At 45.7% G+C, this 144,179-nt stretch overlaps 1 long non-coding RNA gene across 1 annotated transcript; it reads right to left on the reverse strand.

The window, feature by feature from the left end:
• Positions 1-2,684: 2,684 nt before the first annotated feature.
• LOC138567416 (uncharacterized) lies at positions 2,685-117,622 on the reverse strand. The gene is made up of 2 exons (XR_011302202.1): positions 117,421-117,622; positions 2,685-5,067 (listed from the first exon to the last, which is right to left on the reverse strand). It is a non-coding gene; the product is annotated as an uncharacterized lncRNA (long non-coding RNA).
• Between the last annotated feature and the right edge of the window lie 26,557 nt (positions 117,623-144,179).

The following is a 144,179-nucleotide window of genomic DNA, read 5'->3' on the forward strand; positions in this document are numbered from 1 at the left end:
TGGGGCTTATCACCTTCATCACACAGCACAACATCTGTGGACTCATGCTACGGCACAGAACCACATCAATCTGATGGAACTGCTGGCAGTGTTCAAGGCCCTTGAGGCATTCGAGTAGTCAGTGCAAGTTCTCACTGACAGCACTACAGCGATGTTTTACATCATCAAACGGGGGGCACACATTCTCCAAATCTGTCCAAGCTAGCACAACAAATTTGGAAATGGGCACTCAAATGGAAAATATTCCTATCATCACAGCACGTTCCAGGGGAACTCAACTCTCTAGCAGACTCATTGAACACAATTCCCCTACCAGAGGAACACGAGTGGCAACTAGACATAAAGGTCGTAGACCACCTCTTCTCTCAATGGGGTTTCCCCCACAAAAGACTTGTTCGCTACAAGCGAAAACAGACAATGCCCAGACTTTGCCTCCAGAATCCCCCAGCCAGGCTCCAAGGGGAACACCCTATGAATTAACTGGTCAGGGAAATGTGCTTACGCTTTTCCCCCCAACTCCTCTTGTGAACAAAGTGGTGAACAAGATCCACAAGGAACAAATGATGCTCATCCTAGTTGCTCCTAAGTGGGCAAGACAACCATGGTATCCACATCTGTGCAAACTGGCGATGTGCAATCCCATCAAACTCGCATGCCAGACCAACTTACTCACTCAACACGGGGGATTAACAGTGCACCCGCAACCTTACTCGATGAACTTGGCAGCGTGGCTCTTGAAGTCATAGAGTACGGACATCTTAACCTACCACAGAGGTGCATGGATATCCTCAAGGAGGCACGAAAACCAAACACTAGACACTGTTATTTCGACAAGTGGAGGAGATTTGTAATTTGGTGCCAGTCTAAACAAATAAACCCCATAGAATGTACCCCATCCCACATTCTAAACTATATGCTCCACATGCTAGACGCGGGGTTAGTATTCAACTCCTTAAAGGTCCACCTGGCGGCTTTGTCGGCTTACACTACCTCCCAAAATAAAGTCTCATGGTGGAAGGTGCCAATCATTAAGGCATTCATGGAGGGAGTAAAGAGAATCCACCCTCATATCTCAAATCCGCCGCCAGGATGGGATCTCAATTCAGTACTCGCTAAGCTCATGGGACCCCATTTCAAGCCAATGCACAAGTCAAGTCTTAAACACCTGACTTACAAGACTGCCTTCTTAGTGACTACTACTTCCATAAGAAGAGTTAGTGAATTGCAAGCATTGTCAGTGCAGGAGCCTTTCTTTGTCATACACAAAGACAAACTGGTTTTTACGTACTCGTCCTATGTTCTCTCCTAAGTTCATCTCTAAATTTCATGTGAACCAGTCCATTGAGCTTCCGGCTTTCTTCCAGAACCGTAAAAGCTCAGCTGAGGTAAAACTCCACACACTAGATGTAAGGAGGGCGGTCCTTTACTATGTAAACAAGACTTGACTGCTAAAGAAAACAGACCAACTGTTTGTCTCTGTAGCTCCAGGAAGAGAAGGAGACCGCATTTCCAAGAATGCCATCTCCAGATGGATAGTCAGATGCACACAACTGTGCTATTCTCTGTCAGACAAAACACTGCCTTTGATGCCAAGAGCTCACTCCACAAAGAGCACAGGAGCTACTCTGGCATTTATTGCAAATGTCCCCTTAGACAGCATTTGCAAAGCAGCTACATGGAGCTCAGAACACACTATCTCTCAGCACTACTGCATTGATACACATTCCAAGACAGATACACAGGTGGAACAAGCGGTTCTAAGACAACTGTTCGCCCATGAACCTTCTCACAACCCACCACATTCTCCTAACACTGCACGCTAATCTATGCACAGTATGTGATCTAAGCAGATTCCACAAGCATCAGAAGGGATACATTACTCACTGTAATCATATTTCTGATGCTTGTATCTGCTTAGATTCACATGTGCCCACCCTTCATCCCCATGGAGAGAAAGCGCATGGATGCTTATGAGCTTGTCTGATACATATCTGCTTGGATACACCTGCACTCATGCTACACCTCATGCTGCCTCCTGTCAGAAAAATAACAATCTGAGGGACTTCGACGTATGAAGGACCATGGGTACAGTGGACGTCAAACCAGGGATAGTATTACTGGCACGCCCTGTCGACGTCCCTTTTCGAATTTCGAAAACAACTGTAATACTCTGCAGGTCCCACTAGATGTCAGCCTATGCACAGCATGTGAATCTAAGCAGATAAAAGCATCAGAAATACGATTATGTGACTAATGTATCCCATATATATATATGTACTTTGATAGCAAGGAGTAGAAAGTGGGTCTGAGAAGATGTGTGTGAGGCTGGCATCAATGCCCCTAGCAATATGGCATGGAAAGAGGAGCTGGAGAGACATGGGCATACATTGTAGAAGACCAGCCAGTTTACTTTGCAGAAAAACATCTTCAGAACGAAAAGTGTGCCATTAGCAGTGACCAGAATCTAGAGTGCACCGGGGAGCAGATAATACTCAAGTCCCTGGCCCTCTCCTACAATTCTCAGAGCCAGGGCAGGAGTTTCAACAGTATTGAAACGGTGCATTCCTTCCTTGAATGCACTGCAAATGTAACACACCACCTTAGTGTAACTGTCCCCACATTTGTTTATTCCAAAAGAAAAGACTCTGCATAGTCCCAAATACAAAAACAAATATATCCACAGCTTTATAAAATGTCAGATTTATTTTGCAGGATTCTTTTTACTCTTCCTGCTGCTACAGAACATCCAAGCCTCACACGATCCCCACTAGCGTTGACACTGCGATCAGGACTGGTATCAGTCGTCTATCATGGGCAGCACCGTGGCATACTTCCTCTCGGCTGCTCCTTCCGAGACATGTGGCATCTTCTCCCACGGCTAGTGTGATTCCAAGGTGCTTTACGTTCTTCTGTGCATATCATGAAGGGGATTATCATGCATAAGGACAGTCTAATCAGCAAGCACAGAGGTTTCCTGAAAATGCAGATTTCTTAATGTGTGCACATGATGTACATTGTTCACTCAGGGTGCACAACGTGCACTCGCCACTACCTATTGGCCAGTGATAATGGACTCTTGGCGAGTTAGAAATGATGTGCTGTGTGTATGTATAATTGAGGTGGCAAGTGAGATTTTAGGCTGGCTAGTAGCTTGCAACCTGAGATGTTTACCACTGGTTCACTGGTTTTAGAAATGACCTGCAGATTTTGGAAATCACCTGCAAGTGCTTTCTTCACCTGTGGATGCTCTTTCTCTAGCTGCCTTCAAAGCAGAGAGAAGCTACGCAGAAGTGCTACAATGGGAAGAGTAATGACCGGAGCCAAAGATTCGCGGCAGCAGTGGAAGCTGTCACCATTGCTTAAGAACATGGCTGCCTCTAGCTGAGGTGCCATTTCAATAGGATGGCAGCTGAGCTGAGCAGTGAGGACTCGGGCTGCCGTGGTGCCGTGGGCCGTGTTTCCTTCTTTTAAGTTTCCTTAGTGTGGCAGGTTTGCGCTAAGCGAGAGGTGTGTGGGGGATGCATCCCGTGAGAGCAGGGGGGCACATAGTGGGGCTGAGAAGATGTGCGTGTGAGGGTGGCAACATTGTCTCTGACACTAGGACACGCAAAGAGGGGCTGAGGAGACGTGAGCAAGACAGGAAACAAAACAGTTTGAAAGGTTGAAAATAAACACAGGAAGTGCAGTTGCATTGCATTGCTAGACATATTAGTGCAATGCTCACCTTTGTTTCTGTAAATAACGTTCATGATGTCTCCTGCAGATTAGACCTTGTGGCACCTCCGGAAATTGGAAAAACATCACTGCAGATGTACAGAGGCCATGCTGTGTAAAATGCTGACGTGGGACACTTTTTGGCTAATACTTTTGACTAGTGTTGCTGAATAAATATTCTTTAAAATGCTCCATATTTGCATCACATTTTATCAAAAAACTCCCCCTTGTGTGCTATTCAAGCAGTGTTACAAAAGGAATGAATGGCCATTTACAACTGTGGGCCACTTTTTCCTTGGTGCCCGAGACAATTTTATGGCCAAGTCCGACCCTGGATGTACAGATATTTTTTTCAGAGGTTTAGACTTGTATCAGGGTATGTTTATATAATGTCCCGCATTGTAAGAGACATAGCATAATTTCCTTTAATTCGCCACACATCTAGCCGGTAGTTTGTGACTGTAAAACGTAGACCTTCCCACGAAAGTGCCAATTTGAGATGTACTCTTAGGCACAGCAAATGAGCAATGCACTTTCCTTACAGCCAATGCCACCCTGCGCCATGAAGTCGGAACCCTACAGGGGATAGCTTCTCTGTCCTAAACGTCTGAGCCCTGCACTGCAGTGTGAGTATGGGCCTGCCACTGAACATTCAGTTCAAATCAAATTTGGCAAGGCTGTGGTTTTGGGCAATCCTGGCTGCATTGCAAGAGGTTACACATGGAACACTAATCTCCCTTTCACTCTGTCTCTTACACCACCTAAAGAACACACCAAAGTCAATTATATTAGAAAATGTATCTATCGCACGTGGCAAATATTCCATATCCTTACTGTGTAATCACAGAGCATTGAAAAACAAGCCCATCATTTCAATTAAATGGTAAAGCAGCAGAGGACCAGAGTCAGTATGTGGTCAAGGCCTTTCTGCGGGAAGACACGCCACAGTTTGTACCAAACCTTCATGTTGTTGCAATGATTCTTTTGGCATAAATGTCCCTCAGAATGCCTTTATGCCTGACTGTCTCTTTAACGATGGGTAACCACACTAATCCGGTGACAAGAAACATCAGCCCAACTGAAAGAAACACTGGGCCGAGGACGTAGGGCACTTCGGCATATTTTGTGAAGTACAACACAGTGTAAATGATGCCACAGAGGAAGACTGTGCCTCCGATGATGATAAGGGTGATAGGCTTGTGGTAGTAGGAGCATTTACTTCTTTCCCTCAGGAAGACCTCCGGCCCACCTCGAATGGCACTTCTCAAAGCCAAGGTTTCTTCATCTATGGCAGGCGCATCTTCCTGGGTTGGGCTGGCCTTCACGCGGGACATCATTCCACAGGATGAGAACCTGCCAAAAGAGGGTAAGCAGAGGTAGCAGGAGCATTGAACCCAATTGATCAAATCAATGGAATATAACATCATAGATGTTGAGACACATACATGCAATAATGGATTTAGGTGTACTGTGTCAAGCCTATCTTCACTGATGTTCTTTCAGTCAAATGCTCAATATGAAAATAATAAAACGCTAAAATCCAAAACCATTTCCTCAAAGTGTATCCCACTGTCCCCCTGCTGATGGCACCTTTCTAAAAATGCAGATGGTTTGGAGCTAATGGCATCTATACTATCATTGATAAATGGCACGAAAGACGCCATGATGGCCTCTTCCTGTTGTGGGCAAAGGTGGAGAAAACATAAATGTCCACTGACAAGCAGAAAGCCAAAGCTACTGCTGGGCTGCTCACGGCCGGCCTCACAACACCAAATCCACTGCAGACGTTTCCGACACAATCAACAGGTTTGGAAAAGCTTCTGACATTTTTTCACAATGTCTGACGAAGAGCATGACAAAGACTAGAGCCATTAGCCTATTTACAAATATGCCTGTATTTATCTCAGAACCCCTGGAGGTTTAGCAAGGACACAGAAGGACCTTGTATCCCTCACGTTCCTGGGTTCCAATGCGAAGTGTTGTGTCAAAGACTGTTTGTGTTCATTTAAAGCGATTGCAAATATCACAATCAATGAGGAGCCGATTTGTCTATGCCCACTGTGCGTGTCACCAATGAATGGGCGCTGATGTTCGGTCAATAGTTTCATACTTCACAAACTGAGTGCTACAAATATGGATAATTATTAACAACTCCTATCAAGCTATCTAAAGCTGGAATTTCTGGTATTCTGTGCTAAACAAAAGCTCAAATTTTATTAATAAAACTATGGCTATTTGACTTTCCTGTATCACTTAATGAAAAGGGTGGCATTTGATAATTTATTTTTTCTCACCTATTACTTCCTATTCTCTTCTTTCTGGTTAAGCTTGGTTTTGAATTGTATGCAATACTTTGCAACAATTTCTTTTGAATATTTAGTTTGGATTTCATTTAAGTTTTCACCTTTCTGTTCCCTCATTAAGTATATTTTATATATTTCAAGGTTTGTATTTAAAATAACACTGACATATACGAGATCAAGGAGATAACAGAAGGGAAATTATTCCAGACAAAATCAATGCATCGCAAAGGAAGCTTTGATAATTTTAAATAAGCAAATCAGCTCGCCCCCCTGCTTCCCTTTTCAGAGCCGCCAGAGCGCCAGGGGACCACTCCGGTGGTGATAGTGCGTGGTGCAAATATCCTTTAACATTAACATTAACATAATAATTTAACAATTTCATCTACCAAGTACATCCATATTGTTCATTCATACAAAGTCAAAATACCTTTGTCATGAAAACCATTGGTGGACCCTGCCATTCGTACATCTTTTTGTCATGGTTTTCAGCCTCTTAGTGTATCTACTTGGTATATCAAAATAATTTATAAGCTCATAATAGTTGCCCATTAGAAAGAAGAGAATCAATTTATCTCTGGACAACAGCAAGCCTAGCAAAAATAACTGCTTTAAACAATAATGGCAAGTTACCAGACAATTTGCTGTTCTACATACTCGCAGAGGGTCTGTCACTTACTTCAGCAAAAGAAAACCTGCAATTAGTCTGTCCATGAGGAAGACATTTGACATATGCATTTCTAATTTTGGAATCGTATACACCCAGACGTAATAATAGAAGAAAGCTTGTGATTCTGTAGCATATGCCGAGTAGGCACAGACACCTTCACACTGGCGAGAAAACATTAATATTGTACTCGTAGTAATCCGCCCTCCAGCACCCGCAGCCATATTATATAAATGAGGCGTAGTCTGGAAAACATTTATATATTGTGCTAATTGTCTTTGGATTTGTTCCCAAAACACGGGTCCCATTCCAAGTATGTCGTGTGAGAAAGAATTGCCAGTAATGAAATTACTGCACTTTTCCCGTACCACCATACTACGAGTATGGCACTGGAGTGGGGGATTTACCTCCAGCATCATGCTCGAGGCAAATCCTCCCACTTTCTGCTGAAAATTGGCAAAAATTGGCAGACTTACTGTGGCGGTAATTCTTCCACAAATGCCTGTTAGAGTCCAATGGACCCTCGGAAAATTCAGAGTAACTCCGCCATCGCCACTTGTAAGACCAAGTGGCAGTAACAGATTTACAGTTTGGTGTTATCTGGGCGGATTTGCCACCCAGATACCACCAAAGTCGTAATTAGACCCATACATGTGTTTGCTCACTATTGATGTGGGTTGCTCAATTGGAAAACTAGGTCAATAGAAAAAGCAGTAGTCCAAGCCATCTCCAGCTTTTTAAGACTATTGTGTCTTGATACTAGTTTGGTGGTAAATCCACTGATTTAATGCCAGACTTGTTTACTATTATCATCACTCGGTTCCATGGACTTAAAACAGGGTAAGGACTGGCAGCACAGTAGGGTTAGTCCCCCATTTCTGACACCCATTGGACTCTACAGGGATTTTTGGTGTATTTACTACAAGTGGTCATTTTGTGCTGTAAATCAGCTGGAGGTAAATCTCCCACTTTACAGCCACAATTTGTAGTGCTGTGTTGCAGTAATGCAATGGTAAAGTGGCGGTATTTACAGCCACCTTACTACTTCCATTTTCCTCTGCACCACCATACTCGTAATGAGGTCTAATGTCCCTGCACCTTTGTGTTGACAATTAAATACGGTTCTTGCTCAACGCATTTGCCTCGAGAATGGGTCGATTTAGTGTGACACCGAGTTTAAGCCCTGGACAGGGTGACACTTCATCCTACCTAGTTCAATAAGTTTAGTATCACAAGTGAGTAACAATAACACTAACACTTTGAAGCGGACCCTTCGGCAAGAAAAGCTATTACATAAATCACCAAATTACTGTAGTGGGAATGCTTGTAAATCACCAAATTGCCCGTTGAAGTAAAGAGCTGTTTTGGGTCTTTTTTCCAAGCGGCAAATATTTGTTCCTGTCTAATAATAATAATTTTGCATTTATATAGCGCTATGAACCCTCAGGTATATGAGCGCTGCTTATTATTACCCACTGGTGTGTGGTGCTCATTTATCGACCTCGGAAGGATGAGTTTGGCCCTGCCTGGATTCGAACCTGCAATAGCAGGCTCTGCATAGATGTCAAAGCAAGCGCTCTACTTGCTGTGCTATCAGACCGGCTAGATATACTTTTAGATAGCACACTCCACTCTTAAGACCAATGTAAGAGATCAGAATCCTGCCATAATGGAATCTCTTGTGTTTCAAGTTCTAGGGAAGTCTACTTGCTGAATGCTCTGGTGTTCCTGGTAAGGGTACAGCATTGGGCAAAATGTGTGATGTATTTGGGATATTTTCTCCAAGAGGTCCAGTGCATGGAGCAGATTAGCTTTAAGACCACCCAGGTTTACTGGTAGCCATATGAGGGATTTTAAGGCTGTTGAACTCTGGCCATACTTTGTTACAACTTTAATCATATAGGCTGCCTTCCTATGGAAAAGCTATAGTTAGTGTTAGGAAGCAGGGATGGAGGAGAAAAGGCATTAGGAGACAGTGTCTCTGTGCATGAACTACATTACCCAGCAACCTTTGAGGCCTTTTGTAGTTTGTGCCGTGCGCGCGTGGGCCAGCTGATACTCATTAGTTCAGTTTATCAAGGGCCAACGGCGTACGCCAGGTGTGGCTTATTCTGTTTGTGGGGGTGAAGCCATGCCGGTGGACTAGGAGAACGCTGACATGCGGGCCGCATCCTGAGGCGTTGGAGGTTTGAAGCTGGAAATGTGCACGCCGGGTGCTCGGTCTCCGTGAAGGACTGCAATCCGTTCCTTTGGAGCAGGGACAGGCGAACTTGCGCTGCTTTTACAGGCTACGAAAGATCACGTCCGGGAAGGCTTACAAGCTTCCCGGACGACAGATAAGTGCTACATTTACTATTTCTGTTCTGTCCACTGTATTGGGTTGATATGAACATATACATATATATATATATCTATCAGAACTTTGACTGGTATATTTGGACAATCTGTGGTTTAGAGGTCATGTGCCAGGACAGCAACACAGGACAAGTACTCCTGGCAATTAGGGTTTCAGTAATACAAGTAATAAGAGTATTGAAGTATTGAAGCGCCGCTTCCCAGTGCATGAGACCCACGGGGGGGGAGACAGAATATAACAGTCTCAGGGCTGTGTTGTACTACGTGTCTACCACTGTGTTGTTTATATGTTTTGTAACTGCGCAAAAGCTTGCCCTATGGGCCATGTGTGATGGTTTATTCATGATGGGAGTCATTCCCAGTTATATGTTCATCCAGCTTGCTTTCATGTAGTCCATGCCATGTATGTGCTTGTATCAAGGAGTACTATGTAAGGGGGGGGCATAAATCCCAACATTGAGACCTGTATTAAGAGGTTAAGGTGGTTACGGAATTAGGTTGTCAAGTTATTAGAGAGAGTAGGGCTTTTTCCTGTTGCTTCCCCGGTCCTATCCACTCTAGGTGTTTCCTTACCCTCTTTCCGGTGATCCTATACCCCCTCCCTGTCCACAACCTCTTCCTAACCCTCTTCCCCCCACTGGCTGCCACGTGGTACTCTGTGATTATAATCAGGTACCTGTGCCAACCACGGGTGGAGGGTCGACTTCATTCGGCTTCTGTGGTTCGGGGGAGAGTGTCGACATCACTCACCTCCCCTTAGTTTGCGACATAATAAGCCACCCCCATATTGGGATACTTACAACCACCCAAGCCAAATGGAAGCGACTACTCCCGCATTGGCAGATGTGCTAAAGGCACTTCAAGATATTTAAGTAGAATTGGTTCAAGCCAGACAGGAATCTGACAATTTGAAAACGCAAGTACAGAGTTTGGTAGCTCAGAGGACCCCGTTGGAGGGAACTAGTACAGGAACCACGGGTCGAAATCCTACAGTGGTTGTTCAAGCACCTAGTAGTGTTCCGTTGGCGGCTCCAGAACGATTTTCGGGGATCCCAGAAAATACATGACCTTCCTTACCCAGTGTAGGCTTCATTTTTTGTGCAAACCTTCGGCCTTTGAAACCCTTCAGGCCAGAACCGCTTTTGTGATTTCATATTTAACAGGGGATTTCGCGGCATGGGCGTTGCCGTTAGTACAAAAATTCGACCCTTTGTTATATAATTGGGATGATTTCTTAGGCGAGTTTGGCAGATTATTCGATCGCAGAGAAGTATTATTAGCTCAAGACAAGGAGTTATTGGGTTTAAGACAAGGAGGTCGGGATCTGGTAACATATGTCACTCAGTTCAACAGATTGGTAATTGAAACGGAGTGGCCAGAGGCCAAACAAACAGTGTTGTTCTATCAGGGCTTACGGGAGGAACTGAAGGATGCCATTGCTCAAGTAGAGCCGCAACCAGAAACGTGTACGGCCATGATTGACTTAGCATTACGGTTAGATCATCGTAAGAATGAGAGGAAACGAGATAAGAAAAGACCAGAAGCAGGGCCGTTTGTGCGTCTAGACAGGAGTAGAGGAGGAAGAGCAAGTGAAGGCGAACCAATGCAAATTGGTAGTGTCCGAGGACCTTTGTCCGCCGCAGAAAAGGAGATAAGAAGGGCAAATAAGTTGTGTCTTTATTGTGGACAGTCAGGACATTTTATACAAACATGCCCTAATACACCTCAGAAAAGTGGGGGAGGGGAAAAGAGTACGAAGGAGGTGGGAAAAGAGCTGGGCCGGCCGTAAGGGGAACACAGGCGCCTGGCTCAATAACTATAGGGTTCCCCAAATGGGCTGTAAATACAGTGGGAAGTAAAACGTCTCACTTATACATACTGGTGACGTTATGTTTTGCATTCACGAAACAGGAGGTCTTGGCCATGGTAGATTCAGGGGCTACTGGTAATTTTGTGGACATTACGTTGGCACAACAGCTAGGATAACCTTTGTTGGACAATGTCAAAATGGAAGGAGTTCAATAAGTAGATGGTTCTCCATTGGTGTCAGGGCCCATTCGAAAGCAGACAGAAAAATTAGACATGATTTGTGGAAACGGTCATAAAGAAGAAATAGCATTTGATTTAATAGCGGCACCTCAATTTGGCTTGATTTTAGGCATGCCCTGGCTAATTATGCACAATCCTAGCATTGACTGGGAAAGACAGACAGTGTGGTTTGATAAAGAGCAGTGTCAGGCACATATTTTTCTGGACAGAGGACCCACAGAATTGCTAATTGAAAGAAGCTCGGAAGAGCATTTGGTAGGAGCAGTAACAGAATCCATCCCCTCCCAGTACGTGGAGTTTAGTGGAGTGTTTGATAAGAGGGTTGCAGAGCAACTACCTCCACATAGACCATTTGATTGTGTAATTGAACTGGAGAAAGGAGAAAAACTGCCGTGTAGTAGAATCTATGCGCTTACAGAAAAGGAAAATCAGCATTTTAGAGAATATCTAGATGAGATGTTGGCAAAGGGCTTTATTAGACATTCCACATCACTCGTATCATCCCCTCTATTTTTTGTTCCCAAGAAAAAAGGCACTTTACGCACTTGCATTGATTATAAGGCATTAAACAAAGTGACCATAAAAAATCGTTTTCCATTGCCCTTAATTTCAGTACTGTTAGACCAAGTGCGGGCGGCCAAAATGTATACCAAGTTGGATTTAGGAGGGGCGTACCATTTGATACAGGTTAAGGAGGGGGATGAGGGGAAAACCGCTTTTAGAACTAAGTTTGGTTTGTTTGAAAACCTGGTGATACCTTTTGGTTTATGTAATGCACCAGCGGCCTTTCCGTTTTTTATGCAAGAAGTATTGCATGACTTTATTGATACTTTTGTTATTGTGTACATCAATGATATTTTGATTTATTCTGAGTCTCCTGAGCAGCATGTAAAATATGTAAAAATGGTGTTTAAAAGATTACAGGATTGTCAAGTGTGTGTAAAATTGGAGAAATGTGCCTTTCATGTAACCCGGGTGGAGTTCTTGGGATTTATATTGACAGATACAGGAATTGTGATGGACCCTAAAAAAGTGCAAGCTGTCAGAGATTGGTCTTCCCCCAATGTGTAAAGGATGTTCAATCCTTCCTAGGGTTTGCCAATTTCTATAGGCGATTTATTGGTAATTTCTCTAAGATTTTTACTCCAATTACACATTTATTAAAGAAAGCAGTGAAGTTTATTTGGAATGAGGAAGCAGAAAAAGCCTTCCAAGAATTGAAGTTACCCTTCACTACTGCGCCTGTGTTACAACATCCCAACACAGAGAGAGCTTTTCAAGTGGAGACTGACGCCAGCAATGTGGCGATAGGGGCAATTCTGTCTCAGAAAGATGAGCAGGGAGTATGGCATCCTGTGGCATTTTATTCCAGAAAGTTGTCAGGTTGTGAGCAAAATGACTCCATAACTGATAAGGAGTTGCTGGCAATAAGATCTGCATTATTGGAGTGGCGACATTACTTATTGGGAGCCAGGCATCAGGTGGTAGTTGTAACAGATCACAAGAACTTGCAATATTTTAAGACAGCCCACACTCTAAGTCCTAGACAATTAAGATGGTCACAATACTTCAACGAATTTGACATTGTGGTAACTTTCAGGCCGGGCAGTAAAAACGGGAAGGCAGATGCTCTCTCCAGACAACAGAATATGGATAACATAACAGGTGAGGTAAAGACAATTATCTCGGCTGATAAAATTGTAGGGGCCATTACTACCTAGTTCATTGAATTAGTCAAGAAAGCATTGACATCACAGCAATTGTCAGAGTGGCGGAGTAGTCATCCGGCCAGATCAATAAGAGATGGGTTGCCTTATCATCAAAGACAGTTATACCTCCAAACTAAAGAGTTACAAGATAAGGCCTTGCTTTGGTGCCAGAAATCTCCTTTAGCAGGACATGCAAGTAGGAGGAAAATGCATGTTATGTTGAAGAAATATTTCTGGTGGCCTACTTTAAGACAGGACATGGAGACATATATAGAATCATGTGAGAATTGTGCATGCAACAAGGCAGAGCATGTTCGGAAGAGAGGGTTATTACAACCATTACCAACCCCTGAAAGAGTATGGACAAATATGTCTATGGACTTAATTACGGATCTGCCGCCAGACCGGCAATGTGATACCATTCTGGTCGTGGTTGATTTTCTGTCTAAGCAAGCACATTTTATTCCCTGTGAGGGGATACCTGGGGCAGGAAAATTGGCTGAATTATTCTTACAACATTGGGTAAGGTTACATGGGTTGCCAAACAGCATTGTTTTGGATAGGGGTTCACAATTTACCTCCAGATTTTGGCGTGCCTTTTGTCAAATGCTAGGAATGAATTGTGCTCTGTCCACTAGTTACCATCCCCAGACGGACGGACAAACTGAAAGAGTGAACCATACACTTGAGCAATATTTAAGAGGTTACTTAGGTGATGGCAGGGAGTCCTGGGTGCAAGCTTTATGGTTGGACGATTTTACCTATAACAATACTTATCATACGTCCTTAGCGATGGCCCCTAATGAATGTTTGTACGGCCAGGAACAGAATATGATACCAGAGCACCTACCAGAGATGGAAAGTATGCCTGTGTTGCAGGAGCGCAAACAATTGCTTCTTGGATTAGGCAGAAGGCACAAGAAAATCTGGAGAGAGCCAAGAGACAGTACAAGAATCAAGTTGATAAACATCGACAGGAAGGTCCTAAATATCAAGTGGGGGACAGAGTTTTGTTATCTATGCAGAATTTGTCTTTGATTGGGGCACGAAAATGTACACCTCGATTTATTGGGCTCTATGAGATAAAGAAATGTATATCTAAAACTGCCATGAAATTGCATTTGCCTAAATCTTTACCGATACATCCGGTGTTCAATGTGTCTTTACTTAAACCCGCAGCTCCAGGAACAATTACCAGGCGGCCTCCAGCGATCATGAAGGAAGGTCAAGAAGAATATGAAGTGCAACGTATTCTGGATGTGAAAAAGAGGAGAAATACTTTGTGGTATTTGATTCAATGGAAGGGTTTTGGACCGGAGGACTGTTCTTGGGAGTCGGCAGAGGGAGTGCATGCTCCTAGGTTGGTCAAACTGTTTCATCGGCAACATCCTGGTAAACCTGGTCTTGGGAAGGGCCATGAGAGAGGAGGTAATGTTAGGAAGCAGGGATGGAGGAGAAAAGGCATCAGGAGACGGTGTCTCTGTGCATGAACTACATTACCCAGCAACCTTTGAGGCCTTTTGTAGTTTGTGCCGTGCGTGCGTGGGCCAGCTGATACTCATTAGTTCAGCTTATCAAGGGCCAATGGCGCACGGCAGGTGTGACTTATTCTGTTCATGGGGGTGAAGCCATGCCGAAGGACTAGGAGAACGCTGACACGCGGGGCCGCATCCTGAGGCGTTGGAGGTTTGAAGCTGGAAATGTGCACGCCGGGTGCTCGGTCTCTTTTCAGCGGGGACAGGCGGACTTGCGCTGCTTTTACAGGCTACGAAAGATCACGTCCGGGAAGGCTTGCGAGCTTCCCGGACGACAGATAAGTGCTACATTTACTATTGTTGGCACAACGCTGCCGTTGCTGTTTCTGTTCTGTCCACTGTATTGGGTTGATATGAACATATACATATATATATATCTAGCAGAACTTTGACTGGTATATTTAGACAATCTGTGGCTTAGAGGTCATGTGCCAGGACAGCAACACAGGACAAGTACTCCTGGCATATTAGGGTTTCAGTAATACAAGTAATACAAGTATTGAAGTATTGAAGCACCGCTTCCCAGTGCATGAGACCCACAGGGGGGGAGACAGAATATAACAGTCTCAGGGCTGTGTTGTACTACGTGTCTACCACTGTGTTGTTTATATGTTTTGTAACTGTGCAAAAGCTTGCCCTATGGGCCATGTGTGATGGTTTATTCATGATGGGAGTCATTCCCAGTTATATGTTCATCCAGCTTGCTTTCAAGTAGTCCATGCCATGTGTGTGCTTGTATCAAGGAGTACTATGTAAGGTGAGGGCATAAATCCCGACATTGAGACCTGTATTAAGAGGTTAAGGTGGTTACGGAATTAGGTTGTCAAGTTATTAGAGAGAGTAGGACTTTTTCCTGTTTCTTCCCCGGTCCTATCCACTTTAGGTGTTTCCTTACCCTCTTTCCGGTGATCCTATACCTCCTCCCTGTCCACAACCTCTTCCTAACCCTCTTCCCCCCACTGGCTGCCAAGTGGTACTCTGTGATTATAATCAGGTACCTGTGCCAACCACGGGTGGAGGGTCGACTTCATTCGGCTTCTGTGATTCGGGGGAGAGTGTCGACATCACTCACCTCCCTTTAGTTTGCGACAGTTAGTTCATGGATTCCATTGGTATACTTGCATGTTGGCTGTTGCAGTAACACGGTTGAGAAGCAATCAATACTCCAATTACCTATACCTATACTTTGGGTGTTGGTCAAGGACTGGTAGTATCTTCCCACAGATCTGGAGCCGGACGTGGAATGATTTGCTGACTGAATCAACTCAGGGGCTAAAAGCAAGATTTTTGTCAAAAATGACACATAGGCGTCTCATTTAAAATGTAGGTGCTGGTGAGCGGCCCAAAGAGGTTGGCTGCAAAATGTGAATAGTCCGTGGACTAGATGACCCATAGAGTAATATTTAAATGTTACCCCTATTGATGTAGAGATTTATGATTAGGCATGTTAACCGAGAGAAAATCGAGCTTCAATAACAGGTTGTATTCATGACCAGGCTGTTGTCACGACCCTCGCCCAAAACCCCCTCTGGCAAACCCATTGGCCAGGTGGAGTCAGGACTCTGGCCTCTAGAGCCTGGCATCCTCTTCAAAAGCCCTCATGGGGCCAGTCCTGGCGCCTATAGCGCCAGGCTCATACACCATGAAAAACAATGTGCTAGGGAACTACTTTATTGTATTGTCAGCCAACATGGAGGCATCCACATAGCTCGGTTCCTTAGAACCAAGCTATGCGGTCTAGTGTTTTGGGTGTGGCAGCCTAGGGACTACTTTACCTGGACTATTTTGTTGGGGCTATTTAAACCACACCCGAGCAAGACAACGCGCTTCGCGTTACTTTGCAGCTTGCAACGTGAGCTCACCGTGTCCAGCTATTCCCTCGAACCTCGGAGAAGCAGAACCTGCAAGGAGACAAAAGGAACATCATTAGCAGCAGCATCTTACCTGCAGTCTTCATCTTTAAACACTCGCAGCTACTGAGAACAGCTTCCTCGAATCTGCACGCCTCCCGAACAGAACGACCTGAAAGAGGAAGATAGAGGCAACATTAAAGAAAGCAGTAGAGACATTTACAAATTACGAACTGCTCAAAAGGCTTACCTGGCTGGTCGCCTCTCGGCTGGCACCACTCCAGACATTCCACTCGCGCTGAAGAACACTGCGACCTACAAGGGAGAAAAACACAGGTTAGCAAAGGCAAGACTTTGCAGCGCTGAATATAGCACTTACTTACCGCATCATAGCGCTCTTATTGCGCCATCATTTGCCAGCGGGGCTCAACCAAGCCAGTTTGCCGCGCTGAAGCACTGCATACCTAAGGGAGAAAAAAGAGACATTTTAAACAAAGAAAGGCATGCAGGATAGCAACAAAACTAACGAACAGAAATAAGACCTACCTGAACAATATCAAACGGGCCGGCGTCAGTGAAGTAACTGGACCGCACTCGCCCATAAAAGACAGCGCGCCCCTGCAAAGAAGGCAGGACGGAGAGCACGCCTAATTCTACCACAAGGCAGAATCTTCCCCGCAGACCACATCAGGGCAAAGCTGAGAAGCATACCAGCGAGTAACCTGGCTGGGTGGCGTCCCTGTAGATACCAGGTGAGCGTAACAGCTGTGTCTTCTGTGACAAACTCCCATGGTGGCACGAGGGGACTTCAGACTTTATTGAAAGGGCGGAATGTGACTCGGAGAGGGAAGGGGTAATATGGGGAGCAGGATAGGCTCTTTTTTCCAAAGCCCTTACAGGACAGCAATTAAGCTCTGCCCTAGGCCCCTTACTTCCCCATTAATACAAATGTCCATTCCAATGACTTAATTTCGCTCTGGTCTTGGAATGTAAGTGGGGCGAGGGAGGGGGGACAAGACAGCAGTGCGGCACTGTACCCACTTGCTTCTCTCCATCACATATGTATGTGTTTTGGAGAGGTTCTGTGCTGGTGGGAGCAATGATAGAAAAGACAGTTGCTGGAGGCAGGAATATGTGGCTGATTCAGGCATATGTCAGGATGCAGCAGCCTGACTTCAAGATGGTGACCCGCGTCTTTGTACACTGCATACAACGCTGTACACATGGAGGAAGGATGGACAGAGCAGGGAGCAACCTATTCAGTTACTCATTTGGAGGTCTCCACATATGAGATTATCTCAGGGCCTCTAAATCAGTGTGAATCCATTAAGGTGAGCTGTATAAGGAGTGGGACCAAAATGAGACATGGAGAGCAATGCCTTCTTGGTATCCATAAATTACACATGCTATAGGAGAGATGGGCAAGTAAGCAATGTCCATAGCAGAAGGGGGGCAGATTGGTGTGTTCTGTCATTGAACAGCCCTTGTTACACTACGGCAGCAAAGGGCTTTCTCACGAAGAACTTCCCGACCATGGAATCCGTTTTGGCATCATTACAAGTTGCCTTGGAAACTGTTCAGATCACGTGAACGTGCTAGTCAGCTGACCGGACGTGCTTCGCTTACACGGAAACTTGAACTAACCACGGTAAAAGAAAAAACATTTCAAAACCTCAATCGTGAAGAAACAGCCACGCTCAAGTCATTGCTTTTTAATGAATCAATTATAATTCGAAAAGCGGACAAGGGTGGCGCCACAGTATTCCTAAATAGGATAGACTATGTGGAAGAATGTATGAGACAATTTACAGATACCACCAATTATGAACAGCTGGATGAAAACCCAACTGCCAAATTGGAAAGGATAATCCACCAAAAAGTGGCAAAAGCAGAGGAAAGACGGTGGATAACGAAAAAAGAGGCTGATTTCCTAGTGGAAGAGAAACCTAGGATCCCACAATTCTATACTCTCCCTAGACCACCAGGGAGACCGATTGTGTCTGGGTATGACTCTATCTTAGAGCCACTATCGAAATTTGCAGACCATTTCATGCAGCCCTTGGTCAAAGAGATGGCTTTGTTTGTAAAAGATACTACCCAAATAATCAAGGAAGTAGAAGGCAGACCCTTTAACACCAGCGAGGAGATATTGATCTGCTTGGATGTGGTGGCTTTGTATACTAATATTCCCCAGAGGGCCTCGTTGGAGGTTTTGGAAGAAAGATTACTCTCTGAGAACATAAACACAAACAAACCAATCTCCTTTATCATGTGGTGTGCCGAGATGGCTCTAACGGAGAGCTATTTCCATTTTAATGGCCACTATTACAAACAAGTTCAGGGTACGGCTATGGGGGCCACACTGGCCCCCAGTATTGCAAATTTATATATGGAAGCATTCTAGAAAAGTTGTATCTATTCAGAGACCAATCCATTTAAAAAGAATATTCTTCTGTGGAGAAGGTACATAGATGATGTGCTCGTGGTTTGGAGAGGTGATGAAAATACAGCCACTATTTTTTTTCGAGTGGATCAATATACAAAACCCACATCTAAAATTCACAGAAAATGTGAGCAGAGACGAAGTTAATTATCTTGACGTCACAATCAAGGTTGACAAAAATAAAGGGGAATTATATGTGAAACAATATAAAAAGCCAACAGACCGTAATGCATTATTACATTACAGTAGTTTTCACCCAACTCATATTCGTGATAATCTACCGTTTGGGCAGTTTTTACGATTGAAGAAGAACAGTACGAACAGGATAGATTACAAAGTGGGGGCCGAAAAATTGAGAATCAGCCTGCATGAAAGAGGATACCCAAAATATCTGACGAAAAAAACCATGAAAAGAGCTGATAATAATCACAGAGAAGCGATTCTTGAACAGACACCAAAAGCTAAAGGCAAAGATAATTTGGTCTTTGTTAATACATATAGTAACCTTTCAAATCGGGTTCGGAAAATCATCCACCGAAACTGGCCAATACTTGAGAAAGGGAAAGTTCCACTTTAAAGACCACTTATTGCCTTTCAGAGGAGTAGATCTATTAAAGACCAGATCATGCGCAATGATATTACGAAACAAAAGCGAGCGCGACCCACCCTTACAGAAACATGGGGATTAAGAAGACCAGAGGGACATTTCCCATGTGGGTCCTGCAGCTGTTGTGAACAGACAAAGAAGACAAGGGAAATAGATCTGGGTCTTGACACGCAGTGGAAACAAAAAGCTTTGACAAACTGCAACTCCAAATTTGTGGTATATGTGATCTGGTGCCCGTGTAAGAAAATATACATAGGCAAAACGGAAAGGAAGATCAAAACTCAGATAACGGAACATAAAAGCTGCATTAAGAATAGAGTCCACTCAGCTCCACTGGTAGGACACTTCATAGAGAATATGCATAGAATGGAAGATCTGATGTGGTCTGTGGTCTACCAGGTGAAAAATAGCAATGATATCAATCTAGATCATAGAAAGCTAATTCTGAAAGAAAAGGAACTTATTTTCCTAACCAACAGCGCTGAGGTGGGATTGAATGAAGGAGCAGAATAAATAAACCACAATTAGATTGGAGCAACTAACCGAAGAAACTATATAGTGAGATGCCTAATTTATGAATATACTCAGGGCCTCCCAGAAACACAGTATGCAGGTGACGACGCCTAAAAATCTGGACACATGAAGTATATGTTGGAAGTTTGCAAACTGATAGACTTGAACCTATCGCTCTTGCAGTATAAATGTAAGAACTATGGAACTTCACTATGCAGGGGTACCCAAGATATAGACATATACAAGTTCTGCCGATAGGACCCTCAAGTGATTGGTGGGTACTCAATCATCGCAGCCTTGTAGATATGGCAGATGATACAAAGTAAAAAGTGGTTTGATCACAAATAAGAACAAATAGGAGTAGTACGATAGTATTGTTATAGCACGATCACTATTTCAACATAGTGAGAAGATAGTTTTACCAAACGAAATTGTAGATTTAAGTATAACAACCAGCCAAACTTTCGCTATACTCCCACCTGTATTAACCGTGAGACCAGACTGAAGGGGCCATAGTGGCGTGCATTCTGAGCGGGTCGCATCGCGTAGCGTGTGAAGGTGCGAGGCGAAGAGGTGGCATGCTGCATCCGCGGTGAAGGGGATAAAAACATAGGGGGGCGGAAGGCAATATTCTGGCATAGGTACCCAATATAGAAAAAGGCACCCATACGTTACACCGAAAATCACGTGATAGTTTAGTCACGTGACACATAAAACGAGTATATAATGAACAAGTTAGGGCTGAACACAAGATAAGTGAATGGCGGAGACACATTAAGCGAGAAGGAAGACTGGAGATCGTAGGTAAGGTACTTTAGGTACAAGTAGACAAGATAGTCAATAATGGATTTTGACATACAAGACTTGTAAGGGGGAAGAGTTCTTGAGAAGTAGATACAAGCTGTCCTTACTCTCTTTGTGGATTGTTTGCCAACTGTTTTGCATTTAAAGTGCATCTGGTGGATAGGGTACCAGTAGATGTTAAACACGCTGTTGCCAGGATATTCCGGGAACCGCCCATCTGAGTACTGCAGATCGATTTCATAAGCAGAAACAGGAAACCGTCTCATAGGGTAAGCCCCTCCCCTCTAAACTTGAGTTTTTAATCTATTCAGAGTAGTATCAATAAACAATAAAAGTAGTAGCAACAACTATATACATATATGAAAATAAGGAAAGATATATTTAACCTTTTGGCCTACTCACTTGATTTTCGTAGATCAAGGAAGCAGGGCCATTGGAAATAAACAGACGAAGGAGTGCTAATTCTGCAGTAGTCGGTAGAACCTAAATTTACAATATAGGTAAGATTAGTTAGATGCAGACTCTAGGATGATAATAGGATCACTAAATCCTAGGTAAAACACTGTTTCTCTATCCTTAAATGATATATGTGTACTTTTACTACTCTCTATAGATTTATGCGGTATTGATGCATATGAATGGCTAGAACCATAGAGCAACTGCCTGGGGCAATAGAAGCAGATGTCTAAAAAGCCTGTGTACAAAAGAAAAATAGTACTCGTCACAGAGCCAAAGTGGGAAATTAAGGTAAAAAGAGACATGGCCAGAATAAGGGTGGTTGTGACAATGACAACATTAAGAACAGATAAAAAATAGGAGATTGGGGGAAGGACTGATCCCAGAAGGAAGCATGGTACTTAAAATGGCATGTAAAATTAGACATAGAGACAAGAGTGTGTCATGTGAATAGTCGATGTGAAACCTGATAATGCTACCAAGTGGGATGGCGTCACGAGATGACGATAAGGAGGAGGTACTAATTAAATGGTCCCCTCCTGCTATGATGTTATGCAAAGCGAGTTGTATCTAATAATAAGTACAACTAGGATAGGTCGATTACTAAAAGTCGATTATCCTTTACTTGTTTTCCCACAGATTTCCACTCGGTGTCTGAGCTGGAAGAAAGGAACGAAGGGAGGGATAAGAAGTGGATCCCCTAATGATTCTGAGAAGATATCATTGTATTGTACATTGCAATTGAATGTGGCTCTACCGCTGATGAATTTCCTAATAATAGTGACAATAGTTGAAGGAAAGAAACATGTTGGGAGTGTATGTGGATGTAGCATGAACGTGTTTGAATGGGTGAGCAAAAACTGATGGGTGTGAGTTAAAAAGGACTTGGGTGGACCAACTCAATTTGAGAAGGTTCTGACCATAGATCCAAACTGAAAATTCATTTAAGGATACAATGAAAAAAACATTGATGAACTAATAGACCACAATATATTGCTGGAGTACAGTACTAATTGGTAGAAATTAGTTGAAATTTGTTTTATACTGAGGTATACATGTATGAGATATAACTGTATGCTTTGTTTTATATGAGGTTTGTTACATGATGTTTTATACAAAAAAAGAATAATAAATCGATATTTTTTGATACTATAAATGAGTATGTGGAAATTTAATGGTGTGTAACACATACAGGAGACAGACACGTTGCTGCTAATTGTACGTAACTACGTGCCTTTTCGTAGCCCGCCTACGGCAGTGTTTGCCTTCCTCAGATTACCCTCCGTGAACCTTATTGACTTTGAACTCTTGTTACCAGACCTTGGCTTTGTGCTCTGTTTCTGCTTATCTGGATTACCCTACGGACTTGTTGCCACGGCCTTTTCTATTCGTGCAGTTTTCCTTTACTGCCGTAAAACAGCAGGAGCCTCCCCGCTCAACCTTCCATTCTGCTGGCTCTGCGGCGCTTCATTTCCGCTCAAAACTGGACTCCAGCTCTCATACAACTTAGACTTACACGAGCGCCTCTGCTTTCCATCTGAGTTCCAGCTCTACGATTAAGACCTGCTGAGATCTGCTTCAGCGCGACGCTTGAGAATTTCATTAATAGCGTAAGTGGTATCCTGGTTGGTCCTTTTCTTCCTGTTCTATCTGAATCATCTATTTGGACGTATAAGTCCCATCCTACCAGTTCTGCATATCAAGAATTGCCTTTGCTCCAACTACCTGATTAACTGTGTTCGCATCCTGGGAGACTGTTTGTTCTTTTCTAATGAAGTGCATTTACGAACGCTTTCCAGGACATGCACCAACCCGGCCCTAGTGCGTCCCTCGTGCCGAACGGGTTGTTCTCTCTATACTAACCTTCCCACTTTATTATTTTATCCTGTCGTTGTCATCCACCATTTGGATTTTGTGTTCCTTATTGAAACTGGTACAGGATTCCCTCTTAGATCTACTCACATACACTACCTCAGGTACCGGTTGTTCTATTGTGTTAAATAGAAATAATTTAAAACACAAGTTAGGCATAATACTCAAACCTTTCTGTATCTCTTGCAGCATTGATCTGGCAGTGCGCTCAATCCCGCTCTTTTACATTATAGACTGCCCTGTCTGTTCTTACATAAATAGCAGAGTGGTACATCGTGAAAAAGAGCCACTCTCTAAGGGGAAGCCTGATTCTTTGAAATCAGGGGACCTGGGTTTCTGGAGATGTCTACGGCACATCCTACATCTCGATCCAGGCTGGGGTCATGCACACCTTCCGGCTCGGTGAGTAACAGAATTAGCAGCCTTGAAAGATGTCGACTGAGACTACCGATGCTTTAAACCAAATTGTGCAGATGGTTACGGATCTCCGGACTGACCTGACAAATGCACAAGAAGCATTGCGCCAACGCATGGATGCAATTCCGTCTCTCGTCACTACTCCAGCAGCACAGGCAGGTGCTGGTGCTATGGCTTCTGGGTCTGGTTTTCCAGCACCCGTCCAAGAAAGCGCTCCTGTGTTGCTTACAACCCAGTTCCCATTGGCTCCTCCGGAAAGGTTTTGGGAGATCCCAAACAATACAGGACGTTCATTAGTCAGTGCAAATTGCATTTCCTATACCGTCCTACCTCCTTTCCCACTTCCACCACCAAAGTGGCTTTTGTTCTTTCTCATTTAGGTGGTACTGCCGCAGCCTGGGCCAATTCCCTGCTTGAGTCCAATAGTCATGTACTGTACAATTGCGATGCTCTTCTTTCCATGATGAGCAAGGTGTTTGATACCAGATACACTACCCAAGCCACGGATTTAGAGCTACTCAAACATCGACAAGGCAATTCTTCCTTGTTGGTTTATCTCGCCGGGTTTAACCAGCTGGTGGCGGAAACCGACTGGCCTGAGGAGAAAAAAGTGGCGGTGCTCTATCAAGGACTTTCGGCGGAACTTAAGGATATTTTGACCACGGGTTCCATGGTGCCTACAGCTTTCGGGGAGTTGCTCGACTTGGTGCTACAAATCGACGCCCAAAATGCAGAAAGACGCAGAGAAAAGAAGGCCACACTCGTACTACCGGCCTCAGAAACCCTCTCGGCACCTCTGCCTTTCCCTGAATCCATGCAAATCGGTGCTGTTAGAAGTCCTTTAACACCAGCTCAACGGGAGTATCGCAGGTCCCACAATCTGTGTATGTACTGTGGTGCCTCTGACCATCTATTACCAGAGTGCCCAAAGAAGCCCAAAAGAAAGGCGGGAAACGCCAAATCCCGACAGTAGACAGAGTCCCTATGTCGGGAGGTCCAAATCAGGGCTCACCTTGTCTTGGATCGTCTCAACTCATCCATCTTCCTGTCACATTTTCTTTAACTCCTGGACCATCCATTGAGGCCCAGGCCGTTATTGATTCAGGAGCCACGGGCAACTACATTGACCATGGTTTCGTCTCAGTAGCAGGGATCCCTTTGATTCTCAAGAAACAACCTGAGACAGTCAATTCAGTAGATGGTTCTACCCTCGTTTCTGGAATGGTCATTCATCAGACGGTGCCCATGGTCATGTGCACCAAGGATGGACATACCGAGACCATTACATTTGAATTTATTAAGGCTCCAGCTTATACAGTCTTTCTAGGTATTCCATGGCTTTGTTTCCACAACTCTGTTATCGACTGGGTCACACACCAGATACAGTTCCCTTCTGCTGTATGTAACCTCCAATGCATGCCCTTACATGGTATTATTCAGAATACGCCTATTAATGCTCTTGCATCTACTTCCCTGCACATCGGAGCTATTTCTACTGTCGCCTCAACATCTGTTCCTACAGACTACGCCGACTTCCTAGATGTGTTCGACAAGGGCATGGCTGAAACCCTACCACCCCATAGGATCTACGACTGCCCCATAGACTTAATGCCCAGGGCAAAGATTCCTGTGGGAAGGGTGTATTCGCTTACCCTGAAGGAGGACGCTGTGCTAAAGGAATACCTCGATAAAGCACTTGCTATGGGGTTTATTAGACCGTCCAAATCACCGGCGGCGTCCCCTCTCTTTTTTGTGCCAAAAAAAGAAGGCAATCTTCGTCCCTGCATTGACTACAGAGCCCTGAATGCAGTTACCATAAAGAATCAATATCCGCTTCCACTGATTTCTGTTCTTCTCGATCAATTGGGGTCTTTACAGATTTTCACTAAGTTGGACCTCAGAGGGGCATACAATCTAGTGCGCATGAGAGAGGGGGACAAGTGGAAGACTGCATTCAAGACACGATATGGGTTGTACGAATACTTGGTGATGCCCTTTGGGCTTTGTAATGCCCCGGCCACTTTTCAGGCTTTCATGAATGACTTGTTTCATGACATCTCAGACCAGTATGTCGTCATATACTTAGACGACATATTGATTTATTCACACACCCTTACTGAACACATTCAACACGTAAAAACTGTACTCCAACGTCTAAGGGAGAATCACCTATTTGTGAAAGCTGAAAAATGCATATTCCACGCTCTGAGGTGGAATTCCTGGGTTACGATCTCACCAACCAAGGGGTGCGTATGCGCAAATCCAAAGTGAAGGCCATACTTGAATGGCAAGCACCCAAGACAGTTAAATCCCTCCAATCTTTCTTGGGTTTCACCAAGTTTTATAGACGGTTTATTCATTGATTCTCTGCTCTTTCAGCGCCTCTTACTTCACTAACCAATCTTAAAGTGCCCTACGATTGGTCACCTGCGGCACAACAGGCTTTCGACCAATTAAAATCAGCCTTCGTCTCTGCACCTGTCCTTAAACACCATGATCCTGATCTTCCTTTCTATGTGGAAGCTGACGCCTCAGGGGACCGCTATAGGAGCAGTCTTGTCCCAAGAATGTCCACATACTGGGGAAATGTACCCCGTAGCCTTCTTTTCTGGCAAATTAACAGCATACGAAAAGAACTACTTCATCACGGAACGGGAAGTGCTGGCGATCAGGGATGCCTTCGCTGAGTGGCGACATCATTTGCTTGGAGCACGTCATCCTGTCACTGTGTATTCTGATCACAGAAGTCTCTTGGCTTTCAAATCCATGAAGTGTCTCACGGCTAGACAGGCAAGATGGCATTTGTTCTTTTCGCAATACCAATTCCATATAACCTATCGCCTTGCCAGGGCTCAGATATCAGCTGATGCGCTTTCACGTCTTCATTCGGAGGGCGACCCGTCCAAGACGGAGCCTCCTATGCTTCTCCCAAACAAGGTTGTTTGTGGATGCATGGTACAGCCCTCCTTGCGTACTACCATTGAGCAATGGGCATTTGAACATCCAAAAGAGGTCCAGGAACTCAATATGGACCTGTCTCAAGGTCTACCCATCATTCAAGGGCGTATTTTCATACCTCCCGTTTGGGCTAGTTTTTTGGCGCTCCAATGGGCACATGATTCTGTGGTTGCCGCACATCCAGGTCAAAAGAAAACACTGGAATCTCTACGGCGATGGTCTTGGTGGTCTAACATGTCTCGTGATGTGCAAAATTACATCGCTACCTGTGCTATATGTGCCCAGTGTAAATCCGCCAGGTCCAGACCAGTCGGCTTATTGCGGCCTTTACTGGTTCCTCATAAACCCTGGCATATGGTATCGATGGACTTTATTGTGGAATTGCCAGAAGTACAGGGACATGATACCATATTGGTAGTCATGGATTACTTCACAAAATACGCTATTTTTGTACCTTGTTCAGGGTTGCCATCCACTTCTCGTTTGGCCAGACTGTTTATGGCTAATGTCTTCAGATATTCTGGTCTCCCTTCCATCATTGTGTCTGATCGGGTACACAATTCACGTCAAGATTCTGGAGGGCGCTTACTACCTCTTTGGGAATCGATGACAGGTATTCTTCATCCTATCATCCTCAAACAGACGGCCAAACTGAACCACTTAACTCCACTACTGAACAGTATTTGCGCTGCCTTTGTCTCCAGTTCCAACAGACCTGGTACACAGCTCTGCCTCAAGCGGAATTCACATATAACAATTCCTTGCATACTTCCACGGGGGTATCCCCCTTTTCTGCACTATACGGTTTCCACCCAAGGTCATTACCATTGACTTTTACCTTACCTGAGGCCTCTCCTGCTGCCTTAGCATGTGTAAGAGACCTAGACCAAGTACATCGGGATGTACGGTGCCATCTACTCCGGGCTCAGGAGCATGCTAAAAGGGCAGCGGACGCTCGCCGGCTGCCGGCACCGGACTATCGGACTGGTATGAAGGTTTAGTTGTCCTCCTGCAACCTGTGTATTGCGGGTAAGCGTTCCTTGCTGCCACGCTTTGTTGGTCCTTTCCGCGTTTCCTCTGTGATCAATCCTGTCGCGGTTAAATTGGATCTCCCAAGGAACTGGCGTATTCACCCCGTGTTTCGTGTCTCGCTACTAAAGCCATTTGTTCCGTCCACTCGGATGCCTGCACGCCCTGCGCCCATCCTGGCGGATGGGGAGGAGGAGTATGAGGTCTCCCGCATCCTTGACTGTACGATCTCTATGGGTTCTGCTCTTTATTTAGTGGACTGGTAGGGGTTTGGACCTGAGGATCGTACTTGGGAACCTTTATCCAATCTGCATTGCCCCGATCTCCTGCGGGAATTCCATGCCGCCCGGGGGTTGCTGGCGTTTTTGGAGGCGGATGCTGTTGTTAAGGCACTACCTAAGCGGAGTGTTCATACACAGCCAGTAGCACCCCAGTGTTCCTGGACATCCAAAGGAGTTGAAAAAGCCTTCTTCAAGTCTGTAATTCAGCTACCAGAAATAAGCAATACAGTAGCAATGTAGTAGAAACGTTTTGGGAGGAGCAGTGTCAGGGGGTATCAGTGGTCAAAGAATACGAATCAATTAAGGAAGAAACTAAGGTACATTGCTCTACCACATTTACTAGACAAGAACAACCCTCCTCTAGTAGAAAAGGTGATGCCACTGGTACAGTTTTGAATAATGAAAGGCCACTTAAGTAAAGTGGTAAAGGAAGGGAGCATTTCCACTGGGAACTTGCGCAACCTCAAAAGAGAATATAAAGACATCTGAGCGCTAAAAAGGGCCCTCATTATGACCCTGGCGGAAAGTAACTGACCTGACCGCCATAGCGTAAATAGCGTTTCCGCCATTGCACGACGGAGCAAAGTGCGGCTAATTCCGACCCATCGGGCACGAGCACTACGCCATGGCGGAAGTGCAAAGTCCGCGATGGCGGAAATGTCCCCAAAACGCCCCTCACCGCCGTCGTACGGCGCCCTAGGTGCAATTCCGCCACCCATCATAGCGGTCACCGTAATGAGCAGCAATCGGAAAATACGGTGACCGTAAATATACGGAAACGGAAGTAAAAACATGGTCCCGGAACGGGAAACAGCACGCCGTACACCTATAAAATCAGAATTCCCACACAACCATTAAAAATACTACCCTGAGACACATCCCAACCCGTCATCCACCCTAGCGAAAACAATAAAAATGGGAAAAGTAGCGAAAAAAGCGTGCGACCGCAAGCGGCAGGTCCACTTCTCCCGTGAGGAACTCACCGTGCTCACAGAGACCCTCCAGGAGAATGCTGCCGTCGTCTTCTCGACGCAAATGACCAGGACGGCACTTGCGAACAAGAAGGCCATATGGGCCCTGGTGGCACAGCGGGTAAGTGCGGTGGGGACCGAACCCCGCAACCCACAGCAATGCAGAAAGCGAAGGGACGACTTGCGGATACGCGTACGGAGCATACTATCCGCCAACCGTAACATTGCCACAGCTACCGGGGGAGGATCGGAATCACCCATCAAGTTGACCCCCTGGGAAGAAATCTGTGCCTCCACCATTGGAATGGAGAGTATAGAGGGAGTCGGAGGGATGGAGAAAGGAGTGCAGACATCCGAAGAATCAGGTAGGTGGCCCAAATAAAACAATGCTAAATCCACAATGTCCAATCATGTGAAGTACCATGTGTCCACATAGTGCAACAGAAACACATGTCCAGGAGAACGTCCACATACATTGGCCTGATAGCGCACTTTAAAAGTCACATTAAATACATAAATAATTAAAAATCCTAAAAACACCCTCTACACGTGCAGCAGGCACACCCTAACTGCAGGCTGCAAAACAACTGCATCCTCATTCCACACAAAAATGAAACCACCTCCAAGGCCCTGACCCAAATCACCCTCAGGTACCACCCCAATGCATGTGATACATTGCCATTCCAATTTCCACAGACCCATTAATAACGCTCGCCCTCCTTTACTCCACCACAGGGTCCGATTCAAACGACGAGCTCCAGGACACCCCTACCAACACACCTGCAAAGAGGGCCAAGACCAACGGCCAAAGACCCTCCACCTCAGCTGCACGGATCAAGACACGGCAGCAGCACAAATCAAGTGGCAGCACACAGGAGGGGACTTCAACAGGCACCCCAGCAGCCAGCATGCCCACAACAGCACCACCACAGGTCCCCCCAATGGATGCCACAGAAGGCACTGCTTCTGGTGGCAGCAGCACCATAGGTGACACTGCATTAATGGCAGCATGCTCCGACACAGAAAACGGGGATGTCGATGTAGGATCCATCCATGACCTGTCTCAATCCCCCTGTTTGTTTCATCCCGTACACCATGAGGATACCACGCAGGGGCACCCACAAGACGACGACTGGCCATCCCCCACAAGCCCTGTGGCAAGGCAACATGAGGTGATCAGCCCCTCTGTGACACCACCGCAAATGGCCATGGCACAGCAGAGGCAACAGTCCCTCGACCAGGTGATCGTGCAACAGCAGCAACTGGCCACGCTCCTCAAGGACCATGCTGATGAATGTGGGGGTACTAAGGCAGCCATAGAAACATCAACTGAGACACTTAGGGCAGAAATGGAGAGAAGTACAGAGACACTAAGGGCACAAATGGAGAGAAGCACCGAGAGCCTGAGAGTACAAATGGAGAGAAGCACCGAGAGCCTGAGGGGGGAACTGCATGCGACGTCCAAAGACGTATGTGCTGAACTTGCCGCTGTGCGCCGTGTGCTCACTGAGCTCTCACAAACCCTTAGGGACATGCATGGACGTGAGCAGGCAGAGACATCATCCGTTGCAAGTTCCGCCCAGGGCAGCCCCCAACGTAGATCTGGGAGGAACCTGCGCTCCACAGGCAGGGGTGCCCCTGATACCCGGAGAGGGGGCTTGCAATAGCTTCTGCCCACTGACAATGAGCATCTTTGGACACTGGTGTTCGGGGGGGAGGTAGGAGGGTGGAGGGGGTGTGTTGGGCTCACTTGGGTGGCGGGTCGATGGGGTGTGTAACATAATTTCACATATGCTATAAACATTGCACAATCATCCAATGAGATGTGTGGACATTGATCTTTGTGTACGAGGCCTTTATAGGCGTACAGTCCATATTGTGCATGTTCCAGACACACACAGTGCCACAAGTCCCGTGTCCATGTATCAGCCACCAGGCTTGAGTGCTAGAAGCATGAATCTATGAGAATCTGACGAATTTCACGGCCCTCCTGTGCCTCGCAGACTCCTTGAAGTGCTGCCACATCCCCACCCTCATCATGACCATCTTCAGGTGCTTGCAGTTCTGCGTCAGGGGGCATGGGCACATTTCTACGTACGCACATGTTGTGTAGCATGACACATGCCATGACCATCTTTGCAACCTTCTCATGGCGGTACAGGAGTGCCCCGCCAGACCTGCTGAGGCAGCGGAAACGAGTCTTCAGTAGGCCGAATGCCTGTTCTATGACTACACGGGTACGTGAGTGGGCATGGTTGTAGTCCTCCTCATGCTGGTTCTGTGGGTTCCGGAGTGGTGTAAGGAGCCATCTCTTCAGTGGATACCCGGCATCACCTGTATGTGGACAATAAAGGATGTTTGTGGAATGACATTGCTACGTACGCACCCCCCCCCTTCCTGCCAGGTCATTGCCGCATCACATACCCCACATCATCATGCATGAAATGAGACTCACCGAGTAGCCAGGATCTGTTCCCTGCGTGTCGCTCCATGTAGCGTGGTATTGTAGAGTTCCTCAAGACCATAGAATCATGGGTTGATCCAGGAAATCGGGCACAACAATGTGTAATGATCCTGTTGGAGTCACACACCATTTGTACATTAAGAGAATGAAATTGTTTTCGGTTGCGGTACTGGGCCTCCATGGCATGTGGGACGACCAATTCCACATGGGTGCAGTCGATGGCACCAATGCAACCCGGTATGCCGCCAAGTGCATGGAATCCCACTTTTGTGTTCGTAATTTCCTGCACCGAGCGTGGTAGAGAGATGTATTTGTCTGCGTGCTTCAGGAGGGCATCGAGCACTTGCAATAGTGTCCGTGAGAACAGTGGCTGTGAAATGCCATGCAACTGTCCGACTGTGTGCTGGTAGGTGCCTGTGGCCAGGAAGTGTAGTACAGAAACCACCTTCAGTAGGGGTGGGATGGCGGTTGGGCTATCTATCATGCTGACAAGGTCAGCGTGTGTCATGTCCACAATGGCGGTTATGGTGTCCCGGTCCAAACGGTAGAGGGTGTGGATCTGCTCATCAGTGAGGTTGAACGGATGTGCTCGGAGGCGTGGGATTGCGGGCTGCCTGCGTGGTGGTAGTGGCTGTGCTGGTGGGCCTTGCTGGCCCTGCCTTGCCCTCCTCCTCCTCCTGCGTCTCCTCTGTGCGGCCGGTTGTTGTAGTAGTTGGTGTTCGTCTTCTTCTTGAAGTTGGAGTACTTGCAGTGCCATCAGGTCCCCCAGGGCCAACATCGCTAGTCCTGCCAGTAGCATTTTGGAGTGGGTGTGGTTGTGGGAGGGGGTTGGGTGTGCAATTTATGTGTTTTTAGGCTGTATAGCCTCCACCTGTGGTGATTCATTCCACCTGTGCAAGCTGCAATCCCCTTTGGGCGAGCACGTCCCGCACACAACGCTGCAATTCGACGCATGGCATCTTGCTATTACAATCATGTATTTAATCCCGATGGCAGTGAAATATTGGTTCATATGTTCATTCTGCTATGGTCCCATTGTTTCACATACTATCTTTGCAGTCGCGAACAAACTTGTGAAGGGTCAGTGGAATGTAGTACTCGATTGACGGTGGACCCTCATGCAGCACTGTACCGAGGTTCACCGACGGGCGGGGCGTCCCATTTGTGAGTGAAGCCAGTTGCCATTTTCACACACTGCCGCACTACATGGATGAATTTGTGATTTCAAGCGGTCACAGATGCCTTTTCGACGTGATGTTGCAAATGAGGAATTCGAAGGACAGCGCTTTCGGTTTTCAGCTAGCGGCGAGGAGACGCCCACAGGTCTGACTGCAGATATGAAGTTCTATTGTTTAATGTCCTTCGGACAGGGGCCATGGCGAGAATGCAATGATTGATATGAATAGTATGGGATGCGCAATAGCGTAGTGGACGATAAGGCAGGACGTTCCCAAATACATGTTACTTCACAACACTGGAATTCCGGGCTGGAGCACAGTGGATTTTGCAGACTGCATTACGCACAGACTCAATGGAAATTTCACATGTTATGTGAGTAAATAATCAGGCGTTTTCATACCGGGATGAGGGAATGATGTATGGATGCATTGACAGATGATTTAATTGAGAGTTTGCCATGTACATGGCTTTTTGGAATCTATCCACTTCCCCTGCGCTATGTGATGCAGGGCTGCCATAGTGGGACCATCGTCTATCTGCCCTTGTTGAACCCTCCCTGTCTCGACGCGCCTTCCAACACTTGTGTCTATGCACGTTACTAATCCCATCTAATGGATTCTGTTTTAACAGACGCATGCACACAAACACTCATTTGTAATAGTGTTTTCACCTCGATTTGTATAGTTATGATTCGCAAGTGAATTTTGGGTGGGAATAATCCTTTTGAGTGGGCTAGCATGCATATGGCTGTGGATTTAGTGTGATCATTGAAGTGAGTAATTCAAATGAAGTTCTGATGCCCATACTATTCTTTTTCATTTCATTTGGGTGACAGGTATCTCCTCCCCTTTTGCCGCTGCCATCTGTATGCCACTCCTGCAGATGGCTTTTACTCCCGACACCTGCTGCTTCGTGTTAATCAGTGGAGCACCATTACGATCTTATGGGACGATCGCCAATGGGCCACATGCCCTTACGCAGTACTAGTGGCTAGGAGCAACATATCGACCTTTCAGCTGGACTAGTGCCTACCTAATGGGACGGCCCTGCGGTTCTAGGCGCTTCCATGTTTCCTTTTTGAACGTGAATGTAGCCCCTGTGTACCATGAAGGAACAGGGCGTCACACAAGAAGAAGCTGGTCATTTATTGCGGATGCAGCCCACAATAATGAAATATATTTTGGAGTTCATGACCTAATAGCTGTATGGGCTTGGTGATTTTGTTGTGCATTAAATTTTGATTATGATATTGACCGTGTAGCGTTATTCTTTGCAAGTAATGTAGCATATTCCTATTTGTGGAGCGATGTATTGTGAGAAGATCTGCATTGGGTTCCGGCTTCTGAGTATAGTTGCGTGGTACTGTACTGGGCGCGTTTGCCTACGAAGCCCAGTGAGGTCAGGGATAGGGGCTGCCATTATGACTGTTTTAATGATGTCATGCTCAGGGGCGGGGGATTAGCTTTTGTGTAACAGATGCCGGTCAGCCAGGTGGATTGGTGGAATGATGTGATTATCAGAATATGGCTGGTCACAGGTGCCTGTGTTTGCGTGCGTTTCTTGGAGGGAGACTGAGGTCATGTCCATTGGAATAGCTTCTGTATTCGTGCCATCTGTGCCCTGCAGCTCCCATTGGCCCCTCTTGAGATGAGCCTGGCTGCTCAGTCACTCTGACAACTTGTGTGGTACATGCTTATGCTGATGGTTGGTTTGTTTACTGGCAGGAGTACAGGGCTGGTGCAGTCTCACTCAGGATACTGCTTTGAATGTTGCCTTACACTGGTGTCAAGCGATGGGGGGCCTGTTTTTGTTTGTCTCCTATTTCAGTTCATGTTGCTGGACTTGAACCTTCACATGCCTGTGCTGCATCAGTACGGCAATGGTGCCATGGCAAATATGGATGGCCACTCACAAGGCACTTGGAGCCCCTAGATTCATTTGTTCGTTGGCATGCATGGGTGACTTGTACATTTCACTGGTTGAATTGTGACTTCATTGCACCTACGAGGAGTTGTGCAATGTGGCCAGGGAGTGGTGTACAGGCACTCAGTAGGGCCTTTTACGGTTGGTTCGCGATGCCGTACTTCTCACCATGGCGGAATTGTACTTTCCGCCATGCTTGATGGCGTTAGGTATATGTCCGCTAGGGTCAGAATTCGCGTACCGTTGCGCCATGGTGGTAATTACGGTTTGGCATGGCGCGCGTGCGCGTACTTGGTGCAGTTAGCGTTGGCGTTCATTACGGTGTCGCTAATGGCATCGTACTTTACGGTGACGGGTCATAATCGCACCGAGCGCTATTCGATGGCGGTATTGCATTTCCGCCATCGTTTTTCGATTTCCGCCAGGGTCGTAATGAGGGCTCAATCAGTTTGAGTGACCTATTGGAAAAGGTTGTCCTAAAGAAAGATGATAAAACATTCTTGAAATTAGTGGCTAAACCCATGGGGGGTCCAAAGAAGGGACTATTATGCCTTTTTACCTCCGGTGTGGTCAATTTAGACCTGGAGAACCATCTTCACAAAAGCAATATTGTTTTTCCTGAGGAGGAAATTCTATTAGGTATCAGGTCTATGGCCTGTGGAACACGGCAGGTCCTGATGGATTTCGTTCTGATGTTTTTAGATGGTTTCCCAAGTGGTGGGCCCCTCTTTTCACTTCCCTTTATAATGCCATTTGTTTGGTGGGGATTATACCAAAGACCTGGCGGGAGAGCCTTATTATTCCAATTTAAAAAAAAGACTACAATGGGTAACCCAATTGTTATTGTCCGATTTCTTTATTAGATTCGACGAATATGCTTTTTAGTAAATGCATTATGCATAGACTCAACCATTGGGCTACTGCCAATAATATTCTTAATGCATCCCAAGCAGGGGTTAGAAAGGGATTTTCCACTATGGCCCACTGCTTTGAATTGAATGCTATGGTTGAAAAATATTATAGGAAAATAGGGGGGATATTATATGTTGCCTTTCTAGATTTGGAAAAGACGTTTCACTCTATAGAGATACGCTATGGAGGAAACTGGAAGCCTTGAAGATCCCCCAAGTTATTTTAAATCTAATCCAAGCATGGTCGGTGGATATGGGGGGGGGGGGTTTCGGCTATTTTTATTCTACTTACCCGGTTCAGCACTTCCCCCTCTCCCCTTGCACTTTTTCCCTTCCCCCTACCCCTGCACTTGCGCGATCTGAATGACACCTGGCCTAGTAGGATCGTTGTCTGTCTTTCCCCCCTGTTCCGCCCTCCCTGCCTTGTCGCGCCTTGAAACACTTGTGTATAGGCGTGTTACAAATGCCATATCATATCATATCATATCATATTCATTACATTTTGAAACAGATCAAGGCGTAAAACAAGATTGTTCATTTGCCTCATTGTATTTATCTTACTTTTGTTGGATTTTAATCCAGTAGCTAGTAGTCATAAAATGTATTCCCCCCGCCCTTACAAAATGTCTCCAATGGTGCTCTTCTATTTGTGGATGACACAGCCCTGCTGGACCTGACGGGATCTGACTACTGGAGGTCTTCAAAAAAATTCTTCTTTATGCAGAGTGTTACGCCCAAATCAATTGGTTAAAATTAAATATGAAGAAAACTAAAATGATGTCTTTGGGGAGGGAAATTACTTTGGGCCTCATTCCAACCTTGCTGGTATCCTCGCGGTAAACCCGCCAGGGTACTGGCAAAGGCTGTTACCGTTTTCAGCACGCGGTCCAGCAGCATTGCAGCTGGATTACGAGTGCCGGAGGGACAGAGTTAATCCTCATTCATGGAGTCGCATAGGACTCCATGAGGGGATATGCCGTATTGCTGGTGCCGGTAATGAGGGCTTTTTTTTTGCTGGTAGGGCACCTGCCTTATCTCCAGCTTTTAGCTGGAGGTAACCAAGGTGCCCCACCAGCAAACCCGTAATTGGGCGGTCCGGTAAAGTGCCAGTATCCATGAATACCTGCACTTTTTTACCAGACCACCTGACTTGGAATGAGGACCTATGATTGGTATTTGAATGGGGAAGAATTAGAGTTGGTGTCCTTATATTACTATTTCGGGCTTACATTCAATAAGAATGAAAAATGGGGAACCCATGTTAAAACCGCCATCGAGAAAGCCACAACTTAGATGGGAGGGTTAACAAGGTTTTATTTCAAATTTGGAGGCAGCATGGTTAAGAAACGCCTTCAGGTCTATAGGGCCGCGGTAGCTTCATTGTTATTTTATGGGAAATCAAAACTTCCAGAATGCCCTTGCTGAAATAGCAAATGTCAGAAACTAATTGGAAATATACATGGTATGATGAAGGATGCAAACTTTTAACCCATGGATTTTAAAAAGGGAAAAATGAGCTAAGGCAAAGAACTCTCAGGTGGGCAGCTTAACATTGCTGGAGTTGTATAATATAGTGCGGCCATCTTTGGAGATAGGAGGGGAGATAGATATGTGAAATAAAGTCACATGATTGTAGACGAATCATATTGATGATTATGTTCAACCTGCTTCCCCCAAGGCAATGGGCAGGGCATCTTTGTCCCCGAGATGTAGCTCTTGAAGGAGAGTCGATGAAGATGTGGTGCATTTTATGTTGATTTGAAAAAAAATATATTGGTCTATGGAAGAAGTGGCTAAAACCACACTTCTTGAAGTATAATATTAGGATTTACGGCAAAGGATTGTTATTAATATTGAATTGTAATGAGGAGAACTTCATTTTTAATTTGTTTGCTTATGTCAGGGAAACACTGTCTTGCAGGGTTGATCTAGATACCATGTTTTATACATTTCTATTGTTGGTAATTCTGTTTTAGGTATTTGTTGTGTACTTAATCCCATGCTGCCAGTGACCGATGTCAATATTTTTAAGATGTTTTTGTGTGATTCTATTGTGTTTTTATATTATGTGTCTGTACTACGTCAATGGAGAAATCTGAATGAATACATTATAACGTAACGTGTTTGCACCTCATGCGTAATAATTGATAATGTTAGTAACTCTGATTTATTTTTTTTTAAAAATCATCCGTTTTATTTGTATCTACTTTGAGTCAAGACCGGTAAGGTTCATCATACGACTTACATCCTTCAGAATACCTTCTGTTCCAAAGTGATCTTGGATCACTCTGAGGCCGGACAACCAATGGTAAACTTTTCAGCAGCTTTATTTGATGTTTGTTACACTTAAAGGGGAAAAATAAGAAATAGGGGAAAAAGGGACATGTAGCCTCAAAATAATCAGAATGGCTCCTCCATTGTCCTGGTGCTTGCCCCAGAAACCCTTCCCAGGTTTTGTTCCCCTCTTTTGGGTAATTCTCAAGTTACAGGTTCTCTGAGTCTTTGGCAACCCTGTGTTCCACATCCTTCCTCAGTGAATGGCAACACGAAGGTAACTGGCAGTCTCTAGTTAGAAAGTCGTCCTTGGCCTTCCTGCTTTCTATCGTAGGACAGGTAGCCCTCTTCCATGGTCTCGAGTCTGGAAGGATATTTTCCAACTGTGACTGCATAGTATGTTGGTCCAGATCCTTAAGAATATAGGAGGCCCTTTTGATGGTTTTATGTTTTTTAGTGACTGATCTTTGAGAATGTTGCAAACTCCCAAACCTGGAGACCTGCCTCTATTACCTTCTTGCTTACTATTAGTTTCCTCCTCTGCTGTCTTCCACACACTTGTTCCTAACGGAAATGTCTGCTTTTCCTCTTCCTACTCTTCTCTGTCTTCGTACTCTACATGCACACCCTTGCATACACCCCTTTCAGACTCGGGGTTCACCCTATTTCAAGATGTCCACTTTCTCTCAATTGCTGATATCGCTTCTCTCGTCCTCTCCTCTATTTTCACTACCCTGAGCCCTTTACTGATGTAATTTCTCTTCCCCGACTTCCCCATATTTCACTCCTGACCTGACATCCCTCCTCTCCTTTGTTTTTATTCTCCTTTCCCCTTCTGATATTGCTCCTCTCTTCTGGTTCCCCCCTCTTCCATTCCTCTCGTGTTGCTAACCCTCACATCAGGTTTCACTATTCTCTACTTCTCTCCTGATGGTCCTTATCTCCTCCTCTCCTCTGTTTTCACTTTCCTCCACTCTCCTCCTGATACCCCCTCTTATATTCTCCATACCTGACAACATCCTCTGTCTCCAACTAACGAGTTACCACTCCTTTCACTCTTCTCCCCTCCCTACAAGTCCTGGCCTCCTGCTTAATCTCCGATTTGTGCACCAGCCTCTGCCACACTCACTCCTTCTTAAAACACCAATACCCCTCTGAATACACACTTCTTTTTTATGGGTTTCAATTGTGGGCTATTGTGCTTTGTTCATTTTGCGTGGATCGTTTCTGGCCAGCATGCAGGGCTCCGGCTGCCCATGGGGCTTTGGCTCTGCCTTCCTAAGCACAGCTTGGACCTGGATACCACACATTCGCAGGACAGCAGTGGTTCATAGGAGGAGAATGCTCTGGGGTCATCCACTCTCTCTGCGCATGAGTCCCATGTGTCAGAGAGTGAGTCTCCACAGTTCCATGTCTTAAAATCGCGGCAAAAATGGCCGTGAATACAAAATATTGTGGCAAAAATGCAGTGGTTTTTTGCGCCACAATCATGTAAAGGATGCAGGGGACACCCCCGCAACCCCTGGACCCATCCGCGCTCCCCTTAAATGGTATAATGGGGTAAACCTTTACCGGGTCAAACCACAGCATTTTTGCCGCAATTTCTTTTACCGGCAACATTTTTGCCGCGATTTTATTACCTGATACTGTCTCCACACCTAGAGGCTCACATGTGTCCTTTGTGGTTCTCATGTAAATGTCTCTGTGATACAGCACTCACTGATTCTGTGGTGTTGCAGAAACCCTTAGCCCATCCCCAAACAATCCAATAGGGAAACAGGTAGCAAAGGTAGAGACAAGGTTTATTTCGATACAGCTGTGAAGAAATTGATCAGGAAACCAACACAGTGGCCCTCTCCACAAAAATATGGCCCCTCGATACAGGAACCTCAGGATTTCTATACAGTTTTAAACAAAGCACCTCATACGGATAAGTCAGTAAGATACATTTAGTCTGTCACTTTAACTGGACTTCTTAACAGTACATCCTGGGGCCAGGCTATACAGGACCACCCAAGTCTGATGTAAGGGTGCACGGCCCAATCACTTTGAACAGACTACTTCCTTTTCAGGTGTTTTCGATCGCAACTAATGGTACCAAAAGCACTGACTCAGCATTCCGGTGGTCATCATTCCGGTTCTCAGGCAGCTAAACCCACCTTCATGATCTATTGCAGGGCACGTAGATAGGCATGTCTGTGCCTGGGATGGTGGCATACTTTATCCTCCCAAAGCCTTATGGGCACCTGTGCACTTGCCAACCAATCAGTATTTTGTCTGCGATACCACCCCTTAGCTTGTCTCTGGTTCCTATGTCCTTGCCACAGTGATGGCTGTTGCTCTGGACCATCAGAGGCTCATGTACATCTACAGACCTAAAGTAAATTGTCACTAGCTTCGATAGTGTTTTCTAGATTAACTGTTCTACACAGGCTGGGGCGTTTCCCTCTTTAATGTGGTCTTGTGTAATGTCTTGTGTAATTCTGCTAACCCATGAGTCAACCATTCCTGGAACTACTGTTATGGGGACTTTTAAAAAAAATTCATGTGGCGAGTTACATCCTCCGAGTCTCAGGACAGTTGGGTGTCGGGACAGGATCCTCCCCTTTTATGCACCCCAGATCACCGTCATGGCACAAGTGGCAGAACCCTTGCCCACCCCAACCATCGCTGCAAGGCAGTGGTCGAAGTGTATGAAAAGAAGGTAGTGGAACTATGTTACCTGCTGGCCTGCCCCCGCTTCCCACAAACCCCATTGCCACGCCCCCTACCAAGCAGAATCCAAACCCCCAAACACATGCGCCTGCTGTTTAAGGGAATCTTCAGTGCAGTGCACTGAAGAGCAAGTTTCAACTTCTTCCTAAAGTATAGGAACAGTAAAAGTTTTTTTTTTAAGTAGAGGAGCACCGCTCCCAACACTTCCCGCCCACTTCGACCACTGCTCCAAGGGACGGCACAGCGCTTTATCACATTGCCGTTACGAATGGATTTACAGACGGGCCTTGGATCCCCATCACCTCTTACACACTTTTTTTTCTCTACCCATAGCTGTGAATGCCTGCCCAATTGTTTATCAGTCTTCACTTTTTTTAACACGAGCTGCAAATCAGCCTCCTTATGGTAATATATATTGCGTTCCACCCTTGCAGTCTCAATTTTCACCATAATAACTCCACTTGCAAGCCATCAACAACTGAGCAAATAATGTTCCTCTTGCATCCATGTTTAGCTGTGAATTCATAACCCTTCACTGCTTGAGCTTGGTCTTCCCCTTATTTATGATGGACACATATCATATGATAAAGCCAGCCATAAACGCGTCTAGCAAGTCACATAGGCAACCAGAGCTCACCAAACCTCCGTTCAGTGAAATAAAGTCCTGATGGTAGTCTAGGTTCCTTGCAGGAATTACTCTGATCTAAAATCTATCATCCATTGCTGGGGGGACCTCTTGAGTTGTATCCACCCTCCTCCTCATACCTAGTGGTTCATGATCCAAAAGCACAATCCCTCCATGAGTACATGAGGCATCAGTCGACCAGTCTCCACTAATGAGAGCCAAGCCTATACGAAAGTATTTCCTGTGCCAGAAGACAAACACAAGTGATCTTGTACAGATGGACCTAGTTCATTCATGACTGAGGATTGTGAGTTCAAGAGCACTTGGTAGGCCTTTGGCTTAAGTTGAGTTTTTGCCACGTTTGTTGGCTCTAAACTTTGATCCAGAGTGATATTATAATGTCAAAAGAGGTGTCATGGTATCGGCCGCACGTATAACGATGGCTCTATGTTCTTTCTTCGCCTGTTTTATTTTTGCGGCACTTCTTTCCCAAAATGTTTTGCCAAAAACAATCATTGAATGTTTTATTTTTATTTGGGGGGGGGGGTTCCCCACAATTCCCCCTCCCAAATTATGTATTCCCTATACACCACCTCGCCCTACCCCTTATATGCCCACTCCCCCCTATTTTTCTAGGTTTTCTTCGGCAAAAAGAGCAGCGAAAAGAAAACGGGGGATGAATGAACGTCGTACCATAATTATGATTAAAGATGCTGCAGAATTGAAGATCATTGTCTTTTCATGAATAGGACACCCAGTAAATAGAAAACTACAGAAGGGGTCAAAACAAGAATGACAAGCACATAGTGGTACTATCCTAACATGCTTTGGAGTTTTTGTGGTGAAGGAAAGACTGTTGCTTTAATGCTGAGTAAAGTAAATAGGCCAACTGAGTTAGTAAATTAAATTAGTTTGTATGTTGTAATATTGAAATAGCATAGTTGTTCTCATAAATTAAGCATTTTAATTACAAACTTGAACAGGGAGAGGTATAACATGAGCATGCATTCGGTGTCATGTAAAAGCATTTCCCCTGTTTTAGATTTCTCTTTCGTGTGTTCAATAGGATGCTCCAACCAAGACAAATGTGAATCTCACAGAGGAAGTGTCTTGGTGAAAGAAATCTTGCCTGAAAATTGCATTGTTGTTTCTCTGTCGAATTTTGAAAACAGAATGTTCAGCGCACAGTCAATCCCAGTAGTTATTGGTTGCACTCTAAACATTCTGATTGGCTGAGTGGAGGTCAATAACAATATCCATGTGATATTAAGCCATACATACTTACTAAATGACATGTCATAGAAAGCCAGAGTCAAGACAAAATAGCATTCAGCATTTAAACCTTTTCGAACTACTCGAGAATGCCTAAAATGTGACAATCATGCCTTTCAAACCTGCCATATAGAGCCGAGTGGGGTCCACAGAGAGGCCAGGCAGTGCTCAAGGGTACAAAAGAGGCTTTATTACACTTGCTCCAACTCCCTCATTCCTGTACTTCCTCTCCAGTCTCCTATATATCCAACCTCCACCAAACTCTTGTTGTCAGTTCCTACTCCAAACAACCACACTGACGGAAGGGGGCCATGAGCTTACGAACCCCTGTAACTGCTGCTCTTGTGTCGGGCTCCACGTGAAGGTCAATGGCTGTCCTGTCCAAATTGGTGAGAGACTGGAATTGGTGGGTATCAACAAGCTCACCTGAATGACGTCCCCAGGGATCTGGAAGGCTGGACCAAACTGCTATGCCGTTTTGGTTCTTAAATCCCCACTCAGTATGCTTCGACCCCTCCCTACAGCCTATCTCCGCCCTGCCTGTGCTCTCGAATTCGTACTGCTGTGCATTTGGCATATTTATCAATGGTAATTGAAGAAAGCTTCGTTCGCAGCTGTGGGGCTCTGCATTCATGAGTTGTCAACATGAATAATGTGTGTGTTTCTAGGGCAGGGACTCGCGGATAGGTCGTTTTCACTTCCTTTGTTGAAGCTTTGTGGGCTCCTTGGGCGAGTTGCGTAGAACACTTCACGTTGCTGTGTTGTGCAGCGCGAGCTGTTCCTGGGGCTCAGAGAGAAATGCTAACAGTGCCTTTGATGCACCTGCAGTGATCCGGGGCCAGCGCCGCAGAAAGATGACTCCCACGCAGCCTGCCTATTCAGAGCTTCAAAGCTCTGGGCCCTCAAACGGGCAGTGCTACTAACAACGTTCACATTTGGAGACGATGAAAGGCTGTTGTTTAAGCCTTGGGAAAACATTGCATCCTTGCGGGTGATCATGAGATGCGTCTATTAAAGGGACTGGACCCTTTTCATTCTGCTGTCAGAAAATAAAGGAGTGCTGTGAAGGGGTGGCTTGGTGCTTCTTCCTGAGCGTGTGTGCCCCTCGCTCGAATATTTAAAATACCACCGTCCTGTTTTTTTTTTCCATGTGACTGTCTCCTGTGGATTAATTGAGGTTGACAAGGGGATCCCTTTACATCTCGCCTGGGTCCGTCACCCTCTCCAGTGGTATTCAAACTTTAATAAAAATGTTGTGGCAAAGCCGCCCCTTCAGTAAGCATGTTGCTGCTGGGTCCCCCCAGATGCCATTTCTGCTTATATTTTCTATTAAAATCAGTCACCGTGCTCCCTTCTTTTGGAAGAGCCATGCAGCCCCTCTGAGCTCCCTTCGGGCTCTCCCTGGGGGAACTGCCCCATAGTTTTAAAAAAATAGTTAGATTGTTGAGGAGGTACCTGGCTCATTTTGTCATCCCAGTAGATATTCCCTACCCACAGACATCTGGTGGTGCAAGGACTTTCATCTGCAAAATATATAACATTTGTTTTAGACCTGGAAGCCCTAATCCATTCTTCACAAACTGTAAACTTCAAAGGTTAAGAATCAGGGGCCTCAGTTTGTCATTTCCAATGTGCATGTTCCGTGGCATTCTGTGAATAGGTGCATCGCTTTGGTGATGTCAACCCAGAGTAAATTCTGAATAGAAATTCCACAAATGCTTGAAGGTCAAATGCCAATTCTTCCTCATGTTCCTGCACTCTCAAAATTCCGACATTTTTGTGGCATGCCTTTGTTTCCACATGGTTGACCTTTAGCTACATATGTGTCAAGCATTTTCTTGGCAAACCCACTCAAGTTTTGGGGCTCTTGAACAGGCTTCTATTCACAATTTTCATTTGTCATGAGCAGTCTTCGCTGTAGATGGTGGTTTTTCCCCTTGTTAAGAAAAGGTGTGATCTGTAACGTCAGTGAGCCGGGATTCTGTCACCTGGTGCTTTCGCTGCATGGTTCTTTCCGAAGCCACCTCCAGACCCAGCACCTCTCTGAGTGTCTCTTCATCGTGTCACAAAGCTGAGTGGTTCTCAATGAGAGGCACACACCAGCATAGTGGGGCTCAAACAGATATGGATTTATTTGGATAAACATAGGCTGGGTTCAATATAAACAACCCTCAAATCAGCAGCACGGCCTGACACAAATACACACCACCACACATCCATGAAACATCTCCATGCACCAGCAGCAACACAGCAGCCCTTGGGCTCCTGGGATATACACATAGGAACCAGGAAGAAAACAGTGCTTGACAGCTTGAATGTGCAGGGAAGTGCGGTAGCTCACCCAGGCACTCTCAAAGGTGCAGTTCCCTAGCCTGCATCATCAATATGGCATGCATGGCTGGGGAAACAGCCCCCCACCCCTCCTTGCATGGCTTATTGGGCATGTCTGCTTGGGAACAAAACTGTCAAAGGGAAAGCACGTTTCCCTTTGACAGTTTAAGCAAGCCCAGGAGCGCTCCCGCACCTGCAGAAAGCAGCTAGGGGAGTGCTCAGTTTTTAAACTGGGCTGGCTCGGCTTCCCCATAATGAGCGAGGGTACGGGCTAGTTGACATACTCTCGCCCATTATGGATGAGCCGCCATTGGAAACATCTAGTGGAGGCTGGACACAGTAATCAGGAGGAGGATAGGAAACATGAGGATGACAGAGGTGAACTACTGAAAACTATAGCCACTGAAAACAGGAAGAGACAACTATTCATATTTGGATCTAGGTAGGGGGTAGATGGGAAGTCTGCATGTGAAGGAGGCAAGCCCACGGTAGGAGGAGGTATGAGCATGTGGCATGGGGAGGAGAAGGAGCAGAATAAAAATCGGAGGTATTGTAAGACCCAGGATACCTTCCGAAACAAAGAGTTTTGTATTTAAGAGCCATTTTCCTCTTTCACTTCTTACTAGATCCCTGTCACCATCGTGACAATTCTAACAAAAAATAAAAAGTCTATGGGTGCAACAAATAGTCTGTCAATTCTAAGTTCCTCCCATCAATACAGGACAGTTCACAGCCACTTAGATTATTGGCGTTTAAGTGACGTTGTACTTTTTTCTGCTTCTACTCCTAATGTCTTGGGCTCATGGTAGGGCTCCTTCGAAGAGACTTAGGCCTTTGCACATAAGACTTAGACAGTGACAGGGAGGACGCTGGGAGTCACAAAGCCCAGGTGCCATAGCTTCCACAAGGGGATAGGCCACTTGGAATGGTTGGTAGGCTGGTTGGAGTGGAGCCATCGAACTCCAAGCCTCTTACTCCAGACACTGGTTTCTAACACTCTTTCCCCCTCTTGCTCCTCAAAGATCATTATGATCTTGTACCCGGCAAAACCCTCTCTCTCCACCCTCTGCTACTGCTAGCACTCTGGCCCTCACTGTATTCTTCTGATACCGCCTTGATGCCTCACAATGTGCACATTCCTCCTCTCTTCCTTGTTAGAATGGATTTCTAGACTCCGGCCTGGTGGACAGATTTTAGGAGGCCACCCTTGTTATAGTGAACAGGGAGAACTTCTGAAAGCTTAACCAAACCAATCAAGGTAGCATGGAGAGTGGTCAATGCTGAGTCTCAGGAGAGGTGAGTGGGGTCAGGGGTCCACAATGAGTCCATACAGTGAAGCAATCAAGGATTACACATACACAGTGAGCTATAAAAAATACTCTATTGTAGGCCCAAAAACACACTATGAAAATGGACTAAAGACAGGTAGTAATATCACACAATACTAAATAATATGAAACATAAATACAATCACAGTTATGCAGTGCAAAATAATCAATTCACTCCCAGAATACCTGAAAGGGGGAAGGTAAGTAATTAGATTTAACACCACCAGTCCACACAAATTACAACTCTACCTTATAAAGACCAACCTTATGTAGAATGGGGCCCTGTGCCCAAAAGTTGACAAAGTTTCCAAGGAGTTTTAGGAGTTGTCAAAAAGCTAAGGGGGGTATCCTGAGGATGTGAAGATGGGTCTAAAAAGTCAAATGAAGATGTTCACTGATGAGTAAAACATTTTTCTACCTTTTGAGGGCCGTAGTTATCAGGTGAAGCCTAAACCAAGAGTTGCAACACTATTCAAAAGTTTACAAACTTTTAAAGGGTAGAGATAGGGGTACCGCTAAGTATCGCTGTAATTTACCACCCGTACCCCAATTTTTCCTCAGACTTTAGAAGTCGTTAGAGGGTCGCCTGAGGTAGATTTTCCCACCATTGGTTCCAGTTGCAGATGCCCAGGAGCTGCGGGTGCAGGCAAGGTTCTGCTCAGCTCCAGGATCTGGTTCAACCTGTTCCTGTGGATGAATGCAGCAAACACTGATGCAGACTTCTTCTAGGCACTCGACCAGATGTGGGAAAGCCGGTTTCAAGAACAGTCACTGATGTACGGAGACTGCAGGCATCACAGCTATCGCGGTCAGAGGAAGTCTTCTATCTCAGGACCTGTTAATGGCAGGAAGCTGCTGGACAAGCTAAAGACCCCTAGAGTTCCGAGTTGAAACATGAAACGACAATGTTTCTAATACAGTAGCCCAAACTAGAGTTGGTCAGCCCCCTGGATGGCCCAGAGACACTTCCAAAGACTCCAATATGCGGGCCATAAAAGATGTTGAGACTAGTTGCTCCCACCAGTCCAGAGGGTCTAAGCACCAACGAGGGTCTTGTGAGATCAGTAGCCAGAGCTCCACCAGGACTGCAGCAAGAGTTGGTGACCAGGCCTCTTCAGGATGCTTCCACAGATTTTCCTTCTTCTACACGGCTACTCAGGATACTTTGCTCCTCCTGAAATCTGGCAAAATGGCGACAGGACCCCTTCTTATCCTAAATTGAGGTGAGCACCGAAACGCAGCCAAACCAATAGAAGATCTGCCCCACACACACACACCCCAGCAGGGTTCAATCCGGGACCACTGTGGGGAACACTCACGCAAATACTCCAGACATACAGAAACCAGTTTATGGATTGGGACCAGCCAGTCCCAATCCATTTCCTGTCTTTCAACACACGTGCCGTGCACTAGCCCACAAAAAGCAATGCTTTTCCGGCAAATGCATGACCATAAAAGGATTTTCCTGGTAAGGCAGGAAGAAGGCAAAAGGACAAGACGCCCAAAGAACAAACGAAAAACCTTGTGCCACAGCCATGTTAGGACACTAGTCACTGTTACAAATGCGGTAAACACAAGAAGGCTAATAAAAAGTACAGTAAACATCATGAAAAAAGTAACTGCTGCCACCAGTTTGTCTTTAGGTACACTTGAAAGTAACCAGAAAATCCCTTTGAGTGTAGTCTAGGGTGATACTAAAAAGTATCCCCATTGCACTGCATTGGAAGATGCTATGTGCAATAGCAAAAGGTTACACAAAATAGATAACAAGTCAAAAGATGAAGGGAAACATGGTTTCCCAGTACTGACAGCCTGAAGGCCTGGCCAGTTTCCCCATAACAAATGAGCAAAAGCCCAGTGGAGTGAAGCTGAAGGCTTCACCTCACTGTAACAAGCCAGGGCATGGGGCCTCATTGCACGTTGTGCGGTAAGGGTTTACCGGTACCGGTAAGGGTACCGGTAAACCCTTACAGCCTTATGCGGGTCCTCCCTTAACGCCTGGTTTTTCCAGGCGTTAAGGACGGGACCCGCAAAGGGACCTTGGTGCTAATTACGGTACCGCAATTTGCGGTACCGTAATTAGCCCCTACACCATTAACATGGAGCCCTATGGGGCTGACTGGCAATGGTGAAGGGGCAATAGCGGATGGCGGAATTAGCGCCCCCACTCACCTTGGAATATGGCGCTAATTCCGCCATCCACCAAGGCGGACCCGGTAAGGGACCGGCGGCAACCATGGCGCTAATAGCACAACGTGTAATGAGGCCCACGGTGTAAAACAAAAAGCAAAAAGTATGGGGGTCCATAGAATATGGAGGGGAACGTTTCTAAAAGAGAAAACTGTTCTAACAATCCTCTGCTCTGTTCCGCCAAGCACATGATGAACCTGGGCTTCATCCCAGCCATATATTGACCTAAGGATTGGTCAAACAAGGTCCCATGCGTAGCCCCTGATCCTTTGCGGCACAGAATCATCAAATGAAAGCGTGTGAATAGGTAGATGCCTAACCACTCTGTTAATAAGCTCTGGTGTACCGTGTTTACACATGTGGATTATGCACAATTTCACCAGCTTCAATTTGAAGTGACGGCCCACACATTCTTCACGGTTTTGTCTGTTTTTCTCAGAGTATTACATGTTGACTTCTGTTTTCCTGTGTATGTATGTATCTTACGAAACAAGAACACACATTTTTATTACATTTATTGTACTGCTTATGTGAGAAACAAAAATAAAAAGTAAAAAAATAAAAAGTAAAATAACAGCCAATTAAAGAAAGCTGCCTAGATGAAAACAAACTGTATTCGCATCTGTTTGTAGACTAATCCTGCGAACTCAAAAACAGTCTTGAGACTGGGTGCCGAAGCAGAATACTTCAAGCTATTATACTCTTTAAATAGCTTTTAGCATCCATGAATGACGTGATGTTGTAAATGTTAAGTGGCAGGACGCTTTCTCGTTTCATATCATCCTACCTGAGGCTTCTGAATTTCTTAATCATCCTACCTCTGCACACACCACTACTCCCTCTTGTCTTTCTTCAGTCTTTTTTCCAACCTCCTTTATCGAGTCTCCTCTCCTATCATCCAACTTCACCTCCTGCATCACCACCTTCTTCTGTCTTTCTCCTCCTAGCCAACCTCCTAACCCCAGCCTCCTATCCCGTGCTCCAACTTTACTTCATCCACTCGCTAGCTTTTTTCACAACAATCTCTTACTCTAAAGCTCGTTCTGCCTCCAAACCACTCCTGAACCTCACGTCCACTCGGGACTCACACACCCTTCTGACAAAGTGATCTCTTCGTATAAGGTCCATGCCATGGAGACCGTCCCTGCTTAATTGCATTCAGGTGTATGCCCTTTTTGGTTTCTGCATGGTGTTGCATAATCTATACCTGTGTGTGAGCTTCATTCCGTTCTACAGGCCCAGCGGAAACCTTTTTAAAGGTGGCCTGCGATCTTTGATTGTCATAGCAGACATGCACGGTAGAGGATCACGGCGTAGGAACTGAGCGCACTGTGACTCTCTCTACCTCTCCCTGTTCATGAGTAGCTTATTCTCCCTCTCTCACTCCTACTATTCTTTAGCAGTCCTAAAACAAATTCCCTTTTTGATTAAATATTTATACCTCCTTTCCTCTTTATCTTACCATTATGTCAAGTTCACTTGGAGAGATCTGGACACGGTAGCATTGGGACGTCCCGCTTAAAGGGACAGCATCCTAGACTTGCCTTTGGTGACCATCTCCTGCCAAGCCACCAAGGTGTGACGGGGTGAACGTGGGATCTTCCCTATACCGCCCCCGGGTCCCGCATCACTTTGCAGGTGGCACACTGGCCTCCCTCATCATGGCTTCCTTCTCCCCAAGAGCTTTGCAAGTGACTCTGCTACAATGGGCTTTTGATTGCAAAGCGGGCCACTGCCCTATCTCTCCCTGTTGCTTTTCTGCTCTTTTCTGCTCTTTGGGAAATAATCACTTCTTTCTCAGAGACACCATTCCTATTTTGCAAGGGGGGTGTATCGAGGGAAAGCAGACATGTTTAGTTAAACTGGTCCAGGCAAAACAAGCCCTATCTATAGTTCGGAACAGCCCTTCCTGTACATTTAGCACACAGCAAATCGTAAAGGAAGAGGGCGTTTCGAAAGACCCAAGGTTTAGGCTATTTAGGGGAAGAAAGGAGAAGGCCAGGCAGCATACAACTACAGGCTTGCACTAGACCACGCTGCAGCTAATATGGCACTGTCACTAAATGTTTTAATGAATTTAAGCAGACATAGAGCATGCACATTGACTGATGTGGTCTTAACATAAAGAACGAATTGCGCCTACTATCCCAGATTATAGAGAATGTTCTATGCATTTTTTAAAAATGTTTTCATTCATTAGGCAAGGAGAGAGATTAGCCTGTCAAGCCTGACTGACTGTCATAGATTTTAAAATATAGTAACCGTCTCTTTCAGAACAGTCCTTCCACTGTGTTTAACAAACGGGGCCATCCAAATGACGACAAAGGCAGGTCCACCAGTCCAGTCAGTGTCCGAGCATCTGCGTCAATTGCTGTCAGCATGCAGTTACTTCCACAATATTTTAAGGACACGTTTTGGCTACACCTACAGCACTTGAAAAGATGATTGACAAATTAAAGCAGGAAGATGTATACTTGTCTTTCCCCCTGCAAAAGAAAATGAGGTGCACAGTAGAAAACCCAGTGTCCATACATGACGTTGAAGCCCTGGATTTTCTCTGCAACATTGAAACATGGCTCTCATATTAGAATCTTTCTTATAGAAGAGACCTTATGCCAACAAACTATACAGTCATCTCTCAAAATCGTACAGAGGATGGAGGGGGTGGGCGTGCAGCGGTAATATAGAAGCTGAATTTTACCATCACTAAGCTAGAGGCCCCATCAATTAGACAATCCAACATCCTTTTCATAATGCTCGATCTGCCCCACAATAAGAACCTAGCAATGCTACTTCTTTTGGACCCCTGAAGTCTAAAATATAGGCTTTGCTGAGGACCTTGCCACTTCCCTGCTTAGCGTCTGCTGCCCTGTCCTAATGTGATTGTTTTATTAGATTTTTATTTCTGGTTTTAGTATAGTGGAGGCTCAAACACAGTGCAATTGAATGGATCACTGTGTCGAACGCCTAATTCTGTGATCCAACGCATCCGATATCAGGCCAAACTTGTCCATCAGATGCATTGATCTTAACTGCCTGCTTCTATAAAGCACTTGCTTGGATTACATGGGTTCCCCTCTGTGGATATTATACCCCCAAAGTTCTGCCACATGCGAGCCTAATGCTGCGGTTTGTACCAGTTCAAGATTTTGGAAATATATGAATCCAGTTATTGTCGACTTGAAATTACGTGCATTCTCAACTAGTCAGCTGGTAAATCCATAACAGTGAAAGCATGCCAATTATATATCTAAAATTACTTCTGCTGTTGTGCCAAGGTGCTCCACCAGGGCTAATAAAAAGGAAAAAGGTACTCCCTCCTTTCCGACACATGTTCGTATACGAATAATTTATGTGGTTAGTTTACTGAAATAATCTCACCATCATTGTGGACACTGTATGGGGCGGTATTTCAGCACAGCTGTGGTCAGAATGTAGCAGTCTGCCCAAGTCTACACCATTCATTCTTTGAACCTCTACATCCGGGGGAGAACTGTGAAGCGCATCTGTGTCACAAATACACGTGTTTTTTTCCAAATGCTTTCTCTGGTATTCTTGCCTTTAACTGTGGAATGGTGCCACGGTTCCTTGAGTCTAAAATAGCAACTGCTTTCCAAATATAAATGCTTATGGGAAAACATTTTTTTCACATTGCAAACTTTGCTGCACCACTTTTGTCAGACCATTCGAGCTAACCACAGAATCAACTTTTACCAGAGAAAAAAATCAGTCTTTGATTTGCTTCTGTTCAAAGGTTTTTAACTTCCCTACAGATTGTACATCCTATCTTCCCATCGGAAGCAGGGAGCCATGTGTGTTCTTTGTTCCCATGACCAGCAATCTGCGTGCTCACTCATTTACACTTTCACGAAGTACCGATTACAGTGCATTGGGCCCCATTACGAGGTTGCCGGTATGCCATCAACCTGTAACACCTTTACCGACACTTGGCCTGTCGGAAATTACCGCCAGATTACAAGTGCCGGTAAGAGCAGTAAATCTCCATTCTCTGGAGTCCCATAGGACGCCATGGGGGGGATTTGCTGGTATTACTGGCACCAGTAATTTTGGTGCCGCTGATACTGTCTATTTCTGCTGGCGTGGTGGCAGAATTACCTCCAGCTCTTGGCCGGAGGTAATTTCCGCAAAGAACAACAAATAATGACCCCCCAGGGTGTAAGATATAGGTGATACGGTGTACCAATTACCAGTACTCACCTCACTTTTTCTAACCTCAATAAGCAACTACTAATGTACAACACTGTAGCATACAGAAAAATTGCCACAGACTAATCAACAAGTCTAACACAAGGTTTCCCTTGAAGTATCACTCTCAATTGGACCTGCTATTATCAAGTTCCAAAGAGTGTCCTAAATGACTCTGGCTCTATGTATTTTATCTCTGGTTAGCAAGTGGTCATATCATCATTGCTATAAATTTAACACTTGAATGTTGACCAGAGTCTCGGCTATAATTCTCATTATTTTAATAGAAAACATAAAACAACTTTTGGTGCAAGAGCCTCCGTGACATTTTACACAAAAATTATTATTTTACAAAAAGATACATTAGTTTAAATATAATCTTTTGATCAAAGTGTCAGCATTTGAATTAATCATGCACGATAGAAAGCAAAATCAGTTAAGTACAAGTAAAACAAAAAAAACATACAAACATTTTTTTGCAAAAAAAACCAATAAGACAAAGTTTTCATTTGGACAAAACTATGAATAACACAAAAAATAGGAAGTAAATAATACCTTCTATTCCTGTAGCAGAGGGATATTATAACATTGCTTAGTTTTCACCCTATTTTGGTTTGACCTTGCTTAGTTTTCAACCTTATTTTGGTTCTGAAAATCCACATATGTATTTACCAAGAAACCCCAGACAAAGGGAAACAAAAGACCAATTATTGTTCCTTATGGGGTTTAAGAATAAATGACTAGTGTCAACTTGACTTGTGTGTTCACACTAGACTACTGCTTCTTACAGTACTGCACAGGTCTCACTCATTTACACTTTCGCGAAGTACCGATTACAGTGCATTGGGCCCCATTACGAGGTTGCCGGTATGCCAGCAACCTGTAACACCTTTACCGGCACTTGGCCTGTCGGAAATGACCGCCAGATTACAAGTGCCGGTAAGAGCAGTAAATCTCCATTCTCTGGAGTCCCATAGGACGCCATGGGGGGGATTTGCTGGTATTACTGGCACCAGTAATTTTGGTGCCGCTGATACTGTCTATTTCTGCTGGCGTGGTGGCAGAGTTACCTCCAGCTCTTGGCCGGAGGTAATTTCCGGCCACCCCACTGGCAAACTTGGAGTTTGCCGGTGCGGTAACGTGCCGGTAAATGGAATTTACTGGCATCTTATCACCAAACTGGCAAACCTCTAAGGATGCCCATTGTCTCTAGAAGCTTCTGTCTCCACTGACATAACACTGTCAGAATGCGTGTTTCTTTTCTTCTCAGATACTATCCCCATTTCCTATGTTTACTTGTTTGCGCTGGGCCAAAGCTGCTTTCCCCACCATGATTTACGGCCACTGCTTGCTGGGCCTTCTTACCCGGAATCTCATTCCCTGTGTGCTGTTTCTGCGAATTAAGGTGGAGCATCCTTCTTCTTCGGTCACTGTGGCATCCTGCATTAATCATTTTGTACATGCACTTTTACACATTTTCAAGCTGTAAGCTACTAGCCAGGCATCACTGACAGTCGAACACCTTTGTGAGTACCAATTCTACACATGCACACAGCATACCATTTCTTACCAAGAGTAAATGATCACTCGCCAATGGTGGCTGCAGATGGTGTGGCCTGTTGCACCAATGTGTTTTCTTGACAATAAATGAATCACTCGATGCTGTAAACTACATCCAAACCTACACACAAGGAGGGAGACAGTAGATGCAAGTTGCATTTCACGATTTCTCGTTTCCATTTAATGCATCCATGTTATTTATGTGTTGATTTTCCACCTGCCATGGATTAGGATGTTTTGGACAATGTAGGTCTCGGTGGAACTATTCATTAAATATAAAAGAGCTGTCATTTGGGAACATATGTTAGATTTCGATCTGGGAAAATGTATTGTATGGTCGTAGAAGATATCACATAATGCAGAGGTTTATGGGGTGTTCAAGTTGGGAGAAAGCTTCCACTACTTTATACGGGTCTGGCTAAAATCTGTTAATAATAGGATTAAAAGCAAATCATTAACCCTTAATCCAATGGAGCATGTGGGGAGTTGCCCTGAGGAAAGAGCACTCCTGCGTTTAGACGCCGAGAAGGCATTCGATAGGGTGGAGTGGGCCTTCCTCTTTAGGGTCCTGAGGCATATAAGGCTGGGGGAAAGGATGTGTAGAGCTATCAGAGCCGGTTATACGGGCCCGACAGCTAGAGTCGGGGTGAACAGAACCATATCTAGTGAATTCCAGTTGACTAGGGGCACCAGGCAGGGCTGTCCTCTGTCGCCCTTGCTCTTCGCCCTGGCTATGGAACCCCTGGGTGAGAAAATAAGGGCCGAAGAGGGGATAAGGGGAATCGAAGTGGGACAACAAATGCACCAAATCAGCATTTATGCGGATGGTATTCTTATGTGCCTTGCTGATACAGGAGATTCATTGCAGACTGCCCTGAGAGCTATGAGGGAATATGGGAAGTAGTCCGGATTCAAGATTAATATCGATAAATCGGTCATCCTCCCTATGGGTGAGGGCACACCGGAACAGCTGCTCAGATGGTTGCAACTGGGGATACCAATTGAAAGAGTTTGCATAAAATACTTAGGGGTACATATACCGAGGGAATTTGAGAGATTATATTAATGTAATTTTCCCCCAATTATGCACAAACTAACGGGCGAAATGGGAAGATTGGGAAAGCTAACTATCTCATGGATTGGGAGTTTAAACTCACTCAAAATGACGATTCTCCTTCGTGCATTATACTTATATCAAGCACTCCCAATAGACATACCAGGAATCCATTTCGATGAATTGAGGACGAAGATGCTTACGTTTCTTTGGCAGGGGGGATGACAGAAGGTTGCTTATAAGCTTTTGATCCAACCCAAAGAAAAGGGAGGGGTCGGCCTGCCCGAGATGCAGACGTACCATAGAGCGGCTCAGCTCAGAGACCTGGTCCCTCACCTGCGTATGGATAAGGACAAGCAGTGGGTAGGGATTGAAAACCACCGCTTCCGCCTGTTCACCCTACGGGAATGTTTATGGGCGCCCACGAAATCGATGCCAAAAGGGATCCACTTGCACAGAGTCCTGGGCCCGTTACTGGCACTCTGGAGTGATAAGAAGGGAATAAAGGGGGTCACGACTTGGCCCTCCCTGTTGAGCCATATATTGGCTCCGCCCATTCGGGATGCTATCGCAGGTCATGAGCGTTTCCAAGACTGGTTCGAGGCGGGGCTTGAGTGGGTAGGACAGGTCGTTAAGAAGGATGGTTTTTTGGGAATAACTGAACTTGAAACGGCCCTGGGGCTGGGGACCCTCTCTGTTTTTAAATACTTGCAACTGAAGAGTGCTTTAATGTCGGGTGGGTGGAAACAGAAACTACAGAGAGACCCGATGCCCATGAAGTGCATACTTGACACGGCAGAGAGTACTAGGGGTCTCATCTCAAAGATGTATCAGGCATTATTAGAGGCAAGGGGGGATGAGGTGAGTGCACTCAAGAGGAGATGGGAGGGAGACCTGGGTAAGGAAATAGACCCGGACCAATGGGAGCGCCTTTGCCTAAATGCCCATCGAACGTCAGTAGCCTGCCAATACAAGCAGCACAGTCTTAAGTTATTGTACAGATGGCAATGGGATCCGGCAAGACTGGGGAAGATGTACCCTGGCTCAGACCCCTACTGCTGGAGGAAACGTGGACTCATAGCAGACTATTGGCATATGTGGTGGAAATGTGTCAAGGTGCAGCGCTACTGGAAGGAAGTGTTGGGCTGGGTCAGGGACCTGGATAGGGTGGAAAGGGAGATGGACCCACTGCTGATCCTGGTTGGAACCGAAACAGCAGAAGAGAATTGGAGGAGGCTAACACATATGCCGCACATTCTCTAGCTAGCGGCAAGGGCATGCCTGGCCAGGGGGTAGAAAAGGGAAACACTCCCGAGTAAAAAGGAATAGGCAACAAAGGCATTGGACTTATACAGGATGGAGGAATTGACGAGAATAATGCACAATAGATCGCCCATGAAAGCCATTGAATGGGCACCGTTCCTGGAGAAATACGACCCAGAACACAGGCGGGAGGAGGGAGTGGGAGAGGGGGATGTCGAGGAGCCAGGTCATCTCCCACAGAGATAGTTTTTTAATACCTCGCTAACCGAACATGAGAAGCAGAGCTGCACAAGCGTGCAGAGAAGCGGGCGGGGGGGGCAGAACCCTGTGGACAACTGGACTCTGGGAAGCCCACCCAGACCTGTGAACCTCCAAAAGCACAGGAAAAGAAATGAGTAGAGAACTTGGAGAGAATGAGAAAGAGTCAACCCTGATACGGCCGGAACATTGTTGGGGATTGGGAGTGGGGGAAAATCATTAAACCTGTCGAGTAATTGTGAAACAGAATATGAGATGCTTACATTGTGTGAGCAAAGAGACACATTTTATTTCTTACCTATCGTCTCCCAATCTTGCCATGCACCTAGAACTCAATCGAGGGTATTTGGCAGATGACTTTCAATGCAGACACTTTCTATTCTAGTTATCCATATGGAGTAATCGCAAAGCTGATTTTAAGGGAACATCCTAGTTGATATATGCTGGAGAGAATGCTGCAAAGATCCAGTGGCTTAAGTATGTTAAAGATACACTATCTTTGTTAAACTGTTCAAACTCGTATTGCAAGCCTGTATCACCATCCAATCTGCAGAGGAGACAGAGCCAAGTGTTTCTTGTGAATTTGTTGCAGACGATCAGAAAATAATTGAAATTATTAAGAAGCCGAACAGTTCACACTCTATGCTATCCACCTGTGACCACATAGAAGAGTACCTTACTTGGTTTTAGAACTGTCAGCAAGAAGGCGGCTCAACCACTCTGGACTCCATACTTTACCTATTGGGCACACCTAAGCCTTAAGGTCTGGATCGTACAAAGAAATGTGTCTGTTCTCCTTTTGACCATAGTCTGAAGAAAATGTTACCTACTTTTTAATGTTTGGCTGGAAGCATGGATATATCTGCTGATGCACGATCATGCCTGTTCCAAAAACATGTGTGTTTTAATCAGTGTTGTTCTGCTATTTTGTACTTACAGCTGCTATCTGACCATGTGCTATGCAGACCTTTCTAATCATCGCAACAAGGATATGAACGAAAGTTTATATGTGGTTTTTTGCATGATTTAATGGATCATATCTGAAATTAAGCTGTGAATTGATAGGAAGCACGCGTCTCACAAGAGTGTTTTTTTAAGGAAAGCACCTAGAAACACTAGGTTTGATAAGGTAAAACAACATTATTGTCCACGAATGTATTTTAAATCAAATTTCGGAAAACTGGTCTTCATATCTCACTCTGTCCCATTGACAAGACACAAAGAATATTTACTTTTGTTCCCTCGCTGCAGAGAATAGGAGATTGTAAAGCTTCGATCTCGAAACGCCATTGAACACACTGGGCCTGATTCATGGAATGTTTTCCTATGGGATTGCAAATGAAGAAACAAGGCAACTCTGCCTTATTAAAACTGGCGCATCTCAGTTGGCCCTTCTGTAGGGCTGCAAATTTTTGAAAAATTCAATTCCTTCTTCAATATCTTATTGCAATCAAAATATAAACAGTCAAATATATCTATGTTCTTTTAGACAGGGATGTTTATTCACATTCTCATATATTAATTCATATTGCACTGTGTTGGGCGATCAAATTTTGCCTTCAATATACGTTAAATCATCTCAAACTAGCTACTCAGGCCATCAATGGATGTGGCATCAGCACAACCACGACGTAAAATCATACAACAGTTTATGGAAAAAAAATAGTAAATTTGAATTTAATAATTATCTAAATACACGTATAAAGAAAAATAATAAAAAACAATCAGATCACTGTGGCAAAAAAGACACTCATACTCCACAAATATGAATCTGCATCAACTTCAAAGAAATGAAGTACAGTGCAACCTGGTGCTGTGTGAAGAAAGAGCATATAACAAACAGAAGGCATTGCAGAAAAGAATAGATCACACAAGCCTCATGCAAATATTGTGAAAACATTAATATTCTGTGAAAATCACAATGCAATGACAAAACGCAATCCTAGATGTGCTAGGACAATCATGGTTCCCAAATCTAAACAATAGGCCAAAACAAGGGGGAACGCTAAAGTATGAATTCTGCTCCAAAAAAAGCTGAATGAAATAAACCGATGGCTCTCCACTGACAAGTGGTCATTTGCACAACAGTCCATCGAGTGATCATTAAGAAAAAATAGACTATACTAAGAACACACCAAGCCAGAGGAAATTACTGTAACAGGAGCACAGCTAATGAAAAGCTCACTCACTTATAATAATTGCCCATATGGGGACTTTTTTGTGTGCAAAAAATGCAACCAACTGTACCCCACCACATGTCACCGAAACTTGCCAGGGAGGTGTGACACATTTTTTGAAATAATGACAGAGACAAAGAATGGTGCTTCATTCTGGGTTATTTGCTTTGTCAGTATGGTTTCCAGCTTCTTAGCATGTCTCAGCACTAGACAATTATCTCTCTGGTGTAAGTGCCTGGCCACTCTTATGCCTTGTCTTCATCCAGGGTTAGTGCCCAGGCAAATCATCTAAGTCATCTTCAGTTATCAGTAATCAGTGCTCTAGCTCCATTTTCCTTGGCTAGGTACTCCACCTGTTCTTTCTCAGCCGTTTCTGTGGCTGTGCCTCAGCCTTCTCTTTCGAAATATCTTCCTTGGCCAGAGCCTTGTCTTTTTTCTCTGTGCATTTCAGCCTCTTCTCCCTCCTCCTTAGTCTCTGCAATTACTGTTGCTGCCTTTTCAGGGCCCACAGCCTATTCCTGTTCAGGGGCCACTGCCTCTGTCTTTCCTTACTAGGAATAGACTGCCCTGATCGCCTTCTCCTCCTCCTTTATGGTGTTCCCCTCTTCACCCTTCCTCCGCTTTTGGGGTTTTCTCATTCTTGCCACCTTTCCCCACTCTCTGTTTTCTCTTGTGGAGATTCCAGTGGGATTCCCCCCAGGAGCCTGGTCTAGGACCCTTGTCATGTGGCCAGGTGATGGCAGGCGCCCTCTGATCCCAACTCTGGAGGTGGGGTACTGTGGGAGGATCCAATGGGGTTGGAGGGATTCAGACCAGGAAGACTGGGACGAACCCATTTTTTACCTTCCCCATAACCCCTTCCTTCTGATGGCCTTTTGCCAACCTAAAGTAGTAAGAAAAGCAATTTTCCCTAAAATGGACTACATGTCCCAAAATCCCTCACGGACTGTGACGAAGAGGACGGCTGAAGAGGCAGACAGGCATACAGTCTTTGGCATGGGTCAGGCAATTAACTCTAAGGGCCTGCACCTGAAGAAAATTGCCTCACCTGAGAAGCATAAAAGGCTGCAGCAGGAAGGGGCAGTAGAAAGAAGCTATAGCAGGAGCTGGAAGGTCAGCAGCAGTAGCAGAAGAAGAAGCAGAGTACGAGGCTGGAAGTTCACTAGGAGGTGTGACCACAGAAGAGACGCCAGAGCAAGAAAAGAGCAGATTCCTCCTGCTGGCTCTGAGTTGGTCCTGTGCTCACAAAACCTGTTTGGCTGTGGCTGCATTGGAAGAGACTGGGAGGAGAAACTAGCAGTCTTTCCAGGTGAGCCTAATTGCTATGAATGCAGAGCTGAAGTTGTGAATCCACCTGAGGCCCGTGTGCAGAAGCAAGCCGAGGGAAGCTGGAGAAAGGAAGACTCTCCATTGTTGAGGCTGGATATGAGACACCCACGCTGCAGAGGGGTGTGGATCCCAAGAGTGCCATAGCAGTAGTAGCAGAAGAAAGAAAGTCAGGAAGTGGACCAATCCATAGCTCCTGTGACTTTGGAACTGGTGAATGGAGCTCCGTACTCCAAAGCACACAGAACTTGTTGCTGGTAACTAACTGATTTAATGATTGCATGTATGTAGAAGTGAGTAAAGTTGTTTGTGGTCGTGAGAAGTCAATTATCACAAAGGAAATTGTGTCACACAAGTTAAAGTGCTCATGTAGAAAGAAAAAGTTTTGTTTTCCCATTGTTGCATCTAAACTATTACTGGAGTGATTGCGCGTCTCCTATTAAGAGGGAGAACGTTGCCGTTAAGAATTTAAAGAGGTAGAAGCTGACTTTCCCGAAGTGTTACAAGACTGTTTAACATCAAAGAGAGGTTGCGTATGAATCTGTATTTCCTGATCCACTTTAAAGCAAAACGCTGCACGAACAAAAGGGAACACAAGTCTTTAATTGGAAGTTTAACATCAAAGAGAGATTGCGTGTACCTAAATTAGTTTCTAAAGTGAAAGCTGCCTCTTGTAACATTCATAACAATTATCTAGTAGTTGTAGAAGTTGCTGAAGCCAGGGAAAGAACAAGCACTACCCAAGGCAGTAGGCAGATCCTTTATAAGGTAAAACCAACCCAAATAAAACCTGAACACTGTTGTTTTGAAGTTGTTGAAGCTGTTACAAACCCAGTGTCCTCTCATACAAGGGTGACACTGTTATCCAAGGCTGGAGAGTGGCAGAACAGCTTTGGGATAACTACTGGATGCCTGAAGGTGTGCATAAGGCTGGGGTGCTTGTTAAAAGAACTAAACAATAATCTGTAAAGCTGAGACTGTTAAAGCTGAGAGAGAGAAGTAGACTAGAAGCCAAGACAGATTTTTGTGGTAGCTGTAAGACTGATAGAAGAGGCAAATAGGCTGCCCTTTCTTATGATACATGAAAGATGAGTGCCTTGCCTACCTGTAGAGGTCGAAGAGTCTTGTCTAAATTGCCTAATATATTTTCAAAGTGTCAAGTTGCAGCAGAAGCAGTACACCTGTGGTTGTCTGTAATTTTGTCAGAACATTTTTTATTTGAATGTATTTGAAGTGGTAGAGCCTGCTTTCAAAGTATCATTAGCAGAAGGGAGTTGCCAAGGAGAAAGCAACCTCCTTAAAAGAAGCATCCTGACAAGTTATATTAAAGATGCTGCACAGGGTCCAGAAGAAGAAGTATTGTTAAAGTAAAAGTGGTACTTTGGTTTTGAACTTTATCCATTCCATCCTGGAAGGAGGATATCCAGGATTACCATTGGTGCTGTTTTCTTGGTAGAATCTGGGAAGGAAACTTTTCAACAAACGAAGAAGGAACTGTTACCAGTGGACGTTTGCTTGATTGAACTTTTGTTTCTTTTGAACTTTTCAAGAACTGATTAAGACTTTATTTTTCCTTGGAAGAAATTGACTTAGGACGTCTCTGGGAAACGAGATCTACCCAGGACAAGTAGAGGTCATCCAAGACACTGGTTATTTGGTCATCTTTCATGTATGCAGTTTTTGCTTTGTTTGGACTGTTTTATTGTTTAGTGTGAGTGCCAGTTTTATGTATGCATGGAGATTTTCCCTTAGATCCTAGATTAGGTACGGAATCCCCTGGTAGAGTAGTCTTAGTTAGATTTTCTTTGCAATTCTTGTTTACAATAAAATGTCAAATACTGGGAAAACTACAAGCAGTTGTCCGCCTCACATTACTGACCCCTCACATAATTCTCTACACTTTCATCCACTCTATGGGATTTCTTTTTCTCTCCAACTTCCTCCACTCTCCAGGTTTCCACTTTCTCTTCACCTGCCTACACTGTGTGTTTTCTGTTTGCTCCCCACCTTCTTCTCGCCTCAAGGTTTTCTTTTTCCGATCCACCTTCTTCCAGTCTCCAGGTTTTCACTTTCTCTCCAGCTTTCTCCACTCGCAGGGGTTTCTCTTCCTCACCACTTTCTTCCATTCTCCAGACTTTACAGTCTAACTCCTCTTCACTCCTCCTGGTCGTCACCTGGTCCACTTGACAATCCTTGCCTCCTTATGTAGCAGTGTTTCAGCTCTCTAATATTACAGCTCACCATCTCTGCCCTCCAAAGCTCCCTTTCCCTGCTATCCGCAGAGCTGCTCTTTATGGGGTCCTTTGACTGAATGACTTCTGCCTCAATGATTGGGAAGGTTCAGGTACTCTGTCGGAGCCAGAATGATTTGAAGTCCTGAGCAAAGGATAGAAGTTGTTTAATAGGCCATCCACCATTTTTGATTGCTTTTGTGAGTACGGCTGGCTCCTGTAAGGGTGCTGCTGTGTTGGCTCTCTCCCTCTTGCTGCAGGACTTCCCCTTCTTGAAGTCAGGTTTGGCTGTCCCTGTACTCAGTAGGTTAGTTTCTGTACTACAAGAGCACTTTTGTTGGCCTGGCAAAATATTTCTCCTTTATTTTTTTTGTGTGGGTTTTTGCTCCCATGGATTTCGATTAGGGTGTTGGTCCAAGGAAACACTTTCTGTACCGGGGTTGCACCTGTAGAAAAGCACAAGTTTCCCTTCCCTGACGTTTCCCTGTAGTGTGGAGTAGAAGTGGCGCCTCTCTGTGTGTCTGGTTGCTGTACAGGGAAATGTTGCACTTCTTCCTGTCACTCTCGGTGCAGTAGGGAGGTGATGTGCGGGTGCCCCATAGGTGTTCTCGTGACTATGGGTTCCCCACTGCCGTCCTTCCCTTGAATATGTAGCTGGGTTTCCCTGGTGCATTCTTGGTTTTCTCTCTGTAAGTGATAGGAATTCTGGGAGATGTGGTCTTCATTGGTTTATAGTCATAATATCGAAAAAATAATGTCGAATTACAAAAATGTCGAAAAAAAAATGTCGAATTCAAAAATGTCGAAAACACATACATATAATAGAAAAAGTCATTATTTCGAAAATAAAATGTCGAAAAAAAAATCGAAAAACCAATGTTAAAATAACTATGTAAAATGTCACACATACTAACGTTTTTTATTGGGGGGGGTCCCCCCCAACCTCCCCATCCCAAAACCCTACCCCAACCCTCCACTCCTCCCCATCCCCCCCAACACCCCCCATGGATATACCTTTAATTTTTTTAAAAAAATTATTTAATAAAACAATTAAATAATTAATTATTAAAAAAAAAACATCCCAAACCCCTACCCCAACCCCCCCTCCTCCCCATCCCCCCCACCCACCATGGATATACCTTTAACCATTTAAAAAAAATTATGTTTTATAAACTATAATTAATTATTTATTTATTTAAACATTAATTCGAAAAAAAATCGAAATAAATTCGACATTTTTGTAATTCGACATTTTTATTTTCGACTAAATGTTTTCGACATTTTGACTTTCGACATTATTGTATTCGACATTATGACTGGATACCGTCTTCATTTGTTTGGACCTTGTCCTCGGGATATGTTCTTGAAAATCCTTCCTGGTACTCTTGGCTTTGAGAAACTGCTGATTTCATTGGCAGGTCCTTGTGAGGGTAACTGGGAGGTTACTTCAACACAACGGATGTCTCCACTGGAAAACGGATAAACGACCACAGCCAAAACCAAATGGATAATCTGCCTGTAAATTCTACACATCTGCCGTAGCCACACACGGGGGGGGGGGGCAGTGGCTATATGTACAGAATAGTATGCTCCCTCAAGTGCTTACAATGAATAGCAAGCTCTTTGATGCTCGTGCCACTTTATGGACTTGATCAGTTTCACCCTGAGCAACTACTGGTTTTAAGGTCGCAGGACTTGAAATAGGAGGAAGAGTTGTACTTATTTTAACTTATTGTCAATGTTTTGCATTGAAATCTTACATGCATGCGGTTTTGCAGGCACATTATGGACAAATCACAATAAAGTCATTTTGAATGAGAAAATAAATCCAAAATACACATGGAAAACAAAAAAGACGTGTGTAGCTGCTTAAAGCACCTCAAGCTGATGGTGTCTATGTTTTATCTTACTACTTGCACTGCCCAGAGACACAGAGTCAGTGAATGCAAATATGTGAACATGGAAACATTTGCTGTAGAAAGCAAGACATGCCATTTCTCCCAATACAACAACATTAACATAAATAGCATGTTTACTTTGTAGGAACCTGCTCAATACGCCAATACGATTACCATGGCAGCAGCAATGCAGGCAGGTTTTCTTTCTATACAGCTGTAGAGGAATGGACAGAAAACCTGGCAGAGCATTGCCATCCCAAAAATGTGACTCGTGAACACAGATTTCTCTGGGTTTTTGTGGGGTTTTACACAATGAGACATTTTACAGAAGACAGCAAGCTACATTAATCGTTTACATTTAAATAATATCCTTCCTAATGGAACATCCTACCTTTTTGAGGAGCATGTCTTAGCAGCTCCATGCTATGTCTGTACAATTCTGCTCGGCCTGCCCACACCACACAATCTCTGCCTGCAGTCCATTGTTCCATCATATGTAATGCTCCACAGTCTGGTGACGACTGCCCACAGATTTTGTGATGGCTGCCCATTTTAATGATGTTGGCCATTTGTCCCGGCTGGTGGAATACATTGAAAACAAAATACCCCCCCCCCCCCACTCGACTGAATTCCGGGGCCTGAGGGTGTCCCACCATCCACAGATGCCCATGTGAGGGGCTTTCACCTATTGAACTGCCTGAACAGCTGGAAGAGTGGCAGCAAGTCACTGAAGTAGCGGTGCCCTCGTGCAATAAGCCATGAACACTTTAACCACAGCCTAGTGCTCGCCAATGGGAACAGGTGGACACTGGCCGGCTGTTATTGAGTAAGCAGTCATTTACAAAGCGCATCCCCTTAACACTGTCCAATTCCCGGCCCTGGATTCCAAGCGCTCCACATCAAGTCATTACTATGAAGAGTATATAAACGCTCATTAATAATCCCACTTCCCTCAATACACACACACACACACACACAGACTTGCTGAAGCACATGGGGTTTATTTGAGTGCTGTTTATCAAAGCTATTCACCGCGTGAAGTGGGTGCTATTTTCAGACCACTTCCCCAGCCACCACAGTTTTTCAGGAATACTGATTGAGTATACGGGTATAGTAGACGGGTAGTATAGCAGCTCAGTGGCAACGCGCTCGTCTTGGAAGCAAAGTGACACAGAGCAACACAGGTTCGAATAGAAACCTGTTCAGTATTAAGCGCGTTATAAAAAAAAACAATTATATAAATTATAATCACGGGAGAAACCCTGTGCCCTTATTCTGCTCACCCCTCTCAAAGTTCTCTCTGCGCTTCTCAAATAACTCCGCATCAATGAAGCTCCTGTAAGATGGCGGCTGCCAAGGTTTCTATTTGAATGTGCGAGAGCTCCATATTTGACTGTGACATGCTTTGTGTGATGCAATGGGGCTTCTGGCTGGCAAACACAAGGTGATGGGAGAGGAGGACCGCTGGTTTGCGCATTTCAGGGAACAAGGCGAGTGCAGGGAGTTGGAGAGGACAATGCTTGCAGATGAAGGTTGTGAAATGAGGTGTGAAAGAGAAAGACTGCTGATGAGCTGAAAATGTGAAAGAAAGAACTGTGCACGCTGCACACAGACAGTAAGGGCAAAAGCAAACACCAAACTTGCTATCAGAGAGCGTAAAACCCCACCAAATCAAAGCTGAAGACCATCTTGCATCGCTCACAGCGCCTCATTGAAAGCACATACCCTGTGGAAATCCAAGGGGTAAAGGTTTCCAATTAAGACGGGCAAGACTGGTTCTTTAGTAATGGCGGGGAACATAAAGAGTGGCCAGAGGGCTCAAGAGATTGTACACCACTTGACCAATGCCTCAGAGAAGGTTTCTGGGTGCATAAGACAGGATAGAAATTCCAGACAGGCGAGTGAAGGCTTGTTAAATCCTGCTTGTAGCCTAGATGAGACTGAGGCAAACAGTGACAAAGAGCCGCTTGTGTCATACAAATATGGCCATGTGCCAAGGAAATGTCTCCATGGGACCTATTGGGCACAGTTAGACGGCGTTTAAAGCACAAGGGGGCAATAATGTTATAGCGTGCATCTCATGGTCATCACATCTTTATTTTGATTCCTATAGGGTATATGGGAGCAACACTGTGCATGTGGCTAGAGCCGTGCCCAGCGTGTTGATGATCTACAAAATAATGCCCATATGCAAAAGCAGTCATCGGTTTATGTGAATAGGCTTTTATACTGCAGTCAGTCACCATCCGGTTAGTTAGTTTCAGAGCCCCTGGGCTTGTGCGTGGCATGGAGTGGTGGACTGTGCTCCCGCCAGGTGTATGCAGGGCCTAGTCTGCCTGAGAAAAGAAGATGCGCAAGAGGAAGATAAGAGGGTGGGAAAGTGGGAAATAGATGCTACAAACACAGCAAGAGATAGATGCAGTGGGGCTGAATATTTTGGGATAGCATGGGTGCAACACGGAAGTCACTGATATGGGCTGAAGTATTGATTGTTGGATTGTGTTTCCACGGCGGATTTAGAGATTTGTATGTTAATGTTGAATGCATGAGCGGCTGGAGAGTCTGCCTGGATAACCCTAGAAGCAGGGGAGTTGCTAGGTCTGGAAAAGACCCGGGGCTAAACTGTTGTCAGTACTGTTGGGACTGGGGGCTAGCTAGTCTTTTGGCTGTAGCTCCTGAGATTCTATCCGGGGCTACAACCAAAAGATCAGGGGCTATAGCCCCCCCCTAGCAACGCCCCTGCCTAGAAGTTTGATGGCTTATTTGCCTGTGCATCTCTATATGTTGTGCCACAGGTCAAAGTCCTCCATGTTCATTTTGTTGTTGCCAAGCAAGAGCCAAGAGTGATGTAGTCAGGGATAGACTGTGTATACTGGTTGGTAAAAGAACGTAAGGTAATGGAGTTGTTAAACTAGTACAATTGAAAAGGCCTGGCACCTTGATGTCAAAAAAGATTCTTATTAAGAGTTTGTAATGTCATGCTAGATTTTATTTAAGTTAATGGTGAGACAGAGTGGTGTCTTACCTATAGTAAGAAAATATACCCTGAGCTCCCTATGCAGGCTGTGCTTCAGATGCCTGTCCTTCAGTATACAGGACATTCTGGCACGCTTCTGTGTGAAATGTTTGAATGATGCAAATATGTCTCTGGCTCAGAGACATTGAAACTTTAATGGTGTCATTGTGAGCCTGGATGTGTTGAAACCAGGCATGAGGCAGGAGGAGAGCAAAACACCTCTTACTTGCTTTAGGCCCTGAACAGCAACAGACCGAGCGAGGTTCCACAGATGGGAAAGCTCGGAGGAACTGCAGGCCCTTTTAATTGAGGGAGGGTTTTGAACTGTGGCTCTACTGGGAATCAAATCCCTGAAGAGTTGAGAGTAGACATGGAGATCAACATAGATCCATTAATTATTTGACATAAGCCATTTTACCAAGCATCAGAGCTACAGTGTTCAGTTTGTTTACTTGGACTTTGGTTGACTAAAATGAACAAGGACACTCTGTATAGGCGAGATCAGGGAAAAGCAGGTTCAGCACGTTGCGAAACAAGCTTCTCCAGAAGTGTCAGCAGAGTGGTGGTTTGGATTTTGAAAAAGTATTACTACCAACTCACACGTGTAAGACATAAAAACCCTCTTATCACGAACTATGGTACAGTTCGGCGTTCCAATGGGAAAACAAATCATTACATTCACGCTCCTGGCAGGTGGCTTGAATCTGGAACCTAAAATATGTTTCAATGGAAATATGTTGATGGATTTTGGCTTTCTATGCTTTAAATATTAGCTGCTTGCATCTGAATCCCAAAGATACCAAATACTGACTAGTATATTTACATCCATTTTCTCCCCAATGAATGCTACACTACATAATGATCCAGAACTGAATAACCTCTTGAGAATACACTGTATGTCTGCATCAATGATATATTGCTAATTGTCACCTAGCCCTCATAATATTGATCTGGGAAGATTATACTGGGAAAATGAAATTGGCTCACCAATAACAGAACAAGATTGGTTGTAAATATGTAAACACATGTTTCAAATGAAAGTAGATTTAAATTTGTGATATACTCAACAGAGAATCATCCACCGTTTGTAATGGACACCACCAAGAATGTAAACTTACACCCTCGGATTTATGTTGGACATGCAAAGTTAAAAGAGGAACTAACTTACACATACTTTGGGAATGTAGTAAAATTGTGGACTATTGGGATATTCGAATGGAAATCGTCAATAATTGTAACATTCCCCGATCACTTTTAGTGTGTGTATTGGGTCAACTATCAAAGATCACACATATTTCATAGAAGACAAAATACCTGATATACAGAGCTCTGATTATATTGAAAAAACAAATCCTGAACAAATGGAAAAGCTCAGAAACACTGATACATGAAAATTGGACACAAGGAACGATACTACTATCGGCAAAAGAAAAAGTGACCTTTACTAGAATCATGAATATAATGAAATATGGGGTTCATTAAATGACATGTATCCTTGAGTTGGCATAATTGAATTGAAACTAATATTCTCACAAGGATCACAGTCAAGGGCAGCACCTGCCTGTGCTGTTCTCAAGCAGGCTGGTAATCACCAAGCTGCCCCTTTATTCACTGGGTGCCTACCCGTTGCTCTGAGGGAAGGCCTTCCAAGTGGTCTTTTTGAGATGTTTAACGGTTCGGAAGCCTGTGTAAAGATGGCTGCCACAGCTGGCAATACCACCATGAAGCCTGATTCGCCGCCGACCTCCCCTTTGACTCCAGAACCTGAACGGCTGACTGCAGGACTTCCTTGAGCAGGCTTACACTGCCAGCAAGCAGAGCTGGCGTCCCACTCACAAGGACCACAGCAAGGACTGCACCTGTCTGTGCTGTTCTCAAGCAGGCTGGTAATCACCAAGCTGCCCCTTTATTCACTGGGTGCCTACCCGTTGCTCTGAGGGAAGGCCTTCCAAGTGGTCTTTTTGAGATGTTTAACGGTTCGGAAGCCTGTGTAAAGATGGCTGCCACAGCTGGCAATACCACCATGAAGCCTGATTCACCGCCGACCTCCCCTTTGACTCCAGAACCTGAACGGCTGACTGCAGGACTTCCTCGAGCAGGCTTACACTGCCAGCAAGCAGAGCTGGCGTCCCACTCACAAGGACCAGAGCAAGGACTGCACCTGTCTGTGCTGTTCTCAAGCGGGCTGGTAATCACCAAGCTACCCCTTTATTCATTGGGCGCCTGCCCGGTGCTCCGAGGGAAGGCCTTCCAAGTGGCCTTTTTGAGACGTTTAATGGGTTGGAAGTCTGTGTAAAGATAGCCGCTACAGCTGGCATTACCACCATGAAGCTCGATTCGCTGTCAACCTACCCCTTGAGCTGTGATTGGCTGCCTGTAGGACTTCCTACAGCATGCCTACACTGCTGGCAGGCAGAGCTGGCGTCCCACTCACAAGGGCCACAGGCAAGGAAAGAACCTGTCTGTGTGGTTCTCAAGTGGGCTGATAATCACCAAGCTGCCCCTTTATTCTCTGGGTGCCTGCCCGGTGCTCCGAGGGAAGGCCTTCAAAGTGGCCTTTTTGAGAAGTTTAACATGTCAGAAAGCTGTGTAAAGATGGCTGCCACAGACAGCATTACCACCATGAAGCCTGTTTCGCCGCCAACCTCTGCCTTGACCCCAAACCCTGATTGGCAAGCTGAAGGGCTTCCCATAGCAGGCCTACACTGCCGGCAGGTCGATCCGGTGTCCCACTCACAAGGACTACAGGCACCTGTCTGTGGCTGTCCGGACCTGACAAGTGGCCGGCAGGTACCCATAAGGTATGAACCTGTATATACATTATTATATTCTTGCCTAAACCTGTATATACATTATTATATTCTTGCCTAAACCTGTATATATATTATTATATTCTTGCCTAAACCTGTATATACATTATTATATTCTTGCCTAAACCTGTATATATATTATTATATTCTTGCCTCCACTGAAAGTTTCCAGCACTCCTCACCTACACTGTACGCCCACCCTGCGCCTACCCGGGGCTGGCCGGAAACCATTTTCGTATACTCTTTATCTGAGTGCATTGTCAACCTATCACCACTGCTGACCGTTTTTAAATATTCTGACCTTGCCCAGCTTGGACCACGTAGCCCCCTGCTGCGCAGGATGAGGGTTTGCCCACTTCCTCAATACAGACCTGTAGTTTTGTCATGATTGCTAATCTGCCTAACTTTTAATCTCTCCTACTCACAACCTACCTGATCTAATGTGTTTTCATCTTACAGCTTAGTGCTGATAATGTATTCTTCCGTGTTTGCATCCTGCAGCCTAGTGCTGAACATGTATTCTAACACGTTTGCATCCCACATGACCATACCTGCACACTAATGCTAAATGTTGTATTTTACTTATCTGCAACCTACATGATTTGCCATTGTATGTCTGTTTATCTGATGTAGCCCTTGTACCATGAGGCATGTCTATGCAAGACTGTACACTTACCTTATTTTCTCTTGCGTGTCTGTGTATCTGATGTAGCCCCGTACCATGAGGCGTGGCTATGCAAGACTGTATCCTTACCTGATTATCCCCGGTGTGTCTGTATATCTGATCTAGTCCCCCCGTACCATGAGGCGTGGCTCTGCCAGACTGTACACTTACCTGATTTTCTCTTGCGTGTCTGTGTATCTGATGTAGCCCCGTACCATGAGGCGTGGCTATGCAAGACTGTATCCTTACCTGATTATCCCCTGTGTGTCTGTATATCTGATCTAGTCCCCCCGTACCATGAGGCGTGGCTCTGCCAGACTGTACACTTACCTGATTTTCTCTTGCATGTCTGTGTATCTGATGTTGCCCCGTACCATGAGGCGTGGCTATGCAAGACTGTACCCTTACCTGATTATCCCCTGTGTGTCTGTATATCTGAATAGTCCCCCCGTACCATGAGCGTGGCTCTGCCAGACTGTACACTTACCTGATTTTCTCTTGCATGTCTGTGTATCTGATGTTGCCCCGTACCATGAGGCGTGGCTATGCAAGACTGTATCCTTACCTGATTATCCCGTGTGTCTGTATATCTGATCTAGTCCCCCCGTACCATGAGGCGTGGCTCTGCCAGACTGTACACTTACCTGATTTTCTCTTGCATGTCTGTGTATCTGATGTTGCCCCGTACCATGAGGCGTGGCTATGCAAGACTGTACCCTTACCTGATTATCCCCTGTGTGTCTGTATATCTGAATAGTCCCCCCGTACCATGAGGCGTGGCTCTGCCAGACTGTACACTTACCTGATTTTCTCTTGCATGTCTGTGTATCTGATGTAGCCCCGTACTATGAGGCGTGGCTTTGCCAGACTGTATACTTACCTTATGTTCTCTTGCGTGTCTATATATCTGATGTAGGGTTTATGGTCATTTCATCTAAAACCATTGCATCTAATGCCATTCCATGCACATTTTTCCATCTAAAGAATTTCTATCTAATGCATTTTTTTTTTAGTATAGTCTTTTGTTAAGTTATAGTGTTATAAATATATTAAGGATATGGAGTTATGTATATAAATACAACAACGGTATCTAGTCAATTCATCTAAAACTATTCCATCTAATACCGTTCCATCAAAGTGTTTCCATCTAAAAAATGTCCATCTAATGCATGTTTTTGGGAGGTAAATGGTTAATTTTTGTTCAGGTGTATTTTAAAGGGTAAAAAACATGGGTTTGGGGGGGAACCTCACCCCCAAAAAAGAAAAAAAGACAAAAACATGCATTAGATGGAAATTCTTGTGATGGAAAAAATTCGATGGAATGGCATTATATTCTCTAAAACCATTAAATGGTTTTAGAGGAAATTACCATAAACCAAATACAACATCTGTATAGGTCTTCATTGTATATATATTTGTCATCGAAAATCCGAAAAATAATTCTAAAATAAAAAAAGAGTAATACTGTACATGCAGATCGGGTTCAGGGGTAGTACAAAAGATTTGATATAAACGTGCATGGGCAGAAGAAATCATTCTAAAGAGAATTTACACCAGATGCAAAGTGATTTGAGGTAAATTATACAGAATTAACTTGCGTAAAAGACCTCTTCTTCATTAGTCATTTGTCTAATTAGTTTGTGCATTACCATTCCCCGCCTCTCATGGTGTTTAGCAGCGATCACTGCTTGTAGCTACGGTTTTAAGTGTGATGCATGAGAAATCTGAAATTACCCTGCATAAAAAACCTATTGTTACCAACAGGTGATCCATGCGCACTCCTGATGGGATAACAATTCCTAAAGAGATGTAACTGGCTTTATGTACATTACTTTGAACCACGTACCATAATGTACTTGTTAAGCAGTAGGTTACAGTTTACATGTTTATTTTTTACATGAATGATCTTCATGTGGGCATGATTACTCCCACAGAATCTCAATTTCAAGTCCCCAAATATAAAATACAATATTAGGAACACATAATACGGAAAACAGAATCCTTATTACAGTAATGCTGCATCATTAATTCACTGTCACATCACTAGTTGTTTTCACACTCTAGAAAACAAAACAATAAAAACATTGAAAAAATTGCTGATGCGTTTCGGCTATTCTAAGTTATCCTTCTTCCAAGGCTAAACTAATGTTATATTCAGATCACATATTTCCATCGAAAAAAAAAAAAAAAAAATATTCAGTCTTAGATTCACTTATCCTATATTTTCTGTTCTATTCACTCATATGTCAATAAAAACGCCAAGAACGTTGTATTTACCAACCTCCAGTTCTTCCTATTCTTGCGCCTTTCACATATCTAGGAATCTAAAATCAATTCAGAAAACAAAAAACAAACCTCACAAAGAGCCTCTGTTAAATACTATATGGAATTCTCAAAGAAAACTCCACTCGTGTAGAGTCGAGCTCACATTAAGCTTTCCCTTATCCTGACTGGTTGCCGTAGTTACAGAGTTCTGAGTAACGTGCTTACGATTAGTTCCGCATCTAAGGGGACAACAACGTCCTGTTAGAAAGCGCTCCAATCCTTAACTCGACATGGTAAAAACGTGTTAGACAACAATGGCCAATTACCCTGTACTCACACCAGCGCAAATAAATTATTGTCAAAGCGTAACGCGAGGCATCCTAGCGGCTAAGCGGTCTGGTGGCCTGCGTCCGCTTTTTTTGGTACATCGTCATCATGGAGATGCCTGTGTTGAAACCGAGGCTCCTCTCCAGTTGATACAAGGGCCATCTTGGTCTAGTGTAGGAGTCAGGCACAAATAATGCACCCGCTCCAAGAACAGTAAACAAATTAGGGTTTTAAAAAAATTAGTAACTTCTTCTTAAAGTGAATTGCCTGTCACTATGGGCCTCATTACAACTCACCCGGTATGGAAACAACGGTGGCGGTAAACTCGCCGCCACTGTTGTTTCCATACCGGGTGATCACGACTCCTGCAGGCGGAGGCGCCAATCCCGCCAGGTCTGACCTGGCGGGTTTAACACCGCCTGTCTGCAGGCGGACGAGGAAACACCGGCACCATCACGAGATGGTGCCAGTGTTTCCATGGTCCTCATTCCCATTGAGTCCTATGGGACTCAATGGGAATGGGGATTTACACCATTCCGCCTCCGGAATTCCCGGGTCACCGGGATTGTAATGCCCCGATAATTCCGGGAATCACGGAGGCGGAATGGTAATACGAATCCGGCGGTAACCAGGCGGTTACCGCTGGACTCGTAATGAGGCCCTATGTCATTCATGGCATGTCAGTTAAATGTATATTTTAAAGTGTCTTTAATTAAACATTGGCCATAAAGTACACACAATGGTCAACATAGTAAACCTTACTGGTGTCATTCAACAATATGTTCCAAACCATGATACGCGATGTTTCCTATACTGCGTACTTCTGCTTACCGAAATAACTGCTTCTGGTTTCCTCAAATTGAGCATGTTACAGAGTGAAATGCCTCTGCACTCGTTCAGACACCTTTCAAGTATGTTTAACATGGTCTGCACCCACTAACTGAAACACATTGCATCTCCAGCGACCATCCCACTTTTACCTGTAAGTGTGCATATATTAATAACAGTCCAGGACCAATATTGTCTTCAATTTCTTAGTGTTCATACTCCACACCTCTGCCTGTAGCCTTACGGGCCGTCAGGATATGTCCATAAATGAAACATTAGTTACTCGAACTCTAAACATCACCGGGCAGCCAAACCTCCTTCTGCTTTAATATATCCAACTTTAATGCCTACACATAATTATATGCATGCAGTTAGTTCTAAACGCCTCTCAGACTAGATTATCCGCCAGTCTATCCCACTGTTAGGGGTACCTCATTCTCATTACGGTAACGTTACAATCGGTATCTTGTAAATTCCATTGTTATTTCCTCCTGAATCTCTGGTCTGTTCACAATCTAATCCCTATTAGGGAATCGCCTACAAAAAGCACGATAGATCCCAATTTATATTCATGCCTTGTGGTTTCAATTAATATAGGAGATCTGTCCATTTCATCTCACTTTGTTGCAGTCTCCTTTGGATATCACCCCTCTTTTAGACATCACTATTTTCTCCAAAATCACGAATTGCACGTGCGCAATACTGCATCTAGCCTCTAGGAAAAGACTGGCTAGTTCAGATTCTTTGTTCGAATATTGGAATTGTGCTCTGTCCAACAGGTTTTGGCATTACGTGTTGTCGTCCCTACATGTCATCCCTACATAGTACACACCACATGGGCATTTATGGCCATAAACCACTTTGGTGGAGTCACAAGTGCTTGAATGTTTCAATGGAATTGATTTGCCTATGTAGGGATGTAGTATCGAGTCACCCTTCAGAATGTTACCACCATGCTGGCAATTGTGACACAGCTCTGAATGTTTAACCTTATTAAGATGTTCTGTGAATTCAGCTCTTACCAGCATTTTTCTCAGTGCCGTACTCTTCTTGTAAGCAAATACTGGTCATTTTGGAAATAATCTCTCTAAAGTCCTGTCCAGCTTCAAAATCTCCCAATTCCGTTTAAATCTGAAATGGCCAACATTAAAAAATTAAAAATAGGTGACAAGTTAACATAACTGCAGGCTGCATGAGCCAGAGTGGGACGACTGGATGCCATGGGATGGCCCCCAATGAGCAGCTGAAGAAGCTGTGAAGGGCAAGGCCCAGGAATGCCAGCCAGGGCACACACAACACAAGGCTTGTCCGGTCCCTGGAGCTGCTAAGGCAGCGCAGCTTTCGTTGGTGGTTATGGCAGTTGAGCACACATAAATAACTTGGATCTGAGAAGTTGAGGCTACGGGTGGAGCGAGAATCAAAGACTTTGGGCCTCATTACGACCCAGGCGGTACGGGGTAAACGGCGCCGTAAAAGGTGCCGGCGCCATTTACCCTGTACCGCCTCATTACGAGGTCCCCTCGCGGGACCCAGGAAGCAACGCCTGGTCAAACCAGGCGTGTTTACCGGGTCCCGCGAGGCGAAGAGGGAGCAAACAACAGGCCAACTCGTAATGGCCGTTGTTTGCTCCCTCTCCCATTCCCATTCAGCCCTGCGGGGGCTGAAATGGGAATGGGGAAGGACCGGGCCCGGGTCCTTGGAGGGAGGAATTACCGGGCCTTCCGAACTCGGAATGGCCCGGTTATTCCTCATTCTGAGGACCCGGATGCGATTTCGGCGGCAGCCATGCCGCCAATAGCGGCATGGCTACCGCCGAGGTCGTAATGAGGCCCTTTGAGTCATAGAAGGTAGGGACTAGAGCACAGTGTGTATTCTCATCAATGACTGACATTTCAAAATGGCTACTGCAGTACAGCTGCAGCTCGTACCAAGTTTCTAGACTATATTCTAAACTATATTTTGAAAAGAAAATACCCTGGAATGGTTTCTTTTAAAAATAAAAGTATAAGAATGGTGAAACTTAAAAATGTAGAGGAGCAATGCATCCAACGACCCCCACTCACTTCGACCACTTCACATTACACAGAGTTTTGGAGTACAATAATAAAAAATAATATCACGTTTTTCTATGGTGCTTAATGCCAGAACCCTCCTTCTTCTAATGGCTGTAATGGTAGGTGTTATCATACGAATTTAATGGGACAAAGCAACCTTGGAAGGATGAACTTAAAGACTGGCCTCATGCGGTGGCACACACTTTTACTTATGCGTTATCCTTTGAAGAAACAGGTCCTTACTGCCAGCTAATGCCTTCTATGTGCCATCATACCAAGCTGATTGGCTCACAGAGAATGAACATTCTAATACATGATATATTAATATGTAGTGGCCTCGGGATTTCTGGGTGTGGTGTCCCATTCATTTCACTGACATATCATGTTCATTGCATCATGCCTGCTCGCATGGCAACAGACAAAAAGATGCTATCCTGATATTGATCTCAAGCTGCGCTCTCACTCCTCGGAACTCCAACTGTACCATTCTCATGAAAAATAAGTAAAAAGGGGGTAAGGAAGATATTTTGACCTTTAAGATAAAGATGAAAATATATGCAATCACGTATTTGTTTTTTGTACGTAGATATTATTCACACTTCTAATCTTGACTTACTTGAATAACTTATTTCAAAAAAAGAAAATATATTATTATTATGGTTTGTTCATATTCCTTCTTTTTTATCCTCTGTTGATTTGAGAATAGCCAACATTCACGTAACCTTTAGATTTATTTTGTCTCAAAATTGATTATGTCCTCTGTAATAAGCCTCAGTTATCCTCGTAATTTTTAAAAGTAGCTTCTGGGAGGTTAGATTTTTTAATTTCTTTTTTTAGTTCACTGATTTCACGCATAGTTTTATGATGCATTCTTTCTGATTAATTGATGATCTTCATCATTTCTTTTGCAGTGGATGGTAGTAACAACTCCCAATCGTTTAATGCTGTTTTGTCTTCTTCATAAAATGGAAAAATACATATACATAGTCTTTTTGGTATTCTATCCACCTCTATATATGTTGGGGAAACCTTGAATGGCAGAGATGCAAATGCCAAAGGACATAGATCCCCTGACATGGAAGCCCTTTGTCCTCTAAGCAATTTGATTGCATTACTGTCTGTGACAGAAGAAAGGCAGACATACTGTAGATAGGCCCTTACTCCAAGCAATAGGAACGTATTTAAAGTTGCTATATAAAAGCCTGAGCTGGATGAGCAAGTCAATAAACATATTGCAACACCAATCTCTTGACATTGCTTTTTCGGTTCTCTCCATCATGAAGAGTTTATTGAAATATAGATCAATTATAATGAACATCTTTACCTATCCAGAATGAGAACTAAATCCTTTGTATTTTAACTTCCTTCCTCATTTACAAGTTTTGTTTGGAGCCCAAACCTAGATACACCTGGCTCATAGTGCTTACCACACGAAATATGAAAATAAAAAATTGCACTGACGAATCCTGATATTTATGTTAGTCTTTGCTCCAGCTTGACTCGGTATATGCTAGGTTCTCCTTCTCCAGCACTGTCACTTGGGTAGTTAAACAACCTCTTCAGTTTACCTGTAATTGTGTAGACTATTTAGTAATAGCCCTTCTTTTCATTTCAGGATTCACTTCAAGACTTTCCAAAATAATCTATCATTGTAGAGATAAAGTCAAAGGTTCTAATTTTGTAATACGTTGAGCTCAGTATACCCTTTTTGATCCACTTGAGGCGAGCAAAGCTGATGTGAGCTTGTGGAGCTTTTCTAATTCTACAGTGACTCTTGTAAGTCACAGTTGAGTGGATCTTCTCCAGCTGGTTGCTTTGAGTAGACAGTCTGTCGGTGGGGACCCCTTTTTGGGATCTGTCACTGCAGGTCACAATAACTGTCATGATCGCAGTAAAGGAGCACAATTCCCATACAGGCATACCAGGGAAGCAAGGAACTTCACCTCAGTCAGTGGGTCAGCAGTGGCTACAAGCCTGGCAAAATGGCATTTGTCTCATTCATAGCATTGGAACCATAGGCTCACATAGCGCTTACATTGGTTTTCATACACTCAACATGGCCGCCGCCAACTCCATTGTTAACTTACAGCATGTACTATACCTATTGCTGAGGCAGCTACTTAAGCCCCGCCTCCGCTGGAGTGCTCGCTTTTCATTTTCTCCCCTGACAGCGGGTAATGCTACCGGCGATCTCCTGACAGAACCTGTCAAAGAAAAGTAAGTTCAGAGACATTAGTTTCCACAGAAAATCAACAGAATTCCATTGTTGTTGAAAAGTCTTGCCGAACCGAAGTATTTCCGAAGCGTTTCTTCAGTCAGCTGTTTATTTCGTAGTCTCTGCATCTTCTGTCAGAAATTCCTTCACAGCCACAGCATCTTCTTCACAGCAGTCTTCATTCGCGGTCGCAGTGCCTTCATTCAGAAGTTTCCTCAGCAGACTCTGCATTGTCCGAAGGTAGTTCATCTCCAGGTTTCCGAAAACCTGCAAACAAAAGGTATTTTCATTAATGAATGAACTAATAAGAAAGAAGATGTTTTACATACATCACTTACCTGAAGTTCCAGCAAGTTTTCTTAGTTATTACTGCACTCATCTCTGAAGGCTGCAATTACTCAGTTAAGACAAACTTACGTTTGTTAAATGCTTCTTCAAACTGGGTATAGTCGCAGCCATCTCGCAGCCATTAACCTTGTCTGAGAACCAAGAACCTGCAAGTTAAAAGGGAAAATATTAGAAAGAGAGATCTCTCCAACGTAGGGACTGTTCAGAATCTAATGAACTATAATATTTTTTCACTAAATACTTACCCAAGATAGCTCTAGAAAAGCAAGGACATTATTCTGACAAGAATCATTTGAAAACCGCAGCCTTTCAAGTTAAAACCTTTCATACCAACGTGCCCCTGTAGAATACAGGATGGAGAGCTCCACCACACATAAACACAGGTGAGAAGGGAGGGATTATCAAAGGCACACTGCTATACAGTTTATTCCCAGCAAATAGAAATTACAGTAGTTCTATTGTTATTATTGTCGTTTTCACAGAAAAAGAATCCAAAAAGTACCCAAATAACAGATCCTCTGGCTGAGAAGGAATTTTCTCCCGCAGAGTCCCAGGTAAGCGTTACAATAACAACGGATTCATCCCTACTTGGGTGGGGCCCAGCGTTGAATCATCTGGACGTTTTTGACCTATGATTCTCCCCGGACCTGGATCGCCATTTCAATTACCTCTAGCTTGTGGCCATGTTCCCGGCCTTGAAGGGTTTCTGTCCTCCATCTCCAACAAAGTTGTTTGGATTCGGACCGACATCTCTGCAGCAATGTTTTATGTAGACAAGCAGGGAGGGACAGTGGCACCACTGCTAGTGGATTTAGCCATTCAGATTTGGGAATGGGCAGTGCAGAACAGTATATGGCTGCAGGCTGTACATATCCTGGCTTGGAAGGCGAAGAACGATGGTCTGAAGGGTTGCCCAGAGCAATGCCAGAGGTTAAGATTCATTCTAAACCTTCCAGCCATCACCTCGTTTGTTTTGCTATTGTCACCCTGAGTGGGACGGGTATGCCCAGACGTGGGTCTCGTGCCTGCTGGGCCTAGAGACCCAAGCTACTCCTCACTGATGAGGCCCAACAAGGCTGAAACATGTCTGGGGATGCTTGTGGTCTCGTGCAGAAGGGATGTGACCTAGCAGTTCGGGCTGGACTACCCCTTTGGTGTTGGGGCCAAGCCTGATTTGCTTATGGTTTTTCCCCTTCTGTAATGGCTTGGCAGGCGAAGAACGATGGTCTGGAGGGTTGCCCAGAGCAATGCTAGAGGTTAAGATTCATTCTAAACCTTCCAGCCATCACCTCTTTTGTTTTGCTATTGTACATATCCTGGGTCAGTAAAATATAGCGGCAGATTTTCTCAGCCGCCGATAAATAGCGGGTTCAGTCCCAGAACTTTTCATAGTGGAGGACTCTGACTGTAGACTTGTTTTCAACACCCTCCAACAGGAAGCTTCTGCAATATGCCTCCAGGGAAGGCCTGGGTGCTGGAGATTTCATGGGACGGGATGCTGGTGTTTGCCTTCTCTCCTCTTCCCTTGATCCAACTGGTGCTTGCTGTTGAAGTTGAGGAGAGCGCACAGCTGGTCTCTAATCTTCATAGCTCCTTGGTGGCCAGCCAGAGCTACAATATCTATCAGTATATCCTTCGATCAGCTTGCTGGAGATTCCCGATCTTTTGCACCAGAACAAACAACTGGTGTGGCATTCCTTCCCACAATCCTTCAGGTTGGCAGCATGGTTCTTGAGATCAGGTCTCTAGCACAGTTAAATCTCTCAGAGGACAACATGCACATCATCCAGCTGTGCTTAAACCTTCCACGTGAGCTCAGTGCAGGAGCAAATGGCTCAGTTTCTGTCACTGGTGCCTAGAAAAGCAGCTTGATCCTCGCCAGGCATCTATAGAGTGTGTCCTTTTGTTCATTTCAGACCTTGCAGCTATGGGCATTCATATCCCCTCATGTAGAACATACTTGTCTGCTATTGGTGCTTACCTTAAAATGGACAATTGTTCATTCACATTCACGATTCTGGTGATAATAAGGCATTTCACTGGTCTCCTTCACCATTTTCGACTGCCAAGCCACCTCATCCTAAATGGTACTTTAATGTGGTGCACAACACGCTTTGTCATAAACCTTTTGAACCTTTGGCAATGGTGGAGTTGAAACTCCTCACCTGGAAGGCCTTTCTGGTTGCCATCACATCAGCCAGAATAATAGGAGAGTTGCAGGCTCTTTCCATTGAGGAGCCATTTCTGAATTTCCATAAAGAAGCTGGTGCTCCTCACACACCCCTCCTTTCTTCCATAAATTGTGTCAGAATTTCACAATAACCAGTCTATCTCCTTACCAGTTTTTTTCTCGACCCGGCGTCAGACGGCAAGAGGGTCCTTCACAACCTGGACGTTAGAAGGGTTCTGAAGTTTTATTTAGAAAGAACAAAAGACTTCAGAACCTCTTCTCGTCTGTTCATTACCTTTGGGAATCTAAAAGGAGTGCAGCCATCTAAAGCTTCCATTTCCCACTAGATAACCTCAGAAGCGTACTCAGTACAGGGGCTTCAGGCCCCCAAAGGTATCCATGCGCACTTGGTGCGGGGCAAACCTGTGGCTGTAGCTTTCAGAAATATGTTCCTTAGGAAACCATTGCTAGGGCGGCTATGTGGGCCTCTCCCTCAGCTTTTTGTATACACTATTGACTTGACCTAGGTTCACGAGCGGACGTTCAGTTTGGTCAGGCTGTGCTGAAGAACCTGTTTAAGTAAGGGACTTTTCAATCCACCCAGTTTTAGTATCAGTGCTTGTGAATCTCCCACAAGTATGGAGGAAAGGGAATGGAACGTAGAAGTAAAACAAAGTTAATCACTAAAACGACAAACGTACTCCTAGTCCGTATTGCCCCCTTTCCGCCATACACCTGCCCGTCTTCCCCTCTAACAAGTTCCCACTTATTGCTAATATGTCTTCCGACCTTGGTGATAGAAAAGGACTGAAGGACGATGCCCTGGGGCATGGCTCAAGAAGGTGGGGCAAAAGCCACACATGCTGGCCCACGTCAAAATAAAAGAAGGACAATACATTTTTTGATGCTTCAAAAAGTGCTCCGGTCCGGCTCCGAAAGACGGAATGTCCCACAAGTATGCAGGAAAGGGGACTATGGACTAGGAGTATGTTAGTCACTCTGGTGAGTAACTTTGTTTACTCGTGTCCTCCCCAGATCTTTAATGTACCACTCGCCTATGTTGCTCCTTTTATTTATGCTGAGGTGTCCACTTACTTTCCAGGCCTTTCCCCTCACCATTGTTTTTCGTCTGTGCTTCTCTTTTGTCTCTCTGGGGTTGTTCCTCTTGCTGAGGTGATCATGTGAGCGTCTCGTCTGCTTCCTTCTTTTTCTCCCCTTAACTTTTTCCCTCGCTTCTCCTTTCTCCCCTGCCTTATCCACTCATCCACTCTTTTTTATCCTGGTGTGGGCCTCTTTCACACACAGCTACCCTTGTTTTCATACCTTCTACCCGTACTATCGCTTAGTCATCTCCCCTCTCCTATTTTCCTGCTTCCCTCTCTCTCATTTCTTCACCTCCTTCTCACTCCCACTCTCTTACCGTGCCTTCTCATAGTTTCACTGCATTTTTCCCTCCCCTTCTCTGTTCCCTGGTTTACCAAGCTCCCCTCCCTGCCCTTTGTCCATTTGCAGATCCATAACGCTCTCTCTCTCTTCTGCACCGTTTCCAGCCTTTCTCCCAACCCCTCACTTTCCAGCTCTCATTGTATTCTGGAACATTCCTTCTTTCACCTCTTCATATTGTCCCCTTTGTCCTTGCTTTCCCCTCTCCTTCTCTGGGTTTCCTTCTTCTCCCTGTTTTCCATGTTCTCTTCGTTGTTCTGCTTCTCCTCTGCTTCTCATCTGTATACCCCTTCTCCTCCACTTCCTCCATGATTATTTTCTTCCCCCTCTTCTTACTTTCTGCCACCGGCTCGGTCTCCAAATGCTTGCTTCCTGATAACCTTTCCTCATCGTGTGTTCCCTCCTTTACACGCCTCCACCTTGGGGACTTGCCACTCCTCCGACCACACTCACACTCCTAGGAGTTTCTCTTTGCGCTCTTGCACAGCTCCATGGTGCGTTGTGGACATTTCTGGGGCAGCCTTGTTAGAGTCATGTTGCCATGTCTCCCATTTCGGCAATTGCTCCCAGCTTGTGTTAGCCTGCGTGGTCCCCAACCTTTGGAACCCCCGGCCTCCTATCAGAACCACGCTGCTCCTCTGGGCATGCCCTTTGACACACGATTACACTGGACTGCTCCCACGAGACCTCTGCTGCCTCTGACTTCTGTGCGTTAAGGTCCCACCAAGGTATCCCATTTCCCTTTAATCTGCTCTGACAACTGGACTGGTGCCCAGGTACAGGCACGAGTACTGGGATACATGCAAAAGGGAGCTGTTCTTCCTGAACCTTCCAGGGCACTCCTACCATCTAAGACGAAAGGCCTGGATACGAACTCCAGCTCTTGCTCCAGGATGTAACCTGCTAACATGTCACACTGAATAATACACAGCATAGAGAGCACAGGTGAAAAGGGTGCATTTTGATGAACAAAGGAAGCTGTTAGGGCGACACAGGATCGACACTTGTTCTAATATTTTCCAAAGCCAAATATGAGTGTCATCGCAGAAGGGGTTGCAGTTCAATTATCTCTACACCTGGATTAAGTCTAGAAGGTTGCAACCCATGTGTTCTTTTATTTTTAATGTTGTCTAATATACCTAACCCACATAGCGAGGAGCAGAGTACAATCAGAGATGGACTCATAAAGGTCCCCAAAAAGGAGAAGGATCCTGGGTGTAATAAAGGTGGTCTTTAGTTGTCTAAGCACTACACAAACAGAACAGCTCCCACATTTTAGGTGCGCACTAATTACATTCTTTTCAGATTGTTGCGCAGATGTAATTGTGTAACCAAAGACTGGTAGTGCTCAAATATGGTTTATTTGGACATGAATCAATGCAAATAAAATAGAAGTGTTGGGATATTCATCCAAATTAAAGGCAGCGCACAATAATGGAGACATCCAACCAAAGGCACCTGTTTATTCTAAAATAATTACATTCATACATTTAATTCCAGACCCTTTCTTCTTCATAAAACCAGTAGATTTCTAGACTTTTAAAAATTAACTTGCTATGAACGCAATGAAACATGATTTCACATGGCCACTTTCAGACTGAAAAACAAAGCCAGTATGTTTTCTACTCCCCCACGCAACATGGAGATTATGTTAATTTACAGAGGATTTATAAAGTGCATCCCTGCCATGCACACGACCCTAGTGTGCTAAGCAATTGTTCACATGGCCTTCTGGGGCCTGGGGCCTTGATACTTTCAACTCTCTCTTCTTAAATACCTTCCTTCTCGAGCTCTTTGCTCATCCGCCTCCAACTCCCTCAGGGTCAGTCGCTTCTCCAAGCAACGGGTTGGGGGTAGATCTCTATCTTCGGCTCGGGTCTCCCTCTGGAACAGCCTCTGAAATTTGAGGAGAACCATCTCCGGTTCTCCTCAATTCCTGACTGTAACTGCACTGGCCACCCTCTGATCTCAGGCCCAGGTCCCTCCCCCGCCAGTTACACACCTGCACTGCTTCCCGGGCAACACCTGCACTTGGGTGCTGTATCTGTATCCCTACTGTCCCCTACCAGCTCTTGACACTGGATGTCTGCACTTACCCCTGCACTTGCCACAAGCTGGCCGCACTTTTTACCTATTGTTCTTATTCATTTTATTGTTGACCCTTCCCCCTGCACTTTTTCCCTAGTCCCTCTCCTGCATTGTGCGATCTCAATGTCACTTGGCCTAGTACGATCGTGATCTTTGTCTTCCCTCTGTTCCCCCTCCCTTGCCTCGTCGCACCTTGAAACACTTGTGTATATGCGCGTTATAAATGCCATATCGTATCATAAGCAAAGCGTTGAGTGATCAATGACTAATTAGTCTGTGTTAGTGCTGTCATGGTCTATAAAAGGGATAAACATTTCAGTTTGCAAGCTAATAGCCACACAAAAAAGTCTCTCGCCCCCTCGTTCTCCACTTATGCACAGCACGTAATTTCTTACTCGCCATTAGTCAATTATTACTAGCCAATGGGTAGCGGTGAGTGCACATTTTAAGGCCTGCTATAGGATTAGTGAAGTGACCAGTTCTGGCAGTGAGCTTTGGTACCAAGACGCCTTCCCCGTTTCCAGCTGTCCAAGTGTGTTTGTTTAGGGGAGAGTGAGCATCTGTGAGATTCTGGATTGACGCTCAAAGGAATAATTGCCGTCAACAGGCCTGTGGAAGGCCCTTATAGTTTTAATGTGTCTGGTAGGTGAGCTGTGCATTTATGGATGAGGGTGAGTACCAGAACCTTCCCCTCCCTGCCTGTGTCTCCCTGGGTTGGGGATTTTGTACATGAGTGCCTCTGTGCTATGAGATCATGGCTGTGGAGTGGATGCCGTTGCCCCGGCATGCTGAGAACATGGTCTGGTCTAAGTCTCTGTTGTTGGGGAAGTGTGCAGACCGTTTTCCTGTGTGCAAGCCAGCCAGTTATGTGCAGGGTGGTGTGTCAGTTAATTCTCTGAACAACTGTGGGTGGAATAAATATATCCTCTGTTTTTATCATGCTGACAAAACTGAAGAAGCTCTTGCTTTGTATATGTACTTTCTCAAGCACTCTTCAAATGGAGTGCATCTTTCCTCACCATGCAGACACTGGCGTATTGACATACCAAGGCCTTTAGTTGGCCATTCTTAACCATTGTTTAATTAAATTACTAAATGGCAGCATGGTTCTATGTTCATTTTTTGCCCCAAAAAAAACATCGAAAAATTGTCCCCCAAGCCCTAACTTCCCTTATTAATTTAACTCTATTGCAGATCTCACCCTCCCCCAAACTCCCACCCAGTGCTTAATTTGTAAAAAAAAATAAGTGCCACGGGCCAAAAAATCTAGGCCCCCTAATGCAGGCACCCCGCAGCCCAGGCCGGTTCATTGCTAGACCTAGATCGGCCAACCACCTGTGTAGGGGCATCTAACTTCATTACTTGTTGTAATGAGACTATTCTAGTGAAGCTTCAATCAGTTAACGCTCTCCTTTAAGTCTGAAGCACCCACTTCTTGCAATTCCTGAAGGTCTTAGAAAGTGTGAAAATGGCAGATGGTGTGCAATGAAAGACTCGATATCATAGCATAACGGGACATTTCAGAGTCTGGGGCAGTACTCTGGACGGCCCAAGCAACTTCAGTGGCTGCGAGCAACAGGGGAGAAAATGTAATGTTGGTTCTACCACAGTTAGTCCGCTATCCTAGAATCTCTGGTGCACTGACTGGCTGGTGAGACTATATGTCTACCTGTCAAATCAAGTGTTACGAGCCAAGAGCCATACAGAAGGTAACTCAAGCAAGGGCTGTGTACGTAGACCATCTGTAACATGCCCATTTTTGCTTGTGGTTGGTAGAACTGTAAGGGACATCGGACATGTACTATCCGCAACTCACACATGCAGGTTAACTTGTTCACCTTGTCCACCTGTCAGCATGGTTCATTCTCTGGCCCGAATTCCAGACCGAATGTGTGAAATGCACACACGTGTTGCTACCATGAGAGGCAATGGCCAGACAGTTGACATAACCAGCCGCAAAGACGTGGTATGGTCTAGTAGTCCTGGATATTGCACGCCAGAACTTGGCTGCTTTGCGGCAGTCAGGCCAATCCATGCCATCTTAAAGTGGGTGCGTGCATGTAACTTCTTAGATGCCACGCTCGCCATCTAGTGAGATAACACGTGCCAGTCAGCCACTGTGCGTGCCTGTGAGGGGGACAGCAGGTGGATAACGCCGGGTCTTCATTTTGGTGAAGTCTCTAGTGTCAGATTATGTTCGGGGGCCCCACTTGCCAGCTCCAGCCACACAAGAGATGCAGAGGGTGGGGGCAGAAACCCCCAGCACAAGAAGGTGGAACGCGGGTTTCAAACTAGCAATTCAAGGGGGTCTCAAATACCCATAGACACACGTTGCTCTCCTCCAGAGCCCCGCACACATCTGCTGGGCGCAGGAAAGGCCTCACCAGAACTGGCAGCGGGATCGTTTGCCGGAGTTTCCGTTCACTGCTCTGGTGTTGCCCGATCCCAGAAACATGTATTCCCGATACTACCAGAATAAGGCCTCCGGCCTGCACACCTTCTTCCAAAACTCACAACAGCCTTCAGTCAACCTTGCCCAATGTTTGCAAACTAATGTCTAATGCCATTGTCTTTTCGGGGTTGTACAATATAAGGCGGTGCCACCCATGGACATCAGGACTGCACCATCCTCTGCACCGGTCCTTCATGGGACTGACATTAGAAGGTGTTATAATATTAAGAGATGGCAGCGGCTCACCATAGCAGGTTCAAGGGTTTGGCATTAGGAGGAGCCATGGGTGGAAGTGGGTGATGGGGGAACTGGCATTAAATGGTTCAAGTGGCAGCACTATGGAGATGCCTGGTTGTCACGTGTGAGAGGCTGGCAGAGCTGCTGGCATTTTGAGATGTAGAACCAGGCCAGGGGCGGCCGTTATGAAGAGCCCGATAGTGCCATAAACTGGTGCAAGGCCGGGGCTGGTATTCCGGGTCCTCAGGGTGAGGTGCCCGTGTGGCAATGTCTGATGCGGCTGGGACTGCCATGTGGAGGTGTCAGGAAGTGGAAGCGGGTACTGTAGGGTCAGACACGCTGGTTCTTGATATTGTCTGTCATTAAGGGCACCCGGAGCTGGTAAAAGAAGTTGCCAAGGGCTGTCAGCAGGAGTGCACAGGCTGCCATTAGCAGGCACGGTGGCCCGGCCACTTGTAAACCACTTGAAAAACGTTGCACACTCAGTGCCTGGTTTACAGAAGTGCTTTTCAAAGGAAAAATCCCATTGAAAGTCGTAACGACCGATCGTTAACAGCCAATACAGTTCACCGAATTAATTCACTATGTTTGAATAGCGAAGTGGGGACGAAAAAGTACTATATACCAAATATGGGCAACATTCCAAGTTCATCGCCATTTACAATTCAAATATGCTGACTAAAAGAAAGGCGTTAATAAGTTCGGTTCGACATTGCAAGGTGCAGAACGTAAATCGGCAACACTGGCAGGCTTTCATTATCTCCATTCGCTGTACAATGCCAAACAAATCTGCCTAGCTTTCCATGGACGGGCGAGCCCAAAGTTATAGAGAGAACTTGTATTGCATTTTGTTTTCATGGAGGCACAGCAGGGTTGCCTGGCCCTCTTCACACAGCATCTTGCACTTGGCGCTATTCGGGCTGCACTGCTCAACCCCTGCACGAAGCGCATAAATCGGGTTCTAGCGCCCTGATCCTGCCATGCAGGGAATATCCGCAAGCACACGGATGAGTGAACGATTATTATCTCACTGCCCAGGACGGAATGCAGCGCCTTTTATCTCTCCTTGAATGCAGAGCCGTATACCACGCAGGAGGCATAACAATACTATTAAGGACGGTTGGCTGTATATTCTTCAGGCTATATAATTTCATTTGCCATGACCAAAACAGACCTTGGAGGTCACAGCGTGTGTTCAAGCTTTCCCTGCAAGTTGAAAAACATATCCTTAGCTATGCCATTCCCGTTTATGGCACACATTGACTGCCCGCCGCTCTCTCATTTAGATTCGCTCTTCGTAGCCTTCCTGGTGGTGTGCCAGGCTGTCAGCCATGCTCCGCTTTGCCCGGCATGCTGGAGGCGGCAGCACCTGGGACTACTAGGCTGTGGGGGTGTGACTTCATGCGCAGCAGCAAGCGGTTAGGTGTCGCATAGACAATCGCCAGAAGGCTTTAGCGTAAACCATTTGTTTAGGGGGTGAGTTGGAGGCTTCAAGTGTTTAATTCTGGGGGAGCTACTAGACGGAGAGCTTGACAAAAGGGGCAACTCTCGAGGAGTTCAGTCGCATTTGAATTTTTCAAGACCTTGCTGAGTGGAGTAAAGGTGTAAACCAGTGGTCTTCAAACTTTTTTGCCCTGGGCCCACCTGAGCAAAATGTGGGCAGGCCGGGCCCTCCCAAATGTGCCAGATGAACTTTTGCGCGCCGTCACCGCACCCTACTCCCAGTACAGACCCTGGCCTCTCCCCACCCTGCTCCCACCACTTTCCCAGTGCTCCCGCCCATCCTGCTCCCACCACAGTCCCATAACACAAGCATACACACATCCATACACATATTTAAATAAAAAATACATCCCCATAAACGTACCTTCTGCAGCGGCCTGGACGTGGTTGCTAAAATGCCCCGTTCCAGCTTGCTCTGCCTGTATGTGCGAGGAGGTGCAGGAGCACCCTCTGACACATACATACATGCAGTGCCCCAGCCAACATTTCCAATGAGCTATGCAAAGCTGGCGAAGCAAAGCTCCCCCAGCGTTGCATGGCTCAGTGATCATGTGCGGCTGGGGAACTGAACTGTCAAAGGCAAACTGTTTCCCTTTGACAGTTCAGCAATCCTCTGAGCACTCCCTCAGCTGAAAAAGCAGCTGAGGGAGTGCTCAGTGTTTCACTGGGCTGGCTCCTCAGCTCCTCCATAATGGGTGAGGGGGCCAGTGGGTGGACGCCCCCTCACCCATTATGGATGAGCCGCCAGACTTGGACTGGCCTATAGGGCAATAGGGCGATGACCGTACCAACAATGCAAAATGCTAGTGTAGGCCAGTCAAAATGGGCCACTTTTTTGGCCAATGTGGGCCAATTTGAGGCGTTACTTCACTATGCAGCTAGTAGTTTTGACCATTATTACTGAATAAACATTCTTTAAATATCACAATTTGTTTACATTTGAACAAAAAACACCCCCTTGGGTACTATTCAAACGGTCTGTGACTAAAAGACTGAATATTCATGTGCAACTGCTGGCCACTTTTTCATTGGTGCCTAAGGCCGTTTTTTGGTCCAGTCTGACCATGTGAGCTGCCCGTGCCCATTTCTTCCAATCGAAAAAAAAATGTTTTTTTTTTTACACATTTCATGCTGGGCTCTCGCGCCCTCCCCCTGGGATGCGGCCAGGGGGCGCGCCCCACAGTTTGAAGACCTCTGGTGTAAACGGTTAAGCAAAGAAAGGCACTGATTTCCATAGAGATCTTGATGAGAGGTTGTGCCAAGGACAAGTTACATTCACATTGATTATCCCTTTATCAGCACGCACTTACTTACCATCGTTGGAGCTGCCTTTGGAGATGGGAGTCGGTTGGGTTGGCGCCGGCCGTGGTGTCTCTGCAGGTCTGGTGGTCAGGGTCACACAATCACAACCCCCAAGGGCTGAGGGCCCGGCAACAATGAAAGCAACTGGGCCACAGGCTGGCTCAGTCAGACAGCAGGCTCAGTCTCCTCACGAGACACGAGTCCACTGCCACCACACCCTAACAACTCTGAAGTGTAGGTGGCGCTGTGCACCAACCACCACACGTGATGTGACTATATTCCATTTGATTAACAGCCAAAGAAAGGTGTGCATTATGTGTTACTATACAGAATGTATCAAATACTGCATAGGAACACAGAATGTTCGTTTTCATTGGCTGTTCTGTTGTCTTTCACTGCTGCTGTAGACAAGCAGGCGGCAGGGGCTGGGCCGACGCTTGCAAGCAGAGCGCTGAGCATGAGATAAATGATCCAACAGAAATGAGTCAACAACAAACAAAAGTTTTGTTTTTTGGCTAATTTCTGTTGGATAATGCTTAAAACAACACTGCACGTTGTGCGCATCTGTGCCGCTGCCCAAAAAAGTGTACCAGTGTTGCCCACCTGCAAACACCGGCACAAATTAACCACTGCAGCCCCACCCATTCTATAGCCTTCCCCACACCCCCTAGGTTTTTGATGTTTTTTTCCAAAAAAAGAATCCGGCAAAAAAAACATCTATGAAATGACTGGCGAAAAATGTACGTTGTACCGGCAGGATTGCTGAATGTAGCCGATCCAAAAAGAGAACATTGCAGGCATTTTAAATATTGTTTTAACTTATAATTATGTTATGGCATTTGACTGAACTATTGTCTTGAAATATGAGGGGGATTAACAGAGTAGTTAACAGACACAGAGGTGCTTATGGTCAATTGTGGCGTAACGTGAATGGAAAGTGTAAAAGCCTTGAGTAAGGCTTTAACGCCTTCCATTCATGCCCCGCCACAGTTTCAATCATTTGTATGGCGTAGTGGAGGGGTGGAGCGCAACTTCCGTTTTATGCCGCCTCCCTTCCTGTCCACCATACCAATGCTCCAATGTGCGCATTGGCTGAGTGCGAGACAAGTGCTGTCAGCTCCTGCTTACCTGATTGTTATTTCTATTTGCATCAAGTCAATGTGTTTGGAAATCGCTGAATAAACATCAACGCACTGCAGTTGGCCATTATCACAGAACCTATTCATTTCATTGGCTCTCCGGCACAAGTTCCAGCTCCAGCCAAGGAAGTGATATAATTGCAACTTCCTGGGCGCAATGGCGCATGAGCATTGGCTGAGTGCGAGGCGGGTACTGTCAGCTGTCAGTGCACCAGCGAGGCGAAGAGAAGCCTGTGGCAAGGATGAGCAATGAAAGGGGCAAAATTACATAATTTTACCCGCTGGTAGTTGAAAATTCTAAACTCACCTCAAATACGATTATTACTTACCACGCTCAGCTCATCAACATGGTACAAGGCCAGCAGAGTAGAGACTTGCTGTCATTTGATGACATTGACAACAATTCTCTGCTAAATCTGATCTATTCACTGCAGCAAAACATGGAGGCTCCTGCAGACACTGCTAATTTAGAAAAAGGATCAACAACAGTTGTGGAAGCTCATGTCAATCGTGCAGAAGCCAGCTTTGAGTCAATTAAGGATGCTAACCTCCTATCCACCTCACCCAACTTGCTAATGCACTCCTCTCCGCATAATTTGTCTGAGGAATCAATTCAGAGCCATACTGCATATATAGAGATTCAATCTTAATTGGCATCGGTACACTTTGCTTTTAAGATCCTCCTAAAACTCGGCGGTAGAATCTTTGAGTCAGTAAAGCTACTGAGCTAATGAGCCCGGTCCATCGTCTGAGCCTGAAATCAAAGTTGCTGCCGGGCAAATTGATCTAGAAGAGTTAGTAATTATTGATAATTGCCCTACATTCTAGGTGGAGAGCGGCGACATAATTGCAATTAGCATTCGAGAGGCGGCACCAACTCAGAGTGATGCACCAGATCCTTTTTACTTCAGGAGACAGAGGCGACTGGTAAACAGAGCACGAGCCAAGCATGTCACATTGGGCTGAGCCTGAGGTGCCTTTAACCAGCATAAAGCAGAAGGGTTCTAAACGCGCAAAAAAGAAAATTGCGCGTAACAAAAATCAGCAACAGCTGAAAGCTGGTAATTTAACTAGCTGGCTGAGGCCCACGATGCCAGTAGAGGATGAAGGGGCTGACATCGAGATAAACGACTCATCAAGAGATACGTATTGCGCAACGGATCGAGAAGAAATAAGCAGCACAGGTCCAACGTCACCAACCCTTATAACTAAAGTGTCTGAGAAACAAGTGGTAAATGTGCTACATGATGTCGGCAAGAAGGTTAAGGAGCTCCAACCCAGTTCTCATGAGACATTTTTAATAAAACATCTTAACCGGAAGAGTAGATTTGCATGGGCGAGTTGCTCCGTTTTTTTTTTAAATACTCGAGTCAGATGGTGTAATGGTCATTGCATCGAATTCCTTGCATCTAAAGGCATTTGCATACAAAATTTTCCATCTAAAAAATGTGCATTGACTGCCTTTTTTTTTCTTTTTTGGGTGGTGTCCTGCCCCCAAGCCCCTGTTTTTTACCCTTTAAAATCCTCCTGAACAAAAATTAACCCTTTAACCCCAAAAACATGCATTCGATGCACGTTTTTTAGATGGAAAAAAATTTGATGGGATGGCATTAGATGCCATGACCAGATACCGAGTCAGATACCGCAACTGCATGTCTTAGGTAATGATGATTTCGCCATTGTTCTACGTCTGAAGTGCAATAATCTGAATGTGTCCATGATCCACTTTAAAAATACAGGAACAGTGAAATTGGTTTGTAGCTTTAAGGATCTCTTATATAACTCTGGGGTCGAGCTCGAAGCTGATAAAGATTTAGAGGATCCATGTCCCCCTTTGGCAAAGCCAACCAATGAAGCTTTAGAAAACGTACTAATTCTTGATTGAGTATAAACATAGCAATTATCTTATTGTCTGACATCCAAACGTTGAAGTGGCTGGCCGAATCGTTACCAGCAGTGCTGTCCGGTCAGATCTGAGGCATCTCCATAATGACTTGGAATACGCATGGCTTTACCCATCTTCTCAAAACTACTGGCTCTGCGGACTTATTAGCTCAAAACCAAGTATTCCTAGTACAGGAATCATGGCTCATGTCTAAAATATGTATTGATGGCTAAACAGTCTATCAGACCTGGACAAATCAAGGAGAACAAGGGAGACCTTATGGGTGGACTGCTAGTGGGAGTTAATCATTGCTTTAAATTGCGTAGAATTACAACTAAGGACAGGCCATATGTTTTAGCAGTAGAAGTTTAATTTCTGAATTCCATGTTCAGTTGCCCAGCGTTGATTGTTAATGACTACGACCCGCCTAGCATGCAAGAAAGTGAATATATACAAGCAGTATTGCAGGATCTGATTTTTACATAGGCATTAGGTGATGATGAAGATGTAATAATAATGGGTGGTGATTTTAATGCTCATTGTATATGTGATGAGGTGCTGAATGGCGGGAGTAAGATGAGGCAAGCTACTTCTGAATGTGCAGGCAACTTATGGAAGGAGTTCATAGGAAATTGGGATCTGAACATTTTGAATGGTCGTGTGGAAGGTGATCCACCGGGGGCATACACGTGGAGACAAGGTCAAAAGGGCTACTGTAGATTACTTTTTAGTAAACCTTTGTGTCCTTCCAATACATATCGAGCGACCACACGTAAATCAGGCACGTAATCGCATTAGTTGGTCTCAAAATAACCTACAGAGGGCCAAATAAGTGACCTACTCTCATGACCTTGCCCTGATGCCTACATTTTTGGGTAAAGAGATTGACTAGCTTGAGGCATGGATTACTGAATTCTCTAACCAGCATGCCAACTTGAGCCAGGTGGTGAATATTCAAACGGAGAACAAATATTTCTGTTACGATAAACACATTTGTGACAGGAAGCGCAAGCTTAGACGGGATTTGCACAGACTTAAAATCAGCCCCTTGACTATCACCGATAAATTGTCACAGACGAAGGTAGTTAAAAAACGCCTATCGGAATTGGATCTGTTGGAGGCCGAAGGTCCCGGCACTGGACTCAACGGCAAAGAATGATTAAGGTATTAGTCTCTGGCGATTCCAGATCCATGTGGTCATTACTAGGTGAAGCTAAGGGTAGTAGGTTAAGTAGGGTGCTCAATCACATAAATGAGGAGGAATGGATGCAGCATCTCAGCATGAGAGGCATATCAGATGGGATTTTAAGCAAAGATCTTGTTTATGCCAAGATAAGTGGTCATTTTTTTAGATTGATGAGGATGACTTAAAATACAGAACTGGTAGATTAAAATCCTCAAGGGTGCCTGGGCCTGATGGATTAGCCAACATCATCCTCAAACAGGACCCTGATTTCTGGGCGGCGTTACTTAAAATAATGTTTGATAAAATCTCTGTGGAAGGTAAGACTTTGTCTTAGCAAACATCAACCATGATCCCTGTTTTGAAGACGGGGCGCCTCTTTCTCCTGACAACTATCGATTATTATCGATGGTAGACTGTACCGGGAAATTGTTCTCCACATTTTTACTAGAGTCTAAAGAGGTGGGTGGGTGATACTGGTTTATTGGATAGATTTCAGAGCGGATTCCGGCGTGGTTATTCTACATCACATAACCTGAGATTGATGGATCATCTAACGGAGAGGGCATGGCTGAAGGAGACAACCGCCATTTATGCTCTCTTTGTCGATTTTAGATCCGCTTTCGATCTGGTGGATAGAGCAAGGTTGTGGGAGAAGTAGCAACATCTTGGCTACCCACCTAGGATCTTGTATTTTGTGAAACTAGTCTATGTCAGCACACCAGTAAGGGTCAAGTTGGACGTTGAGGGAGCTCTGGCAGCGCCTATTCCTATTGATGTTGGGGTAAAACAGGGGTGCGTCCTGGCCCCCATGCTTTTTATTTGTACTTGGGATGATTTGCCAGGTATACTGGCAAAAACAGTATGTCTTCCAAAGATCGATATTGCACGATGCCAAGTATTAGTCTATGCAGATGATCTAGTATTACACCGCGTCACCATCACGCCTACCTCGGCCTGTATACGGGTTCCAGTCATCTATCTTGCTGGCGACTTGTGGACAACCAAATCCCCATTGCCAGTATTAAGATGAGACTCGTGAAACAGTGAGCGGTTATAATCGTTTATTTCTGACACAAAGTTACAGCAGCCCAGCCTCTACTGCTCTCCTTCTATCCCGTTCTCGCAACCCTCCTCATTCAAATACCTACATTCAACATTCTCATCCCTCTCTAAGCATTCTTTATGAGCCAGCCTTGATGTTTCATGCCACATCATAACATATCTGAGCCCTAAGCCCATGCCCAAAGATACTGTGGTCAAGGTGAAGTTGGGAAGAAATGTGCAGAAGGGTATGGCAACGTTTTCTAGAGCAATGGCGGTCAAGGAAGATTTGGTGAATGCAGTAAGGTTGGAGAAAGGAGAAAGGAGAGGTGTGGACGAAAGATAGAGTGGCAAAGGTACCATGGGTACAGAAGTAGTAGAAGAGATCCTACTGACCTAACTTAATGTGTATAGCAATTACAACGGAGAGAAGATGTGTTACATATATAACTGAAAGTAGTTAAGACTGCGATATAAATGTAGATAATCTAACAATATAATAAAAGGCCAGATGTATGTTTGTCCTGTATGTTTGTCCGATGCAGTCATAGCTTCACCTGTTGTCACCGCTAGAGGGAGCTGTTGCCTTAGGACATATAGAGACAATGCCAATTCGAATAGCATCGCCTGTTGTCACAGCTAGATGGAGCTGCAGGCTTAAGATATATAGTGGTCCTCCTGTGTCAATGAAAACCTGCACTTTGGCCCATGTACACAGGCCTGTACACTAGTTTGTAAATTAACAAAAGCAATACTTCAGCCAGAAAGATAATGTGGAATATGTGATAGAATTCCTCATAAGAAGTAGAGAGGGATGCGAATGTGGAATGTAGGTGTTTGAATGAAGAGAGTGGAGAGACCGGGATAGAAGGAGAGCTGTGGAGCCTGGGGCTGCTGTAACTTTGTGACCAACAAATGTTTACATGTTCACTGGTTTCTCATTTGGTGTGCACTTTGATAGATATTTACTTCTTGCCATCACATATCATGCATCACATTAAAGTACTCAGTATGCCACACAGTTCTTTTATCACCAACTCTCGGCACCTAATTATAGTCCCACACTTACCTGAACACAGAAAACGGACCAACAACCAGCAAAACCCTATTGTATAGCGCACACAAAGCACATGCACACACAGACAACTACCTCCCAGCCTGCTTTGTGTAGTTGATCGAATAGCAGATTCTAATATGCTCCCACTAAACCACCCTAACCCCACCTTTTTACTTGGAGGATCAAATGGTCAGGAGCCCACAAAAGCGTCAAAATCTGTGTGTTACAAAATGTAGATCAAAAGCTGAAGCTTCTAAACGGCAATAGTACGGTAAATACTAAAATAAAATGAATGTCCTAGAAATGCTTTATAAAAATACAGTCTTTACTACAAATATAAACATTCAATAAAAGCACAAAAAAAAAACATCCTGCAAAGGACATCCCACATGATAGTAAGGGCTGGATATATGTATGCTGTTATGTGTGGGTTACCAAGTGTCACTGTGCCAATCCATTTGTCCATGTTAGTAATATTTTTCTTCCAGAAATTAGGCACTGCCAGCATCAGGTGGGGGCAAGACCGCAACACCTGCCGGTCTGTTAATGTGCACAAGAAATGAAAGGGTGACCCCTCACACTTGTGGACTCAATACCTGTGATCAGTCGTTCAAATAATGATTCTGATCCTATGTTAGTTTTAGTAGAAGCGTTTATTTAATCAAGTAACTTGCTAGGAGAAGGTTACATCATAATTATCAGATGTGTACTTGTGCAATCATAATCAGCCATTGCATACAATGCAGTAAGAAACAGCCAACAATAAACTCTTGGTGCATGTGCCTCTTTTTTGGCCAAACAATGACTCCCTCTAGGCTAGTTACACAATATCTGGCTCTAGCCAGGTTAATTCCTTACATTCGGTTGTGGTATTTTTTAGTTTGCTTACAGTTTAATAATAACATACAGTAAAAATGTTTACATTCAATAATTAGAAATTTAGATTATAGAACAATCCATGAGTTTTTGGTCTTAGATTGAACGTTTAATCCTGTCAATAAGCGGTCGAGTGCTAGAGTTTAGCGCAGTGCTGCTCGTACCCCATGTGGGATAGGATCGAGTGTATTCCTATATACGCTAACACCATTAATTCATGGTATCTCCTAGGGAGTCCTTTGGGTAGCTCTAAGCAAGGTACTCCTGTTTGTTCAACAGGTGGGTAACAGTATGCCTCCTGGATTAAGGTGGGACTGTGTTTCAGGTTTCTCAAAAAGAGCTGTGCATACAGCGTGTATCTTCTCCTAGAAGGCGGCAGCGTTCGGCTCTGTCATTCTCAATTGTGTGGCAGGAGGGAGAACAATAGGCAAATGCTTTAATTGGAAAACATAAAAATGTTTCAATGTCTTTGCATGAAGTGGGTAAATGGGGATCTAACCAGTCCTTGGAGGCAAGGTATAACCAGAGAGTCAAGGTGCCTAGCATTAAGCAGGCCTACTGGGTGATTAATATAGGAATGACATGAAACTGAAGATTCGGTCCAGAATTTCAAAACAGCTTGAAGTAGCTCAGCCGCAGAGCGGTTGGCTTAGAAGCAGGTAGTTTGACTGCCTTTCGCAGGAAGCTCAACATTTCAGTAGCTCACAATTCAGAAAGAGGTCAGGTCCTATGATTCCGTCTCGCAGCTCTAATGTAGCACAATGGTTTGAGGTTCTTTCCTGGATTGTTGAGAAATAGTGAGTGCCAGAGGTAATGCCTCTGGACTTTTAGAGTAGTGGAGGATCTCCTTCAGAAAACCACATGGTGCATGGGCTCTGCTCTGCACTTCAATGTATCCTAGGGCACCGATAGGCACACAACCTCCCTATGTATCCTAGCCTCTTTCTTATCAGTTGCAGGCAAGTGCCAAAGTTATTCCAGCAGATACTGCTTAAGTGCTCCAAAGACATAAGGGGAAGGGCCACCCTCCCCTTTTGGGTTGGATGTCTTCCACCCTTTGGAAGGGGACTGTTAGCAACAAAATGTATCTCTTCCACTCCCTTTATATCTGAATCTTAAAAGGGGATTGCTGACTTCTGAGATGTTTGCTAAGATACTGTGGAGACGATATTAGCCTACCTGACTAAAAACAATTGACCTAATGACCAATTTGGTCGAATTTTACATGTGTGATTTGTCTTTCGAGCCAATTTCGTCGTATATATTGCAAAATACCAACCGTGGAGAGCAGGAGTTGCGGGGGTGTCCCCCGCTATCCAGGGTTGGTATTTTGCAATTTTGGGGGTGCAGGCGTGTCCCCCGCTTCCTTACACTTGGAGGCAGGGGACAAAAAACCTGCATGTGTGTTTATATTGGGCACCGACGAAATTGATTTATGGTCAGTTTGCCACAAACAAATAGAATTCGGTCAAACATACCCGAACCCTGGAGACCAATACCTAGATGAGCATCCACCCTATTTTTCAGTAATTCACAGGGCACATTGCTTCCTTAGAGAAAGACTACAAAATGGTAGAATGGGTCTTTTTTTCTGACAGGGCTGCCTAGGCTCCATACATTGTTTTCCACCCAGGGAACATAGGCTCTGCCTTCAAGCATCTTCCCTTAACCATTGCATCCACTGCTGAAGCAGACTCCCATATGTTTGTAGTGGATTCACCACAGTCTTTGGAAGCCTTGGCCTCACATGCTGGTGAGATGTGAAACTGCCACTTGGGGTTCACAAAGGACTTAGTGTGAGGGGCAGAAACCATATAGTATCAGTTCTGGAGCGGGACTGCTTTCCCAGAAAAAGCTCCTTTGATCTTGAGAGCCAAGAGCGAAAGGCAAGTTAACTAACTGTGACGAATCCCTGGATGTCGTCCCTTCTCCCATGGGTGAGAACCCTTCTCATGTGGGCAGTGCAGTGTGGCCACAGTCCAAGAATTCCACTGTGGGAGGTGGGATGCAGTGGGAGGAATTCGACCAAACCGCACGTCTGCGCTCACCTGGGCTGTTCTTGAAAATTTAAATTAAATTGAATGATGGTAGATCAACCTCCAGAAAAAGTGTGGGGCTAATCCACACACATTTTCCTATACTCACTGCATGACATACACATAGACCTGTGTACTCTGGGTGGACACAGCCTACAGGCGCTGTCCCCCCCCTGTCATATTTAGTTGGAATATGACAGCCAAGAGTACATCAAGGCATCTCAGAAGAGGGAGTGCCAAACCTTTCTCCAGGCATGGCCGGCCTAATTGACTAACAAAGGCTCCATGGATCCGCCCTGTCCTTTGTTAGCTGCTGGTCGCAGCAACCTTTGATATGCACTGTGTCAAACTGAAGCCAGCTCCCGCCTCTCAAGGGCAGTGACCTGTCATGTCTGGAACTATGCATTTACAGTAGTCATCCCTGCAAGGGCCCCATTCAGAAGATACGAGTATGTGGTTTGGCAGAGACCAAAAGTCTGGTCCGCTGCAGCATTAAGGGAGCCCTGCCACTTTAATCAGGAACCACCAAGAGCTCAATTAACCAGAGAGACCCTTTGATCCACAACAGACAGGAAGATGGGTGGGACTTAGTATTACATGTTTTCACCTCTTTACCTTTTCTGTTGCAAAGCACTCTGGTTATGACATCACGCATGCAGGAGATTGTTGGTGGGGACGCAGGATTGATTCATTAAGGTAGGCTTATCCTACATCAACCACTGAGGCCCATTTGGCTTTAAAAGAGGGTTGATCCCCTCTTTTGGCAGATCATCTGAAAACTTTGCATGGACTAACAAGAAGAACTCATTTGGACCCTGGCTGAAGGTACAGTCTGCCTTAAAGTTTCTGCTAGTGAAGGAAGGCCAGGTTTTCCAAAGAGGGAAGCAAGACCCCTCCCCTAAACATCTCCCAGGGAACAGAGGGAGATACTGAATCCAGAGGACCCTCCAGCAGCTCCAGAACCAGTACCCGGCCACCACACAGCGTGTCCTGCTCGGCTCTGCAGCAAGCTTCCTAGGTAGGAAGTGGCAGAAAGTCTCTGAACCAAACCAAGGACAAGACTGTTGCCTGCAATACTCTACTCAACTTTGGGCCATTTGCCTTAAAGGATGACACAGGCCCAGTGAAGTAGCTAGGAGGAGTACATCGACAAGCATCAACCAGCGTCCGCATTAAAGGACATTTTCGAGCCAGTCAAGCCCCTCGAGCTGCAACAGACTGCACTGCTGTCTGTTGTCACGCTGCAGTCGCTAACGCCATCCGAGAAGCCTCGAACAGTGCTTCAGACCCACCAACCAGCACTGAGACAACAATTCCTGACCCAGAGCTGCCGTGTAAGCCAGTCTGCAGCCATCCGTCCAGGCTCGCTCGACGAACTGCGTGTCGCCTGATACTCCCAGCTGTCTCCTATAATGAACTCTGTCCCTAGAGCTGAATATCGCCCTGAAACCGACTCGACCTTGTTTGAGCACCAAGAACCTCTATAGGCACAATATACATTGTTGTTCTGTGCCCCTGGTCCTTCTCCGAAGGTCCCTAGTGACATTGTATGACCCATTGCTCCATTTGTGCTGATACCAAGTATTCTTGAACTATTGGGATTGATTACTTTACCGACTACCCTTCTGTCAGTTTCCAGAGTGCATCCCTTTTCCTTCTTGAAACTGTCTGTCCTCTGCATTCCCTTACAGGGGTGGGTTGTATTTTGTAGTTGGCTCGAACTGTCTGTTGAATAATAATAAACAAGAGATTTTCATACATCCTTGACTGGACAGTCCCTTTTAACATTGGGTAATAATTGTATTTTCGCTGTGTTGCAGCTAATCAACGATCTATGACTTTGCAAAGATAAGCCTGCCATTCCGTCCACGTTAGCAAAATTGGACAAGGAGGTTTATTATTTGCTTGCGTTTCCAATCTGTATGTATAAAAGCCAGAGTGAACCCAACAGGAGGGAGGCTGATATTCGAGAGGGGTCTGTGCCCAGAAGAGAGGTACCCAGAGGTGAAGAAGCATCACCTCAAGTGTAATCCGAAATAACTTTCTGTTTGTTGTTTGAACCTATCAGATCCTCGGAAGCAGGAGAGACAATCTCCGAAGATCCTGATAGTGATGAGAACTGTTTGAGGGGTCTGTCCCCGGAAGAGGGGGACCCAGGGGTGAAGCCATCACCCAGCATACATTTGGAACAGAACTCCTTTTGTTTGCTATTTTTTAATTCCATCAGGTCTTTGGGGCAAGAGACTTTTTTGCACAAAACAGACTTAACCACTGTAGGTCCTGATACGTCAAGCAGAACTGTTGTTTCGTGCTGGGAAAGCTTGAGAGTGTGCTGTGTTCAGAACTGTTGTCTCGTGCTGGGAAAGCTTGAGAGTGTGCTGTGCTCAGGTGTCCTGCCTTGTCCCGTGCTCAAAACATGGGGAAGAGAGACCCCTGGCTAACAAATCCTGACTTATCATTTGTGAACACTTCTTTCTTTCTTGTGAAACCCTATCCCACACTCATTTTATATTTAGCGTAAGGATTGGCAATATTTTTTTTTTGTGTAGGCTCTTTTATTTGACACGACGCCACTAGGACTACCTTATTATTATTTGATGGTCATAGCGTGCTCCTATCTTAGATTTAGGTTTAGATTAGGCGTTTTTCCAACCTACCTATACAGTTTAACTGTGATCACTTGTGTCTGTCTATTCTTGATACCATGCCTTCCTTATATATGGTGTCAGTAGTGCAATGTGATTCAACTGATACAAATTGAAACCCGTGCTAATAATTGTGGTGCCACCAGATACTATTATTATTATTATTATTATTATTATTATTAGAGAAAGTTGATCTCCTTGATTCCGACCGCGTATCCACACTAAAAGAGGTGCTGTTTTCTCAATTGGGTATCCCATCTGGTCAACAGGATCTGTTCTTTAAGAACCAAGTGTTTCTAGATACCCTTCCTTTCCCTCATTGCCACATACAACCGTGGGACCGGATAATTCTAAAAGTTTGACCGCTTTTTCCCTTCATCCGACCTAGTGCCTTGACCCACCTCCTTCTGAACCTTTTTATTTGGTACCCAATCATTATCCATTGCGGGAGCATCAGGTTTAGGGATAAATCCACTGCGGCCCATTACTTCGACAGACTGAGAGTCGGACGAGTCGGATGATTTCGACACTGTATCCGACAGAGTTGAAAGTGGCTTTCTTTCTGATTCAGAACCATCTACAGAAGGAACCCTTACACCACCGGAAGAAATGGCCGACTTAGCCAAAGTTATCGCCCAGTTAGCAGCCAATCAGATGTAGGCCGAGATTAGACTTCAAGAAAATTTTGCTAAACTAATTGAACTGCAAGCAAGGCCCTTACTACCACAGGGGGTTCTCCAACCCTATCTTGAAGGCGAAGATTTAAGAAATGTTTTTTATAAACTTCAAACACCTCGCTGAACAACTAGGATGGGAAGAGAACCTTAAAAGGTGCTATTTAGCCCCTCTCCTGAAAGGCCAATTACAAACCTCATATCAGCTACTTAATCTTGGCAAAGGAGCCACCCTTCAATCCATTAAAGAAGGGCTGCTTAAAAGAGTGGGGCAAACCTGCAATTTCTATCGGCAGAAATTGAGGGCATTTGATTGAACCCAGGGGAAACCCCCTTAGAAATGGGTGAACATGTCAAAAACACACTGGCCCTCTGGATTAGTTACAAATCATTAGAAGAACTGACCGAAATTATCACTTTGGAACAATTCACTAACTCCTTACCCCCTTTTTTGCAGAAGGCCGTTCTGCAACTAAATCCACCTAGCCTAGCCATAGCTACAGAAACGCACAAAACCATTCAGATGCAGCTAACCATTTCCACTCTGTCCATCGTTGGGAGGAATGGAAGGATCATAAACCTATCCACCGACCTCCAACTTGGGGAATAGATAAACCAGGCGGGGATCGTTCTGAAATTAGGAAGGCTTGACACGAGAGAGAGTGGAGATCAGAAAGATCAACTTGAAAACTAAAGATAAGGTAGAAGAGAGGATGTAAAAGGAGACAAACCACCTCCACCAGTCTGTTTCTCCTGTAGAGAAACAGGACACTAAGCTAGACACTGCCCAAAGAATATAAAGGATGAACCTATGGAAATAGGGTGTTTAAAGGGCGAAGAGTGGGAAGAACCCGAGGAAGAACTAGAGACCTTTAGCATCTGTTTATGTCAGATCCCTACTGATTTTTCCTATGAAAAAGCTTGGATAAACGGGAGACAAGTACGGGCCCTAGTGGACTCAGGGAGTAAACAAACGGCCATGGCAGTCGATTTGGTTTCAATAAAAGACCTAGATGATGCAGACCTAGTCAGAGTTACATGCGTCCAAGGAGACAATGAAGTATACCCTAAGATACCTGTATGCATTGAAATCTGGTGTGAATCATGTGAAGTACCATCAGCCATCAGTCCAGGACTCCCCGAAGAAATTATTCTAGGGAGAGACTTCCCCACATTCTCTACTCTTTTACAGGAGTCTCCACCTCCTTATGGGGATTTTCTACCCCAGAGTTCTTGGCAGGCAAATTATTACTCCCAAAACTCTCCCATATGGAATTGGGAAATGTCTGAACCCATGAAACCCAACATAGACCCTAAATCCCAATTCATAGGTTATTGTAGAGAGACTGGTAAAACCACCCCACCTCTACCTATAATGACTCAAACCGATCAGTGGAATATACGCGAATTCATGGACATCTCTTGTTCCTGTTCTCTTACAGGTATTAACAACATAGGACCTAGGCAAATAACAGGCATATCCACCTCGCATTGGGGAAGGGTATGTGAGAAACCTGAAGGTGTCTCCCTGAACAATAGCCGAAGTGTGTTGCAGCAGATATCATAGGTACACGGAGCGTGCCTACGCTGATAAGCAGGACAGAGGGAGACGCCTGCTACCGTGGTACAGGCCTTGACTCCAGATATAGTAAAAAGCCAAGTGTTTCATCACAGTCGGTGAGTCAAACGGGAACCTATAAAAAAAAACTGCGTTGAATGAAAGTCGCAAGGTGGCACACTTAGGAAAGTTCAAAGAACTGTAACTTGTTAAGGGAAGACCAGCTGCAGGGGGTCCGCCACCACGTGGGTGCTTACTCAAGAGACTCTGGTTGATCCCGCATTGAATGCAACTACTGATACCAGAGAATTTAGGGGAGCCCCGAGGAAAAGGTCAAAGTGGTCATACAGGGGTCCAGCAAAATCCCAGTACAGTCGAAAGTCTTTGACGAACAAACCATTGAAAACACAAGGGAAGTAAATCCTGCATCAGAAGGAAATAAAGGAATGGTAAAATGGCAAGAGTGAACACGGCGGAGGGATGCCAATAAAGAGGGGCGAAGTCTAAAGTCCCAAGAAACAGTGTGTTGACAAAAGTGAACCTGGCAGAAGGATGTCCACTGAGATTTGTGAACGCCAAGGAGAAAATATCTTTGCAAAAGCCAGAGTGAACCCGATGGAGTGAGGCAAATGTTTGAGAAGGGTCTGAGCCTGGCAGAGGGGGATGCAAGGGGTTGGAAAACCATTACCCCATCGACACAAAGGCAAGAATAAGATGCCTTTAGAATACTATCCAGAGTGAACCTGACGGGAGGGAGGCTGATATTTGAGAGGATTCTGCGCCTGGAAGAGGGGGGCCCAGAGGTGAAGAAGCATCACCTCAAGTATAATCCGAAAGAACTTTTTGTTTATTGTTGGAACCTATCAGATCCTCGAAAGCAGGAGAGACAACCTCCGAAGATCCTGATAGTGATAAGAACTGTTTGAGGGGTCTACACCCGGAAGAGGGGGACCCAGGGTTGAAGCCATCACCCAACGTACATTTGGAACAGAACTCCTTTTGTTTGTTATTTTTGAAACCCATCAGGTCCTTGGGGCAAGAGACTTTTTTGTAGAAAAGAGACTTAACCACTGAAGGTCCGGATAGGTGAAGCAGAACTGTTGTCTTGTGCTGGGAAAGCTCAAGAGTGTGCTGTGCTCAGGAGTCCCGCCTTGTCCCGTGCTCAAAACGTGGGGAAGGGAGACCCCTGGTTAACACATCCTGACTTATCATTTTTGAACACTTCTTTCTTTCTTGTGAAACCCTATCCCACACTCTTTTTGTATTCAGCATAAGGATTGGCAATAGTTTTATTTTTAGTATAGGCCCTTTTATTTGACACAACACCACTAGGACTACCTTATTTTTTGATGGTCGTAGCTTGCTCCCATCTTAGATTTAGGTTAAGAGTAGGCATTTTTCCAACCTACCTATACAGTTTAATAAACACCCCTGAACTGTGATCACTTGTGTCTGTCTATTCTTGATACCATGACTTCCTTACAGTGCCCAGCCAGGGGAGAAACAAGGAAGCAACGCTGCATTTTTGAAGCCTCACTTACCTCTGCCAGTCGGCGGAGATGCACCAGAGGATGGTGAGCGCAGACCAACCCCCACAGCAGACCGATGGTGTCGCAAGAAACCCACGGCCTTCGCAGACCATGAAACAACGTATGCTGGCTATTGGGTAGATGCGAGGGTCATGAGAAGTAGAAGCAGAAGTTGTCTGAAGGGGAGGGACCCCGAATACAGGGCCAGGGACCCTGGTGGACAAAGAAAAAGTCCAGGAAATTGGGAGACAGAAGAAAAGCGAGTCTGGGACCCTCGCCCACATGAAGATTTCATCCAAGGCTATTTTCCTAGTCACAGTATCTGGCAGGTTAGTGTACCTGGTTGGCTGGGACTGCAAGAGACATAAAACCAAGACCATTGAAACTAATCCTGAGAAAGGCTAGTTGAGCAATAATACTTGCACCCATGCTAATCTTCACAAACACAGTGTCTGGCAGGTTAGTGCACCGGATTGACTATGAGGATAGAAGAAGAAAGGGGAACGGACACATACCACCTCGAACTGTGGTATAAAAAAGGCCATGAAGTGGGAAGAGAAATCAAGGGAAAGAGAAACAAAGCCCCTTGAAGGAAAGTGGACATTGTCACCCGCCAAGAGAAAGGAAACTCTCTCTTGGCAACACCAGAAGCCGACAGCCTGCAGGACCAAGATTGTCTATCTTTTTGGAGTTGCTTTGCACTTTGTGAGAACTTTTGTGTTTTGAGCTACAGTGGAACCGTTGAACTGTTAAGAAGATCACCCCCCTGCACTTTAGTTTGAGTTATTAGTGTGAGGGTTAGAGATAGGGTTTTGACACAACGGTAGGCGTATATGTTTTTGGACATCATGACCGACCCATTAGAGCATTTTGTTGAGGCAGGGAACCCCCTCTTAGTGTTAGGGCTAGTGAGGCATTTCCCCCAACCCTTCTTAAGTTGAATACATGTTTATAACAATACATACGCCACCCGTGTGCCACTCTCTTGCTTCTACACCCTTACATAACCTATGTTTTTAAAAATAATTTTGGGTTTACATTTGTTTCTAATCATAACATGACATTCTCCGTTAGAGGAATTTTGCTTTACGTTCACTGGGTACTAAGACTGTGCCACCAGGTATGGTTGAACATTAAAAGCATCAGTGATTCGTAATACGTAGCCTTATTCATTTAAATAATCCACATTTTTTCCGAGCAGTCTTGAGCCTTAAAAGGCTTTTCTGAGTAATAGTATAGCTCCCCTGGTCCTTGGCTTGTAGTATGGAAAGAATCAGAGGTGTCAGCAGAGAGTTGTGTAATTTTAGTCCATCTCCCTAGTGACAAATTGCACTTAAACAAAAGTAACATGAAAATATTATGTGTCTAATTGTATGCTGAAGGATCGCGTTGGAGTAAGGAAGTAAATCCTGGTGAAACTCACCCCCTCAGCACTGCGAGCTGAACGCAGCTCTTGCTGAGACCTCGGGCTTCCTGGAGGAGGCGGAGCCGAGCGACGTCACGTGACTGAACACGTGACATCTTTGGGACTCATGTTGAGCCGAGAGCCGCCCGAGCGGCGTGTCTAATTGTATGCTGAAGGATCGCGTTGGAGTAAGGAAGTAAATCCTGGTGAAACTCACCCCCTCAGCACTGCGAGCTGAACGCAGCTCTTGCTGAGACCTCGGGCTTCCTGGAGGAGGCGGAGCCGAGCGACGTCACGTGACTGAACACGTGACATCTTTGGGACTCATATTGAGCCGAGAGCCGCCCGAGCGGCGTGTCTAATTGTATGCTGAAGGATCGCGTTGGAGTAAGGAAGTAAATCCTGGTGAAACTCACCCCCTCAGCACTGCGAGCTGAACGCAGCTCTTGCTGAGACCTCGGGCTTCCTGGAGGAGGCGGAGCCGAGCGACGTCACGTGACTGAACACGTGACATCTTTGGGACTCATATTGAGCCGAGAGCAGCCCGAGCGGCGTGTCTAATTGTATGCTGAAGGATCGCGTTGGAGTAAGGAAGTAAATCCTGGTGAAACTCACCCCCTCAGCACTGCGAGCTGAACGCAGCTCTTGCTGAGACCTCGGGCTTCCTGGAGGAGGCGGAGCCGAGCGACGTCACGTGACTGAACACGTGACATCTTTGGGACTCATATTGAGCCGAGAGCCGCCCGAGCGGCGTGTCTAATTGTATGCTGAAGGATCGCGTTGGAGTAAGGAAGTAAATCCTGGTGAAACTCACCCCCTCAGCACTGCGAGCTGAACGCAGCTCTTGCTGAGACCTCGGGCTTCCTGGAGGAGGCGGAGCCGAGCGACGTCACGTGACTGAACACGTGACATCTTTGGGACTCATATTGAGCCGAGAGCCGCCCGAGCGGCGTGTCTAATTGTATGCTGAAGGATCGCGTTGGAGTAAGGAAGTAAATCCTGGTGAAACTCACCCCCTCAGCACTGCGAGCTGAACGTAGCTCTTGCTGAGACCTCGGGCTTCCTGGAGGAGGCGGAGCCGAGCGACGTCACGTGACTGAACACGTGACATCTTTGGGACTCATATTGAGCCGAGAGCCACCCTTGCGGCGTTAAGCCCGGCCGAGTAAAGCCCACTGGCTGTTGTGCGGCTGTTTGGCGCGTGGGCGCATCAGCCACTAAGCCTCACTGCAGAACGTGAGGAATAAGATAAGCCTAACCGCACAATTAAGTATCATCTACCGGCATAGTCCTGGGGAGTCTGTGGAAGATTACAATCTCCTTCGATCCTTACTAGGAACTAATAACCTTCTACATAGACCCTCTAACCTGAATTATACGCATCTACCGCTGAACGACTTGCCACTCCTAAAGATTGGCTCTCTCGGCTTACTACTTTTATTTTCTTCCTCGCTACTCCTCGGAGCCTAAATGCCGCCTAAAGCACGCGGGGCAAAAGCGCCCTACAATTTACGGAAAGGCAGAACAAATCATCCCTATACACCTACTATCAATCCAAGTGGTGGGGACAGTTTGAAATCGCCAGCTAACGTTAAAGGCACCATTCCTGAGCTATTTAATAAAAAAAAAAAACTTGCCTGAATGCATCGACGAACATACGGAGGTGATACTTCCAGCTGAACAGAGCGCAAGCCGACCACTGGATGCTACATCCTTTGACGATATTGACAATAATTCGTTATTGGATTTATGCCTGTCCATACAAAAATCTATGGCCCCTATTCCTAATTCAGGAGAATTAGGGATTATCGAGATGGGGACTGCCAAGAAAGCTGCAAGTATAACAGTGGAGGCTCAAGTGCTACAACCTGCCAATCCCCCTCAGAGATCTTTATGTTCTGGGCGACTGTCTGAATCACCAAATCTATTGATCGACTTAGAGGAGCTAGAGCAAAGTAAGGCCGACCAACCTAGTGAACTTTCACAGTTAAACTCTGCAGCTATTACTGAGATACAGGCGTCCTTATCCTCTCTCCAATTTGCCCTAAAAATTCTCCTAAAACTATGCGGTAGAATACACGTGAATACAATTCTACAGTTGAATCTCCCCGTTCCAGATTTAGATCATGAAGTAGGTCATGTAGAGGTAAAGGAGCCTCAGATTCCATCTAGCCCAATTAACGTCGAGGGGAACGAACACCCGACAAACGAAGGAAATGCTCGCCTGACTAAGAAACAGCGTAGAATGGCGAAAAGAGCAGCCTTAAGAAATGTTCCGGTAGAGGTGGCCTCTCCACTACCAAATACAGCAATTCCACAACAGAAATCTAAAAAGGCTAGAAAAAGGGCTCTTAAAAGAAAGAAAAACCGAAATAAAGGTCCGGGTACACTCACCAGCTGGATATTGACGGAAAAATCCAAAGAAATTTCCGCAGTGAGCAATGCTAGCCAAGACTCTATTCTTACAGGAAATCATTCTATTGACAATCAGTTTTCCACCCCTCAAAGGAATAATCCTAATAGTACATTTGAAAGCATGGAAACTGATAGAGACACACCGGCTCTAGCAAAGGAAGAGAATAGAGAAGGAAATAGGATTTGCATTGTGAAGAATCTGAATCAGCAATGCCGTGGCAAATGGCTTCCTCGGACAGGCATGCTCGAGAAACTTCACCTAATACCTCAACTAAGAGTTATTAGATCTGAGGATTTCTCATTTGTTGAGCCTTTATGTACCACTAATCCTAATGTTACAGCACTGCATTGTACGGTCCTGGCCTCAGCTCAGCTGATCCGTAAGCATAAAGTCAACTTAGCGCAAGTAGGATTGGGGGTAGATGTGAATCCTGACGATGCAGACCCTCTGATCAAAGAAGCTTCCGAGTCTACTAAAACTGACAATAAAACTAAACCACCTCCTCTTGCTGGGACCAAAGTCCAAATGAGTGACATCCAGAACACTCTAAAATGGCTCGCAGAGGCCTTGCCCACGGTTATAAATCAACCCTGAACTTGCTCATTACTATCCTGGAATACCAGGGGTTTCAAACATATTACCGCAACTAATGGCTCGTTACCTTTCATTATGAACTATACCTTTTTTCTGCTGCAGGAAACTTGGCTAACTGCCCCAATTATAATAGATGGGTATAAATTGTACCACATTCTTGCCAAAAAAGGCCAAAAGGGAAGACCTTTTGGGGGGTTGATGATCGGTGTAAGTAAAACTATAGCATCTAGTGAAATTACTAACGATCATGAGGATAATATTAATGCGGTGGAGGTGATTATACCGATCAAAAATAGTCAGACGAAACTCTTGCTGGTCAATGTTTATAATCCATACGATGCATCAATGAGTGATCAAATACAAGATAGACTACACGATTTACTCACTAAGTGGACGAATGAACACCAAAATAATTTTTTTGTTATTGCTGGAGATTTCAATTGCGCCATCAAAGGGGATGGTGGTACATCTAATAACAAATATTTACACCCGTATCCCCTCATGCTTCAGAATTATAGCGATAAAGAAGGGGAGAAGTGGTTGTGTTTTATGAAGAGCTGGGACTTGGAATGCCTAAACGGTCGAACTATGAGCGACCGCCCGGGACATTATACTTGGAAAGCAGGTACTGCTCGCCGCACTCTTGATTACTGTTTTATTAGCCCGGAGGTGGCTTCCCTGGTTAATGACATGGAAATAATAGACAATGACTGGAGTGATCATAGAGGCCTGAGTTTAAGTCTGAAATGTGATCCGGTATCTCCTTCAACAATAGCTATAGGAAGTATGTTGGTTAATCATGCTGGTTCACGATTAATATGGTCTGAGAAAAATATAGCTAAAGCTTGTCAAGATTGTGGTGAATGGGATGCTGATTATCACACTATGTTTGCTAACCTCTCAATAGAAAAACTCGAAGGGTGGATTTATAATTTTACGGGTAAGTATGCTACAAAAAAATCATTACTTGTTATTAGAGAACAGGGCTCGATTGAGGTTTATGACAAAACAATTTGTGATGCTAAGCGTACTCTGAGAGGGGAGATACGTAGAATCAGAGCCCACTCCCATCTAATTATGGATACACATACTAAGATCAGAAAGATAAAAAATAGGTATAGGACATGGTTAAAACACTGGAACAGATCGAAAAAATTGGTAAACTGGCAAAAAACTGTGAAGACTATTTGCTCGAGAAATCCCCGGAACATCTGGGAACTTCTAGGAGAAGCTAGGGGAAGCAGGGTAACTCCCCAAATAAACCCGATTGATGCGGAGGAATGGGTTAATTTTTTGGAAACGCGTAATGGTATGACAGCAGTTAACCCCGGAACTCTTCCAACCACCTCTTTAGTTCCAAAGCCGTTTCCTATCTCCCTAGAAGACCTGATAGGTAAGATTACTAAACTTAAATCCTCCCGAGCCCCGGGGCCTAACGGTCTCTCTAATTTACTTATGAAGAGTAACCCAGTTTTCTGGGCTAACCTTTTGAAAATCCTCTTTGAAAAAGTCTTAAAAGAGGGAGTAATACCTGAGTCCTGGCAAAGAGCAATTTTAGTGCCTATTTTTAAGAAAGGCAATAGATCTGATCCTGCCAATTACCGTTTGCTATCTATGTTAGATTGCTCTGGTAAATTATTTGCCTCCTTACTGTTACAGAAACTACAATCTTGGACCGAAACGGAAGGGATTCTGGACCGCTTTCAAAGCGGATTCAGATTTGGTTACTCTACCACTCACAATCTTCTCATCATGAACAGCCTTAGAGATAAAGCTCTACTCCCCAATAATCCGCCATTGTATGCCTTATATATAGATTTTAAGGCAGCTTTTGACATGGTTAATAGAGAGAAGCTATGGAGGAAATTTTATGGCCTGGCGTGCCCTGAAGGCTTGCTCCATTATCTGCAACTCTTACACCATAACACCACAGTCCAGTTGAGGCTTGACGGAAGTGGATCTACAACTAGGGTGATAGAGCAAACAAGAGGGGTGAAACAAGGCTGTGTCACCGCACCCATGCTATACAATTTGTTTGTCTCCGATATTCCAAAATGTATCAGAGAGGTGAGTAACTGCCCTCCCAAAGTTGGCTCCCAACACTGTTTAATTCTGGCGTACGCAGATGATGTGGTTATTTTTGACCACACATTTAGTGGCATCCTACGCTCGGCCGAGCGACTTTGGGAGTATGCGGAGGAGAATGAACTCACAATTAATCACACGAAAACAGAGTTGATCCTATATAGTCAAGGCAAAGTGAGCCGCCCCAGAATGACTATAAGAGGTCAGGAAATTCAATATACCCATAGCTATAAATATCTGGGAGTTGAATTCTACTCTAAGGGTAATTCCCAATCATGTGTACAAGCCCGCAAAGCAAAAGCAGCGCAATTTACCTCTATGATATATCAGTTCACTCGTAAGAAGAGTGGATATTCCATGTGGGCAGCTCGCCAACTTTATATCCAGTGCCTGATACCCACGGTAATCTATGGACTGGAAGCCCTAGTTAACCTTAATTTGGACTGGCTGCAGAAACTGGAAGGACGTTTTTGGCGAAAGCTGTTGGGATTGCCACCGGGAATACCCATGGCGATACTAAGATTAGAGCTAGGTTTACCCTCTCTAAAAGCTCTGATCTTGAAGAAAAGAGCCGAGGTCTATATTAAGATGCATACTAACCCGATTAATCCCCTTTTGATAACCGTGAAAGAAGAAATCGACAGGAATAAGCAGGCCCGTTTTGTGAGAGAAATGAATGCTCTATTTAAGGCGATAGAATGGACCCCTAACTGGGAGGACAATTTTATAAATCTAAAGTCCCAAATGGTAGAACGACTTAAAATTTGGGACTGGCAAGACAATTTTAGCCATCTTGCGAGTCTTCCCAGTTACGGATTTATAACTCATGTTTTATATACCTTCAGGAGAGCACAAGGATATCTCAACCTTTGCCCCTCGGCTAATTTAAGACGCTTCCTATTACTCCTACGTATCAACCATCTACCAGTCCTAGCGGTGTCGGGCCCCGAACGGGCCATTTCTAAAACAGAGCGTTTTTGCAGGGTAGGTAAGAATAAAGACTTACCTGAAACTGCAAGACACGTTCTCACACTATGCCCTAGATTGGGATTAACTTACATAAAACATTATAGCAGATACCTACACAATCTCGACCATATTAAGTCCAAAGACTTCTGGATAGCATGTATTAACACTTTGAATCCTAGCCTACATTTGGCCTTATACAGAGTATGGTATACAGTTAAGGGAATACTAGAAATTTGAAAGCTAGGTTACTCTCTTTGCATCAATAAATAATAATAATAAATGAGCTTTTACATGCTATCACATGAAACTGCACGAAAGTTAACTTCTGACTATAACCTGTGACATTTTTTAATAAGAATGAATCTGAACATGATTTTAAACGTTTTTTCTTTTCTTCATTTTAATGATGAATTGCTGTTTAAAAATTGCTGTTTAATAATTCAAAAATTTCTTTTTAGACTTATGTGTAAAGTTTTTGTTTTTAAAAAACTGTATCACATTAAAAAATAAAAAAAATAAAAAAAATGATGCGTTTCTTGTTTACACATTTAAAGGTGCATGCAGCTTTTGTGTCTGAAATGTGGCCATTTTGCGTTTGACCTGCTGGTGTGTCTTTTAACTGTAGACGTATGCCTGTATTTGTGATCTGGCTTGCAATGTTAGGTTACTCACTCTCTGAGCCAGAAATCACCTCATGTGTAACCACTGACAACACCTTTTAACACCAAAGCATATGATGGTGACATTGGGGCAGATTCTCAAACCTTATTTAGTGCAAGTGATTAGACGGTGCACATCTATGATGCACACATTCAGATGTCCTTTCCCACCCACTTTGCACATTTGTGTAAATAACGGGGTGTTTCTGCACATTTCAGTCACAAAAATAAGGGTGTGTTTCTGCATTTTCTGAAGCGCATTCCAAATTCACAAATCGGGTGTGCTTTAAAAAATGCAGAAAACAAACACTTTGCCCTGCACCTGTTTGGAGTTGGCTCAGGGGGGTGCACCGTGCATGACAGAGTCACTTCTGATCCTTTCATGCATTTTCAAGTATGACCGCACCATAATGAAACACTGCTGTCACACTTGTACTTCTATTCCCCAAACAAGGATAGAAATGCTTTTTTTTTAAATCTAGTTATTTTCCATTTCAAAGTGACTGGTACTTTGCGGACCAGTCCCTGTGAAATGCAGTCCTAGCATCTAAATGAGGGGGAGCATAAACGAAAATTCACAGGACAGTACACCTTCACCAATGGCATTCTGTCACTCCAAGCAGTAATAACACAGTAGTAAGATACAGTAACAGAACACAACACAGCTAACACGGTTGACTTTCCCAGTACTGGTTTAGTTATTTTTTAATTAATGGGTATTTATAAGGCTCCTATACAGCAAATGGTGTTTCAAGGCACAACAAGACAAAAGAGAGGGACAAAAACGGTACTACTAGGCATTTGTCATTTGGATTGTGCAAGTGCAGTAACCAGAGGTGCAGGGGAGTGGGAGAGGTGGGGGCAGGTGCGGTCAGAGCAGAGCACGCTAATGCTAAGGAGGGAAAGGAAGTGCAGCTCAGAGTGAAAAGGAGCAAGTGCTGGGGGAGGAGGAAGGGGGAAGAGGGCCCCCGGGTTAGGCAAGGGGAGGCAAGGTGGACAAGTGCCAGGGGAATGCAGGGAGTTCTGGGAATGAAGGTCTGCATGCTATGTCGGAGGACGGGATTGGATGGGCTCAGTACTGGTGCAGGCCCCGCCAGGTTAGTACAGGGGAGGGAGTCTGAGAGAGCAAGTTCAGAACTGGGGGGTGGGGGAGTCAGGGTAGACCGAGGTGCTGGGGTAGACTGGGTGAGGAGGGCCTGGTGCCCTTTATGAATCAGAAGGAACTAGGCAGCCAGTCAAAAGCAGCAGAGGGGACATTAGCAGGGGTGGGGAATAGGGAAGGAAGAAGAGAAGAGATGGGTCTTGAGAAGCTTCCGAAACATAAGGGTATCCTGTTCAAGCATGAGAGGGACAGGGAGGGCATTCCATGGGAGGCTCTTGTGGAGGAAAGAGATCTACCTCCCACTCTCTGCTTGGAAAGGCATCGGATCTGCAGCGAGTTGGAGCTAGAGAGCGAGGGATTTACGGAGAGAGAGTTGGATCTTGCAGGAACTTGATCCTCGCAACAACCAGGAGACAGTAGAGAGAGGGCTGGAGAGATGCAGTCCCTGGGCTTGAGGCCAAGGATAAGTCTTGCAGTCCTATTATGGATTAGTTGAAGGGGGCGAATGGAGGGTTTAGGCAGATTGAGGAAGAGGCTGTTGCCAGTAGTCCAGCCTGGAGAGGACCAGACATGTGGAGACATTGAGTTTCTGAGAGAAGGTGAGGAAAGGGAGACTGCCTTTGAGGAACTGAATCTGAAAGTGGGCCTTCTTAGCAAGGTCTGCGATGTGAGGAGAAAAGGAGAGAGAGGAGTGGAAGATGACACCAAGGTTTTCTGCCTCACAAGAGGGTGAGGGGAGGGGGCCCATGGAGGGCAGCCAGAGTGTGGGAGAAAGCAGGAGAGAGCTGGCGTCCCAATGAGAAGGATCTCACGCTTACTGGCATTGCGGCAGAGATCGTAAGCAGCACACCATGCCTGAATAGCAGTCAGACAGTCAGGAATGAGAGTGGAAGAAGGGAAGGCATTGGAGGGAAGCTTGAAGGAGAGCTGTGTGTCATCCGCATAACACTCGAAGTGAGGAGAGAAAGCAGCGATAAAATGGGCTAAATGGGCACGGTAGATGTTGAAGAGCCACAGCGAGAAGATAGAGCCCTGAGGGACGCCACAGGTAGAGAGTCTGATGGGGGATTGAAAAGGGCCCCGTTGAATCTGGGATGGTCTGTCAGAGAGGAAGGAGGTCAACCAGTTGAGTGCCAAGTCTGGGATGCCAAGGGTATCAAGGAGTCGATTTATAAGGGTGGCATGATTGACTGTATCAAAGGCAGAGGAAAGGTCAGGAAGGAGGAGAGAGTTGGAATCAAGATTTGAGAGCAAGTCTTCACAGGTGTTCAGGAGTGCAGTTTCTGTGCCTCTGGATGCTCCGAATCCAGACTGGTGGTTGTGGAGGGAACCAACAGATTTAGTGTGGTGGATTAACTGGGAGATGACCAGCTTCTCCAAGAGTTTACCCAGTAAGGGGCTAATGGAGATGGGGCAGTAGTTAGCCGGGCACAAGGGGTAGACAGAAGGCTTTTTTGAGGAGAGAGTGCACAAGGGAGTGCTTGAGGGGTTGTGGAAGGAGCCAGTGGCAAAGAGGTGATTGCAGAAATCAGCCATGGCTGTAGGAAGTGAGGCAATGTTGCCCTTGATAGTTCTGGAGGAGCATAGGAGCACTTATTTTAAGGAGACTTTCATAGAGAGGACTTGTCTGTAGACCTCATCTGGTGGTATGGGCGAGAAAGAGGAGAGTAGGAGGGAAGGAGAGAGGGGGACCAGGGGAAGCCTGAGAACAGGCGATGGAGAAGGGCGGTTTAGAGGAGAGTGAGGACAGGATGTCCTGAGTTTTGGTTATGAAGTGAGATGCCAGTGCAGTGCAAAGGGTCAGGGATTGCAAAGGAGAAGTGTAGACTGCAGTAGGATTGGCGAGTTCCTTCCAGATTTTGAACAATTCAGTCGTGTTAGTGGCCCCAGAGATTTAGGCTTGGATATAGGCCTTCTTCTTTGAGCGGGTGGAGAGTCTGTATTTCCTTTGGAGCAGGTGGCAGGCTAGTCTGTCAGAGGATGTGCTCAAAACCTGACACTTCCGCTCAGCAACTCTGCACTTGTGTTTCAGAGAGGCTACGTCGGAATCATACCAGCTGTTGCGCTTGGAGGCATGCTTAATGCGGCTCCTCGTGACAGGGGCACGGATGTCCACAGTGTTAGAGATGGAGAGGTGAAGGTTAGCAAGGGATGTGTGTCAGTGTGAGAGTCAGTGGTGCGAGTGGGAGAGGGAATGAAAGTGACAGCAAAAGCAGCAACTGACACTCGATTCATCGGTCGAATGACGGAGAAGGAGACTGGTAGTGCGGGCATTTCACTGGCCATGCAAGAAGTACATATACGGCAGGATTGCTATAAGACATCTGTGCTGCTGTACTTAACCCCCCCCAGGAAGAAAAAAATGTAAATCAAGCAACTCGACTCATATGATTGTTTTCATTTTTTTTAAAAAAGGCAAGTAGCAACACATCCTTAAATATAGAGTTAAACGAATGAAGTGCATGTAAAAATAAGAACATGGAAAACAGTGGAACGATTTTCTAACCGACATCCATTCGTTTTGGAAGCTGTCCCTCTGTGGAAGCTTTTGGCAAGTGCTTTGTTTTGGATACACACGCCTGGCCATGGCCACATGCGACGTTAAAAAGCGTTCATACTGCGCACATGCCCGCCATACTGAGAGAAGAAGGGCTTTGGGTACTCTGGGTAATGTGCTAGTCTGGGCACATTGGCACAGAGGGGGTTTCACTTTTGGTTGGCTGCCCGCGTGATGCAGCCCAAATATGCAATCCCCAGCTCATGCCTGCAGAAGAAAATGGAGAACCTTGGAGAAAGAGACAACACAGAACTGGCCAGTGGCCAACAGTAACTGGCCACTGCCCCGCAGCATATGAGAGAACGAGATCACGAGTGGGTCCAGGCCTTCAGCTAACTCTTTAAGAAACGTCACACAATACCAAGATTATGTTGAAAACATGTCGCTTCTTTGGAAGGCAAAATGAAATGCATGTGGTAAAATGTGACACACTGGTCGATTCAGACCTTACCGCCATGCAAGTGGAAACGGTAATTTGTGCATGTGACTGATAAAACAAAGACACGGCATGTGACAATTACTGGCAATACATCACTGTGTGCGTACATTACCAGGAACAGGTCAACTTACTATTTCTGGATGGGGAATGCATACACAAGCTCTGTCGCCGGCAGCCGCTACTGGAATTGCAATCAATTTGAGACGACTCTGGAGTAGCTGCAGGTGGAAAGGATTTAGCCTGCAGAAGCTGGCAACCTTGGCAAAGAACGTGGCCAAGGAGGCACCCAGGCTGGTTCACAACCTCATGGCCGAGACTGCAACCAGCAAGTGTGCTGAGCCGAGGGACTACAACCCGGAAAAGGGCTGTGTCCACCCAACCCTGGCGTGCAAAGGACTGCCACAAGAGCTGGATAGACTTGAAAGACAAGTGTGCGGCTTCCTGGCAGAGCATCACAAAGAATGCAACAGCCGCGGGGGACGGATCTGTCCCCGACCCCTTCATGCAAACCAGGCAGCTGGAGGCTGTGGACACTATGGGTGTGACTGGGCCAGGAGATGCACACGCCGCATGAAGAACGCAGAGAGAGCCTGGGGAATACTGGTACGATAGCTGAGCGTGCTGAGCGCTCACTGCTGCAATCTCTGTTTGATCTGCTGGTCGCAGGTTCGTGTCCCAGCAAGGCCAACTCAGATTTTCATCCTTCCAGGATCGACAAATGAGTACCAACTTCTGTTGGGTGTTATTGTACATATATATGTTTTATGTAAAGCGCTTTGGCATAATATATAAATAACACATAATTATCATTCTACAAATCCATCCATGACTCAGGTGCATAAAGATGGCCGCGTGGGAGGATGCACATCTATATCGTCTCCTATAAATCTGTCTGCCGGCACTACAGCCATCGCCCCCTTGACCGCAGCGACAGGCAGGTTTACCATGATGGCTCAAGCTCTGCGGGCCAAGGTAGTAAGTGGAAGGAGGGGGAGAAGGCCTGTGAGGAGACCCAAGCGACTGCACTCCCTGAGGTGCATCAGGGAATACCCCAGATAAAGCTGGTCCAGTCACTATCATTACCGGACCCATACTACAGGCAGCACACCACAACCCAAGAATGGCCCTTTACTGCTGCCGCACAGGATAGGGACAAGCTGGGGATGGGCAGGCTGATACTGGCCCAGACCCCATTCTTGTAAATCCATCCGGAAGAGCTGCTGGTTGTGTGTAGTCACCCGTGCCTCGGGTGGGCCTCACTCACGCATGCATACAAGCATTCGCACACAGAGACACGGGACGCGATGTTGCCTCTTACGCGTCCCGGCGGCAACTGCCCGCACGGACGTACTTTATTGAACTGCGCATGCGCGCTGCCCAAACGAAGCTCGCGCATGCGCCATAAGTGACTGGGACGTCACATCCCCTTTTTTTCTTTATCAACAACACAACATAACATTATGGTGCAACAACAATGCAAACTGGTAAACATAAACTGATTACCCCAACACAAATGAGGGTCCGTTGTGACCTCGACTCAGTCTCCTGATTCCAGGACGTAGTCCTTGAGGTGAGCAGGCAGTCTACGGTCCCTTCGCACTGGATACCTCGAAGTGCCTTGCGTTGCTCTACTGGGACTGTCTTCAGCAGGCACGACGTCCCTCGTGGTAGCCTCGACTGGAACTTCGTGAATCGCCTCATGGTGGGGTATATCCTCCGGATCAACGGTCTCTGTTGACGTGTCCACTTTTTTAAAGAAAGACCTGTTGCGGGTGACCGTGCCATGTTCACAGGCTGCCGTCACCATGGTCCCTTTCACATGGGTGACCGTCCACGGGCGAGGTTCGCATGGCAAAGACAATTTGCCCTCTGGGTGACGGTTCCGAACTAACACTGAATCGCCAACACACACCTCTTTGTCTTGCAGACCTCGTCTCTCACTCTCCTTCTGATTGCACATGGCGCGCTCCTCTCAAACTTTTTCGTTGTCTATGACTCCTGGTTCCCGGCCTTCCATTTCCGGTATCAGGCCCGGAGGGCAGCGCCCAAACAGTGCTTCCGCGGGGCAACCCCCGTTCACTGGTGGGGAGTGGTACGGTACTCTCGCAGGAATTCTACGAGCTTCTTCAGAAGATCTTCACCCCCATTGGCGGAAATCCTTAGCACTTTGTTTAAAGTAAGCATTAGCCTTTCGGCCTCTCCGTTTGTGGAAATCGATATAATATTATGACCCCAATCGCATCGTTTAAATGTATGTTGGCCTACGCCAAGCTGTCTAAAGGATACTATGTACATAGGTTCCGCGGCAAGGTCTTGACCTTAATGTATTGTGTAAGCCGCCATCTTGGATCTAGCCGCCATTTTAGGTACTCTTGTAGTGTGGAAGTCACCCTGAATCACAAAATGGAGGCCGAACGACATTTCGAGTAAGACTTCGGCCATGGTGACCTCCGCACACGTGAATGAATAATATGTCCGCAGGCTACTTGTTAGGGTCATGAACTAAGACCCTGTCCTCTGTTTAACCTATGTGTAAATATGTAACCGTATCAGCGGAACTGATCTAATATATGGAAATTGTGTGTTCGACCTGGCTACGAACCCTAGCCATGGTTCCAGAAATGGTTAACTTGTAAGAGGGCTGGCCAATGCAGTACTAAATGTATAAAAACCCATGCATCCCGATGATCGGTCTCTCCCACTTTCAGTGCGAACCTAACGTTGAAGGTTCGTGTGTTAGTCAGAGGGCCGAATAGCTATTCGCATGTCAATTGACTCTGGTAACTTTGTAACTCTGAAATAAAGCGCTTTGTATGTCCTTTGTAACCTGTGTTGGTGTGTTTCCTTTTGGGCTTCCCGGCCTCATGTCAATTTCTCTGTTTCCACAGTTGGCGCCCGAATAGGGACCCTCAAGATTGATGCCGGATCATTGAAGGTTGACGCAGACTATCGAATCGGGATCGGACGGTGTGATTCTGCGGGCCCGACCGATCGAGACGCGATACCTCGGCAGCGCTGCACGATCCGATCCTTGGGCGATAGTCGTGCGGTCTGACACGGCATCTTGACGAGGGTCCAATTCCGAGGCGGGCAGATTTGCCGAAACCACCGAACGCAGGTAAAATTTGTTAGTTGAAGTCCTTTGTAAACCGTACGGTCCTCCTTAGGTTTGGTCAGGTGCAGTCGTGACCGGCTCTTAATTTAACCCTGACAATTTGAATTTGGCGTATTGTATCTGCAGACACAATTATTGGACCAGGTAACACCAATTTTTTGAGAAATGCCTGGGAAATTGTCTAGCTGCTTTAGGGTTCTGTTCCGCAGCGATCGACAATCTTTGGAATTTAGCCGTCCGGCACCACAGGAGGGGTCGCCGGCGTGTACTATGTACTGTAAGTATGGCATTGGTAGTATTGTATTCAATGACATTTGGCACAGACAGACCAGAAATGCCTCCGAATTTCAGTGGCCAATCAATGGTAGCTTTGAGATCCCCCGTATTGAATACTTAGAGTCGATTTTGCTTAAAAAGAAGGCTAGGCCAGCAGCCTTTGATGTGTTACAAAATTGGAAAAAGGAAGCATTACAGCAGCTTAAAAGTAGGGATAAACATGCACGACGTCATAAAACGAATGCCGAAAAGGCATTGTTGTATGACAAGGAAAAACGATTAGATGAAACCCAGAAGATGGATAGAGCTTTCTCGCTCGGGGTCCAGAAAATTTACCCCTCTAAAGATTTCCATGTTTCCGAGGAGTTTATTGAGAAAATATTAAACGAACGGAGGCCTGATTCTTCAGCGCCACCTCCGTATGCTCCCGTTGTGGGCACCTTGCCCGTTCCTGCTATTGCTCCTATCGTTATTCCTACTCCTCCTGCGCAGCCTACTGCCCCTAGTTCTTTGGTTGTCGCTCCTCTGTCTATTTCGTCTATTACATTACCTCTTTCCCCTGCACCCTTGTTAGGTTCACCTACACCTCCGATTCTGGGGAGTCCTGTGTTCACTAAATCAGATCCCGGTGCAGGGTCGAAAATTGTGACTCGTAGTACTGTTCCTGCGGGCAGGAAACAGGAACTATTTGCTTGGGCTAAACATTGCATGGAAAAAGGTGATCAAACTGATGTACTTTCAACATTATCTAATTTGCACGATTTTCCCGAGAAAAACGTTTTTATTGAAGGACTGGGGATTCATTTAGGTGTAATGTGGGGTAGATTGCAGACTTCGGATCTCCCACAAGGGGTGAGAGATCTGAATGCCTTGGCACTTTCGAGGGATACAGAGCAGAAAGTATATGGACATGTTGACAGATTGTTTGAGTTTAGGAGGGATTTTGAAAGGTTACAAAACGAGGATGATGAGGACGACAGGATGTATGCACAGAAACGGTTCCTTTCGTGCCGAAGTTCAGCACCTGAGGAAGTACGAATTTGTACCAAAGACGCGATTCGATGGATCTCGGATTCATTGATACCGCCAGATGAGGTGTATGACACATATAGTCAATACACGGTAGAGATGCAAAGGAAGGTAATCCAAGTGATGGTACAGCACTTACAGGAGGAATGTATAAGGAAGAAGGTTGGTTGCCCCATAGAGTTATTGGGTATTTGTAAAAGAGCTTTTTCGCCCGACACTTCTACAGCTGCTTTAGCGCTCGATTTGGCCCTATTGCTCAGTAAGCGGTCGGAGGTCCCTATATCTCAGTTGCCTATGAGAGAGGTCCCTCCGACCTTTGTCCCAAAAGTAGAAATCCCCGCCAACGCGGCGACTGGTGCTGCCGCGATGGATATCCCTGCACATTACGTATCGCAGTTTGTTCACGTCCCGTTCTCTCGACAGGAAGTGAACACGATTAGACAATCAGTCCCTGATATCAGGAAGAACCCGACAGGGTTTTACAAAGAAATAGAATCCGTTTTGCAATCTTCTGTGTTCACCTTAAGTGACATGGATTTATTGTTTCCAGTGCTTTTACCTGTTGATGTATGGAAACAGGTACGAACAATAGATGATGTGCCGGGGTTAGGGGATACATGGGTAAACTTAACTAGAATAGATGGGGAACGACTAGCTGGTGAGAAACCACCCCAGGTAATACTTACCTTACCCGATAGAATAGTTGCTAAATTAAAAACTATAATCCCAGAAAAAAGGATTATTTGGGACAAGCTTACGGCCTGCGTCCAAGGGAAAACTGAAGGTACTACTGAATTCTTTAATAGATTCGAACAGGTGTTCTCCGACTTCAGTGGACAGGATTTAGGTACAGAGTCGGGGAAGAGGTTGTTTATGGACAAATTTGTGCGTGGATTGTTGCCCGACATCCAGTCACAAATTATGTCCTCAGAGAGCGCTTGGCAGGCAAAATCTCAGTCAGAGGTCTTGCATATGGCTCAGTATTATGAGAATCGGGTTAATAATGAAAAAGAGAAAATCGAAAAAAGAAGGGGTGACCTAAAGACTAAGGTATTGTTGCAGCAAATTGTCAGAAACCCCAGAGGAGGTATGACGCAGACTAGAGGTCAGTACATTCCAAGAGGAAATACTCCTCCAAATTCTATAAATATTAATCAGTGTGCTTATTGCCGCCAGGAAGGTCACTGGCGAGCACAGTGCCCTGCCCTTCGTCAGAGGTCAGGAGGCACATTTGGAGGTATGGGTAGGCGACCAAGGGGCCGCCCCGGAGCAGGGGGCCCTGATAGGGGTCAGCTTCTACAAGATCCCCAACAACCTTTTTCACGGGAAAATCAGACTCCGAGTATGGACTCGAGAAATATATTTGATCACCCTTCCGCCGCCTATCTTTCTGAGGAACTTCCCTTTGATGAAGTCCTGCCTTACTAGGATTGCCCGAAGCAGCGTTTGGAACCTTTACCTATTCCCGTTATTCAGAAGGGCCCCTATGTTGAATTATTGGTGGGGAATAGGAAACATCAGTTCTTGATCGACACTGGAGCACAAAAGTGCTCCATCGACCATTCGAGGGTTCCAAACATCCCACTGTCAGGGCAAACAAACGTCTCTATAGGGTTCTCTGGCATACCAACTGTTTGTCCGGTTTCTGCGCCGGTATCCGTTTCTTTGGGTCCTTTTACAGACCAGTGCCCTTTTCTTCTTACTTCAAACTGTGGAGAAAATTTGCTGGGGTTGAATTTGTTGAAGAAACTGAATGCAGTGATTCATTGTTCCCCTGACGGAATAAGATTAACAGTTTCACCACAGCAACCCTTTAACTCCCAATACTTGACCCGACCTCTACCTCCCGAATTTGACATTGTCCCAGAATGTTTGTGGGCAATAGACGATAATGATGTCGGGATATTGCACATTGATCCTGTTAAGATAATATTGAAACATGGGGTTAAGCTACCGCGCATTCCGCAATATAAAATTTCAATTGAAGGAGAGCGCGCTCTGAAATGCATTGTCTCCGATTTTGTACATCGTGGAGTGATTGAAGAGATTACAGGTAGCTTATGTAATAGCCCGATCTTGCCAGTATATAAAAAAGGCGACAATGCAATTCCGTACCGGTTTATAATAGATCTTCGTGCTATTAACCGGGTGGTAGCCCCACAATTTCCAATCGTGCCTGATGTAACAACGATCGTAACAATGATCCCTGCTACGGCTACACACTTTAGTGTCGTAGATTTAAAAAACGCCTTCTTTAGTATTCCGATACATGAGGAGAGCAGGTATTTGTTTGCGTTCACCTTGGGGGGACGCTCGTTTACATTCACAAGGGCACCTCAAGGGTATACTGAAAGTCCTAGTATCTATAGTAGAGCCTTAAAAGAGCAGCTCGACACCCTTGAATTACCACCTACTTGCACGCTGCTTCAATATGTAGACGATTTGCTCCTGGCTGCAGACTCTGAGAAAGCTTGTAAAGAAGGCACTATATTGTTGCTTGTTCATTTAGCTGAAAATGGTCACAAAGCTTCACTTAAGAAATTTCAATATTGTTGTCAGGAGGTTGCCTATCTAGGCTACCTCCTGTCAAAGGAGGGGAGAAGATTGACACCTGAACGAATAAAATACATTTCTGGCATGTCTGTCCCAAAATCACAGAAGGAAGTCAGAGCCCTGATAGGGATGGCGTCCTACTGTAGACTGTGGATCCCGAACTTTGCCCTAGTGGTAAAACCGATGTTGGCTTTGACGAAGAAGGGCATTTCTCTGCCATTGCCATGGGAATCGGAACATCAACGATCATTTGAGCTTCTCAAAGCCGCGCTGTGTTCAGCACCGGTTCTGGGTACACCAAATTACGATAAGGCCTTTGTGTTGTTTGTGCATGAATGTAATGGATGTGCTTTGTCTGTGTTAACACAGGAACATGGAGGGAAGAATAGGCCGTGCGGCTATTATTCCTCCGCCCTCGATCCTGTTGCATGCGCTTTGCCGCGATGTCTACGCGCTGTTGCTGCTGCCGCTGCGTCTGTAAAACAGAGTGAGGGGATGGTCCTAGGCCACGATTTAATTTTGATGGTACCTCACTCTGTCGATATTCTATTGAATAAAACTCAAACACAACACCTTACTTCTGCCCGGTTGACCAGGTACGAATTAGTTCTATTTGCTCCTCATATCCAAATTAAAAGGTGTTGTGTTCTCAATCCGGCTGAACTTTTACCTCTCCCGCAAACTACTGCTTGCGGCGATGACGGATCACATGACTGCCTGTATGCCACCGAACAAGAAACAAAGGGCAGAATAGACCTCTCAGATACTCCTTTGGAGAATGCGGAAGGGGAGCTGTTTTGTGATGGCTCCTGTTTTAAACTTCCGAATGGCACATCTACAGCTGCTTATGCAGTTACTACTTTGAACAAGATCGTAGAAACTAAAAGGATTCCGGATAACTCTGCGCAGGCCGCAGAGATTATAGCGTTGACCCGCGCTTGTGAGCTCTCCCAAGGGCATAGAGTTAACATTTATACGGATAGTCAGTACGCCTTTGGGGTGGCTCACAATTTCGGAAAACTGTGGTCGGAAAGAGGGTTTCTGACCTCACACGGGACCAAGATTCAGCATGGTCCCTTAATAGTACAACTACTTTTAGCGCTCTCACTCCCTGAACAATTAGCAATCATGAAATGTGCAGCACATCGCAAGGTCATAGATAATGTGGGAAGAGGAAATGCTTTTGCAGATTTGATAGCTAGACAAACAGCTACAGACCTTAGCACAGACATGTACACCTCGAGGGAAGTGAGAGATGGTTGTATAATAGATGAAGGCATTGGGTCTGTGTGAGATATTCAGACTGATGCCTCTGTTGAAGAATCTAGGAAATGGGCTGAAGGCATGGGGAAATTGGATGACGAAGGGTGTTGGGTGGACGCATCTGACGGGAAATGGTTGCTTCCTGATTCTTATGTATTAGCAATGGTCACGATGGCACACGGTCCAACACATGTGTGTGCCCAGCAAATTGCGAAGATATTACAGCAGGTTTGGGTGAATGATAAAATTTTGGAAACTGCAAAAAGACTCGTTCAGAACTGTATGATTTGTCTGCAGCACAATGTGGGTAAAGGGACAGTGACTCCAAGGGGAAGCTTCGGGCCCCCCTCTGTCCCCTTTGAAACCATTCACCTTGATTTTATTGAAATGGAGCGATGTAATAACTTGAAATATGTTCTTGTTATCATTTGTGCTTTTAGCAAATGGGTCGAGGCTTTCCCCGTCAAAGATGCTACCGCCATGACCACCGCAAAGATCTTGGTAAAAGACTATTTTCCTCGATTTGGGCTCCCGAGGATAATTTGGTCGGACAACGGCCCCCATTTCATCGCAGCCGTAATGTTGCAAATATGTGTTGCCTTAGGGATAGAGAAACGTTTTCATTCAGCTAGGCACCCTCAAAGTGCGGGGTTGGTAGAAAGACACAATGGTATTTTGAAAAACAAACTTGCAAAAACATGTGCCGATACTAAATTAAAATGGCCAGATGCTTTACCTATTGTGTTGTTAGCTATGCGCACCACACCCCAGACTAGAACTGGGCTCTCTCCATTCGAGGTAGTAATGGGAAGGCCTGCTAATATTTGGGGTCTCCCTAAACCTAAAGCCCTGAGGGATGTGGAGAATGTATTGCTCATAGACTATTGTAATCAATTGACTAAAAATCTGTATTTCATTTACCACCAGGTGAATGCTGCCTTACCTGTACGGTTTACGGGCCCAGGACACGATATATTGTCCGGCAGCTGGGTCCTGGTGAAGGCCTACGAAAGGTCTTCCTGTCTCGCGCCTCGCTGGCGGGGACCCTACCAGGTTTTATTGGTCACCAGGACGGCAGTGCGGGTGGCAGGAAAGAAGAACTGGATACATGCAACACATATCAAGAAGATCCCTCACCCGACGCCACACGTTACAGAAGAAACAGAACCCCTCGCTGGTGCTACACTCTCTGATCTCGGAGTAGCAGGCAGCGTTGTGAGTGCGTCGGAGAAGTTCTCTGAGCCTGAGGAGCTCGAGGAGCCGTCCATTTTGTCTCTGCACTCCCTTGATCAATCACTTCCGGAAAACCTTGTTTCGAGCTCTGCGACTTCCGTCGCTACTGATACGACGCTCCCCTCAGGGAGCGACGATACTTTGCTTTTGGATTCAACAAACTTGGGTACCATCCGGTACAACCTTCGACCACGCAAATAAAATCGCTGCACGAGTATCGTGCATCTGGAAGAAAAAGGAGTGATTGAAATACTATCGTCTTCCCTTTTTTTGGAACAAAGAAAAGGGGGGGGGTTCTGTTGGCCAGGGTTGGGAAGGACTAAGAAGTCGCGCGGCCAAAGTGCCGCCAGCAACGAACATTGGGGCCGTCGATCGGGAGAACCATGATGCCTGCCGCCTTCACCGCTGCTCCTCGTATTGAACTATTAGATAAGGAGGTGACCAATTCGAACAATGGACAATGTGCCTGGGCCCCGAAAACGTACTGTTGTGTTCTCGTTTTGATTATTGTTAGTTTTGCAACTGCTGCTGTGGGACTTTGGTACTTCGAAGAAATTTATCCTTTGAAGCCTCTGTTACCGACCAAAATTGTACCAACTGTTTTGACTCCCTCTGTACACCTTCACACTCTGTCCCTTAGGGACTCTCGGCATAGACAGAAATATTATAATAACACTTTGATGATAGTGATGAATGCTACGCATGCTATTTTTAATAGGAGTAATTGTTGGGTCTGCACTCACTTACCACAGCATGGGAACAAGGGACTGGGATGGTATATACATCCCTTACCTCTAACAACCTCTTGCTATGCCTCTCTTAGAGCACTCTTTTTTGGCCGATGGAATGATAGCATCTCAGGGAACTTCGATGGGACTAATTTGAATGAATTTGAAAAACGTGAATTGACTCCCCTGGGATGCTCGCTTTTCGCAAATAGGAGTAGACCTAATATCGCTTGTATTAGGCCATCTGATAAACTTTCTTTTCCTTTTCAAAATCTAGTTTCTTTCAAGATGGCTCCGATAGGAAATATGGATGCCATGCCTCCTTCTTATTCTGTAAATCATAGTCCTGATTCTGTCCCTTTCTGTGTACAAAGAAACGGCACTAGGCCAATGGGAGATTTCGAGCCTTGTATAAATATTGTAAATTTGACTGGGGAAAATAGGCCTTTGTATGTAGGGGGACCGGTTTATTTCGTGTGTGGTAGTTTAGCTTTTCCCTGGTTGCCCAAGGATTGGCAGGGGACTTGTTATTTAGGGATATTGTTACCAGGTGTATTTATAGCCAGTACCTTAGAGGTATCTAAGGCTCGCCCGCGACGGGATAATGATGGAGATACCCCTGGACAAGTGTTCGGGGATATAGCCAAATCAGTAGTTCCCTTCTGGGGACAAATAGCAAATTCAGAAAACATCAGGGGATTAGCGAGGGTGTTGGAGAAAACAATCAACCGGACCACGGACATACTTTACAATATGACCTTAGAGCAAAAGGCGATAAGATTGGTAGCACTTCAAAATCGAATGGCATTAGATGTCATTTTAGCTGAACGAGGTGGAGTATGTAAATTAGTGGGGTCCGCTTGCTGTGTTTTCGTACCAGATTCTTCACCAACAATATTCAAAGCAATTCAGAATTTACACACTCTTAGTTCTGAAGTCCATATCCCTGTAGGAGACTGGAGCCTTAGTACTTGGTTTTGGGATTCTCTACGATCTTGGGGGTGGAAGGTGCTTTCTGTTATTTTAGGTATTTTAGGGACTCTGTTATTCCTTTGCTGCTGTTTTCAATGCCTCCCGAGTATATGCGGAATGATAGGGGGATGTTGTGCCCAAGTTATGAGCGCAATAGGGCGTAGAATATATACCCCGAAGACAGCATCTAAAGAATTCATGTTGCAAGAAGTTCTTATGAACAACTTTATGGCTATTGACATTTCAGACAATGATGCGGAACCTATGGATGCTAATGCCTTCAAGTATTTTCAAAAGTATTAGGAAATAATGTTTTAGCACTTGGCATAGGCCAAAAGGAGGGTCTGTGGAAATCGATATAATATTATGACCCCAATCGCATCGTTTAAATGTATGTTGGCCTACGCCAAGCTGTCTAAAGGATACTATGTACATAGGTTCCGCGGCAAGGTCTTGACCTTAATGTATCGTGTAAGCCGCCATCTTGGATCTAGCCGCCATTTTAGGTACTCTTGTAGTGTGGAAGTCACCCTGAATCACAAAATGGAGGCCGAACGACATTTCGAGTAAGACTTCGGCCATGGTGACCTCCGCACACGTGAATGAATAATATGTCCGCAGGCTACTTGTTAGGGTCATGAACTAAGACCCTGTCCTCTGTTTAACCTATGTGTAAATATGTAACCGTATCAGCGGAACTGATCTAATATATGGAAATTGTGTGTTCGACCTGGCTACGAACCCTAGCCATGGTTCCAGAAATGGTTAACTTGTAAGAGGGCTGGCCAATGCAGTACTAAATGTATAAAAACCCATGCATCCCGATGATCGGTCTCTCCCACTTTCAGTGCGAACCTAACGTTGAAGGTTTGTGTGTTAGTCAGAGGGCCGAATAGCTATTCGCATGTCAATTGACTCTGGTAACTTTGTAACTCTGAAATAAAGCGCTTTGTATGTCCTTTGTAACCTGTGTTGGTGTGTTTCCTTTTGGGCTTCCCGGCCTCATGTCAATTTCTCTGTTTCCACACGTTGGCGCGAGGCCATAGCGGGGATACTCTGCGGTGATGGATCCCCCTTTCTCTGAGGTATTGGGCAAACTGGCTGCCGGTAAACGGAGGTCCATTGTCCGAGCAAATTACTTCCGGGAATCCATGTGTCGCAAACATTTTGTCCAGGGCTCTCGTGGCAAACTCCGTCGCCGTGGATTCCACCACCTCCACCTCGTGATACCTTGACCATTGGTCCACCGCAACTAGGAAATACGTGCCCCGACCAGTCGAGCCAAAGTCTACATGAACAGTTTCCCATGGCTTTTCGCTCCACTCCATGGAGCTTATCGGTGGGGCTTTGTCCCCTGGAGTTGCCGCTTGACATGACAAACACCTTCTCACAAAACGCTCAACCATCCCCTCCAGATCAGGAAACCAAACCTTGGGCCGGAGTCTCGCTTTGGTCTTAACAACCCCTTGATGCCCAATATGGGCCAGTTCCAGGACACAAATCCTTAATGCCTGCGGGATCACAATCTGCCGCCCTCTTAGAATTAGTCCATCATCAGAGACGGATAGCTCATCCCTTACCCTCCAGAGTGCCTGAAGGTCCTTTTGGGCATCAGACTGTCGCCGGGAGTTGTTTCGCAGTACCTCCCTCCAATCGCCACTTCTCACCGCTGCTTTGATGATGTGGAAAACCTCATCCTTGGATGATTCAGTTGCTATGGCAAGCCTCGATAGCGCCACTGGTAATGCCCCATCTACCACATGACAGAGCAGCCCTTGACAATCCGACACTTCCTCGTCCTTGTCCGCATTCTCCGTGTTGGGGTGTCGTGAAAGATAGTCCGCCGGGTTGTTGGTTCCCGGTCTATATATTAGCCGAACCCCATATTCCATTAGAGCCAACATCTATCTCTCAATTCTGAGTGGCGGCTTTGAAGACACGGCCGCCAGTATGGGCAGCAGCGGCTTGTGGTCGGTCACTACCACAACAGGCTTGCCCAGGATGTAAAGACGAAAATGGTGACAGCCCCACAAAATGGCCAGAGCCTCTCTTTCAATTTGCGAGTATCGCATTTCGGTGTTGGAGAGAGCCTTACTCGCATAAGCGATGGGTCGCATGTCCCCCTCTCATCTGGCTGCAGCAGCACTGCCCCAACACCCACGGGACTGGCATCAACAACAATCTCCGATTCCACTGAAGGGTTAAAATACGCCATGGTGTCCCCATCAGACAGGGCATTCTTGAGGGCTTGAAATGCCTCCTGTTCTTTACTTTCCCACCTCCACACGGCATCATTCCTGGTCCACGCCCTGAGGGGTTCAGACAAGGAAGCCAAACCCTTGATGAAGCGCCCACAGTAATTCACCATCCCCAGGAAGCTCCTTACCTCCGTGGGGGACAGTGGCGCCGCGGCCTCACGAATGTCCTTGATCTTAGCCGGGTCAGGTGACACACCGGCAGCGTGAAAAATAAATCCAAAAAACCTGATCCGGTCTTTGAAAAATTCGCACTTTTCACGGTGCAGGGTAAGCCCCAGATCGTTCAGCCTTTTCAGCGTCCCCCTGAGTCTCTTCATGTGCTCTGCTTCCGAGTCGGCAAACACTAAAATGTCGTCACTCATATTCAAAACGCCTTTGAGACCTGTTAGCGCCCCCCTAATAGTGTTCTGGAAGACTTCGGCAGCCGATGAAATGCCAAAGCTCAGACGCTTAAATTGATAGAGGCCCTCGTGCGTTGTGAAAGTCGTGATGAAGCTAGAGTCTGGGTGGAGCTCAAGCTGGTGATATCCTGCTCGTAGATCTAATTTCGAGAAGACTTTCGCACCCTGCAGTTCTCCTATGATATCATCAAGGGTCGGGGTAATGTGTCTCTCCCTCTTAATGGCGGCATTGGGGAGGTGCATATCTACACAAATGCGCACCGCTCCGGGCTGTTTTGGCTTGGGGGCAACCACGATGGGTGAAACCCAGGGTGTTGGGCCTTCCACCCTCTCAATAATGTCCATACTAACGAGCTCCTCCTCCACCTTTTCTTGAAGGTGAAATGGGATCCGCCGATGCTTGAGAGCCGTGGGCCTGATTGTGTCGTCAATATGCAGACGAACCGGGGGAGCCCTCAGTTTCCCAACTCCTACAAAAATGCCATAAAACTTGTCCAACAGCTTCTCAATGTCCACCTGGTAGACCTCCAATGCAAAGTGTACTAGGCTCAGGGCCTCGGATGCCGCACAGCTGAGCAGAGAGTGGGGGCTCACGTCTGTGACGAAAAATCGGGCCTTTATGATCTTTCCGCCCTTGGACATGGGCGCTACAAAAACGCCCTTGATGGGAAGCGGAGTGTCTCCGCCAAAAGTAAAGATCTTCGCCATTGAAATGTCCAGCGCGGGTGGTCCCGGAATCTTCTGGTAATGTTCAGAGGCAAGCACGCACACTGAGGTCCCCGTGTCAATCAGCACTTGTGTCGGCACCCCTTGAATGTCTACGACACATTTGGGCTGTCTCTTACTCTTCGCCCCTGTGGCGATGCTTGAAATGAAGAATACTTCGTCTTCCTCTTCCTCCTCAGCCATCTGAAGCCTCTGCATCTCCTGTTCCAACGCTGCAATGCTCCTCTGCCTCCTTGAACCGCCACCACGTACCCTGGCCGGGCCCCTCTGCACAGACACCGGAGCGGGGGCGCGACACATCCGGGCGTAGTGTCCGGGTCCGTTACATCTGCCACATGACCTCAATTTGGCCGGACATTCTTCAGAGTGCGGCAAGTCATATCCGCAATACTGGCAAATAGACCCCGTCCTAGTCAGAGGACGAGCTTCCTGCCGTTTCTGACCCCACTTGTCTTTCGACGTCATCTGTTTTCCAACCGCAAATGCTTCCTCTGATTTTCCCGGACGCACTGCCGCATCCATTTTGGCACCTCTCGACTCCGCCAGTTCATAAATTCTACCACTGTCCAAGATCTGTTGCAGGGTCCAGCCCGGTTCCCTCAACACTTGTCTACGTAGCTTGCCTGAGCCACACCCTTGGATTACTTGATTCCTAATCATGGATTCTTCATTGTCCCATCGACAAGTCGTGGCCATTAGTCGCAATCGGGTGCAAAACTGATCAAGCGACTCCTCTTCCCGCTGCTTTTCACCACAGAACAGAAACCTCTCATAATCAATGTTGAAGAGCGGTATAAAGTGATTTTCTAAAGCAGTCTTGACAGCATCGTAGGTGACTACCTGCAGGTTAAGGGACTCATAGATGCGTAGAACATCCATGCCCCCGAGTACAGGAGGGTGGCACGCTTCGCATCGTCGTTGGTTATCCCCGTTGCCGTAAAGTACATATCGAGTTTTTTTATCCACAGCAACCATCTTGGGCCCAGTTTCGAAGGGGGGCCTGACGTATCAAATTCTTCCATGGGTAGCAAAGCCCTCTATTGTGCCTTTACCACCACTGTCGCTGTTTCTGCCTCTCCATCACTTTCCGCCATGTTCACAGGTCGCACAGGCACCTCCTTGTGGCTCAGAGGCCGCAAACCTGACTTGGGTGGGCAGTGCACGTACCTTGAGTCACTGTACGGTGGAATTCAGCATACCCTTAGGATCTTCCAATGTTGAGTGCCTTCCCTTGTGCCTGCTTTGCTTTCCAGCCACCCTTTGTGTGGTAGCTACCAGTTGTGGGCTGTCCTCTGGGATGGTGAGGACTGCCAAAGTTCCAAAAATTGTTTGCTTGTGGTATGAGCAGCGCACAAGCACCTTTTCAGGCCGCTACTGCTTCATACCGGATGTTAAACCACCGTGATTCTGCTCCCGCCGGGTCCGTGACTCGCCACGGTGTAGCGTTGCTAATGTTGACATGCAGCACTTGTCAGCGAATGCTCTGCTGGCGTCCCGCCTCGTTGCCAGTTGTTGTGTAGTCACCCATGCCTCGGGTGGGCCACACTCACGCATGCATACAAGCATTCGCACACAGAGACACGGGACGTGATGTTGCCTCTTACGCGTCCCGGCGGCAACTGCCCGCACGAATGTACTTTATTGAACTGCGCATGCGCGCTGCTCAAACGAGGCTCGCGCATGCGCCATAAGTGACTGGGACGTCACACTAGTGCCGTGCCAGCTCCTGTGATCACTGGGCCAAGTCGGGGAGCTGATCCTGACATGCGTGAGGCCCGCCACGAGATCATTCGTGCTCTGGAGGCGGCACACTGAGGCAAGGAGGACAAGCCAATAGCAAGCCTGCCGGTGGCCATCGCGTGAGTGGTTGCTAAGGCTACGCGCCTCTGGAAAGCCAGCATGTTTCTTAGTCCGCAGAGGCATCTGCACGTGGATTGCAGGCGAGGCCTGGATCCTGGAGAGGGCAGGGCCGCTCACCGATACAACTGCGGGCATGTGTGTAGCAAGTGATAACACGTTCTACCTCTGTAACGCCTTTCAGAGGGATCCCAGCAGGGCAGTCCTCCACATCGCTCTGCTCGACTTTCCCAACCCCAACCACACAGACTTCCTGGGCATGGGAAAAAAGGTCACATTGACAATGTACACCGGAACTGCGTTGCTGGAGGGTAGGAGGGGATGAGTGTTTGAAAAGAAAGGATAAGGGGGCAGGATGAGTGTGTGACTGGGATCAGATAAGAGGGGCGCGGGAGTGTGTGAAAGGATAAGATAAGGAAAGTAAATGGGTGTGTGAAGGGATAGGATACGGGGGTTGGGTTTTTTTTGTAAAGGAATGGGATAAGGGGGTGTGGGTCATTGTGTGAAAGGTTGGGATGAGGGGGTGGGTGCGTGTGTGAAGGATAGGGTAAGGGCTGTGTGGGCGTGTGTTGTGTCCCCTTTCTATGTTAATAACATTGTTGTTTGGGAATCGAGTCCCATTTCCATTGTTTCATGCTACTAATAAAGGAGTTCAGAAGCACTGAACCGGCTCCCGTGTCTCATTGCTTGGTCTCATTCACTGTGCCTTATTATTGCCAGTCCTGACTCCGACTGCCGTCGGAATTTAACAATGCCGACGAAGACGTTCGAACTGGGTTGCTAAGCCCAGTAGAACCCACCCGACCGTGTCCACAACACGGCGTGAAGGCCGCGCCTGCAGGCTGACTGCTTCATTGCCGCTTCTCATTACAGTGTCATTCTGCACGCAGGTGGCAGCAGGGAGACGGCTCCTGCTCACCCGTGCACACACCTCTTCAAAGCACCGCCACGGAGGTAATTGCTGCATCTCATTACCGTGTCAACTTCACAACGTGGCAGCCAAAAGGGAAAAGGCTCCCGCTCGCCTGTGCGCCCATTCACCAAGGCACCGCCGCGGAGGAAATCACAGCCCAGAACACGCATTTACAAATTAGACCGCGTGGGCCCTCGAACTCTCAAGATTCTCAATACTTCTCTGACCACGTGGAACCATAGGGTGTGAACGGCACCAAAGCATGCCACAGCAAAGCAAATCACACGTACCCACCAGCATGTCTGAAGACAACGTTGACAGTGGCCTGCAAAGCCCCCAAGCAAGTTCCACTCCCAGAGCAGCCAGCAGCAGAGAGGATGGTACCTCAGAATCATTACAACTACAAGCAGTACCACATTTTGACATGACAGACACTAACAGCTTGGCACCTAGGTGGGCCAGATGGCTAAAAGAATTCCACATTTACATTGACGCCTCGGGAGTTAGAGAGGAACGCTGTCTGAAGGGAATCTTACTCCATTCACTGGGTCCCACGGTACGTGACATTGTTTTTGAAATGCCTGATTCCAACACTGATTAATTTCAGGGCATAATTGACTCACTGAACAGTTATTTTGCACCCCTGAGAAATGTTGATTATGAGAGACATGTATTTCACACAACTACCCAGGACAAAGATGAAAATATGGACAATTTTGTCATGAGACTAAGAAAAAGGGCAAAATATTGTGACTTTGACAAATATTCGACGGATGAGGCTCTCAAATCACAAGCCATTGCTGGGTGTGGATCGCCTGAATTTCGCAAAAAACTATTGCAGAAAAGCAGATCCCTGGAAGAAATACTTCAGATAGCGAGGGCTGACACAGCATTAACACTACAAACTGAGTCGCTGGGAAACATCACCATCACCCAGCACACCAAGTCAGCTACAGTATGCCCCATTCACACTCCGGCTGACTCGTCAGATCAAAAGAAATGCTATAGATGTGGCTTCCGATTTCCCCATGTGGGACCATGCCCTTCGATTGGCCATCACTGCAACAAATGTGGAGGGGAAAACCACTTCCAGTCCGTGTGCAAGAATATAAAATTCTTCCAGAGTGCAGAAACCAATCAAGAATCCTGGAGACAAGATGGCAGGAACTCAAGGAGGGAAAGCCTAGGCAAACACTCAAGTCAATTCATTGCGCCCAACAGGCGGCGCTCGCCTAGCTCGTCCAGAGAACACATGTCATCTACCCGGTGGCGGGAAGAAAGGAGAGACACCTCCAATCATCGCAAGGGTCGACACAACACTCCACACCGCAAGCCCAGGCAAAGGATCAGATACCTGGATGATTCTCCACAAGAAAGAAGAACCGCCAGATCATCATCATCCAGCGGGGAGAGAAAACAAGCATATGTACATGCCATCAGCAATGACACTGCAGCTGAATACAGCCAACGCTATTGCTTCAACTAAACGGACAAAATTTGGAATTCCTAATCGATACAGGTGCTACAGTTAATGTCATTAGTGACCTAGTATACCAAACTCTCAAAGTGAAGAAGGAATTACGGAAGGCTGACAGATTAATATACCCATACGGGTCCAACAAACCGCTAGACTGCAAAGGCATGTTCACAGCGAAATGCCAATACAAAGAACAAAGCCAAAAGGTGCAAATATATGTAATCAAAGGTGAAGTACCCGGAGGGAGCATCCTAAGCTTCCGCACAGCCATACAAATAGACAAATCAAATTACACATCAACCCGCAAGTACCTCCCATAGCTCAGCACTACCGGGGCATTCCCCCTTAACATACAGCGACAGGTTGAAGACGAAATACATTCGCTGGTACAACAGGACATCATCGAGCCAGCATCTGGCCCCACACCATGGGTCTCGCCAATAGTACCTGTACCGAAGAAAGACAACGCATCAAGCATATGCATCTGTGTAGACATGCGCGCCCCAAATGTGGCCATTGAAAGGGAACGACACTTAGCACCACGCATGACAGACATGATGCATCTTTTCTACACGGAGCCACCATCTTCTCGAAGCTTGACCTTAACAAAGGTTATCATCAACTTGAACTTCATCCGTCGTCAAGATACATCACCACATTTTCAACTCACCTGGGCCTCTTCAGATACAAGAGGCTAAGCTTTGGAGTACCACCCGCTGCTGAAAATTTCCAGAATGAAATACATCAAGTAATCAAACACATCCCGCACTGCCTTAATTACAGTGACGACATCCTCATATTTGGCACGTCCCAAGAAAGTCACGATGACACCCTAAGAAGAGTCTGCATGGCGTTAGAAAATGCCCATCTCACACTCAATCCTGCGAAGTGTGAGATCAGTAAAACCACGTTAAAATTCTTTGGACAGATATTCTCAAACAAAGGCATGCGACCAGACCCGGAGAAGGTGCAAGCGCTGGTGGATGCCCCCACTCCCACCTCATCAGCCATACGTTCGTTCCTAGGGATGGCTAGTTATTGCACCAGATACATCCAAGATTTTGCATCAGTAAGTACACCACTAAGGCTTCTCACAGGAAAAGATCAAGACTTCCAGTGGACAGTAGAATGTGAGGAAGCATTTCAAGAGATAAAACGGCGCATATCATCAGCCTCGTGGATGGCGTATTACGACCCCGCGTATGAAATGGAACTCACCGTAGACGCCAGTCCAGTAGGTCTGGGCGCCATACTAGCTCAATCCAGACCTGGTGCGCCACCAAACTCACCAAAACGCATAGTAGCCTATGCAAGCCGAAGCTTATCATTTGCAGAGTGCGCTTACTCCCAACCTGAAAAGGAAAGTCTTGCCGTAGTATGGGCGTGCGAGCACTACCATCTGTTCCTGTACGGGCGCCCATTCACCGTTGTCACTGATCACCAGGCTCTCACCACGATTTACGGAAAACCCACCTCCAGAATGCCACCTTGCATTGCCAGATGGGGTTTGAGATTACAATAATATTCGTTCACCATCATTCATCGACCAGGGAAGGACAACAACCCTGCAGACTTTCTGTCGAGATACCCCCTGCCAGCACATGAAGAACGGCCGTCCACTAAAGCCAATCAATACGTCAACTTTCTTGTCAACAATGCGATCCCAAAGCACGTCTCCACCGCACAACTCGTGGAAGCCACCAGCACTGACAAACTCTTGTCAATCGTAAAAGAGTGCATACTATCGGGCCGGTGGCATGTGAAGGATCGGCAAGCTTCGGGCCTATCTGCTCAAGAGGAGGCACACCTCCACACATTCAAACTGGTACAACACACCTTGTCCATGTCCCCGGAAGGGCTGCGCCTCAAAGAAAACAGACTCGTAATTCCATCCAGCCTACAAAAGCAAATACTGGACGTAGCTCACGCCGGTCATCGTGGAGTAGTATCCACGAAAAGACAACTGAGGACCAAAGTCTGGTTTCCAAGAATGGATGAGCAGGTGGAAAGTCTCCTAAGCAAATGCCTCACATGTCAAGCAGTAGCCCCTAGAACATTCCCAACACCACTCCGGCCATCGGAAATGCCCCTACAAGTGTGGGACGAGGTGGCAGTCGACATGTTCGGACCTTTAGCCAATGGAAAGTATGCATTAGTAATTGTGGATGAAATGTCACGCATCCCTGAGGTACACCTCATACACTCAACCAGTGCACAAGCCGTAATACCTGCACTGGACAAGACATTTGCCGATTATGGAATACCATCAACTGTAAAGTCAGACAATGGGCCGCCATTCAGTGGCCACGTCTTTGCAATGTTTGCAGAACACCTAGGTTTCCAACACAGGACAATAACACCATTGTGGCCGCAAGCCAATGGAATGGCCGAAAAATTCATGAGCAGTCTCAAGAGGACACTGCAGGTGTGTTCCATCACCAATGGGTCATTCATGGGTCATTCATGCAAGCCATTTGCACGCTACTAAGAGAATATCGGAACACCCCACACAGCACCACGGGCGAGTGTCCGTCCACTTTAATGTTTGGTCGCATTGTACGAACACGACTTCCTCACAATCCTCGTGTCCGTCCACCCCCGACCATTGTCGATGATGCCAGAACACGAGACAAGACGAACAAAGAAAGGTCAAAAACATACACAGATCAAAGAAGACAAGCCAAACCCCGACACATTCAAGTGGCAACGTGGTATTGGTACGCCAAGACCAGAACACCAAGACCTGAACCCATGACAGTGACCCACACCAACGGGTCCGTGATAACATCAGCCAGCCCGCGTGGGACAATAACGAGAAACTCGTCATTCTTCAAAACGTTTGAAGGTAATACCGAACCTACTGGAGAATCTGCCACAAACAAATACGAATCTTCAGACGTGGAATCTGAATATCAAGGGGAAGAAAGGGACGCTGACGACAGTGATAGTGACACTGCAGCAAACTGGACAGTGACCCCAAGGCGAAGCCCGTCGAGACAAACCATACGCAGACCCACTAGATGGATAGAAGGAATGAACTAGTGTCCACTCCTTCTTTAAGAGGAGGGGAGATGTTCTGTCCCCTTTATATGTTAATAACATTGTTGTTTGGGAATCGAGTCCCATTTCCATTGTTTCATGTTGAGCAGTGGGCTGCGCCCCACGGAGGCAGGAAGAGGCGGGGTTACCACCTCAGGCGCCAGTTTTGCGCTACTAATAAAGGAGTTCGGAAGCACTGAACTGGCTCCCGCGTCCCATTGCTTGGTCTCATTCACTGTGCCTTATTATTGCCGATCCTGACTCCGACTCCCGTCGGAATTTAACAGCGTGTAATAACTATAACAATAATTCGTTGGATAAATGGCGCTGCTGTTTTGTACAGAGAGGTGCTGTACACGTCGCATCTGGGCCCTGCCCCCCTTCATTTGCCAGGTATTCCCTCGGCATGCTCACCCCCGTTTCCAATCATTTCCCTGCCGCTGACACAGCATAGACACCCTCAACTGTCAGCTTGTGCATGTGCAGGTGGAATGTCATACCTAAGAGCCATGCCTATTGCCCTCTGTGGGTGGCCGTCTAAGCTGGCAGGGTGCTGTTGTGCACTACCATGGAATCATTTGCTGAGCTAGGAAACCGGGCGGAACAGTGCATGATGGTTAAATGAGCATTCCCGTTTCTTCTGCACATTCAGCTTGTGTTGCATATTGTGCTTCCTCCACAGCTGCTCCCAGGCCTGTGGGGCCAACAATGGGACATGTGTACAATTCATGGCACCTATGACATTAGGGAATGGGGCAAATCCACCAAAAGCCCCATGGAGTCCTATTGACTCCAAAATGGGGATTACACTCCCCTTCCACCACTCATAATCCCGTGGCAAACCCACGAGACCAAGGGCCCGATTCTCAAGTGGGTGTTAAGTACCAAAACGTTTGTTAAAAGCGTTAACGACCTTTTCGGTACTTAAGACCTATTCTGAAGGTGACGCATTCTTCCAAAAATATATGTGGTAGTTGCTAGGATGGGTGGGAAACCAACCTAGCAACCGCCACATTCGTTACCTGCCACTTAAAACAGGTATTCTTGTGGCACTCCTCCACTTTTAAATGTGCGCTAAAGTGGCGCAAATATAGGTACCATTTCGGTGCCGGTATTGTGGACGAGTGCCGCAGGAAGCCGGTCGCACTGCAGGTGGGTGGCCAATTATAGTGTTTGGGAGGGTGGAATGGGTGGGACAGTACATTCAAAAATGTAAGTAAATATAAATAAATGACATTAAAAAAATGTGCTGCGCAAACGGGTGCCGACGTGTTCTCGGCAACACATTCGTTTAATAGCAAATATGTTGTTATTTAACGAAAGTTTTCATCTACACCCCTGTTCTCGGCCGCGGTTTTTTAAAATAACGGATACGTTGTTATTTTACAAAAGTGCTGCTGAGATTTCTGCATTGCACCCGTTGTGCCGATAAACAGGCACAATGCCTGCAGTGCACTGTTTTGCACTATGAGGACGCCCATTTCCACTTGAGGATAGTGGTGGAGCCTGGGCGTCCTGATTTGGCGCAGTGATTCCTGCTCGTTAGCACGCTCACTGCGCCAACTTAAGAATCGGGCCCTGAGTGGCAGTAACAGTAAACGAGTTTGGCAGTTATTTGGCTGATTTAATTCCGAATTACCACCAAGCTCGTAATGAGGCAGAAAGTCATTATGCTTTGCTTTTACGTTAGATTCCCTTCCCCACACTATAAAAGGGCGTAGAGAAAATACAGATATTTTCAATAACGGACGCCAAACGATCTGTATGATATATCATTGTTTTGAATTCGCCTTCAAAAATGGTTACGGGACACTTTATAAATATACAAAGTAACTAAGCACAGAGTGCTTCACAGTCGGTTTTTTTTATGTTATCGAAGAGCGTGCTAGGTCACCAAAAAAACCAGAAACTGTCTGCTGCAATGCAAGGGAGGCGTGACACAGCCCAGGCCCCAGTAAGGCCCGAAAAGGCGGGAAGCAGCTTAACGGTGACAGAAACCAGAACCTCGCAACACAGCGGCGAACTGGCGCGCGGCGCTGAAGCCCAGCCTCCTGCACACAGTACAGACAGGCCAAGTGCCTCCGATGCTGACGTGACGCTTTTAAGAAGTCTTCTCTTCATAAAAGTACACTTGAGCTGCGGGGCGAAATGTGTTCGTCTGAAGTAGGAGAGGCACTGTAGAATTGCATAATATGGCCGTTTTTGGAGTACTGCGTGACTTGGCGCTGCTAGATTGCTCGCCTCTCTGACCAGCCGACTGGAAAAAATGAGTAGTGACACTGTGTTTGAGTGCTGCCTGTTTTGGAGTACTGATTGCTACTGAGTGCTGGTTACGAGGGGAGTCAAGTTTGAATGCTGGTTGGCACTGCCTATGGGCTAATTCTGGTAGATGGTTGGAATCAAGTGTGGATGCTGAATGGAAATGAGTGTGAGTGCTAGGTGGGACTGAGTGTTGCTACTGGAACGCCCTGTGATGAGTTGTGAGCAGTTCTGTGATAAGTTTTGTGCAGCACTCTATTTGAGAGCTGAGAGACAGGTGCCACTGTCACTGTGACTGAGTTTGGGTGCTTGGTAGCAGTTTTTGATTAGTGAATTAGTTTTAAATTATTTTTTTGTGTGTGTGTATATGTTGAAGGTTCATTATCTAAATTCGAGGGTTTATGCTTATAGAGCAGGATAATTGTAATTTTCCCCTCATACCTCTTGTGTGTTGACAGTTTGATTAGTGAATGCCTCTGTATTGAGTACTGCCAATGCCCTTTAGTGATGAATGACTCGGTGTTGTAGGCATGCCTGCACGCCCCAACACTGCTTTGCACCGCTTAGCATCGCTAAGCGCTTTGAAGCACTTCACTTGTGTATAAGCGCTTTACAAATAAACAATTACAATCGCATTTGGGCCTCATTATGAATTTCGATGGAACTGAAAAAACAGACAATGGGCCTCATTATGACTCTGGCGGTAGCTGTGCCGCCAGAGTCCATTTTTTTCCGGCTCCCGGCAATGGGGACTTACTAGGGCATTACAGCACTGGCAGTCCCAGTAATTCCCCATTGCCGGGTGCCAGAAAATATTACTCCCCATTCCCATTTGAGTCCCATTGAATGGTGCCGTCAAGGTCTGCGAGCAGGTGCCGTTCCGCCCGCCTGGTCAGACCTGGTGGACTGAAAGGCACATGCTCGCAGAACTCATAGTTTGCAGGTCCGGAAACAACGGTACTGGCAAGCTTACCGGTACCCTTGTTTCTGGACCGGCAAACTTGTAATGAGGCCCAATAACTGTACTACCATCCGTTTTTTCAGTTTGATAAAGGATATGTAAACTGAAAATCTGTAAAACTACCTTCATCTGCATAGCAGTATTACCTCCCAGAAAAATGACGGTATCACCTCACCACCAGCGGTGATACCTCTATTTACATTAAAGGCCAATTTATAAAGCCCCCTTTCCTTTTCAGAACCACATGAGCACCTGGAGACCGTGCAGGTGGCAGCGGTGGGCAGTGTACATCTAAATAACGTAACATATGAATGGGATTTCAGAATCAGGGCTAAAAGAAACGCATAATCAACCGTTGAGACACTATTTTTACAACTGCCGGTAACCGTAATTATTTCAAGGTTTTAGCACCACTGATAACGCCAAACTCGTATATCGAGGCCCTTACGTGTCATAAAGGGATCCCAATTGGACAGGCCCCCTCCCTGCCTTGGTTGTGGGGGGGGGGATGTCTGTCGGAAGCTCTTGCCAACAGAATAAGGCCGCGCCTTACAGCCTTGAGTCTCTCATATAGTGCGCAATAAGCCAAGGTTAAGTTGCTGAGATCAGGCAATGGAAACAGCGTGGCCAGCCAGCCCCGGGACTGTCCCGAATTGATATGTCGTGCCCTGCTGCGTCCCGCACACACCCTCTCCAGGATGGGAGAAAGCCCCAACGTTGCTTCGGGCCCGATCAACGCCTTTCCAGCTCTCACACTTTCTTGTGAAATGTGGGGCCCTGGTCCGCAGAGCGGCTCTCTACAGTTCTCCCAATTTTCTGTGTAACAACACGTCGCTCTGTGTCAACAGAGCAATACAACGGGAGCAATTAGACATGGATGGCAGGGGACTATAAGCGGGGTCGTTTGTCCCTTTAGAAATGTTAATGATGGGAAGTGGGAAGGGTGCATAGTGCTGCATGCTCTGTGAAAAAAAGACCATGGAGCACAAGTTCAAGTCCCCCAGGAATGTAAATGGAAGTGCAAAAGACAGGCTTAACACGCCCCCATTCGCGCTCTGGGGGTCTTTCATTGTTTTTGAAGGCAGAGGTGGAGCGAGAGTTATATTTCTGCCGATCGTTTGCTCTCTGCCTTCTAAAAAAAAAAAAACGTCGTTTTATGCCAGTATGAGAATTTCGTGCTGGCGTAAACCCACCGATTTCCGATGGAACCGGATTCCATTGGAAATTATTGTAAATGCTGCCTACCATGCATACATGGCAGTTTACTCTATTTGCACTGCCAAGTGCAAAAGAGTAGTATAAACAGACTCCCGTGGTCTCTTCACACTTCCCCTTTGCACTCTGCAGTGCAAATGACGAAAATTGCCTAGAGGTTACCTGTTGGAAGACAGATCTAAGCGGTCACCTCCAGGCAATTTAAGATGAGGAGCAAAATGAAATCGTATTGGGGTGTAAAACAGAAAGGGAAATTTGATTAGGCTCATCACTTTGCATGGTGCTCGTGTGTGTCATTTTCCATTCATTCTCATCATGTTTCTATGGCGATTTATATAGTGTAAGGTTACTTTATTATGCACGTATTTTTTTGTATCTTTTCAAGGCATTGCTATAAGTAAAGTATTATTCAAGCTCATGAAATCCGGCCAAACCAAAACCAACAACAACAAATATTTATATCATCTAAACCTGGGTAGATATGTGGTCAAGTGCTTCAATTGCCCGTATCCAGGTTTCACCACTTAACCAAAATGTGTGATCCTGAACAAATCATGCAATCTCACTGTATCGTTTATGGAGTCCCTGTATGTGAATCGGTTCATATCCTATGTT

Source organism: Ambystoma mexicanum, chromosome 2p, assembly GCF_040938575.1.
Source record: "Ambystoma mexicanum isolate Mex_15411 chromosome 2p, UKY_AmexF1_1, whole genome shotgun sequence".
In the NCBI taxonomy this organism is placed as follows: domain Eukaryota; kingdom Metazoa; phylum Chordata; class Amphibia; order Caudata; family Ambystomatidae; genus Ambystoma; species Ambystoma mexicanum.